The following is a 130,327-nucleotide window of genomic DNA, read 5'->3' as shown; positions in this document are numbered from 1 at the left end:
GGGGGGGCTCTGTGCCGGCGGGCAGCCTGCTTAACTTCTCTGAGGCTGTCTCTACTGTGGATGGGAATCAACCCTCAGAGGCTCTGCGTGCGACTGAGCGAGGGAGGGCAGTTCACACACCGCCTGGGACAGAGGCACTAATTAAATGCCGGCCCCTGGCAGCACAGGACAGCCCGCCATAGGTCAACAAGGAAGAGCCAAAGGTGGAACCCCACGAGGCATGGGGCTCATTGCCAGGTCCCGGCACCGGCAGCTCACTGGCTCTGTCCTCTCTGGTCCCACATGCAGCCTGGCGCCACCTGGCGGCAGGTGTCCCCTTGGGCTTAAGTACCCGCTGGGCTGAGCCTGATGGTGGGATTAACTCGGGCAGGAAAACTCTGAGAAATGTGTGGGGACGTGGACCAGCGTGTCCTGCCACTTCCTGGGTGAGACTGCCCACGCTCCCAGGCACCCGCCCCGACCTCCCTCTGCCCACAGTGTGACGTACAGAGGAGCAGACAGCGGGCACAGCCCTCTGGCCATGCAGGGGAGGAGAATGGGGCCTGACCTTCTGACTTCACCAGGACTTCCAATCTGGCTGCCACGTGACATGACGTCCTACTGGGCAGCTGACCCCTGCACCACACGGGTTTGCACTGCACAGGTCCACGCGTGTGTGGACCTTTTCAATAAACGTGCACAGCACTGTAAATGCATTTACATATATTTTATTTTCTTCCTTATGATTTTTTAAGATATGTTTATTGATTTCAGGGAGGAAGGAAGCGGGAAAGATAGAAACACCAGTGATGAGAGAGAATCATGGATCCGCTGCCTCCTGCACACCCCCACTGGGGATCAAGCCTGCAACCCGGCATCTGCCCTGACCGGGAATCTAACTGTGACCTCCTGGTTCATGGGTCGATGCTCAACCACTGAGCCACACTGGCCAGGCATCTTCCTGACGACTGTAATGTTTCTCTTCTCTAGCCTACGTTACTGTGAGAACGCAGCATACGACACCTACCTACGTGTCTACCCACTGCTTATGTTGCCGATGAGGCTTTTTTTAGTCAACTTCCGTTTTCAGGGGGTTTGACTGCATGGGGTTGGCACCCCTAACCCCTGCGTTCTTCAAGGGTCAAGTGTAGTTACAAAATTTCTAAGTGATAAAGGAGTAACAGAAACTACAACAACAGAAAGACCACAGGGGGAAAAATCTGTCAAAATCAAATGAAAGGCAAACAACAGACTAGAAAAACATCTGCAGGAAACCTGACAAAGGATTAAGAAATCTTTAACATAGAGACACATAATAAGGGAACACTAAGATGCCAATAGGTAAAAAGTAAAGTGGACCATTTTCCCAAAAGAAAAATGCGATCATGGAAAATATTTCGCCTCAGATGACAGACAGAATGTGGACATGGTGCAGCGCATGGAGGGTGGACGGGAAACCAGGCACCCTCCTCTGTGCAAAGCAACCCAGTCCCCCCGAGACCTTCTAACCCAGCGCACCCACACCTGGGCATGCGCCTGAGGCCTCATCTTACACACAGGAAGTTTTAGTGAAGGTCAAAGGTCGGTTTAGACCACGTTCACAGAGCAGGGCGCATGCCCCGCTGAAGAAATAACCCTATTGGTAAAGGTGACCTTGGGGAGTCCCTGTGGTGGTTCTGAGGATGTTTATGTCATAATGTTTAATTTTAAAAGCACAGGAACAGGTTTACTTCTAACGGTGATGGCTGAAAGAGGCAGGTTTAGCGCCACGCCTGAAGACAGAGACACGCATCACAGTGTCAACAGGGAGCAGGGCTGGGCAACAATCTCCCATTTTAACGAATATGTATGACTGCCGGCGTTTAAAGAGTGAAGATCCGGGCCAAGGGCGCGGAGATGCAGTGTCCGTGACCCTGTGTTTAGATTCGGGGCGATGGCTCCGGGACGGGACTCACATCAGAGCTCAGTCCCAAATGCTGGGCTCCCGGGGAAGGAACCCTGGAAACAGGCACCTCGCATCTACCCCCAAAGGCAAGCGAGACAGCAAAAACCTGCAGCTGCTGCTGCCAGAGACTGTGGAGAGCTGGGGCTCGGGGCGCTGTGCTAGAAGCTTCTGCATATTAAACACCCTGCAGTCAGCGCCTCTCAGGGCTCAGCGTCTGGAGCGTGTTCTCTGTCTGCATCTCCCCTCGCGCCGGGCGTCCGGCTCGGGAAAGGCTGCGCAGACGCCGGCACAAACGTACCCGGATGCGTTTCAGGGTCCCAACTGACGGGCCCTTTCTCTGCTACACACCAAGCGGAACCGCGTATGACCGGGCGGCGGGTCCCATCCTGTATCAGCGACCACGGTGCCCACAAAGGAATCCCAGGTGAAACCTCCCCCAAGAGACCGCGGGCGCCTGACCCCACCCTCGGGTCACTGCCGGGCAGCGTTCGGGAAGCATGCCAGGGCCCCGCAGCCCTCACCCGCAGTAGAAGACGGCCTTCTGCCAGGAGCGCAGCTGGTCCACCTTCGCCGCCACCGTGTTGGCGAACTCGATGAACGGGCAGCAGAAGGGCGCCTCGCAGAGCAGCAGGACGAAGGCATTCGTGCTGGAGGCAGGGCGGGAGCGTGGGCTGACCGCTGGACCCCAACAACGTCTCACCACTCCCCATCCGTGCCCCTAACTGAACTGAATGCCCGAGGCGAGAATCGGGGTCTTCCCTTGATCCAGGCCGGGGACAGCTCAGCCATAGCGCAGCCCGTGTCCAGCTGGGGACAGCTCAGCCATAGCGCAGCCCGTGTCCAGGCTGGGACAGCTCAGCCATAGCGCAGCCCGTGTCCAGCTGGGGACAGCTCGGCCATAGCGCAGCCCGTGTCCAGCTGGGGACAGCCAGGCCTTAGCGCAGCCCATGTCCAGGCTGGGACAGCTCAGCCATAGCGCAGCCCGTGTCCAGGCTGGGACAGCTCAGCCATAGCGCAGCCCGTGTCCAGCTGGGACAGCTCGGCCTTAGCGCAGCCCGTGTCCAGCTGGGACAGCTCAGCCATAGCGCAGCCTGTGTCCAGCTGGGGACAGCTCAGCCATAGCGCAGCCCGTGTCCAGACTGGGGACAGCCAGGCCTTAGCGCAGCCCGTGTCCAGCCGGGGACAGCTCAGCCATAGCGCAGCCCGTGTCCAGCTGGGGACAGCCAGGCCTTAGCGCAGCCCGTGTCCAGCTGGGGACAGCCAGGCCTTAGCGCAGCCTGTGTCCAGGCTGGGACAGCTCGGCCATGGGGGCTGAGGGTGCACGCTCAGTCTACGTGTTCTCTGTGGCTGGGTCAGACACAGACCCTGGACCCTTCCATTCACCTCCAGGCCTGAGGAAAGTCCCTGGGTCCCCTCATTTGGCAGAAACACAGGCTCAGGGCACCCCAAAGCCCCCCACCCTCCCAGAGCAGGAACTCTGCACAGCTCACACTGCTCTCACCCCCAACCTCCCACATGGCCAGGCCTCCCGGCGTGGCCCTCCACAGCGCTCGGCCAACTCTTCTCTTCCAAGGGTCCAGGGCCTCTCCCCTGTCGGGCCCGTCCCCCTGCCTCGGCCAGCACAGCTCCAGGCTCCAGCATCACAACCCAGGCCTCACCACTGCCCGAGCCCCTGAGGGCGGGACATCTGCCCTCTATGCTCCCCCGCCCACCACCCCATGTGGGCAGGGGCCCCCCTGGGTGCTCAGCCACTTCTCATTGCCTAGGGGTGTCAGATGCAGCCAGAGTGGCTCTGCCCAGTTCTCACCCGTCCCTTCCCTTCCCACGGGCAGCTACCCTGGCAGGAGGTGGGCAAGGACTCATCAGGCGTTCTAATGCCTGACCCTCGCCCACTCTGATGTGCTCCATCTGCAGCCAGCACTGCCTGCCCACCTCGGAGCTGGACCACCTGATCCCAGCACCTGACTGAGACCCGAGAGAAACCTTCCTTCCCGCGTCATCGTTGTGGGCTGGCCGGGATGGCCTGGGGGCTCCCAGGGCGAGGCCCACGGCCGTGGACTTGGTGCCCGCGGAGTCTGACGTTGTATGTAGACACTACACCCAACAAAGGCCGGGGGGGGGGGGGGGCGCGTTCCAGGCCCGGCCCTGACAGGGCTCAGGAAAACCGAGCCCGGGGCACGGAGGAGGAGGAGATGCGCACGGTGGCCCGAGCCCCGCAGGAAGGCGCGCTACTCACATCATCCACACGCCCGCCGCGATGTTCAGAGGGTGGATGGTGATGCAGCTGAACAGGCCCGAGATGGCGCACGCTTGAAAGCAAGAGACACGGCAGGATTAGAAGCAGGGGAGGGCCGGGTCCTCCGCGAAGGCCACCGGGGAGACGGTGTGTGACATCAGAATCCCTTCCGACCCCCCATTCCCAGGGGGCCCACGAGAAGTCCTCTGACTCAGGCAATGGCCTGGGTTTGGGCTGTGACAGGGCTGCCTCTGAGAACAGCCAGGACAGGCAGGCCTGGGTCCCAGGCTCTGACCTACACACCAGCCAGGGCTGTGGTTGGGTGTGTTCTCCTCACCTCGCAGGCCTGTTTTCTCTCCTGCACACAGGCCAGTCCCGTGTCCGGCCTGCCCACCCGGGCACAGCAAGGGGGTGCATCCTCGTCTACCCTTGAAAGGGGCTTCTCGGGTGCCCCAAATGTGGAGCGTTGCCCACCCCTCCCCTCTGCATCCTGCGGGGCAGGGTCTGCCACACTCGCCCTCCTCCTCTCTCCACAGCCCGCAGGCCCAGCTTCACCAAGAATGCCGGCAGCCTGCCAGGCAGGTCCAGGGACCCAGCCGGCGCCATAGCTGGTGAGGGCCCGCTGAGCGGCCAGCAGCACCAGGTCATTAAAGTTGCATCGCGCCTGTGCACCTGAGCCCGGTGCGGCTGGAATTCCAGTTTTCCCGTGTAACCCTATGCAGGCAGCAGGCGGGGGAGGAGGACCAGGCAAAGTGAGCCCAGCTGCAATGGGGCTGCCCTCGTGTGCCCCCAAGACCGCCTAAATAACAGACATAATTCCTGCCCGCCAAAAGCATGCCCCGTGCACACTCAGGCCAGGTGCCCGGGGCCATGACGCCGAGCGCCCACAAGACAACACTGCTCTGTGCTCGTCAGCTATGCACCCCGACCCCCTACCCGCCGCCCCCTCCTCCCACCCCCATCTCACCTGCTGCAGTGGATGCTTCACCTTCAGCACCGACTCCACCCACACTGTGCCAGCAACAGCCAGCCTTGGGGAGGACCAGGTTTCAGCCCAGCCAGGAGGGACAGCACCCCCCTCATCTGCCAGGGAAACAGCTCACCCAACTTGAGGGGATGGAACCTAAGGCCTGACCTCAAGCCCACCAGTCCCTTCTACAGAGTCACAAACACGCTGGGCAGCAGGACAGGGACCCTGGGACGCCTGTGACTTGGGGGAGGGCCGGGGCAGCGCAGTCCTAACCCTGCACCCGACTCCCCACCCCACCAGCTGGGAGGACCGCGGGACTGGAAGGGGGCGCTGGGAGTGTCCTTCTGGGAGCTCTGACCAGGGCCTGCCCTGCCCGGACCCCAGCCTCTGTGCCAGGCTTCCAGCTCCTTCCTAAGACCTCCGCTGTGCCCTCCCCCACCCCCGCCTCCAGGGCTGAGGGAGCAGGAAGAAGAGCAGGCCATTCAAACAGGCGTGTATCTGCCTTTGGAAGACCTGCCAGCTGGTCTTTATTTTACTTCTGGAGCTGACCGCCTTCCTGTGGATGCTCTCTTGGGGGCTTGTGCTAAACCCGCCGGACTGTACCGGACACCCGAGGTCAGGGGGGTGCCCCGAGGTCAGGGGGGTGTGCCCCGAGATCACCCCGAGGTCAGGGGGGTGTGCCCCGAGGTCAGGGGGTGCCCTGAGATCACCCCGAGGTCAGGGGGGTGTGCCCCGAGGTCAGGGGGGTGTGCCCCGAGGTCAGGGGGGTGTGCCCTGAGGTCGGGGCGTGTGCCGGCCGGGGCTGGGGGGCAGGTGGGGAGAGGAAGGAGGGCCGGGCAGAACTGCCCGGAGAGGGGTCGCACTGGCCGCCTCCCTCAGCTCACTACCCGCCTGTCCTCTCCACCGCTGGCCTCAGGAAGCACCGCCCCGCTCGCAACCTTCGCCCAAAGGGGAAGACGGCTGCGCCCCCACCCTCACCCAAGTCAACAGGTGGGGCCGCCGCGGGCCAGGCCAGCGGCGCTTCACAAGCAGCCTCAGGGCGGACTCGGAGACCGGGGCGCTGTCCCCACGTGCCGGGGCCGCGTCCAGCCCCGCGCTCCCGCCGAGCTCAGGTTCCCTCCTGGAAGGTCCCCAGAGCCGCCAGCCCAGCCGGAAACGCAGCAGCCCAGGCCGCGGCCGGTAACCATGGCAACCGCCCGGGCGCCGCTCCGCCACGCCCCCGCCCCGCGCAGGCCGCGCGAACCCCGCAGACCCCCGCCCCAAGGCCCCGGGCCCGGAGGCGCGCATGCGCAGTGGGCGGCGGGGCCGCCCCTCGCCCAGACCTGTACTCACAGATGGCCCCCAGCACCCCCGACAGGCGACACAGCCAGCGGTACCACCACGTCATGCCCTCCTCCTGCGCAGGCGGCGCGGAGTTGACGGACGTCGCTGAGGCCCCGTCAGAGCCACTCATGGTGCCGCTATCCGGCGCAGCCCACCGCCCTCACAAAGGGCTCCAGAGCCGGCCGCGTTGGCCAGCGCGCTGCCTTGTGGGAAGGCGGCCTTATTAGCATAGGGGGTGGGGCTTGCAGGTCCGAGGCGAGTAGCGCCCGACGCGCTGGTGCTTATTTGCATAGGGGGCGGAGTTCCGGGGCGAGGCAGAGGTTGGCCCGTCGGGACTCCCAGGTGGACAAACCCGCCCAATGGGCTAGCCGAGGGGCGGGGCTTGGCGGAAAACGAACAGGTGAGCGCCCAGTGGTGACCGCGCGCCCTGCAGCACCGTCAGGAGTGGCGAGAGGTTCGACCAGGTCAGGGACGGGTCTGGAACTCGACCGCGGCCGGGGACCCGCCTGCTGTGCGGCGGGCTTGCCAGCAGATCTGGACAGGTGTTGGGAAGAAAACGCCAGTCAGACCGCACGTCCTTTTTATTGGTGCCTGAACGGCTGGGGCTGCCATTCCAGAGTGTGTCCCCTTCTGCCTAACGTTGTGCTCGTTGGAGAAGGCGCTAACGGCGACACTGAAGATGGGAGGGTGTTCAGCTCGGGAAGCACTCCGGGGCCGGCCAGGCAGCCAGCAGCTCATACAGGTCAGCTCCCCTCCTCGCCCCCCAGAACTGGAGGGAGCACCCCTCACTGGACCCGTCGTGCTGGGAGAGGCAGATAGGGCGGGGCAGTGCGGGGCGCGGGAGCTCTGGACTGCAGTGTCCAGTACTGGCCCCGCAGGCGGGCATGTGTGTCCAGGAAGCCCTGGCTAAACTCCACTTCCGCCTGGCTGCCCTCTGACTCCCAGTAGAGCGCTTGCTGCCCGCGGAATGTGGTCGTTTTCAGACTGTGGACGTCCCGGATCTGGGAGGAGAGGGGCAGCCCCGAAGGGCAGGTCACAAATGAAAACCAGCTGGCACTCGTGGAGCCCTAGCTGCACCAGGATCTGCGCTCAGGGTCACATTCAGTCCTCACCCCACAGCCCTCTGAGGAAGGCACTGTTAGCCCACCCGGAAGCAGGCTCAGAGCGCCCATGCCCCTCCCCTGGGGCTCGCAGCCAGGGCGCCCGAGCTGGGACCTGGCCCAGGTCTGCTCTGTTCCACGTCAGGCGGCCTCATCCAGAGGAGCTGACGCCGGGCAGAGGACAATTCTCCCAACACACACGCCCCATGGGGGAGGGGTGCCCCTCTCCTGGCAGAGCTGCCTCTGGCTCTAACATTGTGCTTCAGGCCCAGGTTAACGGGCTGCCACATGGGACCAGGTCTCTTCTGTTCTCTCTTGTGGAGGCACAATCAGCATTTGCTGGCGAGTACGTGGAGGAGGTGCTTTTCCCCATTCCTGCACTAATTTTGAAGGTTTTGGTCTGAAGTAGACTCGGGGGGTCCTCTACCCCAGCACCCCGGTCCTCGTCCCCAGGGACAGCTGTCCAGACCACAGCAAGAGTCAGCCATTCCTGTCGCCCTCATGGTGGCCTCACCGAGATGTAGCTGGCATCAGCTCCCTCGGTGCCCATGTCAGTGGCCAGGGCGTGGATGGCGATACGGGCCCACGGAGCCACGTCGATGAAGATGCGGCAGCCCCCCGCGGTCCTCCCATCGGAACTCACCAGTGGGCTGGCAATCTCACCCCGGGGGCCGAAGAGCTGCGTGTCACATTCTGCAGGGGGAGGGGGGTGGCGGGGTGTGGCCCAGGATGCAGGAGCCCCCGAAAGACCCTACTGCCAGGGGCCAGGGGCCAGGGGCCAGGGGCCGAGCCGCTCGCAGCTGGCGAGCAGCAAGGGGGACAGTGTGGCGCTGGGGCCAAGGCCAGGGCCCAGGCAGGAGCCCCCACTGAACCCCACCTCCTCCACCTCCACCTCCTCCACCTCCCGGTGTGATCCCAGGCCAAGGCCTTACACGCTTGAGCTTCAGCCCCCCCCTTAAAGTGGGGGGATGAGAGCAAACACTGGGCCGAGTGGTTTTAGGGCTCAGCAAAGCCACAGGTGCCGACGTGCTGAACACCGGGCCTGGCACAAGGACGGACGCCACCTGCAGTGCCCCCTGGGCCTCCCCTGGGCGGGCCCCTGCATGTGGGAGGCTTGGAGCGGGGAGAGGGAAGGGAGACCGTCGCCTGTGGGCCACTGAGCATGGAGGGGCAGGGGAGGCCTCCGATCTCCAGGAAGGAGGAAGCCTCTAGCGTCCCTCTTCTCACCTGAGGCGGGGGGGGGGGGGGGCAGAAGCCTCTGGGACTGGCGGGGGAAGTGCCTTCGGCCAGTGTGGGCTGTTGGGAGAGGGCAAGCCCTGACCCGACGGGAGACACCGCCCCGCGGATGCGGAGGCCTGTGCACAGGACCTGGCTGGGTCAGAGGGTCCCAAAGGGCCTGAGGCCAGGGCCGGGACGCTGGGGCTGTGTGGCCTGAGGGACGGGGTGAGGATGTGGCCGGAGCCCCACTGCCCGTCTCGCTGTAGGGTCACATGCTGAGACTCAAGCTGACCCCTCGCGCAGACTGGCCCCGGCCACCGCAGGTGGGGAGAGGGGGGTGTCCAGGGGGGTGTCCTTGCCCACCGCCCCGCTGGCAGCAGCACAGCCCAGCAGCCCCGGGCGGGGGAGGCTCTGGCGCCTGCCCACCTCTGTGGAAGGCCCCCGGGGCGGGCCGGCTGGAGAACCGCAGCACCACTCCGCCTCCGCCTCCCGGCCGCACTCGGCGCTGCGTCACCACCAGGGTGTTGGCCTTGGAGCGGAAGGTCAGGCCGGACAGCTTCCTGCACACCTTCCTCCACGTGAGCCTGCCCCAGAGCAGCAGCAGCTCCCCTGCGGGCGGCGGGCAGTGAGGCCGGCTCCCCGTCCAGGCTGGCAGCAGAGTCCCGGGGCGCACGGCCGAGTTCGGTCCTGACCCTCCCACTTCCCGGCAGCAGCTCTGGTGCCTGGACCTACCGGCGCTGCAGTTGAGGGAGCTCTCCAGCACCTGGAGGGTCAGCACCTCACCCAGGGGCCGCCCGATGGCCACGGCGCAGTCCGCCTGCCCGGCGCCTCGCAAGTCGATGGCTCCTGTTGGCTCGAGGTGCTGCCGGCCACAGGGACCTGGACAGGGAGCAGGAGACAGCTTCCGGGTGGGGCACCCCCAGGGGCAGGGCTGGCGTTTTCCCTGCTGGGAAGGAGGCTGGAGTGTGTGTGGAGGAAGGGGGGATGCCCTCCTAGGCCTCACGGGAAGCCCTCTCAGGTGAGGGGTGGGGGCTGCAGGGGTCGGATGTCAGGGCCCGGGCGCAGAGCATTCCTGGATGCTCTGAGGAGCGGGCGTGTGGAAAGCGGTCCTGGCTTCACACCCTCTGCCCCCCTCCTGCAGCCAGCCGCCCAGACAGCGAGGAGGAAGGGACATACCGGTCCCCCCAGGGCTCTCCTGGGAGAGGAGGCGGGCCCAGGGCTGGGGCCACCCCGGGGAAGCGGCGGCAGGGCCAACCGTGGTCTGTCCTGGAGCTGCAGCTTCCTCGGGGGGCGCCAGGCTGGGGGTCCCCGGCCCCGCGCAGGGCCCGGCCCAGCAGCCCCGCACCGTGGCGGGCTTGGGCAGGTGCTGGCAGAAGTTGGCTGGCACGGGCCCCTGGGCCTGCGGTCCCAGGCAGGTGTCGCGCCGGAGCTGGACGCCATCCCCGCAGGAGACGGAGCACTGCAGGGAAGGGGGAAGGAGGGGCTGACCCTTCCGAGGGTGACGAGGACAGGGGACACGGGCCGGGCATGACCGCCAGTCTCCGCACAGCACTGGAGGCGCGTCCCTGTCTCCGTTCCACTGCGAGCCCCCCGAGGCTGAGGCTGCGGTGTATGGGTCACAGGGAGGAGGGGCAGGGATTCAAGCTCACGTCCCTACCTGTCACCCTCGAGGCCTCTTTGCGTCTCCAGACCCTGGAACAGGGATCAGGAGGCATGGCTGTCCCCCCCCACCCCCCGTCTGTCCCTGCAGCCGTCCGCCCTGTCCTCCTGCCGGCACTGCCCTCCTGAGCCCTCATCTCCCGGCCGATGCCCCTGGCCCCTCTGACCGACGGGAGGCAGCTCTGCTCTGCCTCTTCTCTACACCTCGAGCGAGCCTGGAGGCCCAGCCCTACCTCCCGCTGTCTCCCGGTGCCTGGGGAGGTGCTGGGCCGGGGTGGCACCTGCTTGTCCAGGGGGAATCGGGTTGTCTGCCCTCACCTTCCTGTATCTGCGACCTCGGCCCTCCGAGGGCCCGCTGCCCTCCCCGCCTCCAGGCCTGCTGTCTTCCTCTCTAGGTGCCCGCCCCGCCCCCCATGCCTGCTCTCCATCTCCTTCCGGGCGTCACAGTGACGAGGCTCCCAGGGTCCCCCGTGTGAGGTCTCATCGGACGCTCTCCCCGCCCCAGCCGCGGCCTCACCTGCGTCCAGGTGCTGAGGTGCCACTGGTAAGTGCAGTCGGCGATGATGCAGGGGATGCTGGCCCGCGGCCGCGCCAGAGCCGCACAGGCCGCCCCGTCCACCTCCGTGTCCTGGCCTCGGTCCAGCCGCACGCAGGCTATGGAGCGGGTGGCGGTGCCGAGGCCACAGCTGGCTGAGCAGGGGCCATGCGACGTGACTTTCCACCTGCAGGAAAAGAGGACCCAGGATGGCATGGCCGCTGGGCTCCCCGGATGGTCAGCCAGGACAAGCCCAAGCCCCAATCAGGGGCGTGCAGGAGGCAGCTGACGGGTGTTCCTCTCTCTATCCCTCTCCCTCTCCAATCAATAAAAACTTATCTTAAAAAAGAACAATGACGCAAAGCTGAGCATCGTGGGTGGGTGCGTGTGCCATTCTGCACCAGTGCTCAGGGAGGGCCCCCACCTCCTGTTGGTTGACTCGGGCCCGAGTGAGGGGATAGCCCTGAGTCAGGCATCCCTGGAATGTTCTAGAATATCAAGGAGGCCAGAGTGGCCATAGCGACTTGCAAGGGGAGCCAGACCTCAGTGTGTGAAATTCCCATAAATCCCAGCTCACCTGCACCTCTAAATGTGCCGTGGGAAATAGTGGGGTACAAGGACGGCGACATTAGCACAAGCAGTGACCTCAACAGACACTTTGGTAGGAATGGCAAATGGGTCACAAAGCTGGCCGTTTAAGACAACTTGATATGGGGTGGGGATGGGGGAGGAGGAGCCAGCGGGCGTGGCAGACGCCTCCCGTGGATCCAACAGACGCAGGGCTCGCGGATGGGATGGACGTGGTGAGGGCCGCCGGGAGGAACTCGGGCACCGCTGGTTAGCAAACGGGAAAAACAGAGCTTGCTCCCGACTTCCCAACTTACCCCAAATAAACCACAGGTGAGCTCAAGGCCTTACATGTAAGAGTCTCACCCGTAAGGGGTGTTTCTTTAAAAACGAGAGGCGGGAGGAGCACGTGGCACTATGAGGACGTCACTGACCCTGTCACCTTTCTGTGCGATGCGGGAAAGCATGACATCGTTAAAGCGCACAGGTAGCCCGGCCGGCGGGGCTCGGGCTGAGCCTCGGCCTATCGACCAGGAGGTCACGGTTCGATGCCCGTCAGGGCACAGGCCCGGGTTGCGGGCTCATCCCCAGTGCGGGGCGTGCAGGAGGCAGCCGGTCCATGACTCTCTCATCACTGATGTCTCTCTCTCTCTCCCCCTTCCTCTCTGCAATTGATATAAGTCTATTTAAAATCAAATAAAATGCACATGTATGATGAGGAAGCCATGGGGCCTGTGGACGAGGCGAGAGCATATGCCCTTCCCGTGGCCCCAGCCTGGTCTTGGAGCCCCATCCCCACTCCCCTACCCCCCCAGCCCCCACCCCCGCCCCCACCGGCCTGAGCACCCTTCTGCCTGTGTGCCTGGTGCTTGGCTCCCCACTGGGACCACCTCAGGCCCCACCCCATCTGCCTCCTCCACCCAATGAAGCGTCTGCCCAGCGCTACCCACACCCACACCCCGTGAGAACCCACAGTGCGGCCGGTGCGCTGGCCGCCATCTCTGGCACTTGGCACAGCCTGCCAGCTGGTCCCGTTTTCTGAGGAATGTGTCCTGAGCCACTGAGCCAGCCCTTAGTCCCCATGGCCCTGGCCTGGCGCCTGCACCCTGGGGCTCAGGCCACCTGCTGGACACCCCGGGGCTGCTGACCTGGGCGGGCAGGGCTCCGGGCTGCAGGCCTCCTGCGGCTCTGGCCGAGGCAGCCCCTGGCACTGGGTATCCGGCAGGATCTCCTCGTCCTCGTCCTGCCCGTGGGCCCGGGCACAATACAGGATCCTCCGCGCCACCCCACCCCCACAGCTCACGCTGCAGGCTGCCAGCTTGTACCGCCACCTGCGGCAAAGCAGAGTCAGGGGAGGACCCCGAGCAGCCAGGGGTCCCCTCCTTTCCCCACCAGGAGGGGCCCGCAGAGGCGCTCTCTCTGGGGGGTCACCCTACGTCTCCACAAGGGGCTGGCACAGCGGATGAGAACATCAGAAGAACCCATTTTACAGAAGGGGAAGAGGGGGACAGGTGTCCAAAGGCAGTGGGAGGGGGCAGGGCACCCCGGTCCTGCTAAGATGTCTGTGTCCAAAGGGATCCCAGCCTTCACCCCGGGACCCGCCTCCCACTGCCTTGGCCACGTGCACGATCACACCCGTCACTAGCCGTCTCCTGTCTGTCCGACTCATCGCCCGTTGCCCGTCCCCAGCATCTGCTTCGGGAAGGCAGAGGTGCTGTCAGTTCAGTGCTGTGACCCCTCGTGCCACAGCAGTGCCTGGCACAGTGGGTGCTCAGTAAGGAGCAGGCGATGACAAAACGAGCCATCCACCACGTGTGCCCACAGCACCCGGACCCGGGCCATGCGCTTTACCCATAGCCCCATGAAGCCCCTCGGACCACCTGCCTCCTGGGGGAGGGGCCCACCTGGCGGGGCAGGGCTCCGGGCTGCACTCCTCGAGGCGGCTGGGCCGGGGCGCCGGCCAGCACTTGGAGTGAGGCAGGGGGACGGAGCGTCCACGGTCCTGCCTCACACAGCGCACAGCCAGCGGCAGCTGCCCACCGCCACAGGTCACCGGGCACGGCCCCAAGGCGCGGGTCTCCCACCCGCAGGAGGCCACAGCCCAGGGCAAGAGGGGGACCCGGCTGCTGCCCCGCGCACAGTCTCCTTCCCCGCTCACCAGGCCGGGCACGGGGCAGCCTGGCAGACCTCCCGCCGGCTCCCCGGCTTGCTCGCCAGGTCACACAGCTCTTCCTGGACAGCTGTCCCCCGGGTGGAGTCCGTGCACACGAAACGCAGCTCCGTCTGGCCTGCAGGGAGGAAGCAGGGACCCGGGCCCAGGAGGAGGGCTCAGCCAGGACCACGGTGCCGGCTCTGCCACTGACCAGCCGTGTGACCTTGGACAGTGACCTGACCTCTCTGAGCCTCAGGGTCTTCATATGCTGACGGCTCAGTCGCAGGGATGTGTACAGGGACTTTCGAGGGGGAGTTACGAAGTGCCTGGCACAGAGTAGGTTTCCTGAGGGGCAGTATGGGAACTGCTCTAAACACCCCTTATTGTGTTTGCCATCAATTCATCGGGAACTTCCTCAAAAGAAACCTCTGCCTCCGTTCTGAACGAGCCGAGGCTGTCCTGAGCGGGGGGAGTTGCAGGCTGCTATATCTCTCACGTGTCTCTCTGGTTTGGCACCAGGAGCGCAGAGCTAAATGTGGGCCCGTCTCTCCCAGCTTCTCTGGGCCTCAGGACACAGGCTCTCGGTGCCAACATGTCCTACGATCTTTTCTGTCTCGGATGATCACTGAACTGGTGCAGGGCTGTCTGCACTCCGCCCCAATCTCCTCATACACTGGCACTTCCTCGCGCAGCCGGAATTTTCTAGAAGCCACCCAACTGCTTTTTAGAATTAAGCCAGATGCAGGCAGGCAAGAGCTAGCTAATGAGCTTGGGTGTTCAGGGGTCTCACCTCTGCCACAGGAGACGGAGCAGGGCCCCGCCAGGGGCGTCCACACGTGGGCAGCGCGAGCCCCCAGCCTGGGGCCGCCCGGTGCGGGTGCAGCCTCCTCCCCCAGAGGCTGGGGGTCCGGCTGCAGGGGGCAAGCACCAAGCTGATGGGTCCGGGCACCCACCTCTGACCTCCACGCCCACCGTCCCGATCCCTCAGGAGAAAGAAGTGGTCACCAGCACCCCGGGGGCCGTCCTCCCCCCGCCCCTGCTGATCCTCCCCAGGGAGGCTCGCTTCCAGGCCCCCGGCGATGCTGCGGCCTCACCACACCCCCTTGGCCTCTGCATCAGCGTGAGGCCACTGTGGGCGGGGCTGAGGAGTGGATTTGCCGCCCCTGGCCTGCGGTCCCCAACCCCCAGCGGACAGGGTTGGCCAGCACCTTGTGTGGAAGCAGCAGCACCAGCCTTGAGCCCCAGACGCCAGGGGGAGCCTGGCAGCTTTCCTCCGTGCAGCTCCCTACAGGGCCTGGCCCCCTCAGCCCGGCTTGCCCGGGAAGGGGCTGCCCGGGGCCCGGGGCGGTTCCTACGCGTATCTCGGGCCGGGCTCTGGCAGAGGCAGTGCTGCAGGACAGTCCTCGCACTCTGGCCGGGAGGCCAACGGTAACCAGCGCTCCCCATTCTCCCAGCCCGACAAGCACCCAAGAGCCCAGCCACCCCCAAGCCCAGGACACTCACAAGGCCCCAGCCCGGAGGACATGCCACCTCCACGCAGGGCTCGAGGGCAGCTGGCGTCTGGTCCGCGGAGCAGGGCCCAGCGGTCGCTGGCGCCTCCAGGCCGTCCGCCCCCTGCGCGCACGTGACATTCTGTGCGGCCAGGTCCGCTCCACAGGCCAACGGGCACGCGTCCGACACCTCCCACCTGACAGCCCAGGACAGCCATCAGGCCCTGCCCCTGCCATCGGCGCAGCCTGGCCACCGGGGCAGGGAGAACCTGCTCCCCAATATCCAAGAACCCAAAGAGGGGCCCCACAAAGAAGCAAGCCCGGGCCTCTCCCTGAAGGGCCGGCCGCCGGCTGCGGACACTGCGCTGGACACCAGGGGCAGTGACACAGGCCCCACCGCCTGTTCCCAGAGGCAAAGGGGGGCCTCTGCCAGGTAACTAGGTGCTCCCGCTGCCCAGCCGGTGTCAGCTGCAACCGGGTCACCAGGTCAGGGACAGGGAATCGCTTCAGGAGGGTGCCAGCCCGAGGGGCAGCGGCTGCCTGGGTGTGTGCTGGGGAGGACTTGGGGGCAGGATCAGCCCTCGGTGGGAAGAGTGGTGGTCGCTGTGTCTGCTGTGGACGCGAGAGGGGAAAGGAGCCTGGCCACGTGTGGGCCACCAGGACCCAAGGGACGGGTAATGAAACGGGGGCCCTGGGCACCCAGCCGGTGGGCAGCAAATCAGAGTGATAGGTCGCTGCCAGCAGGACACGGCAGCGACCACAGTGACGAGAAGTGGCATTTATTGCTTTCCTTTCGTGGCCTCGCTTGGGCCTCACAGCCCCTCCCTGAGCAGGGCCCCGGAGGTTCAGAGAGAAGTGGGTGCAGGTCTCCAGGGCAGGGAATCTGGAGCTGGAACTCCTAGGCCTGGGCCGGCCCTGCCCATCACCGGGATGGCAACGCCTGGCTAGAGGCCTGGGGAACGGGGCATTGGGGGGGCCGGGCGCAGCGCAGGGACAAGCCCTGGCGGGGAGAACCTGCCCCACCCCGCGCTCACCTGGGGGGGCAGGGCTGGGAGCTGCAGGTTTCCACCATCACGGGCTTCTGGGCCAGCGCTGCGCACCGGGCAGGGGGCAGCGTCCTCAGGCGGGGGCCCAGGGCCTGCACGCAGCGCACCGCCCGCTCCCGCAGGCCTGTCCCGCAGGAGGTGCTGCAGGGGCCGAAGTCTCCAGCTGCCCAGCTGAGGAGAGAGTGGCAGAGTAGAGCCCTGCCAGGTGCTGGGTTGGCTGGGGGGGTGGGGGGGGGCGGGGAGCAGGCAGATCTGTCCAGCTGACTCGCTGCCCTGGGCTGGGCTGGGCATGTGTCCCTTCAGGTACGCAGACACGGTATGGGCCGGCCAGCCCGCCCCAGCTCTCCAGGTCCCCACCGTCACCTGAGGCTGAGGACACCTGCAGACGGGCGGCTGCCCAGCCCTGCACCCAGGAGGGACCGCCTTGCCTCTAACGCGGCGGTTCTCAGCCTGTGGGTTGCGACCTTTGGCGGTCGAACGACCCCTTCACAGGGGTCACCTAAGACCATCCTGCATATCAGATATTTACATGACGATTCATAACAGTAGCAACATGACAGTTAGGAAGTAGCAACGAAAATAATTGTATGGTTGGGTCACAACATGAGGAACTGTATTTAAAGGGCCAGAAGGTTGAGAACCACTGCTCTAACGTTATGCTCCCACCAACCACACCTGCCTGGGCTCGCGATGGCGATGGCCAGGTACTTTCCGTCAGCTGCTCTCCGTGTCTGCCTCTGAGTTGCCCACAGCCCACCCAGCTAGGTGATCACCCCCACGTACATGACCACCTGCGCTCAGGGCGCGCGTTCCGCCCGCAGACAGGTGCACCAGGTGGGTCACCGACGCCTTGTCTGCCTGCGGCTCAGTGTCCTCTCCTGCAGCGCAGGACGCTGCCTCACAGGGAGCCTCCAGGGCTATGCGAGAGCACACACAGAGGCGCCCTGCCCCGCCCAGGCGGCGTGGGCCCCAGGACCCAGGGGAGAGCCCCACAGACGGCACTCACTATGGGGGGCAGGCCCCGGGGGTGCAGGGCTCTGGCCAGGCCGCCGGCTGCGGGCTCCCTGCGCACCAGGCAGCCTCCACCCACTGGTTCCTGGCCTGGTCCAGGCAGCTGTAGCTCACCCATCGCAGCCCTGGGAAGAAAGAGGGAAGCGAGGCCACCTCCATGCAGGGGGCAAGCCAGGCTGGGGCCCGCCCTGCCCCGGGCCTCACCTGCCCCACAGCTCACCGAGCAGGCCCCCCGCGTGGCAGCCCACACCCAGGCCTGCAGCTTAGGCTGGAAGTAGGTGAAGGTGACGTGCGGGCGGGTGGCGTTGCCATACTCCTCGCCATAGCGCCTGTACACCTGCAGGAGACGGGCGCACGGGGCCTCACCCAGGGGCTCCCTGGGGGTCGCTGCCACCACCACCTCCTGGAGGACATCCATTCTTCCACTCAGCAAGCAACCATGGAGGTGGCCGCACCCAGGTTCTGGGCACAGCACGGCGAACGGGACCCTGTCGCAGCCTCCAGGAGCTCGAGGTGGGGTGGGGTGGGGTGGTGACAGATAACCCTACAGGGCCTGGTGGGGGCAGGACAGCAGCCTGAAAGGTGTCGCAGGCTCCAGGTGGAGCAGGGGTGGGGCATGGAGCAGAGGCGGGAGATAGGGCCTCAGACAGCGGGGAGCCCAGCACAGGCCTGGGTGAGATCAGAAGAGATGAGACCTGGGGGTGGGGTGGGGGGGTGGCCGGAAGGGGTGGTCACTCCTTAAGCATGCTGCGACCCCAGGAGGCAGGACTGCGACCCCATTCCACAGGGGAGGAGACTGAGGCCTCTGACCTCAGCATTGGCCGGACCGGCCTTCCTGTCTCACTCCTCTACCCCCCTGGGCCAGGCCTGACCCAGGCCCCTCCCAACTCCAACTGCAGGGCCCCTCAGCCCCTGGACACCCAGGAGGAAGCCCAGACTCCGCCCATGGCCAGGAAGCCCCTCGAGGTCTGCCCCGCCCTCTAGCCTTCTTGCCTGGGGTCCCCTTCCTTCAGCCCCCTAAGCACCCCTCCTGTGCTCGCAGGTTCCCTGGAGACACTGCCCGCTGGCTGGCCTGGGCACCAGCTCCTCCAGGCCCAGCCCCGCCGCCCTCCGGGGGCAGCCCCTGGGCCTGCCGGGCTCTCCGGCCACCCACTCAGCACCAGGGGCCGTGCGAGCAAGCGACTGAGCGGCTGGTCACCTGGATCTCCATGTCTTCCTGGGTGGGGCCCGGGATGGAGATCTCCTCCAGGCGGGGCAGCCGGTCCTCGGTGAGGGCCACTCTGTACTCGATGCGGCTGTCCTCCAGGAGGGAGGGGTGGCTGGTGCTGGGGGAGATGCTGAAATTCCCAGCCACCACGTAGCGCCCGCGGATCCTCACCGCTGGGGGGAGCGAGGCCTGTCAGCACATCAGAGCCCCCCCCCACCTAGGAGGGGGCACCACCCTTTCACAGAGGCGGCCCTGGTTTAAGGAATCGACCAACAGGTTGTCGTCTCCGTGGCCACACCTGCGACCGTCCTCCTCCGGGTCCCCAGCCCCAGGAGTGGGTCCCCGCGTCTCTGCAGGCACCCCTCCAGGTGCACACAGGGGCTGCCCTAGGCTTCCTCACAGAGGCAACTCCACACTTTCTCCAGAACCCGGGGAGCACTGGGGCCTGCTCCCCACCACGCACACCCATGCGAGGTTCAGGAGCTCAGGGACCCTGGTAGGCCCCCACTCTGGGTTCAAAGGTCAGGTGTGGGCCACCCTGGACACACAGCCCCAGGGAGACTGGGGAGTAAAGAAGTTGGCCTTGCCCAACAACAGGGAGGGGGCCTAGTCAGCTGGGGGGAGTCTTTAAGGAGGGGCCTGGCCAACCGAAGACCAAACACATGGTTCTGGGGCCTTGGGTCACAGGGCATGAGTCAGCCTGGAGACTGAAACCATTTATGTGAGCGCTCAATCGATCCATCAGTCAATAACCGATCAGGCCTACATAACGAGCCCCAGTAGAAATGGGCAGGGAGCCTGGGTGGGCAATACTCCATGCCCATCAGCTGGACGCTGGCCCAGAGCCCCGACTCTGCCCTGGCGTCTCCTCCTGGCTGGTTTACTCTGTCCTTCCCCGTTTCCACCGTGACCCTAACAGCTGAGTCTGGGGGTCCCAGTGAGCTGTCCAATCTGGCGGTCGTTTGGGGAACCCCGACCTCAACGTTGGCGTCAGCAGTGCGGGCATCTTGGGGACCGTGCCCTCCACCTTCGAGGTTTGGCGAACTCTGGCGAGCCCTCCGCCAACTCACCCAGGTGTGTGAAGAGAGGCCTGTGGTTGGCGATGTGCACCCTGGTCAGGTTGGGAGTCAGTGTCAGGAACGTGACGTACTCTAGGAGGGAGCAGAGGGCTGAGACCCCGCCCCACCGCAGGCCAGGGGCGGTTTCGGCACCAAGAACAGGCCCCACAGCGCCAGCCCCACTGCGGGCGCCCCAGGCAGCCGCGCACCTTGGCGGGCAATCAGGCGGGTGGAGGGCCACCTGTGGGGGAGCCACCCAGGCGGGGGGAGGGGTGGGACCTGCCGGAGGGAAGTGGGATCAAGTCCTCCATTGACCCTCTAGCCCAGTGGTTCTCAACCTTCTGGCCCTTTAAATACAGTTCCTCATGTTGTGACCCAACCATAAAAGTATTTTCGTTGCTACTTCCTAACTGTCATGTTGCTACTGTGATGAATCGTCATGTAAATATCTGATCTGCAGGATGGTCTGAGGCGACCCCTGTGAAAGGGTCGTTCGACCGCCAAAGGGCTCGCGACCCACAGGTTGAGAACCGCTGCTCTAAGCAATGGCTTTGCAAACCACAGCAGAGTCCCAACGTCTGGCAGAGCGGCGGTGGAGGCTCCAGGACGGAGCCAACGTGCGGGTCCCCACCCTGCCTGCCCCCACCTGGGGTGCCGGGCCTTCTCGGGGGCGGGGGGCCGGCCCCTACCTCGGGCTCTTCCGCCCATGAAAGAGCCGCTCTGCGGGCTGCACGTGCTGTTGTCCCCTCCACACACCTGGCACTCGTCCGGCACCTGCCGGGAGTCCATCCTGCCGTCACAGCCGAACGTCTGTGCAAAGGGGGTGGCAGGGCGCCCGGGCTGCGTGTCACTGGAGGGGCAGCCCCGCTGGCTCTCAGAGTCACATGACGAACGGGGTGGCGTACAGAGCATCTGAGACCCGACCCGGAGACGAGCTTAAATGGCTGCCCCAGATCGCAGTGCAGCTCTCAACCCGGCTGACCCAAGGTCGGCCTGAGTCCCTTCCTCATCCCGCGAGGCGGCTGCTGCTTCAGGGACCCCCCCCCCCCCACTGGCCTCGCCCGGGAGGCCGTGTTCGGCTTTGCTGGGACGGGCCTGGGGGCCACAGGGGACGGAGAGGCGCCCGCCGCCTGCACACGCCTACCCTGCAGCTGCCCGACACGCACAGGCTGAGGGTCCCGTCCTCCCGCGGGCCGCTTGGCACACACCGGGTGCCGTCCCGGAAGCTGTCCCCACGCCGCATGATGAAGCTCTCCCCGACGGCCCGGCACATGTGTCTGCACAGAGCGTCCCCTGGGGAGGCAGAGGGACAGGAACGCTGACGCGGGGCGGGGTGGGGGCAGGGAGGGCGGTGACCCGGGAAGCAGGCTCCAGGCGCCCTCACCCTGCCAGCCCCGCCGCTTCGCCCGCTGCTCGTGGGCCAGGGTCTATGTTCCTCCCGAGGCGGCCTCGCAACCAGGAGGCAACACGTGCAGCTGAGCCAGGAGCCAGGGGCACACCCGGCGCCCCCCCTCACCTCACTGTGCCCCCAGCAGCCGAGCTGGGAGCCAGGACTCGCAGGAGACCCCTCCCAGGGCCAAGCCAGGACGCTCCCTGCGCCTGCGCCTGCTGTCCACCGCGGGGAGCCATGGTGGCCTCGGTTCTCCCGCCCACACCACTCCCTGGGCAGCCCCGGGCCCCACCTTGACTGTGAGGCACAGCTGGGCCCCAGCGGTAGGAGGAGGCATTGCCTGGGGAAAGGCCCAGCGGCCGCCCCTCGGTCTCCGCACACTGCTCAGCCATGAACGCCAGCTGGGTGGTCTCGCAGGCCTGCCAGACAGGGCAAGGGACAGGCATGGAGGCTGGGGTGGGGGCTAGGGCAGGGGGCCCAGGGCAGGGGGTCCCGGGCTTGGGGCCTAGGGCAGGGGGCCCAGGGCTGGGGGCCCTTGCACCTGGGGACAGGGAGGCACCCTGAGTGTGAGGCCATGAGGAGGGTTTGAGCCTGGCTCCTGGCTGCACCTGTTCCCCGCTCTGTAAAGTGGGGGTGACAGGAGCCTTTTCTGCCGATGGGGAACTCCAGGAGCATTTGTGAGGACACGGGGCAGAGGGAGCGGGCAAAGAACACCGCTCAGGCCCAGGGCCCGAACCGCAGAGGTCAGGGTCTGGGCCATTCACAGAGGCCGCGTCAGAAAAGGCCAGGGAAGGCTTCACCAAGAGCCTCGACGGGAGGCGGCGGAGAGAAAAGGCTCAGAGCGGACCGGCCGGCGGAGTGGACGGGCTGAGCGGGACACGGCCCTCAGCTGCCCACACACCCCCTCCCCCACCTCGGGCCCAGGCGAGGGCTCCCTGCAGGTCTGGCCCCCAGTGGCCGCCAGGAGAAGGTGGGAGGGCAGCTCTCAGACCTTAACGTCAAAGAGATCAGTCCCCGCTTCACACCCGCTGTGATGGCCGTGACCCAAACCTGGACAGCCGGCCCTGACCGGTGGCTCAGTTGGTTGGAGCCCCATTCCACACCCCGGAAGGTGGTGCATGTGATGCCCCATCAGGGCACATGCCCAGGTGTCAGGTTCAACCCCCAAGTCGGGGCGTGTATGGGAGACAACTGATCAGTGTTTCTCTCACATCGATGTTTCTCTTCTCTCTTCCTTCCTCGCTCTAAAATCAATAAAAACATATCCTCCGGCGAGGATTAAAAAATAAAACCAAGCCTGGACAGGAAGTGCCGAGAGCGCATGGAGGAGCTGGAGCCCCCACACCTGCCGTGGGCACCAGCGGGGCCGGCTGCTGGGGGCGCAGTTTGAAGCCTCCTCAGAGATCACATAGGATTTCTGCTGTGAGCCACACACCCCAGCCGCCCTGGCCCCCTGGGGCCCTGGCCCTGCCCGGGAAGCCGGCCTACCTGGGTGTTGCACATCTCGGCCTGAAGGTCAGCACCTGTGCAAGCACGCCCCCCAAAGGCAGGTCTGAAAACGCCGGGAGACAGTGGTGAGAGGTGACCCACAGACCCCCAACCAGGGCAAGTGCAGCTCCCCCCACTGCCCTCCCCTTCCATCCCGCACCTGGGGTTGTTGCACTGCCGCCTCCTGGTGACCACGCCTCCTCCGCAGGAGCGGGAGCAAGGACTGGGGGGACCCCAAGCTGACCAGTGCCCGTGCACCGCCTCCATGGGGGTCAGCTCCGCCAGGGAGCGGCAGCGGCCCTTGGAGCACCACTGCAAAGAACGACAGCCAATCTGCCGCCCCACGGGCACCACACCCACACCCACAGGCACCAAGCACAGCTCCAGGGCCCTCGCCCTGGCGCCCTGTCTCTTGCCCCAGGAATAAGGGCTGCCAGGCTGCAGGTGGCCTGTGCAAGCATGTGTGAGCACATTCACACTCACACACGCATGCACACACTCATGCTCATGCACGCACACTCACACACTCATGCTCATGCACGCACACTCACACACTCATGCTCATGCACACACGCTCGCACGCACTCATGCTCATGCACACACTCATGCTCATGCACGCACACGCTCACACACTCATGCTCATGCACGCACACACACTCATGCTCATGCACACACGCTCACACACTCATGCTCATGCACACACGTTCACACTCGCTCTCCCGCCTCCCTCGCTCCTGCTGACCTTCTGGGGGCCGCACTCGGTCCCGTCCAGGAGCGGGAAGAGGAGGCGGCTGCAGCTGCTGAGGTCCAGGGGGTCTGTGTGGCAGGAGAGCGCCTGGCACGCGTCCTGAGGAGACACAGGTGGCGCCACAGGCCACGGGGCCCGTCAGGTCCGTGCCAGCCTCACTGTCCTCTCGGCAGCGGGGCAGGGACAGCCACACGCCCTGTGGCCCTGGCGGCGGGAGGAGGGAGAGTGGCCGCGGTCCTGAGTGGCCATGAAAATGTTTTCCTTTCTTTTAAAATCAGAAGGAAAAAATAAGCTCTCAGATCAGAGATGAGGTTCAGTCTGTCACATCGTCTGTCTGCGTTCACACCAGCACACAGGGCGCACGCGCTTGGACACGGAGATCACCCTCAGTGTTTTCTAAGGAGGAAGGGCCACGAGGCGAAAGCGCCTGGGCCACAGCGTCCGGTCAGCCCCGGGGGGAAGTCTGTCTGGGGAGCTGCCCTCACCCTGCCTCCTGCACCGCGCTCCCACTGTGGGGTTCGGCGGGACCCCCTCCTCTGGCAGGCCCTCCAGTCCCACTGGGCTGGCAGCCCTTGGTACCTGCCTACTTAGGATCCAAGTCCATGGGCTCAGGCCCTTACAGGCCGGCTCTGAGATGGTGGGGCCCCCTCACAACGAAAATGTGGCGTCCTTGCCCCAAAATTAGGACAGTCTGGCGCAGGGCACCCACTGTGCATGCTGGGGCCTGAGCTGGGCGGAGGGAGCTGCTGGGGTGGGCGGAGGAGCCCCTGGGAGGCGGGGGGGGGGGGGGGGGAGCCCCGGGAGGGGGAGGGGCCTCTGGGAGGGGGGGAGAGCCCTGGGAGGGGGGGAGAGCCCTGGGAGAGGGAGGGGCCTCTGGGAGGGGGGGAAAGCCCTGGGAGAGGGGAGGGCCCCGGGAGGGGGGGGAGCCCCCGGGAGGGGGGGAGAGCCCTGGGAGAGGGGAGGAGCCCCGGGAGGGGGAGGCTGCCAGACTCACCAGGCTCTCCGGGGTGAAGGTGCAGGCCACGGCGGAAGGCCCGAAGGCCACGCGGCACTGCTCGTCCGCGCCGTAGTAGAGACCTGGGTGGGCCTGGGGAGGGCGCCCCGCAGGCCCGGACTGCGGACCCGGCGGGTCCCACACGCAGCGCACCCGTCCTGCGCTGTGACAAGACCCCTGGCTCAGGCCCCGGGTGGGGTGGGACAGAGGGGGGGCTCAGGTCGGGGGACAGTTCTCAGCCCCTGCTCCCCACCATGAGCGGAGGCGGGGCTGGGACAAGGCTCAGCTCTAAGCAGTAGAGGCCGTGAGAGCAGAGAGGGGGCTGCGGAGGGATCATGGAGGGGGAGCAGGCGGGGATCAGAGCAGGGGAGGCAGGTGCAGGTTGGGCTCAGGGAGGGGAGGGGACCGAGAGGCCGGTGCGCGCAGGGATGGGGCGATGGGGAGAACTGCAGGGTCGCGCAGGAATGGGGTGGCGGAGGATGGAGGGGTGCGCTACCTGAGCAGGTGCAGCAGCTGCCGGCGGCTGCAGGGGGACCACGCGAGGCCCCCTGGGGTGGGCGCGGCGCCGTCGGTCCCCATCACGTGGCCGTGGGGCCCGCACCCGCTGCCGCTGCCGGGCGCGCCGTCGTGCTCCAGGCCGAAGCTGCGAGGAGGCGGAGGCGGCGCTGAGAGCGGCCTGGCCGGTGGGCAGGGTCCCGTCCTGCCCAGTAGGGCCCCCTGGCCCTGCCCCCAGCTAACTCCGCAGGGAAGCGAGTCACGTGGCCGCCCTGCCTCCGTTTCCCGCCAAGCCTGCCCTTGCTGGTTGATCAATATCAGGAGGCGGGAGAGAACCAAGCCGGGTGTTAGAAGCCTGGGGAGGACGGGGACCCAGGGCCCTGGGCGCCCCCCGCCATCACGTTCTTGACCAGGGGGCTGGCTGTCACATGCAGGCTGTGCAGTGAGAGTCACTAGAACGTCCCAGAGGGTGTGCGGACCTCTGACCAGCCAGCCTTCCTCTCCCAGCGGGAGGCAGCGTTCCACACCCCTTCCCCCCAAACAAGGGGGGGGGCTGATGGGGAAGGAGGTGACGATGCAGGGAGGACACGGAGCTGTTGTGTGTGGGGGGGAGGTGTGGGGGACCAGCTCCAGCCTCTGGGGACCTGGGCCGCCCACAGCGATGGGGGTGGGGGGGTCCCGCAGAAGCCCTCAGAGGGGCTGAAGGGGGGCAGGCGAGCAAGGAAGATAGAGAATAGACTCATCTTTTACCGGAGGAGTCTCAGCACTACTTCCTTTCATTTTAAAGGACTGAAAGTCCGCCCTAACCGGTTTGGCTCAGTGGATAGAGCGACGGCCTGCGGACTCAGGAGTCCCAGGTTCGATTCCGGTCAAGGGCATGTACCTTGGTTGCGGGCACATCCCCAGTGGGGGGTGTGCAGGAGGCAGCTGATCGATGTTTCTCTCTCATCGATGTTTCTAACTCTCTATCCCTCTCCCTTCCTCTCTGTAAAAATTCAATAAAATATATTTTAAAAAAATAAAAATCATCATTCTCCCCTTAAAAAAAAAAAGGACTGAAAGTCAGCAAGGAAAGACCCCCCACCCCACCCAGGTCGGTGATGGCGGGAGGAGCAGAGATTGGCCCACAAGACGGGTCATGTTCACAAGCGGGTAAACCTGGAAACAACCTGAATATCCAAACGGGACCAATTACCTAAGTGATGGCGCACAAGACATTTTAAAAGACCTGGGAGGCATGTCGGGAGAAGTACACTGTTGCATGAAAAAGCAGGTAACAGCTGCGTGCGGTGGCTCCCTGGTTGGAGCGTGTCCCGCACACCAAGAGGTTTTGGGTTCGATTCCCGGTCAGGGCACATACTTAGGTTGCAGGGTGTACAGGAGGCAACCGATCGATGTTTCTCTCTCACATCAATGTTTCTCTCTCCTCCTCTCTCTCTCTCTCTCCCTTCCTCTCTAAAAATCAATAAAAACATACCTTCAGGTGAAGATTAAAAATGAGAAGCAGGTACCAAGCCAATATACAGTATAATCCTAATTTTGCAAATAAAAAACTGTGTAAATTAAAGACTGAAGTTAAATATTAACTACGAACAAATGCTATCTCTAGGTGGCGGGGTTGGGGTAATTTTTACAGCCTAGTTTTTCTTTACCTGAATTTCCAAAAAACCTCCGTTTCTAATTGCTAGGTCTATTTTGCTTGTGTGTTTTTTTAATCTCCTTTAGTTACTCAGTAATCATGAAGTATCCAGTTTCCCAGCCCCTGCCCGCCCCCTCCCTGGTTCACAGGGGTCAAGGGCACAGGCTCCTTCCCCGTCCAGGCCCCCTGCCAGCCTCCACCTCCCCTCCTGGGGGCCCGGGTCAGCTCCTTGGCCTGAGCATGGGGGCCGCTGTGGGGCCACATACCTGTGCCCGACCTCGTGGGCAATGGTGACCCCCAGGTCGAAGCCAGTATCTTCAGTGATGAGGCAGCTCCACGAGGAGGAGCAGGCGCCCCCCAGCTGGGTGACCCCCCGAACCTGCCGGTTGCCATCAGGCAGCTCCAGGTCAAACCTTGGGAACAGAATAGACACACGTGGGGCCCAGCGTCTCTGCAAACCCGCTGAGATGCCCGCCCGCCCCGGGCCCTGTGCGGGAGCAGCGCCCAGAGGCGGGCCTGCACGGGAGCTGGGCTACCTGGTGACATAGAGAACCAGGTCGGCGTGCGCGGGGTCCGCGTCATCCGGGGGGTTGACTGTCCTGCTCCACTCGCAGACGCTCAGCAGTGACGCGGTGATGTTGGCTGTCAGCTGTGGGGCGTCCTGGGCAGCAGTGGGGGAGCCCGCAGTTACTGGACCCACCCACAGGCATCTCGGCCTGCATGACCTGTCACAGGTGCGGGCGCGCTGGGGCCTGGGCGGGTGGCCTGGAAGCCCCGCCGGCACCCAGGCGCTGGGCAGCAGGGAGGGGCGGAGAGGACAGGAGGGTCTCAGAGGCGCTGGGCAGCAGGAAGGGGCGGAGAGGACAGGACGGGTCTCAGAGGCGCTGGGCAGCAGGGAGGGGCGGAGAGGACAGGAGGGTCTCAGAGGCGCTGGGCAGCAGGGAGGGGTGGAGAGGACAGGACGGGTCTCAGAGGTGCTGGGCAGCAGGGAGGGGTGGAGAGGACAGGACGGGTCTCAGAGGCGCTGGGCAGCAGGGAGGGGCGGAGAGGACAGGAGGGTCTCAGAGGTGCTGGGCAGCAGGGAGGGGTGGAGAGGACAGGAGGGTCTCAGAGGCGCTGGGCCCAGCACCCACCTGGGGCCGCGTCAGGATGACCATCCGCACCAGGTGCACTCGGAACTGGGCGCCCAGGGACGGGTCCCTCAGCAGTTCCGACGCCTGTGGGTGGGCAGACGGAGAGACACGTGGGTGGGGGAGCCGCCCCCAGGGACGGGCCTGGAGAGGGTGCTCCTCAGCGTGGTGGGTGGGGGCACCCCGAGCGCTGGGCCTTGGGCTGGGAGGCAGCAGGGAGGTGGGAGCACTCACCATGTTGAGGTTGGTCAGCACGTAGCGCTCCGTGTCCTCCTGGTGAGCCTGGTGCACGTCGGGGCCGACGGCCACCAGCAGCTCCAGGTGCAGGACTCCCCCCGCGGCAGCGTGTCTCCGGAGACGAGAGGAAGGACGGCCTGGCAGGGAGGGGCAGGCAGGGCTGAGATGGAAGGTTCTAGAAAGCAGGTGGCGCCTCCCCGTCACCCTGTGCTCCTGTGCTTGGAGACACGCAGAGTCCTGTCTGTCACCTACGCTTAGGGAGTGGGCGGGCCCGGCCCTGTGCCGCCAGCTCAGCCAGGATCGGTGAGCCTGAGGGGGGTGAAGCATTGAGAACAGACAGAGAGAGGGGAAAGCTGGGTGTGGGTAGGACGCTCTCCTCTCTGACGGAGAGCTAGCTACGCGCCACAGACTACCAGCCAGAGTGCACGAGGCAAAGTGAGGACGTGGTCAGGATGTTTACAGCGTTCTCGCGGGTTTCGAATCCACTCAATTGCATGCACCTGAATGCTCTCAAGCTTTGTTCTGGCAGCACTTGCTGCACCTCCCGCAGCCCACATCACTCAGCCACCTGGGCCCACAGGTTCGGACCATAAGGTCAAGCTCACAGCCACAGCTTTGGCCATCATTGTGCTGGGAGGGCTCTGCCCTCCACGCTGGGACTTGCACGTGGCTTTGCCACGAGAGGACCTGCCCTCTCATTAGTCCAAGGCTTGACTCTGTCCAGACGCGGTGGCCGCCCTCCACACGGCCCCAGCTTCCCCATGGGGAGGGGGGGGCAGGAGAGCGCCTGCCTGCTGGGCACGGTGACAGCTGGGTGAGTGGCCTGCCCTGTGCCCTCCCCTCACCGCCCTGCCCGGCCTCCTGGAGCCGCCCTGGCCTCAGACACCCACGGACAGTTGAGGACATCGTGTCCTCTGACCCCTCAGGGACGGAGAGGTCCCAGGCTCTCGGTCACGGATGCTGTGACTGTCAGAGCCGCGGCGCCAGCGGCAGAGGAGCTGCTGGGTCTCAGGACAGACGGGGCGGGTGGAGCCGAAGGGCTGAGATCCCACAGTGACCGCGGGTTTCGGGGCCTCGGGAGCAGCAAGGGGCCCGGGCAGGAGCCAGTGATGGCGTTTATGTCCTTTTGGTCCCCCCCAAACCCCACACTGGACACACAGTGGAGAACAGAGTCACCAAGCAAAGCCCAGGACAGCACAGCCCCGCGGTCCTACAGAAACAGAGGTCTCCCCGACGCCCCTCCCACCCCACCCCCAGCGCAGCACAGGCCTCGGTCAGTGTGTCTCTGACCACAGGGAAGTCGCTACAAGGGGACCCCCCTAATTCTCTCACTAGCCCCCCGCCTCTGGTCCCCACCAGACTTTGGATCAAAGTCACCAGGGGCCCTACTCAGACAGGAGCGGGTCCCGGAGGATCCAGGCCGGCCCTCGAGGCTGGGGGGGCGGGGGGGGGGGGAAGGCTGTGGCTGGGATGGGGCCAGCGCCTACCCTGCTTCTCACAGAAGCATAAATATTTACATCCACGAACAGAAGCCACGAGGGTTCCTGGAAATCGGTCAGCTCTTGGGAGGCCCAGGAGCGGAAGGGACCAGCCAACGAGTGGCTGTACCCTGAGACACTGAGCAGAGCCCCGAGGTCAGAGCCCCGATCCGTCCAGAACACCCAGACCAGCTTCTAGGGGCTTCACAGGAAGTAACGGAGTTCATGAACAGAAGCCATGCTGCGGCTATGCCTCCCTCAGCAGGGCCCCCAAATCCCAGCCCCCAACTCAGTGGAGATCCCAAAATCCCAGCCCCCAACTCAATGGAGATCCCAAAATCCTAGCCCCCCAACTCAATGGAGACACCAACATCCCAGCCCCCAACTCAATGGAGATACCAACATCCCAGCACCCAACTCAATGGAGACAGCAACATCCCAGCCCCCAACTCAATGGAGATCCCAAAATCCTAGCCCCCCAACTCAATGGAGACACCAACATCCCAGCCCCCAACTCAATGGAGATACCAACATCCCAGCACCCAACTCAATGGAGACACCAACATCTTATCCCCCCAATAGTGAGACACCCCGCGGGCTCTGGGAAGCTCCCCTCACCGGGGCAGCGCGAGGACAAGTACCTCTGAAGGTAGCATCAGGGCCCCAGTGGGAAGTCACCTCCTGGGTCTCCGAAGCCTGAAGCAGTCCCTGCGGGAGAGAAAGGACGGTGAGGGGAGGGAGACCCCAGGGAGTGGGCGGGGCCAGAGCAAGACCGAGAGAGGGGACTTGGGCACGCGGGGGGGGGCGGGGGGGGGGACGGGAGACACCTTCTCCAAGGAGCACCCGCCGTCCTCGGAAACCCAGGCGCAGATCCGCCCTGAGAGCCCAGAAGCTGAAAGAATCCCCCGCTCTGCCAAGGCAGCCACGTCGGCGCCTGGCAGCCCCTTCCCGGGCTCCTGCCCACTCACCCACCTGCACGCCCGGGAGGCCCCAGCAGCCCAGGAGGAGGCAGGCAGAGGTGAGGACTCCCCACGCGCACGTCCCTGGGGGGCGAAGCTCCCGCATCCTCAGCGAAGCCAGCTGGTGGGGAGATGCCGGGAAGCTGGTCTGGTCGGTGAGGGATGTGACAGGCCCGCGGGGCGGGACCATCAGGCTGTTTACTCTTGGGCGCTTCCTCCCAGGGCAGCCTCAGGGCGCCTCCTGCTGCAACCTGGGCCTGGGTCAGAGCCCCCACCCGGCCTTGTACCCTGAGATGGCGCAGGACCCAGGTGCCCAGACCGGAGGAGGGAGCTCCGGCCCCGGTGTCTGCGCTGTGGTCATGGGCAGCCTGGGGGGACCGCGGGCAGCCTGGGGGACCGAGGGCAGGCTGGGGGACCGCGGGCAGCCTGGGGGGACCGCGGGCAGGCTCTCACCAGCGCTCAGGCTCACACAAGCCGCTCTCCTCTGCTCACACCCTCCTCTCCGTGACCTGACCGCTGTCCTCTCCTCTCCCACTCCCTTCCTCACCCACTGGGCCTGCTCCTCGCCAACACCCCTCCCTCTGCCTCCTTCCCAGCTGGCACCTGTGGGCCTGCACAGATGGGCAGTCCCAGAGCCAGGCTGGGTGGCATCACCCACGCAGCCTCACCGGCCCCGGCCGTCCACGCCCCTGCCGGGCAGGCTCTCGTCCTCTCCGGAGCGCTGTTTCACGCCCTCACACCTCCTCCGACCCAGCGGCTGGCGACCAGGGGCCTCCGTGAGTTTCCGCCTGCGCAGCCCCCTCTCCTCGGCCTCGGCCTCAGGTGCCAGGGAGGAGTCCCCCTCATCCACTGTGGCCAAACCTCTCTCCTTGCTCAGGGGTCAGAGCTGCATGGCAGCCCGAGGCTCCCCGCTCCCCCGCAGCTGCTTCCCCCTTTGTCTTTCACAGGCATCCCACCCCCATTAATGTGTGCACCCCAACTCTCTGTGACCGCTTCCCGGAGACACAGACGGACACAGGGCCCTAAGCCAGCCTCCTCCTGGGCCTGGTCTCTGCTGTCTCTCTCCCTCGCTCCCACCCCACTTCCCGCACAGAGCGGCAGTGACTTCCAACGACACAAGTCAGATTGCGTCACTCCCCGGCTTTAAAACAGCCGACCTTTGCCCTTGGGATACAGGGTCCAGACTCCTTCCTGCGGCCTCTGAGGCTCTACCGTCCCCCTGCTCCCAACCCTCCCCCTGCTCACCGCGCTCCAGCCGCACCGGCCTTCCCTCCCTCCCTCCGCACATCCAGTGCTTGGCTGGTCTCTGACCCCTGGCCTCACACCCACGTTTCAGCTCCCCGTCACCTCACCAAAAAGGCCTGCCCGCAGGACCCATCCCAGGGACCAGTTAGATCTGAGCTTCAGGTAGCTGTTAGATGCATGTTATTTTACACGTGTTTACATGTTACAGGCATATGTTGTTTTAGTATAAGCGCGCCCCAATATTGCAGCCACTGCAGGGCGTCCTGCATTTTGTTGGGTAACCTGCCCCCTCCCGCCCCCGCCTCTACGTCAAACCTCATTTTATCATCTTCGCTGTAGCTGCCAGCGAGCCCAATCGTCTTGTTGATCTAGTGTCTGTATTTCCGATACGGGGACCCCGCTGGACACTTTAGGGAAGTGGAGGCTGATCTGTGCTGTCAGGACCCTGTCAGGGCCGGGCAGGGGTGCTAGCCATGGCTTATGGTCGTTAGGAAGTGATGGCCCAGGCCCGGGCGGCCCGCTCTCTCTGGTTTGTGCCTTTGCTGCTGTTGTTAATCCTCACCCAGGACGCTTTCCCATTTATTTTCAGGGAGAGTGGGCGGGGGAGAGACAGAGAGAAACTTTGATGGGAGCGAGACACATCCATTGGTTGTCTCCCACTCGTGCCCGCCGGGCTGGGGTTGGAGCCAGCAACAGGGAGAATCGAACCCGGGACCTTCAGTCCACGGCCCAGGTTCTACCCGCGGAGTCAAACCGCCCAGGGCCCTGCCAGCTCTCTAACCACCGGGAAAATGCCCTCGGGAGGGGGCTAACAGTGACAACGAGAAATGTTTTTAATTTTAAAAACAAAGTGATAAATCCACAACAACCCTTACGCCGCTGCATGTCATTGGCGGGTGGGGCCGCAGCGCCTTTGCAGCCAGGGTCCCGGGAAGCCAGGCTCTGGGACCCCGGGTGCCCCTGCCGCTCCCGCCCGGCCGCCCAGCGCCCCCTGGCGGCCGCCGGCCCCGCGCTCCGCCAGCCCCGCCGCGCGCCACATCGACAGCGGCCCCCGGGTCCCTTCCGGCGCCGCGTGTCTCCTCCCCGTCCCGGGGCTCGTGAGACCCGGGCTTACCCCGCTCCAACCCCACGTCGCGGGACCGAGCGACCCCGTGCCCGCGCGGGAAGGAACCCGCCGGCTCCCGGCCGCGCGGAACCCGAGGCGAGGGCGCGGCTTCCCGCCGGCCGCGAGAGAGCGGGACTTCCGGGGGTGGGGACGCACGTGTCGCGAGAACGCGGGCGCTTCCGGGTTCGCTCGCCGGTGCGCGAGGCCGGCATCCCCCGGCTGTCGCGGCCCTGCGCGTGGCGGGCGCATCGCGGGGCGGCCGCGCGGGGAGGGCGGGGATGGTGAAGGCCCAGGGGCTGGCGCCCGCGCGCGCCCCGCACCACCCCGTGGCCGAGCCAGCGCTGGCCAAGCAGCTCCCACGGAAGAAGAAAAAGAAGAAAAGATTCTGGAAAAGCAAAGCGCGAGAAGCAGGCGGGAGACCGGGAGGCGACCCCTCGGCCGCGCTGCGACCCCCGAGAGCCCCGGAGGCCTTTTCCCAGAACTGGAAGGCGCTGCAGGAGGTGAGGGCGGGCCTGTGCCCGACCCGCAGGAGGGAGACGGGGGGCGCCTTGGAGGCAGATTAAAGCTCGGTGAGCAGCTTCATTCGCAGGAAACGCGGCTGCTGGGGGGCTGCGAGCTCACAGGCGGGCGAGCAGCAGGACCTGGCGCCGAGGGCCCCCGCGCGCGGGGCTGTGACAGCGATGACAGCCGCCCCGGGCCGAGCTCTCAAGTGCGCACGCGCGGGCCTGGGACCCAGCGTGTCCCTAAGTCCCGCCAACACTGAGGGAGACCCCCGTGATCAGCTCCATTTACAGACGAGGAAATGGGCCCGGTTACCTTCCCCAGGGTCCCAGCCGAGTGGGCAGGACCGGGAGTTGGGCTGCACCCGCGCCTCTTGGGCATCAGTGGGCAGGCTTAGCAGGTGCTGGCCCAGGCGGCCACTCATACACTCTCCCCTCCCCTCTGCTGTCTTCTACGTGTACGTACACACACGTGTTCTTTCAGCCTCTTGTGCGTGATGTCCGCATTAGAATTGTGTCTTTATTGTAGGTGTTGAAACAGAAGTCACCGGCCCCAGAAAAGCCTCTTGTTCTCTCTCAGCGGGATTCCAAAAAGCAGCCCCAAATGACCCGACAGGACAGAAAGGCCGAGAGAGAGGAGGCGGGGACGGAAAAGGCAGGCGGAGAGGCGGCCGGGCGCTCCCCTCCTCCAGCATCGCTGCCCAGCAAGGCCCGCGGAGCAGAGCACAGGGAGAGAGCAGCCAAGAGAAGGACAAATGGTGACGTTTCTCCAAAACGAGGGGGTCTCACACATCAGAAGCGGAAAGCCAGAGAGGCGCCGGCAGCCTTGGCCCCAGCCCCGCCCACCGAGTAAGTACTGGCGGCCTCTCCCACGGTGACGGGCACCGCCTCCTCTGCCGCCCAGCCTGTCGTGGGCATCGCCAAGGACAAAGTCCTAGCCACTGAGCCTGTCTGCTTGAGGAGGCGGGGCTGGGGCCCACCCAGAATGAGGGCCGGGCCTGCTCATGGCTGCTGTGCCCCAGGACCCAGGGCGGAGCTGGGCACTTGGTGGCTCCGGGGAAGACCCGTGGAATGGATGAGAGTCGAAGCCGGGAAGACCCGAGTTTGAAGCTGGTTCCTGCATCTTGCTAGTTGGGTGGTTTGGGGCAAGGTTTGCTGTCCCCTGGGCCTCCCGGCGGCCATCAGTGTTGTCTGGGCGGGAGGGGGTCTGTGAGACGGGAAGTGCTGGCTGAGCGCCCCATGGTGACCCAACAGACCCTGTGATGGTCACCCACCTGGGGAGGACGAGGGGTCAGTGGCCAGCTGGAGGGGCGTGTTTGTGAGCTGGGCTGTCCGTGTGTCGCTGGGACAGTTGCTGAGGGGTGTGGGGAAGCAGTCTGAGGGCCGGCCTGTGTCACTGTGCGTCGGGCACGCTGCCTGGAAATGGAGTGGCCGCCGTGGGCCCTCCCTGCTGAGGCTGAGGCCAAGTGGGGGAGACACGGTAAACTGAAATGATTTCAGTGATTCTGTCAGTTGCTCCGGGAGGAGCGGGTCCACCAGTGGGTCAGCAAGAGGTCCCTGGGGAAGTGACCTTTAAACGGCCTGAGACGTCCCACCAGGCGGACCCTCACACCCTGCACCGCGGGCTGCGGGCCGTCGCTCGTGGGGTCTGGAGGGTTGACGTTTCTGTTTTCTACTCTATGTTTACTTGGGGTTCCTAAATTTCGGGTAATGAGCGTATTTCCTAATTAAACAGAAAAGTGACGAAAGTGTCCTGTGATCGGAATAGCAGCAGCAGCTGGGCACTCGGGCCAGCGCGGTGAGGGTGTCTCCGCGACACACGTCAGCCTGCCCCTCTGCCTTTTAGACGAGACATCTGGTTCGATGATGTTGACCCGGCGGATATCGAAGCGGCCATGGGCCCAGAGGCAGCCCAGATAGCGAGGAAGCAGCGGGGCGAGAGGGAGAGCGGCGCGGCGCTGGTGAAGGAGCAGGCCTTCAGCGGGTACGTGGCTGCGCCTCAGGGCGGGGGGGGGGGTGGCCCTTCAGGGGGGGCGCCCCCCTGGCCCAGGGTCAGAGCCGGTCATTGGTGGTGCCGATCCCGGGGTCCTGCCGTGTGAGTTAAACTGGAGCCTCTGGTCCCTTCAGCCTGACGAAAGCCTTAGCCATGGACTGCGAGATGGTGGGCGTGGGCCCCACGGGGGAGGAGAGCCTCGCCGCCCGAGTGTCCATTGTGAACCAGTACGGGAAGTGTGTCTACGACAAGTACATCAAGCCGACCCAGCCGGTGACGGACTACAGGACGGCGGTCAGCGGGGTCCGGCCGGAGCACCTCCAGCGGGGTGGGTCACTCCCAGCCGGGAGCTGAGAGAGGACAGGCGGGGCGGGCGCACACTCCTCTCGGTCCCTCTTCTGGAGCCTTCCGTAGCCAGGGTCCTGAGTCCTCCCTCCCCGGGGTTGGTGGCCTTCAGATGGCTCCCCCTGTCCTTGGGCCGGCTCTGAACCCAGCCTGTCGGCCCTGAGGTCTGGCCAGACAACGGCCGGGCTTTATGTCGCGTCTGGTTCGGTTTCAGGAGAAGCGTTTGCAGTCGTTCAGAAGGAAGTGGCCGAGATGCTTCGGGGCCGGATCCTCGTGGGACACTCGCTGCACAACGACTTAAAGGTGCGCTGCCCGCACCCTGCCTGCGGGGGGGGTGGGGGGGGCGGGGGCAGGGGCGGGGGCAGGGGCGGCGCTCTGGGTCGGTGCCTGTGTTGGGAGCACTCAGGAGCAGCATCAGACACACTGAGTGCTCCCTGTGTCCCCGGAGCCTCTCGGGCATTTCCATCGTGGAGCTCTCGCTCTGTAGTGAACCCGGACCTAATGCCAGGCCCTGCCCCTGCTCTAGCACCTTCCACGTGGACACAGCCAGGCCGCCGCCTCTGCAGCCTTCACCCGTCGCGGTGAACAGGGCTCCTGCGAGGTTGGGGCCCTTCTGTTGGGAAGCAGTCCGGGTGGCCGTTGCCTCCACCTCGGCCACTGGGGCCCCTCTCACCTCCTCAGCTGCTGTGGTGGACATAGCAGGCGGCAGGCAAGCTGGGAGGGTCCACTCCTGGTGCCCCAGAGGGTGTGGCCTCAGGCCTCTGCTTCTGGAGGGTCTGTCCCGGTGAGAGCTGTGGGGCGGGCGGAACAGGAGGCAGCCCTGCCTGGCTGGGCTGTTCAAACTGTGGTCCAGGGAACCCTGGAGTCCTCGGATGTTCAGGGACTGCTCTGTGATGGCCGAAGGCCTCCACTGCCTTTCAGAGTAAACCTTGAGCCACCGGAAACTAGCCGGTCCTCTGCCCACGGTCGCAGCGTTCCCCCCCAGAGGCCGGCTGCGGCCTGTCCCCGGCCCGCCACGCTGTCCCTGGTCCTGCCCCCGCAGCGCCGGCGCAGATGCAGGAGCGGACGGGCTGCTGGCTGGCGCGGCGGCGCCTCCCTGCCCGTTTCAGTGTCTCTGTTACTGTGCTGACCGTCGGGCATCTTCAGTCGGCGGCAGGATTTTCTTCGTTCACATTCCCTTCAGTCCGTTTCTACTCGTGTGTTTTCTGTTGGGATTCCTTGCAAAAAGCCACTTGAGAGAAGGAGTGACAGCTGCAAGCTGAACCTGCCCGCCCCTCTTTCCTGCCAGGTGCTCCTTCTTGATCATCCGAGGAAGAAGGTTCGGGACACACAGAAATACAAGCCTTTCAAGCGTCAGGTGCAGGTACGGCAGCCCCTGCGTGGCGGTTCTGTTCTGCTGGGTCACACAGCTGTTGCTTCTGGTCCCTGGCGGCTGATGACGGGTTAGAGGTTTTTGTTTTCCCTTTGGCGGAGGGCCGGTTCTGTCCACCTCCCATCTCTGAGGAGCCCAGCAGAGGGCGCCCCTGGGAGGCGCGGGGAGCCCGGGCTGGAGGGCGGAGCTGCAGGTCACCCCCCACCCCACCCTCCCCCCGGGCAGCGGGCCTCTGTGGCCTGTGGCCTGTGGCCTGTGGCTGGGGGTGGCGGTGCCTGCAGGGCCTCTGCCCAGCGCACTGTGCCGTCCCCCCAGAGTGGAAGGCCGTCTCTGAAGCTGCTGGCGGAGAGGATCCTGGGCGTGCGGGTGCAGCAGGCGGAGCACTGCTCGGTGAGTGGCCGGGCGGACCATGGGCCTGGCAGCTTAGGAGGCTGTTGCTCCCTAAGGAATGACCTGGCACAGTGGGCCCACCAGGGGGAGGTTCTGGACGTTCATATTAACAGAGCACAACCCTAAAAACTATTGTAGTTGGAGAAAATGACCCTCGTTAGGGCTGTGGCCAGGCCAGCCGCCCCCTCAGCCCTCTGACAGGCCCTGGGGGCCAGCGGAGGAGTGTGGGCGCTGGAACCCGCCGGCCACCGCGCTGTATCGTCAGCCCTGGGCCCTTTCTGCCGGCATCTTGTGCCCGGCACCGAGCTCAGCGCACACCAGCCTCCGCAGGCATCCCTAGTCCTGCTGTGGTCCGAGGCTCCTCCCAGGAGCACGGGGGCCCTGAATGCCTCAGCGTCCTCCTGGGACGGGGGCACCAAGTCCCAGGACGCTCCATGCTGGCCTCCACTCACCCGGGGTCTGGCTCAGCTCGGGAATCGGGGTTGGCTGTCATGGGACCATGCGTGTCGCCTGCTGGGACAGTCATGGGTGTCCATGTCACCTAGATTCAGGATGCCCAGGCAGCAATGAGACTCTACATCACGGTGAAGAAGGAGTGGGAACGCGCAGTCCAGGACAGGCGCCCCCCGCGGCCACTCCAGACCACGGCAGGCTGACGCGTAGTGGAGCCCACCCCCCATGGCAGCGCTTGCGTCCACAGGCACTGTGACCAAGTCACAGGACAGCAGGGTCTCCCCAGAGTGGCACCAGATCGTGGCAGCGGGATGGGGCGCTCATGCTGCCGAGGGCCACCTCTGTCCTCCGATGGGAAAAGCGTTTGTCCTGGGCACAGCCAGCAGGCGGCCAAGCCCTAGCACCATGTCCCCACCCCCATGGCAGCCGCTCCGCTGCGTTCACCGGGTCCCTGGGCGGGAAGCAGCCAGGTGTTCACGCCTTCCTCCAAGGAGGCCCTTCCCTCCGCCGCAGCGATGGGGAGTCTGCAGCCTCGAGGAGCCCAGACCACGGTCCGCAGCCAGCTCGGCCACGGCCTCGCCGAGGCGTTTCCTGTGGCCGCCCCGGGACTGGAGCTGGTGGTGCTCCTCCCTCCCCACCCACTGCCCGCCGAGCTTAGCCCCAGGGTCAGGCGCGCTGTGGCCAGGTCGGCCCAGGCTGCCCCGCGTGGTGGGCTGTTAGCACTGAGGTGCCTCCCGGGCCGGAGCCGACGTGCCCATCTCGGGCGATCTGACCAGGGTCTCAGAACGCGGGGAGCACCGGTGCCTGCAGCCCAAGGCTTCCCTGCGCCGACAGGTACAAAAAAGACCCAGCCCACTGAGGACGTGATTGGACGGGAGCGAGGCTTTACTCGAGGTGGAGCTGCGGGGGCCTGCGTCCTCGCTCACAGCCGTCTGGAAGGGTTGTGGCATCCGGCTGAGGCCCGTACAGAGACGCGTCCAGCAGCTGCCCCTTCCCTCCCCCCTAAGGAAAGGCCGGTTCAGCAGGCAGCTCCACGCGGCAGGACACAAGGCACCGGGCAGGAGGCGGGGACCGAGAGGTGTGGGCCCCCGGGGGCCGCAGCAGACGGTTCCTGGGCAGAGCAGGGCAGCCTGGCCGCCTCCAGCCTCTGCAGCACCTTCTCTGCGTAAGAGACCAGCTCCTGGGAGAGGAGACAGTGGCCGTCTCAGCTCCACAAGCGGGTGTCTGTGACTTCACTGGCCTTGAAGAGCTGATGGCTGCCCTCTTAAGTTCCGACACGGACCCACAGGCAGCAGGAGGCGCCGAAACGGCACACAGCGCCAGGCCAGCCCTGCAGGAGCCTCGGTCGGGCTCCTGGACTCAGCCACCTGGGGGGAGGCGGTGAGGCCCGGTTCTCGGGGCCCTGCCCCCACTCACCAGGCTGGAGGTGAAGCGCTCCTTGATCTCCCGGACCAGGGGCTGGATGCCACTGGACACCAGCTCGCTCAGGGTGTCCTCTGTGGGCAGGGAGGGTCCTGAGGCCAGGCCTTCTCCCTCCAGAGCCCCACCCAGCCGAGCCAGCCCACAGCGCCCAGCTCAGGCACTTCCGAGGCGGCCAGCAGGACCTGGCTGGGCCCCAGCCTACTGAGGCTTGGCATGAACACCCCGCCTGGGGCTCAGGAGCCAGCACCAGCCAGCCTGGCACATGGTGGGCACTTGGGTCACGTGAATGGGGCATGTCAGAGGGGTCCCTCCCTTCGGGGAGAGCTGGGAGCAGCGTGTCCCTGCCCGCCGGCGTCCGGAGGGGTGGCGGGGGTTCTCACGGTAGGAAGCCAGGTGGACCAGCAGCAAGCACACATTCTCCGCCACCTCCGGGTGGTCCTTGTGCAGCTCGTACGTGTCCCTGATGAGGCTGAGGCCGCTGCCCTTCTCGTCGGCCACCACCACCCGCAGCGCCGCCAGCTCTGTGGGGCGAGGGGAGGCAGGATGGGTTCATCCCCTGCAGCCCCCTTGTCCTCTGGGAAACGGGGTGAGCACGGGGCCAGGTTGGAACAGTGGCCTCAGCCGTGGGAGGGGTTAGGTCACCGTTTCCCCACTGCAGGTGCAAAGCTTGTAAGACGTGCCCAGCTGTTTCCTAGTGGGGAGGGCATGGGGTGCTCCACAGCGCCCCGTGTTAGGGGTCAGCCTGTGTGAGCAGTGACCTGGGGTGCCATGTACACGACTCCTCAGGTCCGGGAACCTGGCAGACAGCCAGAGGGGCCCAGACACGTCTCACCCAACTCGCTCTGGGTCCTGACAGCCCTGCTTGTGAGCGGAGCTAAGTCCCTTCCGGCCTCAGCACCTCAGCCGCCCCTCCTGCCCCAAGGACCAGCTAGCCTCCCACACGGGCTGCAGGCGGGACCGGGCAGGGGCAGGCCCAGGCCCGTGCCTACGTCGAAGGGAAGATCCTGCCACCCCCTTCAGAGCCCCCGTCCCCCCCGTGAAGGCCCCGCGCCTTCAGGCCCAGGCCGGCCCGGCTCACCCGACACCTTGGCGAGGCTGGCCAGCCCCCGGCAGGCGTTGTTCACCAGCAGGACGCGGTCCTGGCACAGCCGGAGGCTTTGCAGGAACAGCACGACCATCTCCTCCAGCAGGTGCTCTGGGATGCAGCCTGCGGGGGGGCAGGGGCCTCATCACCTCCTGGGCGCAGGCCACCCCCAGCCCCAGGGGTCCGGGACCTCACCCAGCAAGGACAGCAGCCAGAGGACGGCACAGCCGGCCTCCGCCATCTCCGTGTCCACTGGGTAGGCAGCCAGCAGCTCCACAATGAGGCCCGGGGCCTTCTCCAGGGGGGCCTTGTCCATGATGTCAGCTGAACAGGACAGAGGATGATGCCAGGGCCTTGGGCACATGCGGCTCCCCAACGCCACCCCCACCAAGAGAAGCTGGAGGGGGCCAGGTACCCTCGGATGGGGAGGTGGCTGGGGTGGGGGTGGGGACTTCCACACGGGGTGTGAGCAGGGCAGAACTACTGCCCAGGTGCTGCTGGGCAAGACGGGGCCCGGATTCCTTTCCTGGATTAAAAATGGGGCGTGGCTCAGTGGCTGAGCATCGACCTATGAACTAGGTCACAGTTGGATTCCTGGTCAGGGCACGTGCCCGGGTTGCGGGCTCCATCCCCAGTAGGGGGCGTGCAGGAGGCAGCCGATCGCCGATCCCCTCATCATGGATGTTCCTCTCCCTCTCCCTCTGAAATCAATAAAGATAATTTGAAAAAATAAAAAAGTGAGGCCAGAGCCCAGGTAACTTCTGAGACCAGGGAAGTCAGGACGTGGGTCCGCCCCCTTCTCCTTCCCTCTGCTCCTGGCTCAGAGGAGACCATGGGCCAGCTTGCCCGGAAGCGCGAGGACCCTCACCATCCACCAGCAGCACCCAGAGCAGGCTCAGGCCGGCCATGCAGACCTCCCTGTTCCCGGAGCAGGTGTGCAGGTGCTCCAGGATGTGCGTGAACAGCCCCGCCTTCTGCAGCTCCTCCGAGTCACACCCTGTGGGGCCAGGAATCGAGGACATGGAGCCCCTCCTCCAGGAAGCCCTCCCTGAGCTCCACCTCCACCCCTGCTGTCCTCAGGCACCAGGGTCCCCTGTGCCCCACGCTGCTGGCCCCCCGCCGGGCCAATGCATGCCCAGCACAGGACCCAGGAACAAGGACATGGTCCATCCCTCGGGCCACACGTCCCAGCGTCTCCCACCCACTCCTGGGCCGGCCGGCCGGTGGAGCTTCCCTTCCCTTTGGGGACCTAGCCCAGCCCCAGGGCCGCAGAGCAGGCTGGCCCTCAGATGGCGCTCTTTCCCCGCGGGGTGACCTGGCACTCCACCCGGTTCTGATGGGCGCCCGTGTGGGCGCGCACAGCACCCTGGTCCCTCCAGCGGGTTATCCAGGCGGTCCCTCAGCCCTGCCTCCTGCTGAGTGTCTGGGCACCCTCAGAACCCAGCGCCTGGAGGAGACACGGCCTGGCCCCGGGGAGGGGGTGAGGAGTGTGAAGTGTGCGAGGCCCTGGGGGCTGCCCTCCCTGCCTGGCCGGCGGCCTCAGGAGCCCAGGGGCCTGTGACATGGGGGTGAGCAAGGCAGAGGGGCAACGAGGCTTGATGTGAAACGGACTTGGGCGTGAAGCCCTGGCCAGTGCCCAGCACATTGGAGGGAACGAGAGAAAGCAAGGGCGAGCGAGGGAAACAGACTGAAAGCCGAGCCACGAGCCGGGAGCGGCCGGCACTGCCAGCCCAGCACCTGCTCGGCGGGCAGACCCACCCTGGCTGCAGACGATGGTGAGGAGGCTGTAGACCATGACCAGGAGCTGCTGGGCCTCGGGGTGGCTCCGCAGGACGCTCAGCAGGACCGAGGTGATGGAGCTGCCCTTTGGCACCGTGGTGGCCGGGTCCTGCGCCAGCGCTGCGGGCGACGAGAGGAGCCTGGGTCAGCCCCAGAGCTGGGGCGGAGGGGCAGCGGCAGGCAGGCGTGACCCCCCCACTGTGGGTGAAGGCATCGGGGGCCGGCCTTGTTCTCACGCAGAGCGGGTCCCCATGAGTGCTAGTGGCGTCAGGGTGAAGGCCGAGAGGGGGCCTGCACAGCCGGAGAGGGGCCCATCCCCCACCCACCCCCACCCCGCACCCGGAGGAACCGTCCCCACGCGCGAGCCCCACCTTGGCCCAGGGTGCGCAGCAGCAGGGCGCAGGCGCACAGCTGGACGTCCAGGAGCCTCTCATGGTTCTTCATGATGGTGACCAGCACGGCCACCACCCCCATCGACCACGGCAGACCTGGCAGGGCGGGGGCAAGGTGACGCAGGGCGAGGGGGTACGGACAGGACAGCGGCACCAGGCCGTGCTGGCCTCTGCTGCATCACGGGTGGGCCCATTGCGTCTCCTCGCTGCCACAGCTCTGAGAGCTCTGTGACCACCCTCACGCCCCAGGGAGGCGCTGGGCAGAGCGCTGCTGTGACCAGCCTGGCCGGCTCCAGCCCTGGCGGGCCCTGCCCTGAGAGTGGGCACCGGTGGAACCCTGGCTTTCCTGTGGCCCGTGCTGCGCACATGCGCGGGGAGGGAAGAGAAGCAGTGGCCGGTGGAGAGGCCGGCCCAGCCAGGCGCCCCCCCCCCCCCCCGCCCCGCTCCTCGCCCAGCCTTTCCTCATCGGAAGAGGGTGGTAGCAGCCCCTCCAGCTCAGGCCGTGGGAGAAGAAAAGGACTAAATGCCGGCGCCCGTGGACGAGCAGGGAAACACCAAAGGCAGTGCCACGAGCCAGGAGCAGGCCCAGCGCTGCCAGCCTGGCCCCGCCCGGCCATCCCCACACTTGGCCGGGGCAGGACAGGCCTGTGGGAGGGGGCCTGGCAGCCTCCTCCGTTTGTCTGGGAAGGCAAATTCCCTTCCCACGGACTCTGACTGTCCTGCCACAGCCTGGCTCGAGGGGGTCATGGGAGGGAGGGAGGGAGGGAGGGAGGGAGGGAAAGGTAAATGGCCAAGGTGGGGTGTCTGCTGCCTCATTACCGGCAGGACGGGGCCTCTGTCATCGCCGACGCCCCAGCCATGGGACAGGCCTCTGTGGAGGGAGGGATGGGGGGCAGACGAGCGATGGACGGTGGGTGGATGAATGGACAGATGGATGAACAGATGAATAGATAGGTGGGTGGGTGGATGGATGGACAGATGGACAGATAGTTGATGGATGGGTGGACATAAATGAATAGGTGATGGATAGGTAGATGGAGGATGATGGACAGATGGTTGATGGATAGATTGTTGGGTGGGTGGGTGGGTGGATGGATAAGTAAGTGAATAATTTTCAAACTGGTGTGTTGAGTGGACAGACTTTATGAAACCATGTTTGGGCAAAATTTTTAAACTTAATGCTAACGGATGGAGAGTGCTGGGGCGAGGGGCTGCCATGCACTCTGGGCAGGCGGGTGCGTCTATGAAACACAGTCTTCACGCCCCGGGCACCCAGGAAGCTATCCCCTGCGGTGCCCGGTGCAGGGCTGGCTAACCCTGCACAGCAGCCACGCCGCCCACACAGACGGCGGGTGACGCGGGCTTCTGCAGCACCGTCGCCGCTGGTAACGCTCTGGAGCCCAGCCCCCCCCCCGCCCCCCGCCCCCTCGGTAAAAGTGGCCGCACAAAGGGATGGAAGCCTGCCTGCCCCCGCAGGTCAGAGAGCCGTGGGCCCGCCCTGCCATGTGGCTGGTGGTTGCAGCATCATCCCATAACCAAGGTTATGGGTTCGATCCCTTGTTGGAGCGCATGTAGGAAGCAACCGATGATGTTTCTCTCCCTCTCTCTCTCGCTCTCAAATCAATAACAAAGCCTGGCTGGTGTGGCCAGTGGTTGGGCATTGACCTATGAACCAGGAGGTCACAGTTCGATTCCTGGTCAAGGCACCTGCCCGGGTTGCGGGCTTGACCCCCAGCAGGGGGCGTGCAGGAGGCAGCCGATGGATGATTCCTTCATCTCTTCCTCTCTGAAATCAATAAAAATACATATATTTTTAAAAGTTTAATTAAAATGAAACTGGTATGTTGAGTGGATAGACCCTTATGGGAATAGAGCCCAGCCTCAGGTGGAAGGGACCTTGCTGGAGAGCTTAGGGGAGGGGCCAGCCCCCCCCCCGCCCCCCCCGCCCAGGAGCTGGGGAGGGGAGCAGAGGGGGCTCTACCTAGCTGGTCGTCAGACATTCTCAGCAGCCTGTCCATGACCTTGAGCTGGACCTCCGACCGGCGGGGGAAGTTCTGCATAACCTCTGCAGGACAGGAGCGCGTGAGGTGGCTGCCTGCGCACCCGCCCACCGGCCAGCTCAGGGCCAGCTGCGGCCACCACCTCGCAGGTGCCCTCATCCCCAGCACGCTCTCTGCTCTTTCTGCTGCTCCTGGGCGAGGGCCGCGCCGCCGTCCTCTCTGCCTTGGATTCATAACCAGCAGCCCCGCCCCAGAAGCGCTGCAGGCTCCAGCAGGCCTGTCCTACAGGTGACTGCGCCCGTCCACCCGCCTGCTGGGCACCGCGGGGGCACCTCACAGCGGCCGGCTTCACGGAGGGGACGGCGGCTCCAGGCCACTCGGCTGGTGGGCAATGGGCTTCACCGGGCTGTTCTTGAGCCCGGGACCATGAGACATGGGGACACTGCAGAGTGCCTCAGGCGCCTTCCACCTCCCACCCTCCCGCGCCGTCCCCAGAAATGGGGCAGACCTGGCGGGTCCCTCGTCACAGGCAGAGCCACGCAGAGGACCGAGGGCTGGAGGGGGCTACCCTGGAATGTGAGTGACCTCCAGACCTCGGGCGGAGCTCTCAGGGCCAGTCACCGTGCTGGGAACCCCGGGGCTCCCCAGCCCGGCTCGGGCACCGGTGGAGAGCAGCACAGGCTGCGTCCTGAAGGGTCAAGTCGCAGATGGAGCCCGCGCTTTGTCCCTGCAGGGACGCGCCTGCGGGCCAGGGTCCTGGGCACACAGCACCACGCAGGACACTGAGTTGGGGGGACGCGGGGTGGGGGCGGGGAGGCGAGCGCTCTGTGGGCCATGGCAGCTGGGAGGGTCTGTGCGCCGGCAGGACCCCAGCAAAGCACGCCCGCCGTGGTGGAGGGCTGCCCGGAGGCCTTCCCCCCGCTGGCCACGCCGGGGGAGCAGTCCGGGGGCTGGGTTGTGGGGCTGAGACACAGGGTCCCCTGGTGCCCGCCCCGCCTGGGTCCCCCTCGTCACCTAGAAGGCGGGCCACGTGGCCTTCCGAGATGATGGTGGTGATGAACTTGGGCACGTCCCGCTGGTGCAGCAGCAGGGAGACACAGGTCGGCCTGAAATCGCTGCTCATCAGCGTGAGCTGGATCACCTCCCTGGAGAGGGACAGCGCGAACTCACCGCGCGGCTCTCCCTGCGACGGACGGATGGACAGACGGACGGACGGACGGACGGGCTCCATGCGGCCAGGCGGCGGACCCTGGCCCACCTCCCTGTTCGCACTCGGTGTGGCAGCACCTCTCCCCGTGTCACAGGGGGTCCAGCTCGCACCCAGCAGCCCCGCCTCCAGGAGGGACACGGGCTCCCGCAGGCAGAGGAGGAGGCTGAGCCCTGGCCCTTCGCCTGCGTGGGCCCCTCCTCCACAGAAACAGACCAGAACATCAGGTCTTGCTCCTGTGGCGGCAAAAAGGCGGACAGACCCAGGCTGGGCCCATCGCTACAGGTTCGCCTTTTCCTTCTGGTTTTAAAATAAACTGGAGTCGGCACCGTTCCCGGTCCTGGGGCCGTGCGCCCGCAGTGATGGCGAAGCCGGCATCGTCTCCCCTCAAGCACCAGCGTGAAGACCGCTGTTAGGGGACCAAGGTCGCAGGGGAGGCAGGGCGTGGCCTTCAGACCCGTGACGCGCAGATAACAGATGGGACGTGGAGAGGGAAGCGGACGCCTCAGTGCCGCCCCCACCCGCTCACCGGACTGTTATTCGCTTCGAGGGGTCGATCTGCAGCATCTGGGGCAGAAGGGAGCTGCAGGTCTTGGCCTGGGGGGCCCGCCTCTCCTCCAGGGTCCGCAGGACGCTGCCCAGCTTGTTGGGGAGGCTCCGGATGGACTTGCGCAGCAGCATGGCCTCTGTGGCCTAGGAGACGGGACACCGCGTCTCGCGTTTCAGAACCAAATGAAAGTGGCCGGGACCAGGGGGAGCGCGAGGGAAGCGGGGAAGCCGCGGCCGCCACCTCCAGGACCACGCGGAGACCACCTGAGCCCGAGACCTTCTAGAAGGTGCGGAGGTTCAGAGCAGCCAGCAGCCTCTCACTGGGCAGAGGGAGTGGGGGACCCTCCTTCCCGCCCACAGGCCGTGTCCCGGGCGGGGCCTCCAGCTGCGCTGCCCCCTGGGGTGCGCCTGTGGGTGACAAGCAGCCCGTGCTCAGGCCCCCGAGCTCCAGGCCACCGCCTGCAGCTCCCGGCACCCTTACCTGGAACAGGGCCAGAGCGCAGCCCACAGCCCGCGCGGCCGCTCCATGCCCCTGGGCCCCTGAAGCCGGTTTTCGCACCGGAAAGGACGGACAGTGAGAACACCTGGGGGCCGCGGCGAGGCGCAGACTCGCGTGGATTTGAACATTACCATCCCGGTCAGTGCTGCCGTGGGGCGTGGGGGTGTGGTGGCCGGGAGGGCGCTGGAGGCGGCTCACCTCCATGAAGGAGCAGCTGACCATGTCGAGAATGATACAGCCCAAGGACCAGATGTCGGCTTTTGGGCTGAAGGAGAAGCCGAGGGCCTCGGGGGCCATCCAGGACTTCTGAAAGGGGTCTGCGGGCCAGAGGGTGCGTGAGCCTGTGCACGCTGGGGAAGCAACACCCTGACGCACGAGCCCGTCAGGTCAGCCCCCCCGCCCCCCCCCCCTCTGAGGAAGGGACGGCAATCTGTCAGGGCCTGCCCTCCAGGCGAGTGCCCTCCAGGCGGGTGCCCACAGGCTGGCCCGCGGTGGCTGCAGTGGTCCGGAGAAGGTGGAAATCTGCACCCTCTTTAAACATCTTGTCCCTTTAAACATCAGGACCTGGAGGCACAGTTCCAGTTGTCCCCCTTGTTTCTACATCTGAACCCCCGACAAGGAGCCAACTGAGCCGGGCCCTCGGGCAGCTGTCAGGTCCTGGGAGGCCTCAGCCAGCCTCTCCCTCTCTGGACCTCCATCCCCAGCCAAACAGCAGAGGGTGGACTCCAAGGACCCTGCCGTCTACCTCCAGGAGATCCACCCACCCACCCATCCATTCATCCATCCACCATCCATTCACCCACCCACACACCCATCCATTCATCCATCCACCATCCATTCACCCACCCACCCATCCATTCATCCATCCACCATCCATTCACCCACCCACCCACCCATCCATTCATCCATCCACCATCCATTCACCCACCCACCCACCCACCCACCCATCCATTCATCCATCCACCATCCATTCACCTGTCCATTCTACCCACCCACCCACCCACCCACCCATCCATTCACCTGTCCATCCTACCCACCCACCCATCCATTCACCTGTCCATTCTACCCACCCACCCATCCATTCATCCATCCACCATCCATTCACCTGTCTATTCTATCCACCCACCCATCCATTCATCCACCTACCATCCATTCACCTGTCCATTCTACCCACCCACCCATCCATTCATCCATCCACCATCCATTCACCTGTCCATCCTACCCACCCACCCATCCATTCATCCATCTACCCATCCATTCACCTGTCCATTCTAACCACCCACCCATCCATTCATCCATCCACCATCCATTCACCTGTCCATTCCACCCACCCACCCATCCATTCACCTGTCCATCCTACCCACCCACCCATCCATTCACCTGTCCATCCTACCCACCCACCCATCCATTCACCTGTCCATCCTACCCACCCACCCATCCATTCACCTGTCCATCCTACCCACCCACCCATCCATTCACCTGTCCATCCTACCCACCCACCCATCCATTCACCTGTCCATTCCACCCACCCACCCATCCATTCACCTGTCCATCCTACCCACCCACCCACCCATTCACCTGTCCATTCCACCCACCCACCCATCCATTCACCTGTCCATTCCACCCACCCACCCATCCATTCACCTGTCCATTCTACCCACCCACCCATCCATTCATCCATCCATCCATTCACCTGTCCATTCTACCCACTCACCCATCCATCCATCCACCCACCCATCCATTCACCTGTCCATCTACCCACCCACCCATCCATCCATCCAGTCATCTATTCACCTGTCCGTCTACCCACCCACCCATTCATTCATCCATCTACCCATCTATTCACCTGTCCATCTACCCATCCATCCATCCACCCATCTATTCATCTGTTCACCTGTCCATCCATCTATCTACCCATCCATTCATCTGTTCACCTGTCCATCTACCTACCTGTCTATCTATCACCTATCCATTCTTCTATCCATCTATCCACCTGTTTTTTTCATCCATCCACCAACCCGTCCATTCACCCACCTGTCCACTACCCACCTATCTAGCCATCCATCAATTCACCTGTCCATCCATCCATCCATCCATCCATCCCCTGTGCACTCAGGACAGGAGGCCAGTGCAGCACTACCGGACACCCCAGAACTCTGGAGTTCTCCCCTGTGGTGTTCCCTCCGGCCCTGACAGCTGTTAGAGGCTAGAAGCCCGGCCCCTTGCCCCGCTGACTTCTCAAAGGAGAGCTCATGTCGCCCACTCCCCACCTCCCCCACCTCCTGGGTTCTACCAGGACTTAGTCAAGTGACCCATCACTGGCCAGTGCCTGGCCCGCACCAGGCTTCCACCTCTACCTGACAGTTTCCTTTCGTCTCCCTCCATGAAGGTTAACATGAAGGTTAACATTTTCTGGGTGTCTCTGGGGCCCTGCATGCCTCCCCCCTGGAGGAACGCCTGTCAGTTACAACCCAGGCAGGGCTGTTTAGTCTCCTTAGCCTAGGAGGGGTCTGTGGGGACCTCCGGAGCAAGGACAGGTTTGATGTTGCCTTGTTCCAGCACCCAGAGTGGCCACCGCCCTCTGGACTCTGGGAGCGACGAGCTTCCCGTGAATGGCCCCTCCCCCGCGGCTCCCCGCCACCTCGGTCCCTGCTGGTGACCCCGGCCACCTTCCTCTGCCCGGATGTTCCACTTGGCTTTGTGGGTCATCAGTGCGTTGCAGCTCAGGTCCTGCAGTTTGCAGTGGTTGGTGCCCACCAGGGCGATGTTGGAGGGCTTGAGGTTCCTGAAACCAAGGGGCACATCTTTGCACCTGCCCGCGGGGCCAGCGTGCACCCTGAACCTTACTTCCTGCCCCACCCAGGTCTGCAGAGCAGCCCACGCCCCTCTCTTCAATAAATGCCCCCCTGGCAGCCCACTCCTTAAATACTGTCTTCTGTAAACAGAAAATACAACCGGTTGTTTTAAATTGGAAAAAACAAAAACACACAAAAAACAAGCCAACCGCAGGCGGAAACCACCCGATCCTGCGGCTCCGTCCACATCTGAGCGATGCCTCTGCTTGGGGGAGTCTCCCACACTGAGCCGTGGGCACGCCCTTCGCACACGCAGCCCCCGTGCCCCGCTCCTCCCTGACATAAGATCGGCCTGGAGCCACTCCCGGCCCCTCCGCCCGAGGATTCCGGAGCCTGGACCGTGGATTGGGAGCCCGAGCGCCTGGCCGGAGGCCACGGCAGGTTAATCTCCGTCCTGGGCGTGCCGTTATCTGCTTGCTTTCCTTGTACTTTAGAACCGACCCGCCAAGTCAGCCGCACGGCGCGAAGCTGCGTGGCGAGGGTGAATCAGCGGGGTGTGGGGGCGCGCTCCCTCCTGGGAGGCAGAGCCGTGGCCGCGGCCGCACCCCTCGCCCTGGATTCCTAGGGGCGCGGGCCCTGTCCCTGAGCCACCGGCCCGGTCACCTGTGGATGATGTCCCGCTGGTGCAGGTATTCCAGGGCGTGCAGCACCTGGCCCAGCATGTTCTGCAGCCACTGGGGAGAGAGCGAGAGAGGCGGGATGGGGGGGACCAGCTCCCCCGTGGGGCCCCGGCAGCTGTTGGGGGGTCGGTGACGGCTCAGAGTGGCCTGCTGGACCGCGGCACCCTGTCTCTCGTGTCCTGAGACAGGGCTGGAGCTGGCCAAGCCCAGAGCCCGTGCAGAAGGCTCCGCCTCAGGCTCCCGAGACCATAAAACCACTCGAGCCAGGGCGACGCCCTAGTGCCCACGGTCTCCACGGAGACCCTGCGCCCGGGCTCCGGCCCCACACCCACCCCTGTGGGCGACAGAGAGGGCGAAGTCTTCAGTGCCTGTGAATGAAAAGAGCCCTGACAGAGAATGTTCTGGAAGCATTTTGTGTCAGAAACAAGACCCAGCTAGTTGCCAGGGCAGTGGCTTTCAAACCGTGTTCCTAGGAAGCAGGGGTCCCCGTCCCCCCGGGTGTCAGAGAGGCTGAGCGGGACGGGCTTCCTCTCGCGCCCCCTCCCCCCTCCCGCCTTGCGCCCCAGTTAGAGTGGAGCGCTTTCCTTGCTGGGTTTCTGAGGATGTTGTGCTTCGCAGGGTCCCGCCTCTCAGAAAGCCTGAGACCCTCCGAGCCGCCTCTGAGGCCGTGGGGGGACGAGGAGGGGCCACACACACCCCCCCCCAGCACTCAGCAAGGAGACGCTGGGGAGGCCCACCGAACAGAGGGGTGCTCAGAGCCAAAGGAGGCACGGCCACCCGGGGGGCCAGCCCAGGGGACAGCACGCAGGCCCTGGTGCGGAAGAGGCAGGAGGGGCGGCCCTGGGGGACGGCACCGAGGCGAGCGGTGGCGAGCCTGCCAGTCAGGGCCGCTGTTCATCGCTGTCGGTGACAGAGCCGGCGAGGCGAGTCAGGCGGGAGGAGCCGGGGAGCCTGGAAGGCGCCCAGCACAAGCAAAGACCGACGACTCAGGGTCTAGCCGCGCCCACACCTGCACGGACACAGCGGGTTCCCGTGGCCCGAAAGCTCACCGTGGGTACCCGTCACCACGGAACGCAAGTGCGCTTTCCGCGGCCAGCTCAGGCGCCGAGCGCCGACCTACGAACCAGGAGGTCACGGTTTGAGTCCCGGTCGGGGCACGTGCCAGGGTGCGGGCTGGACCCCCAGTGGGGGGCGTGCAGGAGGCAGCCGACCCATGATTCTCTCTCATCACTGATGTTTCCCCCTCTCTCCCCCTCCCCCTTCCTCTCTGAAATCAATAACATTATATTTAAAATAATAATAATAAATAAAAAATTTTTAAGAAATAAAGAAAGAAGGGCTGGCACACTGCAGCCTGGCCAGGCAGTGGAGCCCCTGCTTGCGGTGACGGGATGAGAGCTGAGGCTGCGCACACCTGCTCCCACCCCCACGACTCCACGCCCGAGGCTCAGCCAGGAAGCACGAACGTTAAGGTCCCCGAAAAAGCACCCCGCCACGTCCACGGCTACTGTCACCAGAGTCCTGAGCTTGAAACAGCCCAACCGCTCCCCGCGCTGGGCCAGCCACGGGCTCGGGGGGCCACCCCACGCAGCGGCGCCGCCACGGGGAGGGAGGGTTCCGGACGCGCGCGCAGCGTGGCTGCGGCTCAGATGCCCCGGGATGAGCGTGAGAAACCAGACACCGAGGAGGACACGCCGCCTGCGCCCACGTGCAGGGACCGCCGGGCCGGGCACAAGGTGGGCCTCGGCTCCTGACCGGCCGGGACCTTCTGCAGTTCCCGGCGTGGCCTGCGCCTGAGCTGGGCGGCCGTGTGCACCTTGTGAACACACCCAGCTGAGCGCTGACCTGTGCACCCGGCAGCGGGCACCCACCTCCACGCGTGAACGTAAGAACCAGGATGGCCAACACAAAACGTGAAATAAAAGGGACGGCCCGGCCCCAGTGGCCCTGCCTCCCCTGTGCCCGCAACCGTGGGGCTGCCACGTCACGGGGGCCGGCGGGCCCCAGGCCGGCGTCCCAGTCTGTCCTACCTCCGAGTCAATGGCGGCCCTTTTCTCCCTCGCCTTCTCAATGACCTTCTGGAAGCTTCCCTTGCTGTAGTCCATCACCAGGCAGAGGAACAAAGAGGAGGTCTGCGGGGACACGAGGGCCCTCAGGCAGGTGCCGCAGCTCTGACTCAGAAGCCCAGGCAAGCCGGGCGCCCTGTACGGGGCGCCATCGCGGGGACGGTGAGGGTACCCCCTCCTGGGGGCAGGGAGGCGGCCCCATGAGCAGCTCCGGCTGCACCTCCAGCCCCTCCCCCACCTCGGCTCCCTCTACGCTTGCACTTCTCCGAAGGCCGCCCGGCCTCCTGCCACCGCACACGCAGACGCTGGGCCGGGGACGTCGCCCCGTCACGGGCTCGGCTCACACCCACCTCCTCCTCCACGGAGCCTGCCCCTGAGGGGCCTCAGCGTCGGGCTTTAGGGGGACCCTGCTTTCCCTCCCACAGTGAACGGTCCTCTGGCTTTTCCGTGTCTCCTTAAGTGCATTAGGGGTGCTCAGAAAATATTTTGGGGTGATGACCTCTCCCCAGGTTTTCCTCGGGGCCCTCCACTCCTGCCCAAACCCTTGGCTGGCAGCCCCAGATGGGGACCCTCAGTGGAGAGGTGACTGGGGTGACTCAGCGAGGGGCCTGGCAGCCGGTCACACAGCCCACAGGGTGAGGCGCAGGCTCGGGGCTGCCAGACCGCCTGGCGCCCACTCAGCCGCTGTCAGCCTCTGAGCCTGGGAAGCGCGCACAGCACCGCCCTGCAGGCCTCCTCGGGCCGAGGTCACTGTGGGGCCTGGCGCCGCGCGAGGGGGAGCAGGGACTGGCCCCTGGCACCTACTGCTCCTCCGTGACAGCTAGGACTGCCCCTCGGGGCGCAGGCTCCAGCCTGGGGCCGCAGGACGAGCTCAGCACCGGCCTCACCGCCCCGCGGGGCGACAGCCTAGGCAGGACACTGGGAGGCACCTGCTTCAGCCTCTGCTTCTTCTGTGAGCGGGGCTGACCCCTCCCCGCGGAGGCTGTGGGCTCCCCTGAGACGATGCCAGCGAGCCCCAGGGTGGCCCCATACGTGCTGAGTCGGGGTGGCCACGTGTAGAGTCGCGGCCAGCGACACGCCGGGGTTCGCCGGTCCTGCCGCCGCGGACCCACCTGGCCGTTCCAGATGATGAACAGCTCGTGGTAGACGGAGATGTGGGCGTGCCGGAGCTTGAGCAGCGGCATCAGCTGCGGCAGAGAGCAGAGCGGGAGACGGTCAGGAGCCCTGGTTCTCGGTCAGTGCTCCCCAGTCCCATTCCCAGCAAACACGCAAGCTCCCAGCTCCGAGCAGGGCGGGGCACCAGGAGAGCGTGCGGCTGGTTGGTGGCGGGAGCCACACGGTCCGGTGGCTGTGCTGTGTGACGGAGGTGCCGTGCCTCAACCTCTCTGAGCCGCCTAGCCTCGCCTGAAAATGGCGGTAACAGTGGCATCTGCCTCCCGGGGTAACATGAAGGCCGAGTGACCCGGTGCAGGCACAGTGCCTGGCGTGGAAGACAGAGCACAGGCAGGGGTGGCTGGAGAAGGTAGTGAGGCCCGGGGAGGGGTCACGGATGCGCTCACACCACCTCGCCTCCTGGTCCCATGCCCCCGTCCCCAGCTGGCAGTGCTCTGAGAAGGAAGACAACCAGGCGGCAGACGTGGCTACCTTAGCGACTGAGCACCAGGAGGGCACGGCTGGCATGGAAGGTTGGGTGTGAAAGCAGGTCGCCCAGGGGGGCGCGGAAGGGGAGGGAACGTGAAAAGCTGTGAGGGTGTGGGGGCTTCTGGCGGCTTTCTTTGCCTGTCAGAATGCCTGGACCCGTCCCTGCCCATCTTGTCTGCACCTGGATTTAAAAACGAGTGTTTGGCGACAGACTCCCGCCATGGGGGGCGGGGGAGCCTCTGGCTTCACAGCACGAGGCAAAAACTGGACTGAGCCTCCCGCCCCACCCAGGGCCGCACAGGAGGCACAGAACAGGGTGGTTGCACCACGTCCTCCAGGGGGCGCCACCCAGAGAGTTACCTCATCCAGGGCCTCATTGGCATGATGATCATCAATGCATTCCACCTGCAGAGGCATAGAGGACTAGCTCAGTAGATGTGTGGTAAGCCATCACCATCATCACCACCACCATCACCACCATGAACACCGCCATCATCACCATCAACACCATCATCACCACCACCACCATTACCATCAACACCATCACCATCATCACCACCACCATCACCACCACCACCACCACCGCTGCCACCGCCACCACCACCACCATCATCATCACCATCACCACCATCACGATGAACACCGCCACCATTACCATCACCACCATCATCATTATCAGCATTTTCATCATAATCACCACCACCACCACCACCACCACCACCACCACCACCATGACCACCACCACCACCACCACCACCACCATCACCACCACCACCACCACCCCACCACCACCACCACCACCATCACCACCACCACCACCACCACCACCATCACCACCACCACCACCACCACCACCACCATCACCACCACCACCACCACCACCACCACCACCACCATCACCACCACCACCACCATCACCATCACCACCACCACCGCTGCCACCGCCACCACCACCGCTGCCACCGCCACCACCACCACCATCATCATCACCATCACCACCATCACGATGAACACCGCCACCATTACCATCACCACCATCATCATTATCAGCATTTTCATCATAATCACCACCACCACCACCACCACCACCACCACCACCATGACCACCACCACCACCACCACCACCACCACCACCACCACCATCACCACCACCACCACCACCCCACCACCACCACCACCACCATCACCACCACCACCACCACCACCACCACCACCATCACCACCATCACCACCACCACCACCACCCCATCACCACCATCACCACCACCACCACCACCCCACCACCACCACCACCACCATCACCACCACCACCACCACCACCACCACCACCACCACCATCACCACCACCACCACCATCACCACCACCACCACCATCACCATCACCACCACCACCATCACCACCACCACCACCACCGCTGCCACCGCCACCACCACCACCATCATCATCACCATCACCACCATCACGATGAACACCGCCACCATTACCATCACCACCATCATCATTATCAGCATTTTCATCATAATCACCACCACCACCACCACCACCACCACCACCACCATGACCACCACCATCACCACCATCACCACCACCACCACCACCCCACCACCACCACCACCACCATCACCACCACCACCACCACCACCACCACCACCATCACCACCATCACCACCACCACCACCACCACCACCACCACCATCACCACCACCACCATCACCACCACCACCACCATCACCACCACCACCACCACCATCACCACCACCACCACCATCACCACCATCACCACCACCACCACCACCATCACCACCACCACCACCATCACCACCATCACCACCACCACCACCACCACCACCACCACCATCACCACCACCACCACCACCACCACCACCATCACCACCACCACTACCACCACCACCACCACCACCACCACCAATTGACCAGGTGTGCTAGGTGCCTGCGATTCAGGTCCCACCACATGGCACCATATGGCGCCTGGAGATGCTCCTAAGGCAGGGATCCAAAAATGCTTGAAGCAAAGGAAAGCTACTGGCTCCTGCTGCAGGGCGAGTGCAGGCAGCACCCCCCCTGAGCTGTCATTAGAAGGTCCCCGTCAAACCATCTTGACAATAGAAAAGAAAATAAAGCGTTGGCCCGAGCCACACAGCTCTGCTCCGCTGGCAGAGTCTCAGCCTACTAGGTCATTCCTCATCCAAACTGGGGAGACTGTCCTCATCACTGCACGCGGGGCGGGTGAACACACGGCGGGAGGGGGGGGGCCCGGGAGAGGGGGAAGGGAGCAGCTTCGAGTCGCAACGTGCTTGGTGGCAAAGGCGGCAGGCAGGTGCGACCATCCCGTCTGCCACCAGATCCTCGCCCAGCGGGTGTGTGTCCGCTCACAAGACATACAAAGGAAGATCTCTGTAGGGGGCCCTACGTAATACTGTCAGCAAGAAAGATTAAAACAAATAATAAGTTCATAAATGTAAAACCAACCGATAAGGCACTAAGAACAAACAAACAAACAAAAAGATGAAGATCTCTGTGACCGGTGATCGTAGACGAAGATGCAGTTAGAGGGTTACTCCCAGCGCCGGTGCAGACCCGGCTGCCCGGCCCAGCGGGCCTGCCTGTCCCCCTCCTGTTCCAGGGCTGTGCATGGTCAGTTCGGCCACCAGGCTGAAAGCCTTAAAAGTGTCAATCTTTTGTCCTAGAAATCCCACCCCTAGGCATTTATCCCAAGGGAACCACGGACCCTCCAAAAACGGAACCAGAAGGTTGTTTCTCAGAGTATATTAAACGGAGTGCGCAGCTCAGTGCTTGTGGCCCACGAGGGGCGCGGAGGTCAGTCACAGCGCAGCTCCGGGGGCGGGGGCGGGCGGTCCGGGCAGGGGGCGGGCTGAGAGCAGGAGGCTGTGCCGGGCAGGAATGCCAACACCGCCTTGTGCAGAGGGTGCTGCTGCTCAGGAAGAGGCCGGCCGCTCACAGCCCTCCCGGCAACCCAGCCCTCTGTTGTGGTGGAGGATCCTCGCCCGCCTGCCCAAGGAGAGATTTTTCCATTGAGTTTTAGAAAGAGTGGGAGGGAGGGGCAGAGAGAGAGAGAGAGACATTGATTGGTTGCCTCCCGCACGTGCTCCACCTGCCGGGACTGAGCCTGCAATTGAGGTACATGCCCTTGACCAGAACTGAACCCAGCACCTTTCAGTCCATGGTCCAACATTCTAACCACTGAGCAAAATGGGCTAGGGACTTTTTTTTTTTTTTTGAAAGACCGATTTTTTTTAAAAAGCTCCTTGATTGCCCAGAAGGCAGGTCGTCCTGGGTAGTGGCGGCCGCTGTGCTGCCCACAGGCGGGAGGCCTGGCAGAGCAGAGGGCTCTCCACCCGCAGGGACAGCCCTGATCCCAGGGTATCCCGGCCGGCCGTCACCCAGGACCACCAGGGGGTGCCAGCTCTCTCCCCTGGACCCTGGTTCATTTGGACGATGCGGCTTGGACACCCACAGGGCTGCCCCCTCGGGTCTGCATCCGCCCTGCCATGCCAGCCTGGGGAACAGGAGGAGGAAGGGCCTGGTGCCCTGCCCTCAGCCCTGTGTGAGCCTGGGCAAGTCCCTGCCCCCCACCTGGCTCCCTGTTGGTGAAACTGGTGGCCCCCAGTGAGTGCGCCTGCCCTGGGCCCGCCTTGGCGCTGCTGGGCGCTATGTGAGCAGGCTAGCCTACAGTCTCCCGGAGCCCCCTCCTGGGCTGTGCAGGGCAGTCCTGGCTCCTGCTTTGCTGAGTCGGCGGGAGATTAAATGAGATGATGCCTCACTGAGTAAGTGGTAGGTAAGGTTGTGGTTGTTGTCGGAGTAAAAATGACATTTCTTCTCCATCAAGGTGAGAGTCACAGGTGTGGGGAAGCTCGAGGCGCCTGGGCCACCCCACATCCGTCTACCCCTGACCGGATCTGCCCCGCCTGCGGGCAGAGAGGAGCCCAGCTGTGGCATCAGGAAGCTTTCTCTAACATGGGGATGATGAGCGGATGTTTACCGCCCCCCCCCGCTCCCCCCCCACCCCCCCCCCCCCGTGCCAGGGGCGTGGCCTCTTACCTGCTTTATCACGAACTTGACTTTGGTTTCTTTCTCCCTCACCACCAGGTTCACCCCCAAGGCCCCAGGATTCAGCTCATCCAAAATCTACCAGCGAAAAGGAGAGGCGCTTTCAGGAAACGCACACAGCTTTCCACTTCCCACAGTGCGCCCAGCCCCCGAGCAGCCTCCGCCTCCGCCTCCCAGCCGCCCTCCAGGCACAGCAAGCAGCTCCGCCCGCCCGCCCGCCTGCTCTGCAGATACAGGAACCCAAGCCCATCTCCCCATCTCTTTGGGGCTGATTCTGGAGCTCGTTCCACCACCCCGTGCCTCTTCTCCAACTTGCAGCGAGGATCAGCGGGCACCCAGGAGCCAGCCCGGGGACTGCTCCCTCTCTCTAGGCCCCTGTGACCCCCACTCCCAGCACCCGCCTCCAAACTGGGCATCCAAACAATAAAGCAACTGGTGCCGTCGTGGTCACAGCCGTGCCTGCGCCTGGCACTGTGCTGAGTACTTTACCTGTGGCCACCACTATTCCCATCTCCACGTTCACACGGGAGGAAACTGAGGCCACAGCACTAACAGCGGGGGTGGCCTGGGTTAGACTGGAACTCCAGGGTCTGACCCCGGAGCCGGTGCATTGAGCCCGACCTGCAGAGAGATGGCCGCCGTGCCACGCTTGGGGGTTACGGGGTGAGGCTGGCTGAGGGAATCACATCTGTCCGAGGATGGAGGAAGCGGCGCAGGATGCAGAGGAGAGATGTGGGGGGTGGAACCCTGGGTCCAGGGACTTTCCGGGTCCGGAAAAGTTGTGGGATTCTGTGACGCAGCCCTGCGCGTGGTCTGAGTGCCGCGCGGGGCACAACAGGGACAGTGTCCTGAGCAGTTCGTGCTGCTGCAGGGACGCACGTGCCGAGGTCCTCTTAGGCGGCAAATTAAGTGGTAAGACGCACCTGTGTCTCAGATCAAGGCGGTATTTTAATTTCCGCCTGAAAAACTTTGCTTTTTAAAGTCTCCGGTCCCAGAAACCCCTCTGCTTCACCACTGGCTGACTCCCCCCCAGTGAGAGAAATCTAACTTACAAATTATTGTCAGGTTAATGACATTTTCGCCAAGACCAGACCTGACGTTTCGTAAAGTTGACATGCCATGCGGAGCATTTAAACCAGTGGTTCTCAACCTTGGCTGCACGTTAGAATCACCTGGGAATCTTTTTAAAATCCTGATTTCTGGGCCTCATCCTCCGGAAATTCTGTTTCCTTGTTAGGGGGTGGGGCCACAACATTAGTAACAAACAGAATTTCCGGAGGATGAGGCCCAGAAATCAGGATTTTAAAAAGATGCCCAGGTGATTCTAATGTGCAGCCAAGGTTGAGAACCACCGGTTTAAACACTCATTGGCCTGCATCCCGCAGCTCCCCCTTTGTGAGTTTTCCAGGTGCTACACATTTGCTCCGGCCCTGGAGAAGGCCCCAGTCCCCCACTGGGCCTGCTGACGGGGTTTTAGGGGCTTGGGGGCTCCTGATCACGAACTCTGGTTGGAGGGAGTCCTGTCTCCATGGGCCTGAGCGTGGACCCCGGCAGGGGTGAGAAGGCCTGCATTTCTTCCACTCGGAACATGCAGACAGACACGGCTGCAGTCCTTAGTTCCAGCCTTGAGACGGCGGTAAACTGAGGCCCAGAGGCAAAGGGCACGCTCCCGGAGGCCCCCTATGACAGCGTTTCTCAACCTGTGGGTCGCGACCCCTTTGGGGGTCGAACGACCCTTTCACAGGGGTCGCCTAAAACCATCGGAAAACACATATATAATTACATATTGTTTTTGTGACTCATCACTATGCTTTAATTATGTTCAATTTGTAACAATGAAAATACATCCTGCATATCAGATATTTACATGACGATTCATAACAGTAACAAAATCACAGTGATGAAGTAGCCACGAAAATAATGTTATGGTTGGGGTCACCACAACATGAGGAACTGCATTAAGGGGTCGCGGCATGAGGAAGGTTGAGAACCACTGGCCTATGAGCTAGAGGCAGACACTGCCTCCGGGGTGGGACCTCGCTTGCAGCCTCCACCGGGGTGTGACCGTTACACCAGTAGGGGTCGGGGGTGGTGGTCCAGGTCCAGGGCTTGTCCCACACCGTGGGCCCCTCGTCGCCCCAGCCTCCCCGCCAGGGGACAACTCGGCACCTTGTAATTTTCCATAACGACTCCTGTGCGCCTCCTCCCTCCCTTGGGCGCTGGAGGTGCACCCCTGGCCGGCGCCGGAGGGCAGACCCTCGACTGAGCATGCTCAGTCCGGACCGCGTCTTGGCGCGCACCCCAGCCCCCACCCTGGGAACGACCCTCAGCTCCGGGTGTGTCTGCTTGACCACGTGACCCTCCGAGCCCTAACGGTACCCGTAGCGTCCCTCTGGCGAGCAGGCCACCAGGGCCTGGCCGCTTTAAATCTTGTGGTGGGTGGAGCCTTGAGCGCGGTGGGCGGGGCCTGGAGGGGCCGCCCGGTTGGATGCGTGGTGGGCGGGACCGAGCGCTGCGTGGGCGGTGCAACTGCGGGCGGTGCGAGGCCCCTTTAAGGCGCGGCCGGGGCGGGCCCCGCGGCGCGGCCCCTTTAAGGCTTGGCCTACGTGGCAGCCGCTGGAGCCGCCGAGAGCAGCGAGGCCGGCCGCCGGGCACTTCCTGTGGAGGCCGCAACGGGCGCGGGCGCCGACGGGCCGAACGCCGAGCGAGCGAGCGAGCGAGCGAGCGAGTGAGCCGAGCCTCCCGCCGCCGCCATGGGCCAGAACGACCTGATGGGCACGGCCGAGGACTTCGCCGACCAGGTGCGGCCTGCGGCCCGGCGGCCTCCCCTCCCGGGCCCCGCGCCCCCCAGCCTCCGCCCGGGCCCCGAGCCCCACGGGGCCCCCCCGAGCCGCTCCCGCAGCCCTCCCGGCCCCACGCCGGTCGCGCCCCCTCCCCCACCGCGGCCTCCCCCCGGGCGCGTTGCCCGTCCGGCCCGCGACCCCCACGCCCGGCCTCCGAGCCCGCCTGCCCCCCGCCGCCGCCCCGCCACGGCCGGTATGATCTCGGTCCCCGCGTCGCACCCAGCTCGGCGACCGTCCCCGCAGCCGGCCCGGGCCTTCCTGGAAGGAGGGGTGTGAGGCCGCCTCCGCGCCCCCCAGAAGCGGCCGGAGCGCCGGGGGCCCGGGGAGCGTCCTCCACCCCGGCGGGCGGGGGGCTCCGCGCGCCTTTCCCTTCCCGGGGCGCCCGTAGGGGGCGGGGTGGCAGCTGGGATCGTGGACGGGGGCTGGTCAGCCTGGAGGTGTGGGGTCCTCCCGGAGGAAAGGGGGCGCCCTGGTGTGCACCCCAACCCCAGAAAGCGCAGCCCTTTCCCTTTATCTCCCGGACGTGTGGCCGCCCTGGGGTCCCTTTGACCCTGGTCTCCCTCCCTGGACTCTGCCCCGCCGGGTGGAATGGGCGTCTCTGAGCGCACACCTGGGAGGAGGGCACCGCCAGGGCTGCCCCGCGGCGCACAGCCGGGCGATCTGCCTGGCAGAAAGCGGAGGGACGGCGCGCGGTGGGCCGTGTGCCCGTCACTGGGACTGGCAGCCTCTCCCGCGGGCGGATCGGGGCCGCTGCCCGTGCGGGGTGCGCGGGGCGGGGTTCAGTATCGAGGCTGAGGCTTCACCTGCCGTGGTGCTGGGGGGTGGGGGGTCCTGGGAGGCTCGAGCTGGGATTTCAGAACAAAACAAACGAGCGAGTGTTTTGTGATCCGCGGAGGGCTTCTCGTTGGGGGGGGGGGGGTGACACCCTCTAGTGTGGCCTCGGAATTGGGTCACCCCTGTTCCTGTGACCCGAGCATTTAAGACCAATGGGGGGGGGGTGTCTGTCAACCCGGAGGAGGAGTTTTTCCCCGGGTGGTGGTTTGTGCGCTGACACAACTTAAACACGGCCCCTCGCGGGAAGGGGGCGGGTGAACGCCATTGGGAACGGGACCCGTTTCACTCTCGAGGGGACGGGAGCACGCACACGGGCTCTTCAGCCAGGAGGCCCTGGTTTTGCAAGTGAGTTTCACCATCCAGTCGAGATAAAACGTCTCGGTGGCGCCGCTGCCAACGCTGCCAACCCAAAGGGTCAGCTCTCCCGCTGAGGAAAGCCAGTCCCCTCCACCCCCTCCTTCCCCGCAGGTCGTTAAGCGGGACCTGGGACCCAGGAAGGCCCGGAGGGGGTCGGGTCGGGTCGGGTCGGGTCGGGCCGCTCGAGTTCCTGTGGGAAGGAAGGCGAGGCCTGGCACAGCGCAGGGATGAGGCCGGCTGCCCAAACCCAAGTGGGCCAGGGCGCAGGGCCGCAGTGGCGATGGCACGGGTGCCGATGGCAGGGGGCAGAGGGCCTGTGTTCTTCAAAACCAAAGTCAGCCTCTCTGCCACGGGCAGGCGGGGCGCAGGCGGACGTGGGCGGGAGCAGGGTGCAGAGCAAAGTCACGGCTTCCGATGCAGATCTGGCCGAGCTGGGGGTTAACATTCATCCACGCAGTAAAGTAGCGCTGCCAACGGCGCGGAATCAGGCCTTAAAAATGAAAGCGGCCGAGTCTGCAGGGAACAGGGAGATCACGCAGCCACTGAGCAGATAGTGGGACACACCTGTTTCCCTCCAGCCTTGTCCTCAGAAAGCAGACCAAGCAGGAGGTGACAGGATGTGACCGGAAGGCAGGGCTGCCGAGCGTGGGACCCCAGAGGCCAGCGCAGGCCAGGTCCTCCATGCACGTCGCCCGGTCACCTTCCGGACCGGGTGAGGCTGTCCGTGGTGCCTCCACTTCCACGTGGAGACGGCGTGCTGTGGTCTCGCACGGCACACGTGGCTGAAGGTCGACCTGTGTCTCGCTCCCCAGGTCTGGGCTCCTTGCCGCTCGGCAGTGCGGTGATCTCCCCTCCAGGTCTGCAGAGGTGGGCACGGTGCGCCGGCTGGTGGTTCCACCGGCAGGCTCCTCCCGAGCTGCCCCTCTGGCATCGGGCTCCTGGCCCTGGGCAGCAGGGACAGTGTCCTCCTGCTCCCGGGGCCAGGCCTGGGGCAGTGCTGAGCGAGCTCTGCGCTGGGGCTGGGCACTGGGAGCCTGGTGAGCTCAGCATCCAGATGACGTCCTGCTCCCCGTCCTCGCTGCCAGCGCAGAGCGCCACGCGCGCGCACGGACCGTAGCGGAGCGGCACTCGGTGAGCCTGCTGCTGGCTCGTCCCCGGGCCTGTGCTCCAGTGTGGCCTGGCCTTCTTACCTGTTCTCCGGCGTGACAGCCATTCTGGAAGCTTGGCCTCTGGTCAGGCGTTGGGTAGCGAGCGTGGTCTTTAGGACACTGATCCGGCAGAGCCGGTGTCAGGCTCTGGATGAACCGCTCGGGGCGCATGGCTGTGGGTTGTGAGCATTCTCCTCCTGCCCGGGCTCTGTGCCCTGGGCCCCAGGAGTGGGGGCAGGGGGGACAGAGGGAGCACTCTGCCCCACTCACCTGTCTTCAGAGGCTAAGGGAGCCACCGCGCCTCTTAGGGAGCGAGGGGGGACATGGGGAGACTGGTTAGGGAGGCTTCCCTGTGGCTGCTCTTCTAGGGTCAGGCAGGCTTTGTCACACCTGGATGCTGAGTAGAGAAAGCCAGCCCGTCTCCAGCTGAGGGCCAGTGACAGCTTCCTGCCCCTCAGGTGTAGCATGCAGCCTGGAAGCAGCACTCGGGAGACTAGGCTGGCTGGGAGTTGGGGGTCACGGTGGGCAGGCACGTGGGAGTCCCTGAACTCCCGCACCGCCTGGCTCAGCGGAGGAAGTCTCCGCCACTGGCTCATTTTCAGGGACGTGTAGGTGAGAGCTGGTAAGGCGGGCGGTTGTGAGGGTCTGGGATCCTGTAATTGACTGTCCCTCCTGCAGGCTCTCCCCGCCGTCTGCCTCCAGCAGCGTCCCAACTCCCTCCCGAGAGCAGCCCCTGGCCCTCAGGCCTGACAGCGATGTATGGAGCACGGGCAGGTGACAGCCCGGCCTCGGTGCTGCCCGATGCTTGGTGCCCGCTCTGCTCTGCTCTCCCGGGGACACTGACGTGGGACTGTCCAGGCCGCATGGTGTGGGATCCGTGGCCAAGTCTGAACCCTAGTGACCAAATCACATGTAGGAAATAAGATGAAAATGGGTCTGGTCTCTGTTATGAAAAGGTTTTTCCTTCGTGCCCAGTCCAAGCAGGTGTCATTAGAGGCTCTGAGTCAGCCAGGCCTGTAACACGGGGGTCGCCTTCACCCAGGCCCGCTTCACTTGGGAAGTCAGGTAGCAGCCTCGCTCCACGCGCGAATACCTGGGGGGCTGCGCCTGCCCAGCGCAAGGAGACGGCCGTCTCAGCGGTGTCTGCGCGGGGGGAGGAATGATTACCTGTCTGGAGGGAAGGTTCTCTCTGCTCTTTAATCCTCTTGACCCAGACACTCAAATTAAGAGTGCAGACTCACCACGGAGGCTGAGCCCGCCTCCGTCCGCCTCGTGGGCTGCAGTGCCCGCCCGTGTGGGACGGGGCTCAGACCACAGCCCAATTGGGAGGCGAGTCAGCACCGCCGATGTTGGTCCCTGTGCTGCCTTTCGGGGTCACTTCCCAGCCTGGGGGTCCCACCAGGCTCCAGTCCCTGAGTCCGCCCCGCCTCGCTGGGCTTCTCCCAGGCTGAGCATCAGGTGAGGCCGTGCCGTTGCCAGGGTTCCCCTCAGCCCAGGAGGTCTGTCTCCTCGGGGCTGGGGGTGACTGCACTGTTGCTGGGCATTTCAAGAGCATGTGGGCCGTGAGGCAGAAATGGGAGGGCGCATGGCGTCAGCGGTCCCCGAACCCCCTGATCTGATGCGGTGTGTGTGTTTACACCAAGTGTACCCGCACCCTGTGTTTGTTCTCTGCACGCACCTCAGAATTTACGTAGGAGCACTTGGGACCTGTTCTTTAGCAGGCTCTTCCCCTCTCCTGCTTATTAAAGCCCGAGCGGGCCTTAGCGCCTTCAGTCCAGTGCCCTCGCTCTGTAGAAGGGTAGCACAGACACCGCCCCCCAAAGTCACTCGGCTTGTCCCTGGTCACACAGTGCACCAGCTGGTGGGTAGTGGAGCCAGGAGGAGGCCCGGGCCTCGGCCTCAGCCCGCGGTCATGTCCCACGCCTGCTAGGCTGTCTGTCCATCCCTGTGACCTCTGCCACCACTTCAGTGGGGTGAAAGGCTGAGCAAACGTGTGCGGAATTGACCGCTTGGGGCTCAAGCTCAGTCGGTGGGAAGAGAAGGGACACGAGCCTCCCTCCCGCCCCCTCCAGGGGAGCAGGCTTTTCTGTGCTCATGAGCCGAAGCTGATGAACGAGACTAAACATCCAGAGGCCGTTAACTGCGATGGAAGCTTGAGCACTTCCTAGCACTGTGAAGCAACTTTCCAAAATGCCAAAATTAAGACATGCTCACGGATGCACCTTCGTTTAGTCCCACAATAGGTTTAATCCGCCCTCAGAGGGGCTGTGGCATTAATCTGATGGACCGTGAGGCAGGCTCAGGGATGCCCTTTAGACTCTCGCTTGCTGACACATCACTGCTGTGGGTGGGCCCCGGTCTCCCCGGGTTCCTGCTGTGTTATCGGCGCCCTGGCAGTTCCGTCCCTTCCTATCTCAGCCTCTCGCGTCGGTAAGAGAATGTGCACTGGAACACCTGGTGACGTTTGTACCTCAGTTTCCACGCGTGCCGGTCTCCCAATCAGCCATCATAAATGGCATGGCGCCCTGGCCGGTGTGGCTGTGGACAGAGCATCGGCCTGTGGACTGAAGGGTCCCGGGTTTGGTCAAGGGCACATGCCCGCTGTTGTGGGCTCCATCCTCAGTTGGGGGCGTGCAGGAGGCAGCCGATCGGTGATTCTGTTTCATCACTGATGTTTCTATCTCTTCCTCTCCCTTCCTCTCTGATTTCAATTTAGAAAAAAAAAATATATATATATATATTAAAAGTTTTATGCCGAAACCGGTTTGGCTCAGTGGCTAGAGCGCGTCGGCCTGCGGACTGAAGGGTCCCAGGTTCGATTCCGGTCAAGGGCATGTACCTGGGTTGCGGGCACATCCCCCATGGGGGGTGTGCAGGAGGCAGCTGATCGATGTTTCTCTCTCATCGATGTTTCTAACTCTCTATCTCTCTCCCTTCCTCTCTGTAAAAAATCAATAAAATATATTTTTAAAAAAAGTTTTAAAAAGATAAAAAATAAATGGCATGGCTAGCATGGAGCAGGGGAAGTTATAAATGGGTCTCTCTGCATGGGCCAGTGATCTGACACACTTGAGTCTCCTTGCTGTTGGACCAGCGGGCCATCCCATTTGTTAGCGTGTTTGTAATGTGCTTTGGCCTAACGACCCACAGGTTCCGGGTTTATTCACAATTGTGCGCACACGCGTGCCTAGGCCCGACCTTGAGCTCTCGGGAGGGTCAGGCTGGGAGGTGCACTGTGGTCCTGACTGCACACCGTGGGCCAGAGCTGGGCCTTCCCTCCCACTGCTGCAGAGAGGCTGGGTGGGTGTGCATGCTCGAGCTTCCTGCTGGCCCACAGCGAGGCCCTCCAGGCCGGGACCCTGGCCAGAACCTATGCGGACTCTCGTCTCAAGAGCACGCTCAGCTCTCTTCTGGCTGGGGGGGCTCTGAGCACCGCCAGGGTGGCTGGGTGGCGTCGGCACCGACCTGGGCGAGCCCCTCTCCCCGCGGGACCCTAGCTGGCTGATGCCCTTGCCTGAGATTAGAGGCCGTGTCTTGGGGCAGTTCTTGTGGGACAGCGTAGGTGCCACTGCACGTGTCTGCTGAGACGATAGAGGTCATAGCAGAGTGTCACACTGTCACCTGGCGGGGTCTAGGCTGCCGGGAACTTGTGCAGGTTCTCGTGCGCCCACACCACATGCTGGGAGCAGGTGCTGAGAGCCCCACGCACGGCGCCCAAGAAGCGTCTGGCTGGGGCCAAGGGCCCTGCCGCAGCCCCTCACCGGGATGTCTGTGGCCCGACAGTTCCTCCGAGTCACGAAGCAGTACCTCCCACACGTGGCGCGCCTCTGCCTGATCAGCACCTTCCTGGAGGACGGCGTGCGCATGTGGTTCCAGTGGGGCGAGCAGCGGGACTACATCGACAGCACCTGGGGCTGTGGCTACCTGGTGGCCTCCACCTTCGTGCTCCTCAACCTGCTCGGACAGCTGAGTAAGTGGCTCCCTCGCTGACAGCAGGGGCAGCCCCGCGTCTGCATTCCCAGAGCAGATGCAGGTGAGCCGGGGCAGCGAGGAGCCGGCAGTGAGCATCCCTGGTGTCTGGACGGGTAAATCAGGGAAGGAGACGGGAGAGATGAGGCCTCGGCAGCTCACGTGGGCCTCGGGCCTCGGGCCTCGCTTCGGCTCCTGGTGGCAGCCTCAGCCCTGTACATGCAGGGCCGGATCTTGCACTTCCCGCCTGTCCTGCAGGTGCTGCCAGGCCTGTGATGGCGGTCCCGCTGACTGCGTGGGGGTGCCTGCCTGCCCTTTCCCCTCCCACGCCTGGCTTTTTGCCTGTGGCAGGTAGTGGGGCTGCTGCTGCACCTGAGGCCAGGTGAGGCAGCCAGCCCCTGACCCGCGCCTTCTCCTTCCAGCGGGCTGCATCCTGGTGCTGAGCAGGAACTTCGTGCAGCACGCCTGCTTCGGGCTCTTCGGCATCATCGCGCTGCAGGTAAACGGGGCGGAAGGGCGGGGCCTCGCCCAAGAACCATGGCTGCCGGTAACCGGGTGGGGCCTTGCCTTCTTGCTCGGGTTGGAGCAGAGCCTCTCGAAAGGCCTTTCGAGGAGTCGCCCTGGAACTCCTTCCCGAGAAGGGGCTCGGTTTTCCTCAAGGCAAACGCAGGAGAAGCAGACGGCCATCCGGGCTGGACCTTGCCTGGGTTTGCCTTGACCAGGGTGGAAGCTACCAGGCTGGCTGCCGCCAGGACCCCATTCTTCTCATTTCCTTCATTAAGGCTGCCGAGCTACTCGGGTGGGGTCCTCAACACCCACCTGTGGTCTGGGTCCGTGGTCTCAGGTCTGCCCTGCTCTCCGGGGCACTGAGCCGGGCTTGGCCTCGGAGCTGTCCTGGAGTCCTGCAGCGGTTTTTTGTATCTTAGGTTTAAAAACTGGCCTCATGCTCCCCATTTGGTAGAAAAGCAGGTGCTTGGAAATGCTGACACTCACCTTTTCTCTGCCCTCTGTCCCCTCAGACGATCGCCTACAGCATTTTATGGGACTTGAAGTTTTTGATGAGGTACGTGTGTCTGGTTGGAGGGTCACCCTACCTCCTCCCGTCTAACCTCGGTGCTGTAACGATCCACTGAGTCAACCTCTGGGGCCAAGACTGTGCCCCTTAGACCCTGTGGTGGATGTTGGCAGAGCCTTCACCCCCACCCAGGCCCTCCGGACACTGAGCACAGGTGCCTCTCCTGACCCGGCTTTCACGGGGGAGAGGAGGGTCCCAGTGGAACCGCTGCCCACAGGAGCCAGCTGCTCGGCAGCGAAGGTTCCAGGCGTGCTCCGGCGACGGCCGCTGGCTCGTGCACAGACACGGACGTGTCTTCAGGCCGAGTCCCGCTTGGTCTGCAGAGAGGGGGCAGGGCTGAGGTGTCCCGGCGGGTCTGGCGGCCCTCGGCCTGGGCCTGAGCGCTGCCTGGCGTCTCCCTCAGGAACCTGGCCCTGGGCGGGGGCTTGCTGCTGCTCCTGGCGGAGTCCCGCTCGGAGGGGAAGAGCATGTTCGCGGGCGTCCCCACCATGCGCGAGAGCTCCCCCAAGCAGTACATGCAGCTGGGAGGCCGGGTCCTGCTGGTGCTGATGTTCATGACCCTCCTTCACTTCGACGCCAGCTTCTTCTCCGTGAGTCCTGCTCGCCTCGCCCCTGCCCCTGCCCTGCCCCTGCCCTGGTGTGGACGAAGCAGAGCCCAAGGCCACGCAGGCCAAGGCTTTTGATCCTATTAAAGAACAAACTGTCAGGTTGTGTGCCCAGAACCTGCCTCTGAACAGATGAAGTCCAGGCTCGTGGACCTCGCTGGAGGGTCCTGGTGCCAGTCCTCCCAGACTCGCCCCCTCCTCACCTTTCTCTCATGGCCTTTGTGAGCCGGGGTTGGGCGTGCAGAGTTGAAGAAGGTTCTGGCTTTGTCCCCCTGGAGTTTACAGAGCAGGTCTTTGTTACCGAGTGTGCGCCCTGCCTGGCGAGGTTCCCAGGAATGCCCGGCCGTCCCGGCGTGGAGGCCCCTGGGCTCCAGCTTGAGCGGCTTGGGAGACCTCGGCCTGCGCTGAGCGCTGCCTCATCTGCCCCAGCCCCCTTCTCATCCCACCGTCACAGCCCCACCTGTCACCATCCCACCGTCACAGCCCCACCTGTCACCATCCCATCGTCACAGCCCCACCTGTCACCATCCCACCGTCACAGCCCCGACCTGTCACCATCCACCGTCACAGCCCCACCTGTCACCATCCCACCGTCACAGCCCCGACCTGTCACCATCCCACTGTCACAGCCCCACCTGTCACCATCCCATCGTCACAGCCCCACCTGTCACCATCCCACCGTCACAGTCACCGTCACAGCCCCACCTGTCACCATCCCACCGTCACCATCCACCATCACAGCCTCACCTGTCACCATCCACCGTCACAGCCCCACCTGTCACCATCCCACCGTCACAGCCCCACCTGTCACCATCCACCGTCACAGCCCCACCTGTCACCATCCCACCGTCACAGCCCCACCTGTCACCATCCCACCGTCACAGCCCCACCTGTCACCATCCCCCGTCACAGCCCCACCTGTCACCATCCACCGTCACAGCCCCACCTGTCTCCATCCCCCGTCACAGCCCCACCTGTCACCATCCCCGTCACAGCCCCATCTGTCACCATCCCACCATCACAGCCCCACCTGTCACCATCCACCGTCACAGCCCCACCTGTCACCATCCCACCGTCACAGCCCCACCTGTCACCATCCACCGTCACAGCCCCACCTGTCACCATCCCACCGTCACAGCCCCACCTGTCACCATCCCACCGTCACAGCCCCACCTGTCACCATCCCCGTCACAGCCCCACCTGTCACCATCCCATCGTCACAGCCCCACCTGTCACCATCCCCCGTCACAGCCCCACCTGTCACCATCCCACCGTCACAGCCCGACCATTAGCAGCCTCCGCACACCCCAGTCCCTTCGCCCTGGCACCTGACCATCCCTTCTTCCTCCCATTTGAGTCTCTTACTGTCCCCTCTGCAGATCCTCCAGAACATCGTGGGCACAGCGCTGATGATTCTAGTGGCCATTGGCTTTAAGACCAAGCTGGCCGCCTTGACTCTTGTGGTCTGGCTGTTCGCCATCAACGTGTATTTCAACGCCTTCTGGACCATCCCCGTCTACAAGCCCATGCACGACTTCCTCAAGTACGACTTCTTCCAGACCATGTCGGTGATCGGAGGCTTGCTGCTGGTGGTGGCTCTGGGCCCCGGGGGCGTCTCCATGGACGAGAAGAAGAAAGAGTGGTAACACCTTCCCTGCCTGCCTAAGCCGTGGCCGGCGAGGACTGGTTCGGGGTCGATCGACAAACTGCCGCATTCTCGTCCCCTCCCCTCTGCCTGGGTGAGCCACAGATGTGAGACCTCTGCAGCCCTGAGAGCGACGGCTGACTCTGCTCTGCACCCACCTGCTGTCTGACCAGCCAGCGGCCGCCTGGCTCCTCCCTCCCCACGGCCAGGCCTTGGCCGCGCGGCGAGAGCAGCCGGGGGGGTTGCGGCCTCTGTCCTGGCTTTGTTCTTTTGTGGGTGGTGGGGGCCTTCAAGCTGTACTCTGAGCAGATACATCTGTGTATCATCCAAAGCAGTCTCCCTCTTATTTTTTTTAAAAGTTTACGTTTTTAGCTAAAACTAAGTGATTGTGGGTGGCCTGCACATCAGAGCACTGGCCGCTCCCGTGGCACCAGGGCACTGCCTTGCAGTGTCACACTTGCAGGGACAGTGAGATGTTAGAGGAGCAACCCCCAGAGAGCGAGGCAGCATTAGAGGGGCCCTGTTCACGGTGAGTCACTGCTGAGTCAGGACACCAGCCCACCCTGTGCAGTTTATATGGGGTCATCCCCCGGGAGCTTCCGTGGCTCAGTGGGGATGGATATCAGAAGCCCTCGCACCCACCCACCCCCGCCCACCCGCACATCTGCAGGTTGGCCGGCCGCCCCGTGGCCCGGGGAGGAGCAGACACGCCAGCTCGCAGACCAGTTACCTCACACTCAACCTTCCGCAGCCTCGCTGAACTGGGCTGCGCCCTGGACGCTGCCTGGGTCTTCCCTGGCTGAGGGATGACCCCAGGCTGCACGGCCACGGCTTCCGTCTCCCGCGGCTGCCGCTTGCTCAGACGTCTGTTTGCTATGCTGCACACGGCCCAGATTACTTTTTACTGATTTGTGATGCCTTACCGATTGGATCTGACTCCTGTATTTAAAGTTTTCTAACATTGCCTTACACTGTGTTTCTCTTCTTGGGGGTGTGAGCGCTTCCTGCTGTCCTCCGCCAGGCCCCATCCCAGCGAAGGCACCAGGGGGGTTGGGACACGTGTCTCTGTGCCTCCCGCTGTCCTCCCCCCAGGTCCTTCGGGGACAGACCGACTTGGCCCGGCCCCCTGAGGGCCAGCCCTGAGCCAGGTGAGGGGAGCCCCGTGTCCGCAGGCTTTGTGGGGAGGAGGCTGCCTCTTGCCCCTCGGGCTCTGCAGCCTGGACCCACCTGACCAAGGGGGTGATGGCCAACCATCTCACCGCCCCAGGGCTCAGCCAGAGCGGAGGCTCGCCCTGGTGTTAGACAAAGCCAGGCCAAAGGGCGTGTCTATTCCCGTCACTCGGATGCTCACTACATGGAGGTGTTTCTTCACTTTCTGATTCAGCCTGGGCCACGTGGTCTCTTGGTCCACATTCCCTCCCCCTTAACACATCCTGACAGCCCCCTTGAGTGACAGCCCCATCGAGTGGCACCCTCAGCCAAGCTGCGGCTAGTAGGGCACCTCCCTGACTGCTGAGACCTTTGCTGTGTCGGCCGCCTGTGATGCGGTGGTCACTCCCGTCCCCGCCTCCCCGCCCAGAGCAGGCTAGCGCCTGGGCCCTGTAGACCCATGCCTTTGCGGGAGGAGCGAAAAATAATCTACCAATTGGTTTTGGCAAAACGATTTCTGACAATTTTTTGCGTTATGTGGGAAATAGGTATCGATCTCACTTTATGCTGTATTTTATATCTTAGTTGTGTTTGGAAACGTTTTGATTTTGGAAACATCAAAATAAATGATGGCATTTGTTGTACAGTGTGACCCTCGGTGCCGTCCAGGTGGGGGGGGCCGAGCCAGGCTCTCAGGTGCCACATGAGGGCCACTCAGCCATGTCCACACAGGGCTCTCCCCCAGGGCCCCGGGGGACGGACCCAACCCTGCTCCTGGGGCAGCCAGAGGAGTGGATGGAGAAACCCCAGGACGCCCCACCGGCTGGGAGGACACGGGGCAGCTGGGGGGGACGCGGGGTGCAAACCCCAAGGACTCAGGCTGCGTGGTCTCCAGCAAACGTTTATTAACCCGCCTGCTGGGAAGAGCTGATGCGCTTCTGCTTGCGGTGACGGCTTTTGAACTTCTTGGATGAGCCCGACTGCTTCTGTGGCGGGGACAGAGTTCCAGTGAGGGCCCAGGTGAGCGGGTGTCAGTCAGCCTGCCCCGCCCACAGGCGAGGTTTCAGCTGGAAACCCCTAGGTCCACTCTGCCCAGTTTCCCTCACAGCTGCCGGCTCATCCAAGGCAGTGCTGCGAACCCCCAAACGCACAGACCTTGACCTCCTCTAGCCCCGCCCCTTCCGCACAGGCTCAGGGTGGTGTCTATCGGGCCCTCTCTGGGCTCCTGTGCTGCACTCAGGCACCTGTCCAGGCAGCTGGGCTCCCGCAGGTGCAGACTTAAAGCTCCCTGCCCCGTCAGAGCAGCCCTGGCTCCTCGCTTGCATGTGCCATGAGCTTGGGGTGTTGCCTGCAGAGAGTGGTCTTATTTTTCTAGGGAAATGGAAACCTCGCTAAGGACACTGCTGCCCTGTTAGCAGCCTGGAGGCACCGCTTACCTTCCTGCGCTTGAGGGCCGGCTCCTGGGCCCCTCCCCTCCCCTCTCCGTCCCCAGCGCCCTCTGCTCTCGGGTGCCTTGGCCTCTCGTCTTCATCGGTCAGAAAGTCATCAGCGCTGTCCCTGTGCTCGGCTCCTGCCAGGTCCTTTTTAGTGAACAGCTCGGCTGGAAGGAAGAGGGATCTACGTTTAGGTCACCACCTGCATAGGGCTAAGGGGCACGTGGAGAAGGGAGCGGGCCAGAGCCACCTGCTGCTGGAAATGGACAGGACAGCCAGGGGGAGTACGAGGGGGAGGGGGGAGGGGGAGGGACGGGGGGCAGGGAGCATGGTCCTGCTTACGCGGATACAGGTCTGCCATACTGTCGTCACTGTCACTCGGGGCCGTGCCGTCACCATCGCTGGACTCGGGCTCCCAGAAGGCTGGTCTCCGGCGGGGTGGCCTGTCACTGTCCATCTGGTCTTCCCTCCTCCTCCTCTTGTGCAAGAGGCAGGCGGGCACATACTCCACGCCCTGCTTCTGACACTCTGCATCTGCAGACAGGCCAGCACAGAGCATGGCTCTCTCCTCGCCTCACATCCTCTGAGCCCTGTGCCTCACCCACTAGGCACATCAGCGGTGGCAGAGAAAGGCCACCAGCTCAGTTCCTACCAGGACAGGAAAGGCCAGCAGGGGTGTGCCCAACAGACAAGATGGCACCGATCTGCTGGTCGTGAGCACCCGCCTCTGGCCGGGCCCGCCAGGTTGCAGGAGCTCCAGGGCACCTGACCTGGAAACCATGCCAGCCTGTCACCAGGAGGCAAGCCCTCTGCAGGCATGGTGGCTCAGTGGAATCGGCGCCCCCTGTTGACCTTTGGCCAGAGCAAGGGGCAGGAACGAGGCTGGAGTCACTGTCCTCCTGCACTGAGGACTCACAGGCCCTCCATCAGCCCAGGCCTCCCCAGCGCAGTGCAGCCCCCCAGGGGGCAGGTGGTGACAGGAGCTCGGCCCTCCTTCCCCCGCCTTCGGCTGCGGCCCCCGCCCCGCTCCAGCCTGGCTGTCCCCGCCTCGCCACCCAGCTGCCTGGTCTCACCTTTCTCTCATCTCCCCTTGGCTGACATCTAATTAGAGTCCACCCGTTCCTCTCTGCCCAGACACCTGGTTCCTCCTCACCTTCCCAGGGCTCCTTGGTACCCAGGCCCCACCCTGTCCCTTCTCAACGGGCTCCGTGGATGCAAATGCCATGTCTGTGTCAGTGATGTGCATCTCCTGAGTGCTGGTCCCCGCCACACCTCCCACTTAAAGTGCTCGTTTCACTTTCAATTTCTCCCAAAGCCTATTCAGACCCCACTCCCCAAACTTCACCTACCGGTTCAGTTCTCAAGTCGGGACGTGGGAGCTTGGGAATCAGTTTATTCCTGCCCCTCACTCCTCATCTAGCAACCCACCCCCAAGTTAAAACCCGTCCACGGCGTCCCATCCTCCCTGACCACACCTGGTGACCCAAGGGGAACCCCGCCACCTCTCCATTCACCTGGATGACTGCAGGGGTCACGCCAGTCCCTGCTTTAACCCTTTCAGTGCATCCGGCTGCCCGTGCTCCTCCACGGCCTCCAAGACCCTCTGCTCTCGCCCCTACCCCCCCCGCCCCCCACCCTACAGTGCGTGATGGCACCATGAAGGCAGGTCCTCAGGGCCTCCCACGCCAGCCTTGGACCTGGCCCAGATCCTGTCCTCTTCCCGCTCCGCATGCCCCTCAGTCTCGGCCTCCTGAGTCAGGCTGGCCCTCCCGGCTGCCAGCACCCTCCCTCCCTCAGCACTCAGCACCGCCTGCCGTCACTGCGGCAGGTCCGCCAACGTCGCTTCACGGTAACATGGATGAGATGCCGCAGGACGATGAGTGAGGACGCACTGTTCTGGGAGGCGGCTTCCAGCTTTGCACCCCTCTGCAGGCACGGGCACTGCCACCCAATGGCCCAGACCTGTGGTCGGCAAACTGCGGCTCTCGAGCCACACGCGGCTCTTTGGCCCCTTGAGTGTGGCTCTTCCTAAGCCTTAGGAGGACCCTAGTTAAGTTCATAACAATGTACCTACCTATATAGGTTAAGTTTAAGAAGTCTGGCTCTCAAAAGAAATTCCAATCGTTGTACTGTGGATATTTGGCCCTGCTGACGAATGAGTTTGCCGACCACTGGCACAAACCACTTCTGCCCTCGAGGGGTGCTCATCCCGGGGAGGGCAGGCATGCCCCGAGGCCGTGACCCGGGCAGCTGTGTCTCACACACACACACACTTACATTTACACAGAGCTCTCTGGTAGCGCCGGCCCAGCGTGTGCCGCAGCACGTGCTCCGGGGCCTTGTTGATGTGCCGCAGGGTGAGCTTGCAGAACAGCTGGTGCCTACGGGGCAGAGGGAGCTGTTTGCAGGAACAGTTCACCAGCAAGGAGTCAGACCTGCTCTCCAGCCTCAGTCACCCAGAGGCTGCCTGGGGAGGGGGCGTCCAGGGTGTGGTCTGGGTATCCCGGGTCTTACAAGCTCCTGAGAGGTCCACCCCGCCGGGCGGAGAGCCGCGGTCCACACGGACCTTGGCCTCGCCGTTTGCTTGGCGTGTGGCCTGGCCAGCCCCCCGATTGCTCTGCTGTGAGAATGCACGCTGGGGACTCAGCGTTCAAGTTCATGAACGAGTGCCCACCAGGCCATCGCCGCTTCCTCCTCACTATTTGTCAACCACGCGCCCTCGGCTAAATCAAAAGTTCTCCTTTAAAGCACAAATGTGAGCCTGGCCTCCGCCAGAACCTCAGGGACCAAGCCCCAGCGCTCGCCGTCTCCTAGGAAGCAGACAGGCCCGGGTTTACACAAAAGCAAGCGAGCTCAGCAGGGGCGGGCCTCGCCTGGACTCGCAGGTGACTCCCAGCTCCCGGCTCCCGGGCAGCCCGGGCCCCCAGCTCCCAGGCAGGCGGAGACTCCCGCCCAGCAGCGGCCGGTGACCGGCCGGAACGGTCCCACCCGGTCCCGGCGGTGCCAGGCCGCCCCCCCCCCCCCCCGCCTCGGCCACGCACGGGTTCTTGGTGCTGGGCACGATGTGCGGCTCCAACTCCGCGTAGTCGAAGGCAGGGGAGGCGCGGGCCAGGCGCCGGTACTTCCTGCCGCGGGTGTAGACCTGGAGCTCGGGCAGGCGGCAGGGCAGCTCGTGGCCCGTCAGAGCGCACTTCACCTGCGGCGGAGGCGGGCGGTGAGGGGGTCCCTGAGCAGTCGGGGGGCGGAGCATTGAGGGGGTCCCTGGGCAGTCGGGGGGCGGGCGGTGAAGGGGTCCCGGGGGCAGGCAGGGAGGCGGGGTAGTCAGGGGGTCCCGGGACAGCCGGGGGGCGGGCGGTGAAGGGGTCCCGGGGGCAAGCAGGGAGGCGGGGGAGTCAGGGGGTCCCGGGGCAGTCGGCTCGGCCGCGCACCTTGCGGGCGCCGGGCTGCAGCCGCAGGCTGGGGTGGTCGCGCAGGAAGGCGCGCACCTCGGGCGGCGGCTCGCTCATGGCTGAGCAGCCGAGGGACCTGGAAGCCCGGCGTCGCTCAGACCACGTGGGCCGGGGGCGGGGCTTGGCGGTGACCCGGAAGCAAACGCGGTCCGACCCCGGAAGGGCCCGCGGGGGGCGATGGCGGCGGCGCGGTTGCTGGGGCAGGTGCTGCGCGCAGCGGGCGCGGGGCCGGTGAGCGGGCGGAGAGGCGGCGGCAAGCGGCCGGGGAGGCGGGGGGGGGGCGCCCCGGGCCGGTGGGCTCAGCCAGCCCCTCGCGTCTCCGCAGGCCCGGGCCCTCGCCGTCTGGAGGAGCGTCCTCGCGGTCTCCTCGCGCGCAGGTGAGGACTCGCCCCGGTGCGCCCTGGGAAGCGCCCCCCGCGCTGCTCGGGGCGGGGCTCTGGGGGCGCGGGGACGAGCTCCGATCGCCTGGGTCAGACTCCGTGCCTCCTGCCGGGGCCTGGCCGCGTGCGGGGCGGCCTCAGGAGGGAGGGCCAACCCGAGTTTGCAACCAGGTGCCTGGGACCCTGAAGGGAAGCTCGTCTGCTCAGCAGTCTGCGTGCTGCCCCTGGGCGGCCGGCGGGGTGACCGCGCGCGCAGGGCTGTGCGCCCAGGAGGGTGCTGCCCACGCTCCCGCCAGGCCCGCCTTTCTACCGCCCAGGGGCCCCTCCGCGAGCTTAAATGCACCTTCTGTGTATATTGTTCCGTCTCTGCATTTTTGAGCAATGAGAACGCAGAGCTGGCCCTGCGCGCAGCTCGGGCGGTTAGGGCATCCTCTGGATACGCCAAGACTGAGGGTTCGATCCCTGGTCGGTACATACAAAAGTCAGCCAGCGAATGCGTGCACAAGTGAAACAGCGGATTGATGGTTCTCCCTCTTCCTCCCTTAAATCAGCAAGTAATTTTTTCTTTTAATCTCTCCCTCCGGGAAGCACGCCTGAGCCTAGGCAACCCAGCTGGCTCACTTCTACCTCTGTAACCTTGTAAATAAATTTTGTCTTTTAACTGCTTTATTAAAAATAAAGGCAAAGCAGTTAGGAGAGCTCTGTGAAGCACTGTCCCGAGCCTATCACATTTCGTCTCTTCAGACCACAGTAGCCTGTGCCGGTGCATGTCAGCGCAGTGGCATAAACTCACAGCATCCTCCCGCGGGAGAGGCGTGAGGTGGTGCCACGAATTACCCGGGTCATGGTTGGTGGCAGAGCCACGACTGAGCCCTGGGTCTCGTTCAGTCAGTAAACATCCACTGAGTGCCACGTGCCGGGCACTGGGCTGGGAGCTGGCTCCTGGCTGCAGGTTGTGGGCCCGCCCCTCCTGTACCCCGTGCTCCCCCGGGGCTTGCGACCCCAGGCCAGTGTGACACTCCCCAGGTCTGGCCTGGAGGCCCAGCAGGCGCCGCAGCTCCGCAGCAGAAGCGCCTGCCACAAAAGCCGAGGACGACTCCTTTCTCCAGTGGTTCCTGCTTCTCATTCCGGTGACGGCCTTTGGCCTGGGGACATGGCAGGTAGGACTGGCCTCCAGCTCTTGTGGCTCCGAGCCCTTGGCCCGCTACCGTCTGCTTGGGCTAACGCTGTTTCCGTAGGTCCAGCGTCGCAAGTGGAAGCTGAAGCTGATCTCGGAGCTGGAGTCTAGAATTATGGCGGAGCCTGTCCCTCTGCCCGCAGAGTGAGTGCGGGGCTGCGGCCTGGGGCTCCTCGCACTGCTCAGCAGTGGAGCTGCTTGGGGTCCTGGCCCTCAGATGGGCGCCCTCGGGATGGGTGGTCCTGCTGGGCTTCTTGCTGACATGGTCGCCCTTGGGAAGCTGCCTGAATTATAGAAAAACCTGTGCTGATGGCCCCCTAAAGCAGTAACGCTTAGCTGGCGGGCGAGAGCAGGCATTGCCACGTCTTCCTGGTATTTTGAAAGTGCCCCAATGATGCGACTGCCCTAGAGGAACGGCTGTATTCAACAAAGCCTCCATTTCGGGGCGCAAACCGGTGCTCGAAGGGGGTTTCAGCCACACTGATCAAGTCCATGCAGGAGTCCCCCTCTGGCTTCTCATGGAAACGTGGACTGTGGGGGCAGCAGAGCCGTTCCCACGCGACACCGAGGGGTCAGCTTCCCTGTAGCGGGCACTCCCATCGCCCCGTCACCTCGGGCTGCGGTGGGCTTGGTCGTTTGCAGCCCTGAGGGTTTCTCTTCCTCCCAAACTGGCTTCAGCTGCACTTGTCCCCTCCCGTGCAGCCCCGTGGAGCTGAGAAACCTGGAGTACAGGCCGGTGAAGGTCAGGGGGTACTTTGACCACTCCAAGGAGCTGTACATGATGCCCCGGACCATGGTGGACCCGGAGCGGGAGGCCCGGGAGGCAGGCCGGCTCTCCTCCTCGGCCCAGAGCGGTGCCCATGTCATCACCCCTTTCCACTGCACGGACCTGGGGTGAGTGACACGCAGGGAGCCTGGCAGATGTCTGTGGTCAGGGCAGCTCATCTTCCCTTCCCAACCCCCAACCCTGGGGAACTAGAAGGTTTGATTCCATCAAGAGTTTGAATCTGTAGCCCGGACATGAAGCTGATTCCTTTAGCTTATCACTGCACAAGTCCTGTCCGCTCTGAAAGGGAAGCGAGAACTGTCTGTCCAGTGGCCACCTCGTTAAATGATGGCGCAGCATGAAGGGATAGTGACAGGAACTCTGGAGGGAGCCAGCTCAGGGAGTGTCCCAAGGTACAATTTGGGCCGAAGGGGCGGTGCAATAGAGCAGCCTCCCCATTGTCAACGGACACATGAAACCCTGGGGGCCCTGTCACCACAGCCTCCTGGTGAGGTCAGGGATGGGCCCATTGGCCTGTAGCAGCTGTCCCTCTAGTCCCCCCTGGTTAGAGATTGGAGGCTGGCACAGGCTGCTGTGCCGTCCTTCCGAGGGGAGGGAGCCTGAACCCAGGCCCTGGTGGGCATCACTGGCTGCATGTTGCAGGAGTGGCACAAGGAAGATGGGGGGAGGCGAGGGACAACCTTGGCTTCCCTCCCAGGGGTTGGTGGCTCTTACCAGTCAGGACACAGGCACAGGAGGACCTGCCCAGGGGCACACAGCCTGTCTCCACTGTCCTGCTTTAGACCTGCCCTGGCAGCGCCAGGTCCTGAACGCGCAGGAGCCAAGAGCCAACAGTGATCATCTCTCCAAACCCTTTCCCGCCTGAAACCGAGCGCTTTCCCCGTCTAGGATGAGCATCCTGGTGAACAGAGGGTTTGTCCCCAGGAAGAAACTGAATCCGGACACTCGGAAGAGAGGCCAGGTAAGGGGCAAAGGGCGGGGGGTGGGAGGACACCTGTTCCCCCAGGTGAGCAGGGAGCCCCCCTTCTCTGCTGTGTCCTTAGGGACACCCTCTTTTTTAGGTTGAGGGAGAAGTGGACCTGGTTGGGATGGTAAGGCTGACAGAGACCAGGAAGCCTTTTGTCCCGGAGAACAACCCAGAAAGGAACCACTGGTACTACCGGGACCTGGAGGCCATGGCCACGCTCACAGGCACAGAGCCCATCTTCATCGATGCGGACTTCAGTACGTGGTGACCGGCCAGGCCAAGAAGCGGGAGTGGGTTCCTGCTGTTTGCACTCTATGTGCTGGGGGGGGCGGGGTAGCAGGCGGGCGGCTGTACACCAGGTACAGGCGGAACGTCCTGTTGAGGTGACGTGACATTGGCCAAGGTCAAGGCTCTGGGGGGTGGTTAGCAAGGCCCCAAGGAAGCAGCTGGCCAAGCGGCGGGAGGGAGACCGGTGCCAACACTCGGTGTCTACAGAGAGCACAGTCCCTGGAGGACCTATTGGCGGGCAGACCAGAGTGACCCTGAGGAACGAGCACATGCAGTACATCATCACCTGGTGAGTCCCCCTCTGTGCGCGCGGGCCCCTCCCCTTCACAACTGCTCACTGACACTCTCTTACCCCCAGGTACGGACTCTGCGCGGCCACGTCGTACCTGTGGGTTAAGAAGTTCCTGCGTCGGGCTCCTGGCACGTGACGCGATGACTGATGTGGCCTGTCCTGGGAGCCACTGAATAAATACTTCACCAGATTGGGTTTAACTGGGCCACGTGCTATTGGTATAAACAAACCGCCGCTACCTGAGTGATCGGTTACCGGGTCCATCAGAAAACCCAGGCTTGGCTCAGTGTTCAAGTGCACAACGGCCGAGCAGCAGGTTCACAGTTTCTGAATGGACCCACACACGAAGCAACATGCACAGTAGTTAGCTCAGGCCCCTGGTTTGAAAATGGACTTGCTACCACCCGACTTCTTGCCGGCAATAAATCACCTCCAACCCCAAGTGACCAAGACGCTGGCTGAGGAGAATTTTTATTCCTTTTATGTACAGAAAACAACGGTGCATGCTTAGCCCAGCTTAGTTGCCAGCTCCTTCGCCTTGGCCTTCTCCAGCTTGGCAATGCGAGCCACCGACTTCGGACCCAGGACGTTGCCTCCCCAGTGGCGGCGGATCTGCAAGGACAAGAGCCGCAGTCAGTCTGGCCCAGCGGGTCGTGGTCTGCACGGCTCACGAAGAGCCAGGCAGGCCTCTGGCTGAGGCCTGACTCACCCAGACAGCGCTTACCTCGTCGTATCTGTCGTTGTAGTTGGTCCGGATGGCCTCCACCAGCTTAGCCAGAGCTCCCTTGTCTTCCCTAAGGAGACGGGACGTGGGTCAGACTGCGGCCCTTCCAGAGCGGAAATGGGGCCTTGGCTCCAAACACAACAAGCCTTTTGCCTCAGACACAACATGACCACATGGTTTATTCAGGTGAAGAAATTCGTAACCATCATCGGCAAAGGTTCAGATAAATGTATTTATTCCTTTAAAGCTAGAACATTTGCTCTTTTAAGATAAAATCCAAAGAGATGAAGTGAACTGGGGGGTTGGGGGGGGGCAGAGTGGAGGGTGGGAGCAGGCTGTCCCCTACACACACCTGGGGTTCGGGACCAAGCTGCATACTTACGAGTTAACCTGTGTGAAGGCGACGGTGGTGCAGGTCTTCCTGTGGACGAGGCGCCCCAGCCTGGCCTTCCCCTTGATGATGCAGTAGGGGACCCCCATCTTCCGGCACAGGGCGGGCAGGAAGACCACCAGCTGGAAGATAGCGTTAGCTCAGAGTGTAGTCTGACCGGAAGCGATGATTTAAAAGTTAGCTGGGCAGCAATTGCTCAGGGTTAAAAAGCTCATGTATTTGCACTTCAAGGATTAATTCAGTGAGAAATTCACATCATTGCAAGAGCCACAAGATAAGCTGGATCCCTCGTCAGTACTGTCCTCAAATGAAAAGCTGTCAGCCCACTTAATGTGGCAGACTCAGAATTAAGCTTTATCTGTAGGTACCGACATTAAAAGACCCAGTCTCAGTTCAGCAGCCAGCGCTCACACGAGGCCCACGTACCTCGATGGGGTCCACGTCGTGCGCTATCACCACCAGCTGGGCCTTCTTGTTCTCCACCAGGGTGGTGATCGTGTTCACCCCTAGAACACAGCCAGTCTGCATGAGTGGGGTGCATGGCTGCTGTTCACAAAAGCAGCTCTACGTCAGGGCCCAGCTATGCCTCGGGGTTAACGTACTCTTCAGGGATTGCAGGTGAAGAAGCCCGCACCTAACTACTGACAGCCCCCACCCCGTCCCCCCTTTAAAGAGAACCCCACTCACCTGCTCGGAGGACAGGAGGCCTCTTGGTGGGAACATCCCCTTTGCCGGCAGCTTTTTTCTCAGCCCGGGCCAGCAGCCTCTGCTTCTTCTCTTGCTTGGTCTCGGGCCTGTACTTGTGGGCCAGCTTCAGCAGCTGAGTGGCTGGGGAGAAACCACCAGCTTAGGCTCTAGGCCAGCGGTTCTCAGCCTTCCTCATGCTGCGACCCATTCATAGAGTTCCTCATGTGGTGGTAACCCCCAACCATAACGTTATTTTCGTGGCTACTTCATAACTAATTTTGCTACTGCTATGAATCGTCATGTAAATATCCGATATGCAGGATGTATTTTCATTGTTACAAATTGAACATAATGAAAGCACAGTGATTAATCACAAAAACAATATGTAATTATATATGTGTTTTCCGATGGTCTTAGGCGACCCCTGTGAAAGGGTCGTTCGACCCCCAAAGGGGTCGCGACCCACAGGTTGAGAACCGCTGCCCTAGGCTCAGTGCTAACCTTCCCCACTTGAGTCAGAAGCGTTAGGTGTGAGTTGCACTTCAAGAAGCCTCAGTTATGCCACCTTCAGGGTCTGGAAACTAAACAGGGAGCCCCGAATCCCTCCCGGCGCTGGCTTCCAGCCACACCACCTACCGGTCTGGCGGTCCAGGGCCTGGGTGAACTGGTTGATGGCAGGCGGCACTTTGAGCCGCTTGTAGAGAATAGCCCTTTGCCGCTGCAGCCGGATGTAGCGGGGCCACTTGACAAAGCGGGTGAGGTCCCTTTTGGGCTGGATGTCCTGTCCTGCGAGGGAAAGGCCGCCCTGAGCGAGGCTCTCACCTGCTTCCCGCCTGGGGCCGCGAGGGCGGGTCCATCAGCGATCTCGGTGGTTCGGCGTCATCACATCTCGCAGAGCAAACGTCCTCACATCATCTGCACGCGGCCGTCCCCGCCCCCCCAAGGGGACAGCTTAGGACCGGGGCCCACAAAGCGGAAAACGGGGCGTCCCCACCCCAGTGGTAGGACCTGACCCGTCCACCAACGCCGCCCTCCGCTGCAGCCTGCCGTCTCGCCCCTCCAGTCTCGCCCCTCCACTCACCGATGCCGAAGTTCTTGGGCCGCTTCTCGAACAGGGGGTTGACCACCTTCTTGGCCTCCTGCTTCTTCACGACGGCAGGGGCCGGCGCCACCTTCTTCCCCTTGGCCTTCTTCCCCTTCGGCTGCGCAGAGGAAACCCCGTCAGCCTCTGCCCCCCAGCTCCCCCGGACCCCCCGGGCAGGGCAGGGCCCAGGCTCAGGCCCACGCGGCGCGGCAGCGAGCCCGGCTCGTGCATCAGCGATCTTGGTGGTTCGGGCGTCCTCACCATTGCTCAGATAGCAAATATTCCTTCACATCATCTGCACGAGCCGGGCGGCCACGCTGCTGCTCGGCGCTGCCCAAGGGCTGAGGGCGGAGCTTTAGGACACGGACCGCCGGGACGGCCCCGTCCACAGCGCTGCACCCCCAACCGGGGACAGGGGTCCCCTTAGGAGTCCGACCCCAGAAACAGCAAGGGCGGACTCAGAAGCCCTCGCTGAAGGCCCCGCTCCGGGGCGGGCTGCGGGCCGCAGCAGCTCCCAGCCCCGCATTGCGGCGCGGCGCTTGCCGGGTCCTCCTCCTCCGGCCCGGACGCCGGGGAGTCTATCCCGGCCCAGTGCCCTCTGTGCCAGGCCTCGCGGGGCTCTCCTCGCTCCGGGCGGTGGACGGACCCCCGCGCGGCCGAATCCCGAGGAGGATGGCAGCGGATAGAGCCCAGGCCCGGCGCCAACATAACGTATCATGGAAACACTCACCATCTTGGGCGACTGGAGGAGAGAGAAAGGAAAGGGAATTGTGGGAAATATGTATGCGACCTCAAAGATCGCGAGAACTGGAGCCTGCGCGGGATTTCGAATTTAAAGCGACAGCACTCCTTTCGCGGGCCCTTCGGTCGGGGGCGGTGCCTAGAGCAGGGGGTGGGTCTGTGCGAGCGGAAGGGGCGTGGAGATGGCGGCGGGACGCTCCGGGTGCTGAGCGGCGCCCGGGAGTCTGCACTTCCCGGGGGTGCTTGCTGGTCCCCAGGCCCATCCTGGCCAGGTGCCCGCCGGGCCCAAGGTGTGCGGACAGGGTGCGGGCATCGGTGTGGCGCGGCGGGGTCGCCGTGTGCCGTGCCCCAGAATGGCGCAGAGACCGCGAGTTGGGTCCTTTGGCCGTGCGCCAGGCCCCGGGCCGAGCGCTGGGGCGCAGGGAGGGAGGGTGGTCCCGACGAGACCCCGGAGCCGGGAGGCTGTCGGCGCTGCGGGGGCCCGGCCTGGAACTGGGTGGCGGGATAGAGTCGCTAGATCCGCTGGGAAAGAGGCGGGGCAGCGATCGGGCGGGGAGCGGCGTGAGACCCGCAGTGCACGGTGTGCGAGTGGTGCACGGGTTGGTTTGGCAGGAAGGGGGTCCCCGAGAGCTGCACGTTCCCTGGGCCGTGGAGGTGGGCGGCTGGGGATGGCTCTGCCTACATCAGACTCCGGCCCCAGGTGCTGCCTCGTGGCCCGCGGCCTCTGCTGCCCGCACGGAGGGAGGCCCCGCCATGGCCCAGCAGAGAGCCCTGCCGCAGAGCAAGGAGACGCTGCTGCAGTCCTACAACAAGCGGCTCAAGGACGACATCAAGTCCATGATGGACAACTTCATCGAGATCATCAAGACCGCCAAGGTGGGGGGGGGGACAGGGGCCCAGGACTGCCCTGCTCCGGCCCCGCGTGTCCCGGAGCACCCTGGCCGGGGGGAGGGGGGGCGGGGTACAGCTGCAGGGGCCCTTGCCCCCATGCCGAGAACACTTGGGGGGCACCAGGGGGTGGGCGATGACAGACAGGTCAGCAGACAAACCAGCTAATTACCGGTCCCGGTGAGGCAGCTGTAGGGACTATTCAGGTGCCAGCTCAGCGCCAGCGGCATGCCTAGCGGAGGCTTGGACAGGGACTTGGCGTCTCAGTGCTTTGGCGTCCCAGTCATAGGGCCCTGGGTGAGTGGATCGGTGTAAAGTGGTTGCCTCAGGGCCTGGCAGCGACCCCAACATGGTAGCGGTTTCGAGTGAGTGGCCTCAGGAAGAGGAGCTGGGGAAGCCGTCAGCGTTGGCTCAGTCGGCTCGATCGGCTGGATCACTTGCCCAAGACCCTTCTGCTAGTAACCGGCAGAGCCAGGGTTGGAGCCCAGGAGGCCTGGCTCCCACCCCTGACGCCAGCCCGTACCCTGGCAACGCCCCTGGGAAGCCCTGTCCGGGCGGATGGATGGGGCAGCTAATGCCCTGGACTGGCAACAAGGCAGGCCGAGCGGGCAGGCTCCTGATTTTCCGTCCGAGACACTGAGCAGGCTCCCTGCCCTGTCCGGCCTCAGGCTTGCCCACCTGCAATCTAGGGAAGGCTGTCCAGGCTTCTGTGAGGAATTTTTTTAATTTACATTATTTTACTTTACTTATTTTATTTCACCTGAGGGTATTTTCCCATTGGTTTTTAGAGAGAGTGGAAGGGGGGGGAGAGAGAAACATCAGTGTGAGAGAGACACGTTGATTGGTTGCCTCCGGATTGAGCCTGCAGTCGAGGTACGTGCCCTTGACTGGAATGGAACCCAGGACTCTTTGGTCGGAGGGCCGATGCTCTACCCACTGAACCAGACCAGCCAGGGCTGAGACTTTTGTAAGATGATGATGGTCAAGGGCTTACCACGGTGCCTGGCACCCAGAAAGTGGTCAGTAAGTGGTCACTTTAAAAAGGTCCTTGCCAAAACCGGTTTGGCTCAGTGGATAGAGCGTCGGCCTGCGGACTGAAAGGTCCCAGGTTCGATTCCGGTCAAGGGCATGTACCTTGGTTACGGGCACATCCCCAGCAGGAGGTGTGCAGGAGGCAGCTGATCGATGTTTCTCTCTCATCGATGTTTCTAACCTTCTCCCTTCCTCTCTGTAAAAAATCAATTATATATATATATATTTTTTTATTTTATTTTATTTTTTTTAAAGAGGTCCTTGTTGCCCTGGCCAGGGTGCCTCCGTGGGAGCAGCGTCCTGGTGGTCAGGGCACATGCCCGGGTGGTGGGGTTTGGTCCCCCGTCAGGGTGTGTGTGAGGGGCCACTGATGGATGTTTCTCTCTCTCCCTCTCCCTTCCTCTCTCTCTGAAATCAATAAAAAGGTATTTTTAAAAAATCACTCCCTTGACTGACCTGTTCGGTTGACTGAGCGCCGGAGCTGGCGACACTGTCCGCGCCGAGCGGGCTGCAGGCCCCAGACCCACGAGTCCCGGCCAGCCCTCCCGCACCTGGCGCGGCAGGCAGCGCGTTTGCCCGCCTGTCCAGACGCAGGTGCCCGCCCTCCTTGGAACAAGAGGGAAGCCGACCTCTTGTCGCGGGGTCTGGGTGGAAAGAGGCGGGCAGGATGCGGAGTGTGGGCCGCGGGCGCCGGCTAACTGGGTCCCTCTCTGTCCCAGATTGAGGATGAGACCCAGGTGTCCAGAGCCACCCAAGGCGAGCAGGACAATTACGAGATGCACGTGCGAGCCTCCAACATCGTAAGTCACCGCTGCAAGGCCCCGTCCGGGCTCCGACCCTCGGGGTCCCAGTGCGGAGCCCTCGGGGTCCCAGTGGGGTCTCCTGGGAGGAGGGCTGTCCGTGGCGGCGTGGGAGGGGCGGGCAGGGACCCGGCCTCGCTGGTCCCAGCTGCTGTGCGGCGCTCGGAAAGGGGCCGCTCTTCCCTGTTGACAGAAAGCTCCCTGAGATTCGTCAGGAGAGCAGAGGCGAGTCTCTTAGTGTAACGGGACCTGCGTTTGGTCCCTTCCGACGCCACAGAACAAGCACGTCCGTCATTTCCCTGGGTGTGTGCCCGCAGGTGGAAACAGGACAAGTTCCCACAGGGATCGCCCAGCTGGCAGGGGAGCTGCCCGGAGGAGGGGCAGGGCAGGCGGCTAAGGGGTAGCACTTCCACCTGTGGCCTGGGGTTTTGAGAGGCAGAATGTGCTTGCACAACCTGTGTGACTGGCGATCACACCACCAGCTCAGAGCCAGTCACACAGGTTGGGCCACGCGGGGTCGGGGCTGGGAGCTGAGGGCCCCTGCTGTCTCCCCTGGGCTGCAGTCGGGGGTGGGGGGCGCTGGGGACCCCGTCCTCCCGTAGCTTACCTCCCGGTTCTCTCGCTTCTCACAGCGACCCTGTGAAGGTCACTGCCGTAGCCCCACTTTGCAGATGAGGAAACTGAGGCCATGGCTTGCCGGCATCCAGCCCAGGGAGACGGCGCTGTCCCGCCCTCACCTGCCTGCTCTGGCTGTCACCACAGGTCCGAGCCGGTGAGTCCCTGATGAAGCTGGTGTCCGACCTCAAGCAGTTCCTGATCCTGAACGACTTCCCGTCGGTGAACGAGGCCATCGACCAGCGCAACCAGCAGCTCCGGGCGCTGCAGGAGGAGTGCGACCGCAAGCTCACCGCCCTGCGGGACGAGGTCTCCATCGACCTCTACGAGCTGGAGGAGGAGTACTACTCGTCCAGGTACCAATAGGGCTGGACCCGGACCCGGACCGCAGCCCCGGCAGCCCCCAAGGTCCTGCTTTTCCAAACCCTGCTGGTCCCGCAGCAGAGCCCGGGCCGGTTTCAGAGCGCACCTCCCGGTCAGAGCGTTCGACCACAGACACTTCCCACCGCCCCCCGGGCCCTGGGGTGAAACGCACAGAACTTCCAGGCTTGGGAGGCCAGAGCCAGCGGTCCTGCCCGGGTGCTGCTGCCTCTCTTTGGACCTGTCTGCTCCCTTTAGACCTTCCTGTCCGAGGCTGGGCTCGTTCCTCAGGCCGCCCAGGCTATGCCCAGGTGCCACTGCTTGCCCACGGAGGCGATTCCGTGTGGGCATCGCCAGGCGCCCACGGAGGTGCGGGTGCCAGGGTCCCGGGAAGGAGGAGGGGACCAAGTAGAGGGGGGCTCAGCCTTGTCCACAGAGCCCCCTCCATGCCAGGCCCAGGCTGTGCGCAGGGATACAGCGGTGGGCGCGACCCATCACCCAGCCTCGTGGGCCCACTGAGAATCCTGAAACCTGAGGCCTTTGAGAAATCCTAGTCCAAGTGCAACTTATGCGGGGAAACCGAGGCTGGGCGGGCCTTAGTCCTCCGTTCCCGTTAGCTGGTCCCGCAGACAGGGAGTCCGGGCCCTGGTGCTCTCGCAGACAGCTGTCCCTCCAGGGGCAGGTTCTATACGCCCCTTGCTGCCCCGTGGGAGCCAAGCAGGGGCCACGGATGCCCAGAGCCAGCGTGCTCTGTGGTCTGGGGCGTGGTTCCCTGCCTGGGGTTCAGTGTCACTCGCATGGTCCTGCCCAGCGTGGCCTCTGTGGGAAGGGACGTTATGTCACTGCCCAGCTGGAGTGGTTCTAGACTTTTCCAGAGTGTCTGGGGCCGCCCCTGGGCCCTGAGACCCATCGGCTCAGCAGACTTGTGGCAGTTGCCTCCTAACACACCGGCCTTCAGAGAAAAGTCCTGAGTGGGTCCCCGTGGGGGAGCTCAGACCCCGCTGGGACATGGCCCACAGCCACACTGGTTTTGCAGAGTCCCTTCACGGACCCAGCATCCCTAAGGGCCAGGCCTCTGGCCAGAGCAGCTCCAGGGCAGCGATTCAGCCCTGCCCCTTAGGGTGAGGGCCCAGAGGAGCGGACCTGCCCCAGGTCACTGGGCGGGGCCTGAGCGCCAGGCTTCCCACACCTGCCCGTCAGCCTGGGGTTCACCCCAGGGGTTCCAGGCCTGCCTGCTGGTCCCGCCAGCATCCCAGGGGCCTCGGGAGGCTGAGTTCCTCCCTCGTCTGTGATGCCCGGGGCGGGCTGGTACCCTCCCTGCTTATCCCTGGCATGCGCAGCCCCCTCCACCCTCCGCAGCCCCGCTCGCCCACCTCCACGCTTGCTCGGCCGCTTTCCACTCATGATTTGCTGTCTGTCTACCTCTCCCTCTGCTGTCCTTGGACCCTCCTCTGTGACCAGGATGGTTTCTGAGACTGAGCGCTGAGGGTGGGAGCGAGGGAGCAGCCACAGGAAGGGCAGGACGGTGAGGCGAAGGGGCCGTCAGCCTCCATACCCGTGAGCCATGCTCTTCCCCTGCACCCCACTCGGTCCTCCACAGCGTGTTGGAGAGGTGGGGTACAGGACGAACACCAGGGCCTCTTCCTGTCACCCGTCCAGGCTCTGTCCCAGCCAGGGGCAGACCCGGAAGTAAGACGGGGTCTCTGCCTCAGGATTCTGGCCAAGTGCAGGAGCCGTGGGCTCTGGATGCTGGCTGCCACTACCGGTGAGGCTGCCGCGCCCCCGCAGGATGGGGTGGCAGCAGGGGCAGGACAGCCAGGTGACCCTCAGACGGGGCAGACCCCTGCTCGATCAGCGGAGGGACCTGCCTGGCCGGTCCTGGACAGCCCTCCCTTTCCCTTTGGGATGCGAAGGACCCTGACGCTGGGGGTCCCCGTGGGCCTCCCACCCAGCCAGGCCTGCTTGAAGGAGCGCCTGCCAGAGGGGAGAGGCAGGTGTGGGTCCGGTCTGTTTTCTTAACTCTGCTCCTGTGTCGCTCTCCCTCCCTGCCCTCTGCCTGCTCCTGTCTCCCTGGGCTTCTGGTGGTGGAAAAGCTCCAGTCTCCGCGAAGCTAACGATCTGCCTCTGTGCGAAGCGTACTGGAGGCTGGACCTCGACACAGACGCTGCCGATGGCCTCGCGGCCCCCCTGCGGGCCTCCCCAGAGCCCAGCGCTGGCCCCCTGCAGCCCGCCGCCCCTGCCCACTCCCACGCTAGCGGGCCTGGCCCCACAGAGCATGCCTGAGCCCCTCCGCTCTCTCCACCATCCCCGGGATAGCAACAAAATCTGGCGCCCCGCTCGGCCTTGGCTGCTGCTGGGGAGCGGCTGTGGCCTCCTTGGGAACCCCAAAGGGACAGCCCCCCCAGGAGTGTGGAGGGAGAGTAGATCCCCCCATTTCCAGAGTGGCCCACTCTTCCTCCAGGCACCTCTGTTCACTACCTCCCGGGCTGCTGCTGGGACCTGAGCCTGCTGTTTAATGTGGGGAGGGGCGCTGGGTGGACAGTCCTGGTCCACACCGGGCCCCTGTGCAGCCACCGTGCTGCCTCGCCCGGGGCCCCTGCAGAGCTGGGGCTGGGGGGGGTTCACACAGGAGCCGGCGCGGGCTCCTTCCTGGCTCTGCGATACACATCCTGGTTCATTGTGTGCGAGACGGTTGAATAAAGACAACACTGCTCTTCGGCTTTGGTCAGTTCTTCCTTGCTCACACCTGACCGCCCGGATCCCCTCCATCTCCCAGTGGCCCTGGGTCCTGGCTGCATACCCCGCCCAGCACTGCCTGGGCCCCGGATCCTTGATGTGAATGAATGAATGAAACACTGGTCCCTTCTAGTCCTCACTGCACCCAAGTCTGTGGTGACCGGCACTTCAGGGAGGAGTGGCCATGGGCTTTGGAAGGGGGTGATGGGGCCACGGAGCCAGGAGGCAAAGGGCAGCAATCAGTACTCAACCCACAGAACCAGAGGCCCAGTGCCACTGCCAGGTCACCTGAGAAAGTGGGGGCGGGGGGGGGCACAGCTGACCCATCGCAGGTCCCAGAGACCCCCACGGCCAAGCAGAGGCAGCAGCCCGTCGGGTGGCCCCTGCTGGGGGGAGGGCATCAGCTTGCGTGACCCCCATTGGCAGGATGGGTGGCGACCTCTTCCCGCAGCATTTTAGTTGCGGAATAACGTGCTGAACCCCGAGGGGAGAACAAGATTTCAACCAAGAGGAGTGCGTGTGGGGGACGGGGGGAGGAGCGGCCGTCCAGCCCTTGCCCCGAGCACCGCCCGCGCCGCCCTCACTCTTCAGCTCATCGCCGGCCGCCCCCGGAGCGCGAGGCGATGCCAGCCTGTTGCTGCCGCCCGGCCCGGGGAGCGCCTGCGGGGCGCGGGGCTGCGAGGCCGGGCCTGGGGGTGACCCACGCCCGCCCGCCCCCTAGTGCCGCGGAGGCCACGCCCACGGGCCCCGCTCCGCCCACGGCCCACAATGCCCTGCGGGCCGCTTCCGGTGGAGCCAGGCGTGGCGAATCGAGCACCGCGCGGGGGCGGCTCGGCGCTCGACTGGCAGCGCCTGCGCACGTGGTGTCCCCGGCGAGCGGCGCGGCGGCCGCGACCTGGGTTGCTTAGCGTCGCGCGGGCGGGGGACCGGCACTGACGTAGGGCGCTGCGCCCCCGTGCCCCGGAGCAGCACCCCGAGGGAGCCCCCCCGAGCCTCCGGCCATGGCTTCCCTGCTCGCCAAGGACGCTTATCTGCAGAGCCTGGCCAGCAAGATCTGCGCCCGGCCCAGCCCCGAGCCGCACCAGCGCAAGTCGAGTAAGCGCAGCTCGCCCGGGACCGGGAGGGCTTCGGAAGGGGTGCCCCCGCCCCGCGCCCTGCCGCGGCCTGCACCGCCCCGCACCCCGAGGAGCCGTGGGGTGAACTAGACACGTGTGTGCGTGACACGAGCGGGTAACATACTAACAGGAAGTACAAGTGGTGTTTAAAGTCCCCGGTGTTCCCTGGTCGTCGGGCGCCGCAGCCCGGGGCCCGAGGGTTTCAGCGCCATCTGCCCACCTGGTGCGTCACTTGAATAACGTTGTGATGAATGTCCTCGAGGCGAAATCTTGGTGTGAACCCAGCATGAATCTCACTGCCGGGCCCAGTGTGGGCAAGTGGGTCAGGGTTCTGATACGCGCGGCCAGTCTAGGAAGTTTGTGGTTCTGAGCTCCACGGGTAAGGATCACGGGATCCTTCATCCTGGTCCGCCGTGGGCATCCTCCTGGGATCAGAGCCTCCTGCCTATTGAATGGGCCACAGACTGGGGCCGCATCACTGCCTCCTTTTGTATTCCAGGGGGCAAAGCTCAAGGCTCAGAAGCTGCTGGCCCCCCCAAAAAGAAGAGGAAGAGGGCACAGAAGAAACCCCGGGAGCAGAGGGAGAAGGCCGTGGAGTCCAAGGCCCAGGCCCTGGGGGAGAAGCCTCGGGCAGCTTCCCAGGCCAGGAAGCCCTTGGCAGCCAAGCAGGAGAGGGCCTCTGACTCCTCCGGGGTCCCTGCAGGTGAGGAGCTGCAGGACGCTGGGCAGGGCCAGCTGGGATCCATGCAGACACGCTCCCCTCTAGTAAGAAAAGGTGGTGTCAGGCACCCTGGGGTGACTAACGGAGGGGGGGCTCCCCTTTCCAAAGAGCGGGCTTTCAGAGGCCCTGTGGGCAGAGGGCATCCCAGGGAGTGCACGGTGGTTCCAGACTTGGTGCAGGGCAAGGCTGTGAGGACCTAGAACAGCGTGGCTTTGATCGTATCGCTGCCCTCAAGTATCTGCAGGGGCGTCCTGAATGCTGACAGGGGAAGCACAGGCTGCAGGAGTTGGCGGGATGGAAGGTGGGTTTGGCTTGACCCGCAGGGAGGTTTTGTCATCACACACAAGCATGTCCTGACCCTGAGGATCTGGGGGCCCATCCAGGCTGAAGAGGTGGTGCAATGTATTGGAACTGCCCTGCAGATCCGTCACCGGCCACAGGGGAGGCAGTGCGTGGAGACGGGGCTTTGAAGCTGGGCCCTGGGGAGGGGAGCCTCTTTCAGTCCTGATTCCTTCCTTGCAGATGGCCCGGCCACGGAGTCCGACTCCCTCTTTGCCCTGGATGTTCTGCGGCAACGGCTGCATGAGAAGATCCAGGAGGCCCGGGGCCAGGTAGGTGGGGCAGCGCTCGGGGGCCAGGAGCAGCGTGTTTGCTGCCGTGGTTTCCCCCTCTGCCTGGAGAGGAGGTGTGCTCTGCGGGGTCGGCCCCCAGCTCTGCCGGCCACTGTGGGCCTGAGCCGCATTTCAGGGACATGCGGGGCTGACAGGAGGGGCGCAGCGGCTCCGTTCTGCAAGAGGCCGGTGTTCTTGTCTCGGGGAGCCTCAGTCCCCAGGGACACCTGCCTTTTGCTGGCCTAGGAGAAGCTCGGCCCCTTCCCCCCGGGACGCCGCCTGTGCTGGACACTTCCATCCGTCGGAATGTCCCGGCAGCGTGAGGTAGGCGGGGCCTGGGATGAGGTGACCTGCCCAGTGACGCCACAGCAGAGGCGGAGACCGAACCAGCCTCAGCCTCTCTGAATGGCATCCTTCGCCCTCTGGCTCGGCCACCACTGCCCTGGTGCTGGGGACCTCCCCCGGGCCTCTTGCTGTGTGGGGACAGCCCCCCCTTCTTTCCCCACTGCCCTGGGCAAGCCCAGGGCCCGTTCCTAGAGGCGATTCAGCTCCAGGCCCTGCCTTCCTGCCGTGGGGCCTGGGTAGTCGGTCTGGGCCCTCGTGTTGGCCGGGGGTAGGGGGGTGAAGGCTGTTGGTGACGGGGTGTGTGTGTGGAGGGGGGTAGGAGGGTGACGCAGAGCTTGGGCCTGTCCCACAGAGCAGTGCCGTAGTCGGCACAGGCGCCGATCCAAGCAACACCGGGGGCTGTGTGGCCTTGGCCCAGCCACCTGCCCCACGTGTCTGTACAGAGGTGGACGGCATCTGCCGAGCCGGGTCTCGGGACGATTTGGTGAAACTGAGTCTGTAAAGCACCCCGGTAATTGCCTGGGACCTGGAAGCTGTGGTTCTTACTTGGGGGTCCCCTGGTCCCTCTGGGGTCAGTCACATTTTGGGTGACAGGTCATCTCAGAGTCGGACAGGCAGTGGGCCCTTGTCTGCACACGGGTTTCCTCCCGAGCCCCCGCCCTGATCCCACGCGCGGGGCTGGGGCCGGAAGTTGGGAGAACCGCGAACAGGCTTTCCCTCTCCAGGGCGCCACCAAGGAGCTGTCCCCCGCCGCTTTGGAGAAAAGACGGCGGCGGAAGCAGGAGCGGGACCGGAAGAAGAGGAAGCGGAGGGAGCTGAGGGCGAAGGAGAAGGCGGCAAAGGCCGCGGGGCCCGTGGAGGCTGCGGACCCGGCCCCCGAGGCGCCCGGCCAGGAGGCGCAGGGCCAGGCAGGGCTGCTGTTCAACAAGGTGAGGGCCGGTGCGGGAGGCACGGGCGCGCTGGCCCTGGCGGTGCGCGTCCCCGGGGCTGCGGCTGCGGCTGCGGCTGCGGGTACGGGTCCCCGGGGCTGCGGGTGGGGAGCCGGCGGTGACGCGCCCTGGTCCCCCTGCTCCCCGAGGTGGAGGTGGGCGGCGAGGAGCCGGCCAGCAAGGCCCAGCGCCGGAAGGAGAAGCGGCAGAAGCTGAAGGGGAACCTGCCGCCGCTGACGGGCAAGAACTACCGGCAGCTGCTGGAGCGGCTGCAGGCGCGGCAGGAGCGGCTGGAGGAGCTGCGGGAGCAGGACGCGGGGAAGGCGCGGGCGCTGGAGAGCAAGATGCAGTGGACGGCGGCGCTGTACCGGGCCGAGGGCGTGCGGGTCCGCGACGACGAGCGCCTGCTGCAGGCGGCGCTGAAGCGCAAGGAGAAGCGGCGGGCGCAGCGGCAGCGCCGGTGGGAGAAGCGCACGGCCCACGTGGTGGAGAAGATGCAGCGGCGGCAGGAGCACCGCCGCCAGAACCTGCGCCGGAAGAAGGCGGCCAAGGCCGAGCGGCGCCTGGAGAAGGCCCGCAAGAAGGGCCGGGTCCTGCCGCAGGACCTGGAGCGGGCCGGCCTGGCCTGAGGGCGCCTGGCGGCCCCGCCCTGGCCCCCGGCCCCCCTGCGGCTGCAGCAGCGCTGGGCCGGCCCCAGCCCATGCGCACTCACACTCACTCACAGGCTGGGTCACGTGGGCGAGGGAGGACGTTATTGAGAACAGGAGCCCAGGCCCCAGGGGAGGGGACCAGGTGGGCTCCCGCCTTCTCTTGTGACTCCGGGAACCACCACCCCTCCCCCCCAAGTGTGCAGGCTGAGGGGCGAGGGAGCAGTGTGGAGGCCCTGGGACTTGGGGCGCTCGCTGCTCCTCCCCTGCCGTGTTCACAGGAGCAGGAAGGAAAGGCCTTGGTGGCTGCCGGCGTCACTTGGAAGCGACAAAAACCAGCGCCCGCAGCCCGAGCCCAGGATGGAGCTGACGGCTGGTCACTGGGGGAAGGGAAGGCGGTGACCTCGGGTGGGACTGGAATGGCATTGTTCTATTTGTAAGAAGGGTGAGAATTAGAGTTCAAGGTAAACATGCACATTAAGAATCCTAACAGCCCAGCCTGCGCGGCTCAGTGGTTGCGCATCAACCTATGAACCGGGAGGTCATGGTTCAGTTCCCGGTCAGGGCTCGTGCCCAGGTTGCAGGAGGCAGCCTATCAATGATTCTTATCATTGATCTTTCTATCTCCCTCTCTCTGAAATCAACAAAAACATTTAAATATATATATATATATATTCATTTCAGAGAGAGAGAGAAACATCAGTGATGAGAGAATCATTGATGGGCTGCCTCCTGCATGCCCCCCACTGGGGATCGCGCCTGCAATCGGGGTATGTGCCCTTGATCTGAATTGAACCTGGGACCCTTCAGTCCGCAGGCCGACTCTATCCACTGAGCCAAACCAGCCAGGGCAATAAAAATGTATTTTCAAATAGAAAAGGGTGTTTCTTCATCTTTATGTAAATAAATGATACCATTTGGACGTGAAAATTCAAGTATTGAAGGTTAAGTTTATTCAGTATATAAACACAAAGTTTATCCTATTGGGTGGGGAGGGAAAATACGGGTAAGTACACAGAGAATGAGTCAGTGTCATAACTCATGAAAGGGCATTAATATCACATTGTTTAAGCAAATAGAGGATGAAAGGTTTATGAAATTATGACTAACAATTTCCCACTGGATTAAAGTTCAAATGTTTTTTGTTTTTTTAAAATTGATCCTTAGAGGGGAAGGGAGAGCGAGAGAGAGACATCAGTGAGAAAGAAACATCAATTGGCTGCCTCCTGCATGGCCTCCACCAGGGATGGAAGCTGAAACCTGGGCATGTGTCCTGACGGGGAGTCAAACCAGTGACCTTTGGTGCATGGGTTGATACTCAACAACTGAATCTTAACACCTGCCAGGCTAAACTCCACATCTTTCAAATTACTGGGGGAAAAAAAAACATAAAGGAAACAAACCACACAGGGTAAGGTCCTCCGCTATTAAAAACAAGAAATAAAAATACCTTCATTGAGCTCAGAGTAACAATCGGGGCTGTAACTGAAAAGGTCTTCAATGTACTTATGAAGGCACCCAGGCTGGAGACGGTTGGGGAGTGGGGTGAGGCGAGCAGGGCAAAACCCTGGGCTTGGTTCTGAGAGCAGGGCAGCCACCGATGGGGCCGCTGTGTCCCTCGGTTGTCCGTAAAATATCGCCAGCACCAGCGGTGGTGCACCTAGCGGAAGGTCTGGGACTGAGCTGCCTGGCTGCCAGATCCGGACACACTGCAAAGCTGCCTGGCTCCTCCCACCAGGAGGGAAGGTGGGGCTGTGCCAGGCAGGGACTGGGCATGGTTCTCAGATTCCTGTGACAGCCCCAGGTCAAAACAGCTGCCAGGCTTACCTGCACCTCCCATTCCTGGCCTCGGCCTCCAGGCAACTGGCCTGGCCTGCGTCCTCAGAGGAGCCATGGAGCCCACAGGTGAGCAGGGAGGGGCAAGGGCCCTGGGTGACCACGGGCTTCACGGCGGGGGCTGCCAGCGGCGCTGAGCAGTGGACAGAGAGGGTCTGGGGAGCTGCCCGAGTGTGATGATGGTGCCCAGGGAGGTAAGAGAATGTGGCCAGGGTGGTGGTGGCCGGGGCGGAAGGCAGACCCTCGGGGCGATGTCCTGGTGCCTGACCTGCGAAGCTGCCACCGGCCAGCCCTCCTGCAGGTGGAGCCCCTTCCCCTGCCCTCCGCTTCGGGCCCCAGAGGGCAGAGCAGGGCAGCAAGGGGCCTTCCTTCTGTGTGAGGTCCGCCGTGACAGAGCAGGCCCCCGTCCTCCGAGGAGCTGGTGGGGGACCCAGGGTACCTGCTGTGTGTGTGGGGGGGAGGGCAGAGGGTGAGGGAGGAGAAGGGGAAGGGGCAGAGCACTAGGCTCCTTCCTGCCGGACCCCCACCTGGTCAGGACGGTGGACTCTGCTACACATTCCTGGGGGGAGGGGTGGCCCTCCCCCAGCAGTGGTCTCTGCCTCTGCGGCTGCCTGGGGACAACTCCAGGTTCTACCTGCTAGAGTCAGTGGCTGCAGGTTGTGGGGGGGGGGGGGGGACTGGACTCTGGGATGCTCAGGACCCCCCTTCAGAGGAGACCCAGTGCACCAGCAGCAGGCCCAGGGGCTGCCCTGCGCCCACCCTCTGACCCTGTCCCATGTGCCCTAACCTGCCCTGTGGGCAGGCCCACTTTCTCACCTGGGGCCCTTCGCTGGGCTTGCAGTGTGGCCTCAGTGAACCTTCAGAGCAGCACTCCTAAGCACGGGCCCAGCTGAGTGGATGTGAAGACGAGCCTGTGGGCCTGGACCTCCCAGGACCACCCACAGGGGGGTCACACCCAGCCCCTGGAGTCACCCCTTCCTGGGAGAAGCTGGGAGGGCCCGGGAGGAGGACCCCATTCCCCTCTGTTCCCTGGGCCCCAGGGACAGGGCGGGACGACTGTGGGGCCCTGCCGGAGCCTGCGAGAAGGGGCCTGGGGTCCTTCAGGGAGACAGGTCAGTCTGCTAACCGGACCGGGCAGCTGTGCCCGAGGAAAGCACGTCTCGCTGGACGCTCCTCTCTATGGAGTTTGGTCATTGAGTCCTTGGGACTGGGCCTGAGGCAGGGGCCCGACTGAACCAAATCCTGTCTGCAGGCCGAGGGGGCGGGGGAGGGGCTGCTCTGTCTCTTTTATTTTAATAATTCTTTATTGTTGAAAGTACTACATATGTCCCCCTTTTCCCTCCAGCGGCCCCCGTGTTGCTCTGTCTCTTGTTTCCTGAGTCTGCCCTCCCAAAGCAGAGAGGCCCAGGTGGGCACAGGTGCTGGGGGGTGGGAAGGGTTACCAGCGACAACCCGGATCTGAAGGTCAGCGACCTGGCAAAGTGGCAGATTCCTCCCCAGGTGGCTTAGGTCTGTCCTGATTTTAGCACTTTAATCCTGCGTCCTGGGGACCCAGCTGGTCCCACGCACACCGGGCAGGGTGTCACCCTGGACCTGGGTTTGGGCTCTAGCTTTGCATGAATTCTACATGACTTTGGGCAAAACTGTTCTTCTGTGGAAAACCACTCCCTGGCCTGATGCTTGGCGCTGCGGCCTGAGCTCTCCTGGCAGCGCCCTCTGTCCCCTCCCTCTTCCCAGCACTAAGCAGATGCTTCCCTGGCTGCACGGGAAACGCCCTAAGCCCTTTGGATCTTAATACGAAAAAGAAAGAAAGAGCTGTTTTAAATTACTTCCTTGATTAGTGGCAACTAACGTGTTCTCTGTTTTTTTAACTTAGTCGGCCAACGGCAGTCTAGAGACACGTTTGGCTGTTTTTTTCCCTGTGCCTTTGCGAGCCTGGAAGATTGTCCAGCCTTACAGATCCCCTACCAGCCCCCAGGACCTCTCCCTCCCTGTGCTCACATCTCATCATCAGGCACCACACCACCATTTTGCCCATCCTACCCAGACCACCCCGGGGCCTAGTGTTCCCGCTTCCGGTCTCTCTGGGGGTGGCCTCTGCCTCACCTGTGGCCCTGGATCCTCCACATCGGGTGGTTTCCTGCTGCTGGCACTCCCCACAGTCCCTGCCCACCTGCCATGCCCCTCCCGCCTCTCTCTTCCCTATGTCGGGCCTGCGGCCCAATGGCCTGCCCTCAGCTGGGGGGGTGTTATACCAGCACCAGCCTCATAAATCTTGTGTTTCCTGCGCCTCTGATTTGCATCATTTTCTCTTGTGTGTGAGTTAACCTCGTGTTGTTCTGTGTAGGAACATGCCGCACCGGCTTATAGCCCAGGAGCAGCAGGGTCCATCACACAGCCTGGGTGTGGTGTGGGCTGTGCCATCTAGGTTTCTGCATCCAAGTTCGTACAACGAGATTGCCTAAGGACGCATTTCTTTTTTTTTCTTTCTTTTTTTTTTATTGCTTAAAGTATTACAAAGGGTATTACACATGTGTCCTTCCCCCCCCCCCCCCCGCCCTTGACAATCCCCTGGCCTCCCCTACCCCCCAGTGTCTTATGTCCATTGGTTATGCTTATATGCATGCATACAAGTCCTTCGGTTGATCTCTTACCCCCCTCCCTCCTGCCCCCCAACCCTCCCCGGCCTTCCTGCTGTAGTTTGACAGTCTGTTCGAGGCTGCTCTGCCTCTATCTATTATTGTTCAAAAGTTTATAATGGTCTCTATTATCCATGAATGAGTGAGATCATGTGGTATTTTTCCTTCATTGACTGGCTTATTTCACTTAGCATAATGCTCTCCAGTTCCATCCATGCCGTTGCAAATGGTAAGAGTTCCTTCCTTTTTAGAGCAGCATAGTATTCCATTGTGTAGATGTACCACAGGTTTCTAATCCATTCGTCTACTGATGGGCACTTAGGCTGTTTCCAGATCTTAGCTATGATGAATTGTGCTGCTATGAAGATATGGGTGCATATATCCTTTCTGATTGGTGTTTCTGGTTTCTTGGGATATATTCCTAGAAGTGGGATCACAGGGTCAAATGGGAGTTCCATTTTCAGTTTTTTGAGGAAACTCCATACTGTCTTCCATAGTGGCTGCACCAGTCTGCATTCCCACCAGCAGTGCACAAGTGTTCCTTTTTCTCCACATCCTCTCCAGCACTTGTCGTTTGTTGATTTGTTGATGATAGCCAGTCTGACAGGTGTGAGATGGTACCTCATTGTTATTTTGATTTGCATCTCTCGGATGATTAGTGACTTTGAGCATGTTTTCATATGTCTCTTGGCTTTCTGAATGTCCTCTTTTGAAAGGTGTCTATTTAGGTCCTTTGCCCATTTTTTGATTGGATTGTTTATCTTCCTTTTGTTAAGTTGTATGAGTTTCCAATAAATTTTGGATATTAGGCCCTTATCAGATATGACATTGGCAAATATGTTCTTCCATGCAGTGGGTTTTCTCGTTGTTTTGTTGATGGTTTCTTTTGCTGTGCAGAAGCTTTTTATTTTGATGTAGTCCCATTTGTTCATTTTCTCTTTAGTTTCAAGTGCCCTAGGAGCTGTATCAGTGAAGAAATTGCTTCGGCATATGTCTGAGATTTTGTTGCCTTTGGATTCTTCTAGAATTTTTATGGTTTCCTGTTGTACATTTAAGTCCTTTATCCATTTTGAGTTTATTTTTGTGTATGGTGTAAGTTGGTGGTCTAGTTTCATTTTCTTGCATATGTCTGTTCAATTTTCCCAACACCATTTATTGAAGAGACTATCTTGGCTCCATTGTATGTTCTTGCCTCCTTTGTCAAATATTAATTGAGCATATTGGTTCGGGCCGATTTCTGGGCTCTCTATTCTATTCCATTGATCTGTATGCCTGTTCTTGTGCCAGTACCAGGCAGTTTTGAGAACAGTGGCTTTGTAATACATCTTGTTATCTGGTATTGAGATCCCACCTACTTTGTTCTTTCTCAGGATTGCTGCAGCTATTCGGGGTCTTTTTTTATTCCAGATGAATTTTTGGAGAGTTCGTTCTAGATCTGTGAAGTATGCCGTTGGTATTTTAATGGGAAGTGCGTTGAATTTATAGATTGCTTTGGGTAGTACGGACATTCTAATGATGTTGATTCTACCAATCCATGAACACGGTATGTTCTTCCATCTGTTTATGTCTTCCTCTATCTCTTTTTTCAATGTACTGTAGTTTTCTGAGTAGAGGTCTTTTACCTCTTTAGTTTATTCCTAGGTAGCTTAATTTTTTTGGTGCGATGGTAAATGGTGCCGGGAGCCAGTCCATCCTTGCTGTTTCAAGGGACCTGGCATATATGGCATACTGTTCTTAATATGTTTGCTCACCTTCTTGGCACTATGTGTTTTAACCAAGGTCACCTCTCTGAGAAAGGTTGTTTCCCCAGGTAGGGATTTTCCTCTGAAGTTAGGGAGGGAATAAAACCCCTTAACTAAGTGCCAGGCGGGTAATTAATCACTTTAACTACAAACAATCATGCTTAAGCTACATAATCTTTACTCCCTGGAATGGAGATAAGAAACACCCTAACCTTTGGAATAGAGATTGATAGGATTGGAATCAACTGGTATAAATACAGATGTAACAAGACAACAGGACACAGAAACTACACAGAACCTAGAGACAAAAGAACTTCACTGGAGAGAACATGGCAAAAGATCCTGGACAGAAACTGGCCACAGAACCTAGAGACAGAACCTAGCAAGAGAACCTGGCTGAAGAACCTAGAGACAGAATCTGGCTACAGAAACTGGATAGAACATGGCAAGAGAACCTGACTAGAACCTGGTTACTGAACCTGGCTGGAGAACCTAGCAAGGGAACATGGCTACAGAACCTGGCTGGAGAACCTAGCAAGAGAACATGGACACAGAACCTGGCTGGAGATCCTAACCAGAACTTCGCTGAAGATCCAGACCAGAACTTGGCTGGAGATCCTGGCTAGAGATCCTGGCTAGGCTGCTGATCAACTGAACACCATCTCCATGTCATTCCTTCTTCGCCGACTCCGTCCACACCTTTGGGGACCCCTGGACCTGCTGGGGTTGGACCCCAGCAAAATGGGATTGTTTTTATAATCTCTCTTTCTGAAAGTTCACTATTGGTGTATAGAAATGCCTCAGATTTCTTGGGGTTAATTTTGTATCCTGCTACATTGCCAAATTCATGTATTAAGTCTAGTAGCTTTTTGATGGAGTCTCTAGGGTTTTGTATGTATAATATCATGTGTCTGCAAATAAGGACAGTTTTACTTCCTCTTTTCCAATTTGGATGCCTTTTATTTTTTCTTCTTCTTCCTAATTGCAATGGCTAATAGTTCCAATGTACTATGTTGAACAGGAGTGGTGAGAGGGGGCATCCCTGTCTTGTTCCTGTTCTTAGGGGAAATGGTGTTAGTTTTTGTCCATTGAGTATGATGTTGGCTGTGGGCCTGTCATATATGGCTTTTATTATGTTAAGGTATGATCCTTCTACTCCCTCCTTGCTGAGAGTTTTTATCAAAAATGGGTGTTGGATTTTGTCAAATGCTTTTTCTGCATCAATTGATATGACCATGTGGTTTTTGTCTTTCAATTTGTTTATGTGATGTATCACGTTTATTGATTTGCGGATATTGTACCATCCTTGCATCCCTGGGATAAATCCTACTTGGTCATGGTGTATGATCTTTCTGATGTACTGCTGGATCCGATTTGCTAAGATTTTGTTGAGGATTTTGGCATCTATGTTCATGAGGGATATTGGCCTGTAATTCTCTTTCATTGTGTTGTCTTTACTTGGTTTTGGTATTAGGGTGATGCTGGCTTCATAGAATGAGCTTGGAAGTGTTCCTTCCTCTTGAATTTTTTGTAGTAGTCTGAGGAGGATAGGTTTTAGTTCTTCCTTGAATGTTTGGTAAAACTCCCCTGTGAAGCCGTCTGGTCCGGGGCTTTTGTTTGATGGAAGCTTTTTGATGACTGCTTCAATTTCTTCCATAGTTATTGGCCTGTTGAGAGTTTTAGATTCTTCCTGATTGAGTTTTGGAATGTTGTATTTTTCTAGGATTTGTCCATTTCCTCCAGGTTGTCTAGTTTGTTGGAGTAGAGCTGTCCATAGTATTTTTTAACAATCATTTGTATTTCTGTGGGGCCTGTTGTTATTTCGCCTCTATCGTTTCTGATTTTGTTTATTTGGGTCCTCTCTCTTTGCTTCTTGGTGAGTCTGGCAAGAGGTTTGTCAATCTTGTTTATCTTTTCAAAGAACCAGCTCTTGGTTTCATTGAGGACGCATTTCTTAGCAGGATTCCCATCTTTAAACGGCGAGAGGCTATACTTTCCACCTAGATGAATTTGGTTTCTCCAGGCCTATGGTTATTTGCTGGGTATACCTTCTACTCTACTTGCACACCAGACCTATGTGTGTCTTCATTTCTAAGGTATGTCTCCTGAAGACAGCTTAGAGTTGAAGCTCTTCTTTAAATCCAGTCTGACAATGTCTGCCTTCCGATAGCATTCAATGCCATTTGATGTTGTTATTGCTGTGATTGGATTTCCAGCCACCATTTAGCTATTGGTTTTCTCTATGTTTTGTGAGTTTTTGCTCTTTTGTTTCTCCTTACAATATTCTTTTACGTTAAATAGATATTTCCCACTGCACTGTTTTAATTCCCTTGCTGTTTTTAAGGATATGTTTGTAAGTTATTTCTTTTAGTGGTTGCTCTGGAGATTATGCATTCCAATTTACATAATTTACTTCAGTCTATACCAACTTAATTCCAGCAGAATACAGAAACTTTTCTCCATTTAGCTCCATTTCTTCCCTCCTCTCTTGTCATATATGTTCATTCATGTATTTTATGAACTCAGAAATACTGTCTTGTAAGTACTACTTTAAACAATCTTCTTTCTTTTACATTAGGGCAAAGAAGGAGAAAAGTGTTTTTCAAGAATTTTATTTTAAACTTCATATTAGCCATTTGCTTTACTCTCTGTTTCTTTAGTTTGTTTGTTTGGTTGGTTAATCCTCACCCGAGGATATTTTTCCACTGATTTTTTTAAAGAGAGTGGAAAGGAGAGGAGAGAGACTGAGAGAGAAAAGCATCAATGTGAGGGGGGCCAGGGATCAAGCCTGCAACCGAGGTACCTGCCCTTGATTGGAATTGAACCCAGGACCTTTCAGTCGAGGTCCGATGCTCTATCCATTGAGCAAACCGGCTAGGGCTACTCTTAAACTCTTTCTGTGTATTTGAGTTGTTGTCTGGTGACATTTCTTTGCTCAATAGTTCTTCATTTCATGCTCTTCACTTGGCGCTATTATTGTCATGTACATTGCATCCTGTTATAAGCCCGGCAAGGTTACAGAATACAAACTCACTATACAAACCAATCATATTTCTATATACTTGCTACAGCCAATCAGACAATGACAATTTAAAAATACTATTTACAACAGTATCAGAAAGCATGAAACACTTAGGGATGAGTTTATCGAATTAAGAGCAATGTCTATACAATTAAAACCACCAAGCATTGCCAGAGAAATGTAAGAAGATATAATGAGTGGAGAGAAAGACTATGTTCATGGGTTGGAAGATTTAGGGTTGTTAAACTCTCCCTTCTCCTCAAATTGATCTATGGAATTACAGAATCCCAACCAAAACTCCAGAAGACCTTTTTATAAAATTTGACAAGCTGATTCTATAATTTATATGGAAATGCAAAGGTCCCAGAATAGCCAAAACAAATTTGAAAGTGGAAAAAGAACTTTAAGGGCTTATACGTCCTTATTTCAAGATGTATTACAGAGCTACAGTGATCCGTACAGGTTGGTATTGGAATAGACCTGCAGATCAATGGGACAGAACCCAGGCTCCAGATATATAGATTGCCCCCCAAAAATGTATGCACACACTTGGAATAATTATAAAGGCAGTGTTTATTATAATCATTTCATTTTCAAAATTGAGCTCTCAGCTGTTAAAGTGTATATACATTTTGGGGGACACACACGGATTTTCAATAGAGGGCTAAAAGAATAAAATGGGGAAAGGAAAACATTTTCAATTCAAATAGCTGAAATTACTAGATATCTGTATAGAACAAGAAAAACAGAAAAGAACCTCAATCCTTCACACCATAGACAAAAATTACAAAATTTCTGCCTGGCCAGCATGCTCCTCAGTGTTTGAACATCAGCTTATGAACCAGGAGGTCATGGTTCAATTCCCGGTCAGGGCACATGCCGGGGTTGAGGGCTCAATCATCCCCAGTGTGGGCGTGCAGGAGGCAGCCGATCAATGATTCTCTCTCATCATTGATGTTTCTATCTCTCTCTCCCTCTCCCTTCCTCTCTGAAATCAATAAAAAATATTTAAAAAGATGCCGAAACCGGTTTGGCTCAGTGGATAGAGCGTCGGCCTGCGGACTGAAAGGTCCCAGGTTTGATTCCGGTCAAGGGCATGTACCTTGGTTGCGGGCACATCCCCAGTGGGAGATGTGCAGGAGGCAGTTGGTCGATGTTTCTCTCTCATCGATGTTTCTATCTCTCTTCCTTCCTCTCTGTAAAAAAAATCGATAAAATATATTAAAAAAAGAAAAGTTACAAAATTTCTTGCCCTAGCTGGTTTGGCTCAGTGGATAGAGCGTCAGCCTGGGGACTGAAGGGTCCCGGGTTTGATTCTGATCAGGGACATTCCTGGGTTGCAGGCTCGATCCCCAGTGGGGAGTGTGCAGGAAGCAGCCGATCAATGATTCTCTCTCATCATTGATGTTTCTATCTCTCTCTCCCTCTCCCTTCCTCTCTGAAATCAGTAAAAATATATATATATATTTTTTTTTTATTTTTTTTTTAATTACAAAAGGAAATTTATTTCAAAAGCATAAGGAAACACTTACTTTTGAACAATGTGATAAACAGATGTCTTGCAAAAGAAAAACAATCATGACATGAAGTTATTCATTCAAATTTTTGAAGCAAAAGTAACCTAAGTTGTGCATTATTGCCTTAGGAAAGGGAAGGGGAACAATGAGGTGGCAAAGGAAGAAACACAGTCAACTCAATATCAAACTTAAAGTAGAGACAATTCTGCTCAGCTTTGAGTTTACAATACTCTTTAAAAAAGAGAGGAAAAGTTACCCCTAAAGTTCAAATTTATATAATTGTAGTCCTAATACAGTTCCTATACTTGAAATGGCTTTCGGCCACCTGGTCACAGTTTTCAAATAGCAATTCCGTATTCCTATGTCTGTTCAGATTCCAAGGGAGCTTAGGTTCAGCTCATTGTCTTTTGGAATGTTTAGATTATTGCCACCACTCCATAATCAAGCTGACCAATTTCTTATGCTCACTTGTATAATTCTAGTCTTCAAAAAATATTTATCCCATAAACATGTGCAGTATTTCTAACAAAGGGGTTTTGTTTTTTCCCCAATGTAAGGGTTAACAGTATTGAAGACACTGCCATTGGAATTACTAACTATTCCTCAAAAAATATGCCAAACTACTAGAAAATGTTACTCAGACACTGGATTTGAGTAGCAAACTTGGGGAGGAAATATTAACTGTGAAACAAAAAATATATGAAACATTCAAATGCAGAGCTAAGGACCTATGCTACTAAAAATGCCCATGACATTAAACACTCCACAAAGCCCCCATTTGTTTTTTAACCTAAACATTCTATTGGCTAACTTATACAATGATTTTGATTAATAACCTGAGAAGTTAAATCTTCAAAGTGGCAAAAGCAAACAGAGAGAATCCCTTATTACTGGTAGAACATGTTATCAAGTCACTTTTCCTGGATTGCCCTGGTTATTCAATTCCCAAATTCTAAATTATTCTGTGTCATCCTGTAGAAACCTATATGTACATCAGATTCAGTATTTTGGCTGTATTTCTCCAAAAGGGATCGCCAAACTCATCTTTGAAAATGCAGCCTTTGTTTATTTTCAGTTTTAAATAACAATAATCATGTAAGTGCAACGGACTCAAAATCCCTCACTACTGGGAAGAAAACCTAGATAACAAGTTAATAATGGATTCAGCCTCAAAAGGGTAATCACCATGTCAAAGATTACCTGTTCCTGGAATTTTAAGAAATGATTTATGTTGTGTCGTCAGCATGCATATATATATGTATATATATACACACACATATATATCTTATGTATGTATGTATATTATACATACACATTTCTATTCAAATAGTAAGATCCCATATTCAAAAGCTTATCACAACATATGGAGAAGAGTTAAGTAAGCAGTGCAAAGCAGCTTACATTCTCCTAAAAATGTAATATTTCTACATTTAAGTATTTTGCTCTTAGTACACTAGGTAGGAATGCTGAACCATTGCCTAGCAGCTTTATTAAAAAAACCCAATGAAAACCAAATGTTAAAATTGACCATTACTCTTCTCTATATATTGGGGGGAAAGGACAGAGGGGAGAAGAAAATCAGTAAGCTTTCAAAACTGATCATCTTTACCAGTTATCAGAAATAGAATTTCATTATATTTTAGATTTGAATAGCTCTCAACAAATTATTAAGATGTTTAAAAGATTCACAATATGAAGTCTGAATAATGATGATATTGCAAAAACAAGATTGCGCACAAAGCATCCAAAAATATTGCTGTGGTTTTACCTTGGACACAACCATGGTCTGTTACAAAAGTAGATCATACATACAAAGGTATAAAGAACAATAAGTTTTTAGCTGAAGGCAGCAGTCCTTTTCAGGGACATCCCCGGCAATCCAATGAGTAGTAGAATTTAAGTATGTTAAGCTCATGACGATGCTGAAGAATGAGATGTCTTATTCAGTAGAGTCTTCCCCGACTACGATTTCCTCGTGCTCCCCAACCTCCGCCACCTCTACTTCCCCTGAAGGCTCCTCTTATAATTAAAGTTGCCCAAATTGCCGCTATATTTCCCACTAGGAGGATTATAAATCTGCCTTGCATCTCTTTTTGGTCCTGCTGGAGATTTCTTGTGTGGTGAACCAGAAGTTGTATCTTCAGTGGCCCTCTTTTGCCCAATTTCAACCTTCTGTACAGGTTTCCAGGATAATGTTAACTGTGCTCTTATAAGAGGGAGGAATGTGGAAGAGATCCTTGATTAAAACATTGATGTTATTTGTTATTTTCAATGCAACAACTTTAATCTTGTTCTCGTCTGTTTTTAAGGCTTCGCCTGTTTTACCCTGGAGAGCCAAGCGAAGTTGTCTGATATAAACCTGCAGGCCCCGTGCAAAGTACTGCAGCCTAATTTTAAAATCTTTGAGCTTTTCTGCATTCAGTTTGGCTGTTAAGAAATCTGGAAGTTTTCGACCCAACTGGTGGAAGCTGTACAACAAACATTCCACATAACTGAATTGCAGCTTGGGTTCTTCATTACCAGCATTCTCCCCATTTTCTGCTTCTTCTGGAGGGAGAGGCATGTACTCCAATAGCTTATCAAACAATTTTCTTAAATTTGTTTCTAGCTTTTCCATGTCACCACAAAATGAACTCATTTCTGCCAACAGTTTCAATACCTCCAACTGTATATCAAGACCCTCCACTGGAGTAGTTAAGGAGCTGAGGTTAGGTAGAACCTGCTCACAGAAGTAAGTCACAAACCTTGTGGAATGCACATTTTTCGAGAAGAGGGGTACCGCCTGCCGAGTGCACTGTAAGAGCCTGTCCACACAGTCGGGATCTGACGGGTTGAAGGTTTGTTCTAGGTCAGCCTGTTCAGCCACCAACTCTACCAGTTGCTGTCTTCCACTCACTGTCTGTAAGCTCTTTAAGCCAGACAGTATCTTCATGAACAGGACAAATTCTTCACCAGTCACATCTTCTAGGACTTTTTTGGATTCAGTTAGTATAAGTTCCTCTACTTCCTTTGTTAAGACCTCATCTGGTAAAGTCTTAAGTTCTGTAGAAAGGAATTTGATTGCTTGTTCTCTAACAATGTCTTCTCCTTGAAGGATCTGGCTGAATAAGCCACCTAAAGTCCCTTTTGCATCCATCTTAAATATACTTAATAGGGCATTGTTCACTAAGTTAAATTCTGCAGAGTCATCTGTTTGCAAAAGTTGGGTTAGAATATCTGCCACTCGGGGAAGATTTTCTCCAGTGGCAAATTGAGGAAGCTCTTTAATTGCTTGCCGTCGAATTGATACATCTTCATCCTCACAGAGGTCTAACTGTGCATTGATAGCAGAATCAGCCAATTCTGGAAAATGCTTAAAGAATTTTGGAATAAACTGAGCTGCTAATCTTTTTTCCTTGGTACCACCTTTCACACCATCCAATATCACTTGATAGGCATCTTTATGCTGGCCCACTTGCTCCGTGGCATTGGCCAGGATGCCATAGTTGCGGTAGAGCTCCTCCACGGTCGGCATGGCGAGCGACAAGCCGAGGGTTCGCTCCTGCGGTCGTCGTTGTCCGCGCCGGCTCCACCGCCGCCCCCGAAGTTCCTGCCCCCAGCTCGCGAGCCGCACTGTCAGTAAAAATATATATATTTTTAAAAGTTACAAAATTTCAGGAGAAAATATTCACGACATTGGAGTATGCAAAAACTCACTAGATGAGACAGGAAAAAAAGCTCAAACCATAAGAAAAAAGTAAATTAGACTTTGTCAAGATGCAAACCTTCACTTCAAAACACAAAATTAAGAAGGTGATCAGATAAGCCACAAACTGAGAGAAATCTCTGCAATATGCATATCATCAATTGCATATCGTCACGGAACTCGGGTCCACATTATGTAAATAACTTCAGCTTCTCAGTAATAAACCCGGAAACAACCCAACTTCAAATAGGGAAAGATTCCAAAACACATGATGAGGAACAGGGTTTTGTTTTGTTTTTTAAAATATTTTATTGATTTTTTACAGAGAGGAAGGGAGAGGGATAGAGAGTTAGAAACATTGATGAGAGAGAAACATCGATCAGCTGCCTCCTGCACACTCCCCACTGGGGATGTGCCCGCACAACCAAGGTACATGCCCGTGACCGGAATCGAACCTGGGACCCTTCAGTCCGCAGGCCGACGCTCTGTCCACTGAGCCAAACCGGTCAGGGCTAGGAACAGGGTTTTTATAATTAGTCTTGGCCGCAATGAGATACCACTACGTGTCCCCTGGGTCTGGGATGGGGGTGGGGGTGATCGGGTGGGAGGGAGACAGGGGGGATGTGGAAGTGTCACACGTCGGCAAGCACGGGAGCACCTGGAATTCTGCGCTGCTGGCGGGAGCGGAAGCCCTACAGCCGCTTCGGAAAACAATCAGCGGCTTCTGACCACGTTATACCTACCACCTGCGTGGATTTAGTCGGTGCTTAGTCACTCAAGACAGTCGAAAACTTGTGTCCACGAATACACCCGTACCTAAATGTCTATAGAAACTGGCAGGTCCAGCCCTAACCGGTTTGGCTCAGTGGATAGAGCGTTGGCCTGCAGACTGAAAGGTCCCAGGTTCGATTCCGGTCAAAGGCATGTACCTGGGTTGCGGGCACATCCCCAGTGGAGATGTGCAGGAGGCAGCTGATCGATGTTTCTCTCTCATCGATGTTTCTGACTCTCTATCTCTCTCCCTTTCTCTCTGTAAAAAATCAATAAAATATATTTAAAAAAAAAAAAAAAGAAATTGGCAGGCCCAAATGGGGCGGGGCGGGGCGGGGCGGGGTGGGGGGGGCCTCAAAATACCAACAGGTGAAGCACGAACAAATTGTCACCTGCACAGAGGCTGCTCAACAATAAAAAAGGAACGGCCTTGGTGCGGGTGACATGGAGAACCTTCAAGACACGCTGTGTGACGAACGGCGGCAAAGGCTGTGTTCCCTCCCGTCTGTTTTCCAGGAAAATCTAAGTGCTGCTCCCTTCGACCTCTGACCTTTTTTCTGATCACCGTCCTCCTGGTCTTCTTTGGGTAAGAAGCGTGAGAGACCCTCTGGGTCTGCCGGGCTTGCAGGAAGCAGCAGCAGGAGCCAGTCGGATCCCAGTGGGGCGCCCTGAGCTGTTCCCCCCAATCCTGCCACCCCGGGATCACAGCTGTAGTGACGGGACTGGTGACAGCCGCCTCGCGACCCACCGCCCGGCTTCACACTCCCTCCTACTGAGGCCCCACCTTGTGGGTGAGCTGTGCTCCCCCCACGTCACTAGTGGGGAGTTGGCGAGGCCAGGACCCCTCCGCTGCGTGGCTGCGAGTGCGGAAGCCGCGCTGTCAGCCGCTCCCAGATGGAGAAGGTCCTGGAACGGGAAGTGAGGTCACAGCCGCTCTCCTGGGGCAGAGCCCTGCCAGGAACCCGTCCGGGGGCAGCCTGGGACCAGCCGGCCATGCACGGGACCCGCTCCAGCCGCGCAGGGGCTCGCATGGGGGCACCAGTGACTGCCCCTCCTTGGGACCAGTCACCTGAGCTTTGGGGAGACTGGCCCCGCCCTGCCCAAGGGCAGCTGCTCTGGGGAGCTCGGGGTCATGACCTGGCTCATCTGCTTTGTGTGGGGAGGTGGACAGGCCGTCCCAGACCAGCTCCTCAACAAGGGCCTTTGGGGGGCTCTTCCACAGCATGGGGGTCCTGAGCCCAAGAATCCCGATGCTGGAGACCAGACCAGAAGGTGAAGGGTGAGTGAGTGTGGGCGGGTCACGTGCCCTGACAGCCTGGGCACTGCTCCATGCTCTGAGGACCCAGCAACCCATCGGTGGGTCAGGGCCTCCTGCTTGTCTCGTCCCTCTCCCCACACTCAGAGCAGCTCGGCCAAGTCCCTGACCTTGAAGGGTCACCTGGGCAGGACTGACTCCACACGTCTGGCTTTAGCTCTGACCTCCCTCTGACCTCCTGCCTCCGGTAGGGGAGATGGGCGGGGGGCTCTGTGTGCCTCATGAATGACCTCCTGCTTGCCTGCCGCCTCTGCCCCAGGGCCTCTTGTCCTCCTGACAAGCCTGCGGTCAGACCCTGGGCCTTTGCACCTGCTGCGCCTCCTGCCAGGACCTATTTATTCTCTCCCCGCCCTTGGCCTCGGGCCAGCTCCTCCGTACCAGCCAGGGTGGGGGCTGCAAGATCAGTGTCCCCAAGAGAGAGGAGCCTGGGCTCATGCCCTTGGTGACCTGGCTTCGGAAGGCCCACGGCATCAGCTGGTATGCATCTGATCTGTGAGAAACGGGCCGAGGCCGGCGGTGTGCAGGGCGGGGATTGGGCCCCGCACGCTGGGAGTGCAGCCAGTACCTGCTCAGCCTCAGTCAGAGCGTCTGCTGAACGTGGGCCCAGCGGCTCCGGCTGCGCCGAGGTCCCCACATCTGAGACGTGCAGGGACCCAGGCAGCGCCGGGCCCACTGCGCACAGTGAGGGCTTGTTTAAGGTGAAGCCCATGACCACACACCAGGCCGCCCTGTCCCCCTCCACCGGGACCCCAGCTCTGATCCCTGCACTTGAGCCGAGTTCTCCCGGTAAAACCCTCTGTTCTCGTTCGGCAGCGAGGCCGCTAGAAAACCGACGGAGATGCAAGTTGTGAAATTACCGAGGTACAGTGTCTTCCATGGCCCACCCAGCGATACCTGCCCTCCAGTCCCAGTGTGTGTGTGTGTGTGCAGGGGGGGCGGTTGGCGGAGGACAGAGGTGGGCGCTGGGGACAGATGGAGATGGCTGCTTCCTTCCCAGGACCCGGTCAGACTACCCCCCCCCCCCCCCCCGCTACCCCGGGGAGACCCACATGGGGCTGCTGCCTGCCTTGACCAGTTGATGGCGTTTGCTTTGAAGGGGTGACCAACAGGCTGGCTGTCCTGGGCTGTGGGCTTTTGTTGGTGCTGAAAGGGACCACCTCGGGTGATCTGAGACAGGGCAGCCACCCTACCTTTTTGTTTTAAAATGTTCACTGTAGTAACTTACACACGGCCGAAACCCTTACATCTGAGCCATTTTAGGAGTAGAGCTCAGTGGCATTGGGGACAATCGCTGTTGGCAGCCGCCACCACCACCATCGCCAGGACCTTCCATCTTCCAAACTGACACTCTGTCCCCATGGGACCCCCCCCCACCTTCCAGGAGCTGGTGTGGGGACCTCATGTCACAGGGTTTGTCCTTTTGTGGCCTGCTCATTCTTTATTTTCTTTATTTATATTTTTAAATAAAATATATTTTTTATTGATTTCAGAGAAGAAGGGAGAGAGAGAGAGAAACATCAACGATGAGAGAGAATCATTGATCGGTTGCCTCCTGCATGCCCCCTCCTGGAGAACGAACCCGCAACCTGACCAGGAATCGAACCATTGACCCCCTGGTTCATGGGTCAATGCTCAACTCCTGAGCCAGGCCAGCTGGGCAAGACTGGATGGCTTCACCGGCACAGTGGCCACAGGGTCATCATGTATGGCGTCTGTTAGAATTTCCTTCCTTGTCAAGGCTGACGCCCTACTTTTAAATGCTCACTTGAGGATTTAAAAAAACTGATTATAGAGAAAGAGAAAGGGAGGGGAATAGAGAGAGAAACATCGACATGACAGAAAAACATCACTCGGTTGCCTCTCATTTGTGCCCCAACCCAGAATCGAACCCACCACCTTCGGTGCCTGGGACGATGCTCCAACCGAGCCACAGCAGCCAGGCACACACCCTACTTTAACTGCATCCCGGAGCGCACATGGCGGTCATTTTACAATGACCCACGGCCCGCTGGCCCACATTCGGGCCTCCACAGGATTCGGTTGCGACTGGCCGCTGTGCACACACGGCCCAGGCTGTGGCCCCTGACGGAGCCGCAGCTGCTGTTGGAGCTGCTCCCGTGACGGCCACGTCAGGGTGTTCCTGTCGCCCAGCAGAGCCCCTTGCTGTCTGACGGCCGTTCCTCTGGGCCAGCTCCCCCCTGGGGCACCCACCCTCCCAGAGGGCACTTCCCGGCCCTCCCGCCCACAGTGAACCGAGGCGGGACCCTGGGATCCCGCCACTTCGGGTCAGAGGGAGGCAAAGGCCGAGGCCTTTAGATCCAGGGCCCAGTGCACACGCGGGGAAGCGACACGCAGAGGCCCAGCCTCCCCGAGGTGCCTGCGGAGGAGCCTGGGCTCCGGGTCCGGGGAGAGGGCACAGCCTGGCACTCTCAGCAGCCACCCTGCCCTGCCGGCGACTTCCATGGGTCTCCCCGACACTCAGGCCGCGCTGTGCTGTTTTTCAGGATGGTTTATCCGCAGCCCGTGGTGCTGACGCCCTCGTGAGTACATTTATTGAAGCTCACTGTCACTCTCCCGGTGTCCTAAAGGGCAGGCCACTGACTTGGCTCCCGGGCCTGGCTCCGCCCACTCCGTGCTCTGGCTGGCCTGGGCTCTGAGCCTGGAGCCCACAGAGTCTCTGTGCTTCCCCCTGCGCTTCCCCTGTTCTCTGCCTCTGTTCACCAAGACAGTTGGAGGGTGGGCCTTCCTGCAGGGGGTCCCCTTGGCCGGCAGGTCCCGCTGCCCCGGGTCCTCAGGGTGCAGAGCTGGTAAGGGGGCATCTCCCACGTTTGCATCTGGACTGGCAGCAGGCGGGCTGCTTGCCGATGCCACGTCCTCTGGAAGGATGGTCCGCCTGGGCGCCGAGGGCGTGGGGCCGAGTGGGGCGCCCGGGGCGGCAGGGAGCATGGGCGGAGTGTGTCCCCCTCCCGCCCGCTCACCGTGGCTGTGGGCTGTCGGCGCAGGAGGAAAGACGTCCTGGTCCTGACCCCGTGGCTGGCGCCCATCGTCTGGGAGGGGACCTTCAACATTGACATCCTGAACGAGCAGTTCCGGCTCCAGAACGTCACGGTCGGGCTCACCGTGTTTGCCATCAAGAAGTGAGTGGGTGGCAGGATGGAGGGCAGAGAGCGGAGGTGGGAGTGGCAGGTCAGGGAGGGTCTGTCCTGTGTCCAGGCATAATGGGATGGGGTCAGCCAGGAGATGGGGACCTGGGGGGATGAGGGGAGCACAGCTCAGGTGAGACCCAGGTCCAGCTCTACTCACTGAGGGGCTGCCCCTGCTCCGCCCCCGGAGCCTCAGCCCTCCTCCATATGTTGGGGTGCTGCCGGCCCCTCATCTCCGGGAGCAGAGGATTAGGGAGGCCAAGGCTTCCCACTCAGGCGCGGCCAGGGGAGTGGGTCCCTGGAAGAAGGTGCACGCTCTGCGTGGCCCAGGTGGGGCCTGGCCTGGCTCCCGTGACCTCCCGCCTCCCTGCCTCCCCTGTCCCCGCAGGTACGTGGTCTTCCTGCAGCTCTTCCTGGAGACAGCGGAGCAGCACTTCATGGTGGGGCACAGAGTCCACTACTACGTCTTCACTGACCGGCCGGCCGACGTGCCCAGCGTGGCGCTGGGGGAGGGCCGCCGCCTGGTGGTGCTCGAGGTCCAGGGCGCCGCGCGCTGGCAGGACATTTCCATGAGCCGCATGCAGATGATCAGCGACTTCTGTGAGCGGCGCTTCCGGTGGGAGGTGGACTTTCTGATGTGCGTGGACGTGGACATGCGCTTCAGCGACCACGTGGGCGTGGAGATCCTGTCCCCGCTTTTCGGCACCCTGCACCCCGGCTTCTACAGGGCGGCCCGCCAGGCCTTCAGCTATGAGCGCCGGCCGCAGTCCCAGGCCTACATCCCCCCGGACCAGGGCGACTTCTACTACATGGGGGCGCTCTTCGGGGGGTCGGTGGCCGAGGTTCAGCGGCTCACCAAGGCCTGTCACCAGGCCATGATGGCCGACCGCGCCAATGGCATCGAGGCCGTTTGGCACGACGAGAGCCACCTGAACCGGTACCTGCTGGACCACAAGCCCACCAAGGTGCTGTCCCCGGAGTACCTGTGGGACGAGCAGCTGCTGGGCCGGCCGGCCGTCATGAGGAAGCTGAGGTTCATGGCGGTGCCCAAGAACCATCAGCAAATCCGCAACTGAGGGGCAAGCCTGGGGCGCGAGGAGGGCTGGGGGCCGACTGCGCTTCCCTTTTCTGTCCTGTGGAGGGAAACTGGGAGCCTGGCACTGCCCCAACCCCCAAACACAGGCCTTGGGGCACCTCTGCCCTGTGCACAGGCAGCAGGAGACCGGACCCACTCCCGGGCACGGGGCCTGGAGCGGCCTGGCCATCGCTCCCCCTGGGTGCCCCTTGGGCCCTTCCGCTCAGGTGAGGCAGGTGGTCCCGGCCCCTCCTGACAAACGGGGTCCCAGACGAAGTCCCTCCCAAGGAGGGCAGGGGTCCTACCACTGACCCAGGGGCCCTGGCTCCTGCTTGAGGCCAGTCCTTTCTCTTCCTTTCCCTTCCTGAGTCCTGCTCAGAGCTGAATGGCGCCTTCAGCGCACAGGCCCAGGTGCAGGTGAGGCCCAGGTGCAGGTGAGTCCCAGGTGCAGGTGCAGGTGAGGCCCATGCAGAGGAGGAGGTGAGGCCCAGGTGCAGGTGACGCCCAGATGCAGGTGCAGGTGAGGCCCAGGTGCAGGTGAGGCCCAGATGCAGGTGAGGCCCAGGTGCAGGTGAGGCCCAGATGCAGGTGAGGCCCAGGTGCAGGTGAGGCCCAGATGCAGGTGAGGGCCAGGTGCAGGTGAGGCCCAGATGCAGGTGAGGGCCAGGTGCAGGTGAGTCCCAGATGCAGGTGAGGCCCAGGCAGAGGTGGAGGTGAGACCCAAGTGCCAGTGAGGCCTGATTCCGACCCTCTTGGCAGCTGCCTGGCTGCCCATCCAGCCCAAGGTCCTGCCACTGCCCACTGGGAGCAGGGCAGCCCCTCCCCGTCGCCTCAGGCCACCCTGAGTTCCCTGGGGGTTGCAGGTTCCCTGGGACTGAAGCAAGTATTTCTGCCTAAGAACAGGACGTTGCTAATGGTCAAGAAAACGTGTGTCTTTTGCTCCAAAGGACTTCTGTGCCCCTCAGGAAGGCCCCTCCCCCCCGGGTGTGAAATGCTGGGGCTCCTGGCCCCGCTGGTCCCTCTCCCGGGCAGGGACAGGGCAGTCACCCATTAGCAGAGGTATTTGTCCTCTGAGGTCTGTGTCCTATGGGAATGCCAGGGTGCTTTGCAGTGGCAAAGGCTCTGATTTCAGGCAGCTATCACCCCCTCCATCTCCGGGGTGTCTCACTTAACCTGGATACCCCACCCACTACCATGAAGCCCCAGCCCCTCCCTGAGCCTGGGCACCCACCCTGTCCTTCCTCCTGTGTGAGCCGGGCACCTCTCGGTCACTCTGTGAGAGGAGTCTCCCGTGACTATCAGCCACGGACTGGCTTATAGCTGGACCCTCATCACCTCCACTCCAGGCCCTGCTCCTCCTCCCTGCCGCCCTGAGGGGTCAGCCCCAGGTTTCCATGCCCCTGCTTTCCCCAAATAAGGCTCAGTGTGACCCCGATGTAGGAAACTGCCCGACGCCTTACAATCATGTGACGTTAGACCGAGAACCTCCACTGCTAGACCCCGTCCTAAATAAACAAGGGAAGGTGTATGGACGCAGCGGTTCCCTTCAGCACGACGGGGGAGGGAAAATCGGAAATGGCCCATGTTCCGCTGCGGGGGCACAGACAATGCCTACGAACAAGAGGGAGGCTGGCAGTGCCCACCTCCGGGAAATGAGCTTCCGGAAGAGCACAAGCCCCAGAATCCTCCCCGCCTGACACCCACAAGTGCACACGCACACGCATGAACACGCACAGGCACACACATGCACCATGAGCGTGGAACACAGCTACACATGTGCACACACAGGGAAAGGACTGGAACAGTGAGCATCCCGGTCGAGGCCCTTCTCCCCAGAAGGATCTTGTTTTTACTTGATTCGGAATTCATTTAGAACCCATCATTGCTCTATAGCAAATGCTTATTGACCTTTTACAAGTAAAAGCTAGCCCAGCCCGGCCGGCGGGGCTCAGTGCTTGAGCATCGATCAATGAACCAGGAGGTCACGGTTCTATTCCTGGTTGGGGCACAGGCCCGGATTGCGGGCTCGATCCCCAGTGTGGGGTGTGTAGGAGGCAGCTGACCAATGATTCTCTCTCATCATTGATCTTTCTCTCTCTCTCTCTCTCTCTCTCTCTCTCTCTCTCCCTTCCTCTCTGAAATCAATAAAAATACATTTTTAAAAAAACCTAGCTCAGCTTGGTGTGGCTCAGTAATTGAGTGTGGACCCATGAATCAGGTCACGGTGTGATTCCTGGTCGGGCCACATGCCCGCGTGTGGGATGTGATCCCAAGTAGGGGGCATGCAGGAGACAACTGTTTCTCATTGATGTTTCTATCTTTCCCTCTCCTTCCCTCTCTCTGAAATCAATAAAAAATATATTTAACTGCTCGCCGAGGCCCTCACCCGCCCGCCATGGCCCTCACCTGCCCGCCGAGGCCCTCACCAGCTCACCGAGGCCCTCACCAGCTCACCGAGGCCCTCACCCGCCCGCCAAGGCCCACCAGCAGAGTATACTTAAGTACTCGCAGGGTTGGATTATGTAATTACACTGAGGAGGCTCTGAGGGCCGCCAGGTGCCCGCCCTCGGGGTGTTCGCAGAACCAGCTGGGCCAGAGCTCCGCTCCTGCCCAGGGATGAAGCTGGCAGCCTGGGCTCCTCGCAGGCCCCTCATGGCCAGGCCCCCATGCACCCCTCCCTCCACCGCCAGGCTGCTTTGGCTGCCAATACACGGGCACAGCGCCCGCCCTGCCTCACCTGAGCTCAATCCCTGATGGGGTGACGCCGTTGCCCCATTTTGCTTCCATTAAAAATGTCTGTGTATTTCCAACCCTCAGCCACCGGCTTCCGCCAGCGGAGGCAGCCTCTGCCCTGGGCGAGGTCACCCCTGAGGAGCCCAGGGGCCTGTGGCTGCCACAAAGGTGGTGGTGAGCATAGGGGCTGAGGTTGGGGCCACACGAAGGCTCCAGGGTCTTCTTGGCCTGGCAGGCCGCCCACGGGACCCGCTCAGAGGGGAGGGACTCCGGCCTGGGCGGGGAGGGGCCCGGGTGCTGAGATGGTGCTGCTAGGATCGTCCTGGCCAAGGCCCCTGGGCCACGGCATCAGCCACCAAACAGGAGCAGGAAGCCGGCCTCAGCGGGTCTCCAGGTGCTGTGTGCCTCCTCCTCCTATAGAGGCAGCCACCGAGGTGGAGGGGAGGGGAGGGCGGAGGGCGGTGCGGTCTCACCAGGCGCCTCCCAAAGCCGGTGCTGGGTGTTCGGGTGGATGTTGGACGAGAGGTCTGGATCGTTCTTCCAAGAACACACAGTCCAGTGGCTCTTCGTCATTCCCAACAACAGGAAGGCAACTGAAACGAACACTCCATTTCTCCCCCCGCAGATGGGCACACCGTCCGCAGGCTGGAGGCACTGGGCTGGGCTGGGAGCAGGGGCTGCACCCCGAGGTGGATGTGGAAGTGGCAGCATCGGGAGGGATCTGTCTTGTCCCCACAGGTCGGGAGACACGGGGACCTGGCCCGCAGCCCCAGCTCCATAACTCGGTCACACTGGCCACCTGCACAGTGACCTACATATACCATGGCGCCCCGGGCAGAACCCACAGGGCAGAGGGTGGGAGGGCCTGGGTTACTGCGTCCGGGCTGCTGGGACACCAGGCAGCTCTGGCAAGAGCGAGGGCGAGGGCGAGCTGCGTGCTGCTGTCAAGGTCTTTAGAGCATGAGGCCAAGTGAGAAGCAAAATACAGACCTGCAGGGGTGGGGGGAGGCATGTGTGAGCATGTGCTTTTATTTACATAAAGAAACAAAAAATGATGCAGCTGATGAGGGAACTGGGTGTGGCAGACATCTTTAAGATCATGCTGAGCTTTGAACTTCAAGCTATCACCTGGCCGGCTGGTGTGGCTCAGTGGATTGAGCATCGATCTGTGAACCAAGAGGTCCCGGGTTTGATTCCCAGTCAGAGCACATGCCTGGGTTGTGGGCTCGATCCCCAGTAGGGGGCGTGCAGGAGGCAGCCAATCAATGAGTCTCTCTCATCATTGCTGTTTCTCTCTCCCCCCTCTCCCTTCCTCTCTGAAATCAATAAAATATATATCTATAAAAAGCTAAAAAATATAGGATAAGTATGGGGGGAGTAGGAAAAAAATATATAGGATAAGTAGAAAAAGAGATGTGACTAAGACTTTTTACCTTGTAATGGTTTATCTTTTTAACACATTAGTGACATATTACCTATTCAGAGGTAAAATTCGAAATTATCCAGTTTAAATTTGTTAGCGCTATTATTTTATTGCTCAGAGGGCAGTGGAATAAGCATCCTAAAGATCCTCTGTCCTCTGCCTGCTTGTTCATTCATTTGTGTGGAGGAACTGGGGTATATTGTAAGCAAATGCAACAACGGATCTCACTGAAGGCTTCACCGACGCCAGGTGTCTGGATGCAAAGGAGACGGAGTGATTCATAGGTCTTCACTCTAACACAGTGCCTAGGTTTTCAGGTGGCCATGTTTCCAAATGTACGTTCTTTCCTCGTGAGCAGATAGAAAAGAGCACTAGTTACATGCACTTAAATACACATGAAGACGTGCTGAGTTATCCACACTCACAGCGAGATCAGCGTCACTCTCCTCTGTGCGCCTGCTTCTTGGGAGAAAATGGGACTTTCTGGAAAGAGTGTCAGGCAAGTCTTATCTCAAATCCAGGCTTTCCCACTTACTATCTACGTTATTCTTTTAAGCCTCAATTTTCTTAAAATAAAAATAATGAGGTAGAAGAGGGTAGAGGGGGGCCAAATGGTGAAGGAAGGAGACTTGACTTTGGGTGGTGGACACACAATCCTATCTAATAAAAGAGAAACATGGTAATTGGCGTACGACCGATACCCTTTTCATTGGCTAATCAGCGAGATATGCAAATTAACTGTCAGCCAAGATGGCGGCCGGCAGCCAGGCAGCTTGAAACTAACACGAGGCTTGGTTGCCTCAGTGACGGAGGAAACCAACGTTCCCTGCCTGCGGCTGCCTCTGAGCCTGCAGTTTAAGAAACATTGTAACAAATACACCCAACTTCAGCCAGCAGATTGGCAACATTGTAAGCAAAGGCCAGAAACCTACTTTCAGCCTAGGCCTAAGAGCTGGAGGCAAGCCTCAAGCTAAAGCTGGCCCAGAATAAAAAAAAAAAAAGGAAAAAAGGAGCGGTTGGGAGCTTCAGTCACTCCCAGCCTGAAAACAGCCCTCAGCCCCTCACCCAGACTGGCCAGGCACCCCAGTGGGGACCCCCACCCTGATCCAGGATACCCTTCAGGGCAAACCAGCCGGCCCCCACCCATGCACCAGGCCTCTATTCTATATAGTAAAAGGGTAATATGCCTCCCATCACCGGGATCAGCGGAGCCGTGAGGCCTCCCGGCACCGGGATCAGCGTGACAGGGGGCAGCACCCAAACCCCCTGATCGCCCTGCGGCTCTGTGTGTGACATGGGGCGGGGCCACAACCTCCCTATCCGCCCTGCTCTGTGCCTGATAGGGGGGAGCTCCCCCCCCCCCACGGGCCCTGCTCTGTGTGTGATGGGGTAGAGCCATAACCTCCCCCTCGGCCCTGCCCTGAGTGTGAGAGTGGCGGCGCCCCAACCCCCTGATCTGCCCTGCTCTGTGGGTGATAGAGGGCAGCACCCCAACCCCCTGATGGGCCCTGCTCTGTGCGTGACAGGGTACAGAGCCCCAACCCCCCTGATGGGCCCTGCTCTGTGTGTGACAGGGGGTTGCTCCACAACCTCCCCATTGACCCTGCCTTAAGTGTGACAGGGGGCGGCGCCCCAACCCCCCAATCAGCCCTGCTCTGAGCCCGACCAGGGGCTGCACCTAGGGATTGGGCCTGCCCTCTGCCACCCGGGAGCAGGCCTAAGCCAGCAGGTCGTTATCTCCCGAGGGGTCCCAGACTGCGAGAGGGCACAGGCCAGGCTGAGGGACCCCCCCTCCCCCCCCGAGTGCACAAATTTTTGTGCACCGGGCCTCTAGTATAATATACAGATGATGTGTTATGGAATTGTGCGCCTGAGATCTATTTAATGTTATTCACCAATGCCACCAAAAAAATTCAATAAAAATTAAAATTAAAAAAATATATATCTTTTAAAAAGTAAAAGCTACATAATGCACTTTCTCCCTAGATGAGTAGTACACGAACACTGAACACATGCCTTTAATATTTCAGAACTATAAGGTCACATGCATTGCAGAAACTTAGACAAGGAGACGATAAGAGATTCGCAAGTCCCGCCCCAGAGGTGACCAGCATGAGTGGTTTGTGGGCATCTCAGGCTCTGCCTCTCTTTCTGTCTGTCTGTCCATCTCTGTTACACGCAGACTCCTTTACACATGTGTCTGCCCATTGCAATCACACGTGCATGGGCTAATGGGTGGGGTCCTGGATGCAGCAGGTTCCACGTGTCTCACCTAAGAGGACCCTGAGGTCTGTCTGTGGGCACGTGGAGACCTGCACCCACGGCAGCGGCCGCTCGGCTTGCCGCGTCCGTGTGGACCAGGATCGATGGGTCCAACGCTCTCCATGGACGTGGTTTCCAGTTTCTGGCAATTTCACCAGCGTTCTGATGGGTAGTCTCGAAAACACATCTTTTTTGAAAAAATATATTTTTATTGATTTCAGAGAGAAAGGGAGAGGGAGAGAGAGAAACATCAATGATGAGAGAGAATCATTGATTGGTTGCCTCCTGCACTCCCCACACTGGGGATCGAGCCCACAACCTGGGCATATGCCTTGACCAGGAATCGAACCGTGACCTCCTGGTTCATAGGTCGACGCTCAAAAATACATCTTTGAAAAATTGTGCAAGAACGCTGTGGGGTGGCCTCCTCGGACGGGCTGCGGGAGGTGCCGCCCATGGGGCCTGCGGGCCTGCACTGTCCTCCAGAGGGCCCCGCCCACCTCCCTCCGCACCTGCTGGGGCCTCGGCTTCCTTTCGTAGGAAGTGCCCATTTGCCCCTCGACCCTTTTGAAAACACTGGCTTTCCCAAGTTTTCTGTTCACGGGAGGCGCGGGGAGGGGGGCGGGAAAGGGGAGGTGCACATCTTTCCATGGAGGGACTTCGTCTGGGACCCCGTTTGTCAGGAGGGGCCGGGACCACCTGCCTCACCTGAGCGGAAGGGCCCAAGGGGCACCCAGGGGGAGCGATGGCCAGGCCGCTCCAGGCCCCGTGCCCGGGAGTGGGTCCGGTCTCCTGCTGCCTGTGCACAGGGCAGAGGTGCCCCAAGGCCTGTGTTTGGGGGTTGGGGCAGTGCCAGGCTCCCAGTTTCCCTCCACAGGACAGAAAAGGGAAGCGCAGTCGGCCCCCAGCCCTCCTCGCGCCCCAGGCTTGCCCCTCAGTTGCGGATTTGCTGATGGTTCTTGGGCACCGCCATGAACCTCAGCTTCCTCATGACGGCCGGCCGGCCCAGCAGCTGCTCGTCCCACAGGTACTCCGGGGACAGCACCTTGGTGGGCTTGTGGTCCAGCAGGTACCGGTTCAGGTGGCTCTCGTCGTGCCAAACGGCCTCGATGCCATTGGCGCGGTCGGCCATCATGGCCTGGTGACAGGCCTTGGTGAGCCGCTGAACCTCGGCCACCGACCCCCCGAAGAGCGCCCCCATGTAGTAGAAGTCGCCCTGGTCCGGGGGGATGTAGGCCTGGGACTGCGGCCGGCGCTCATAGCTGAAGGCCTGGCGGGCCGCCCTGTAGAAGCCGGGGTGCAGGGTGCCGAAAAGCGGGGACAGGATCTCCACGCCCACGTGGTCGCTGAAGCGCATGTCCACGTCCACGCACATCAGAAAGTCCACCTCCCACCGGAAGCGCCGCTCACAGAAGTCGCTGATCATCTGCATGCGGCTCATGGAAATGTCCTGCCAGCGCGCGGCGCCCTGGACCTCGAGCACCACCAGGCGGCGGCCCTCCCCCAGCGCCACGCTGGGCACGTCGGCCGGCCGGTCAGTGAAGACGTAGTAGTGGACTCTGTGCCCCACCATGAAGTGCTGCTCCGCTGTCTCCAGGAAGAGCTGCAGGAAGACCACGTACCTGCGGGGACAGGGGAGGCAGGGAGGCGGGAGGTCACGGGAGCCAGGCCAGGCCCCACCTGGGCCACGCAGAGCGTGCACCTTCTTCCAGGGACCCACTCCCCTGGCCGCGCCTGAGTGGGAAGCCTTGGCCTCCCTAATCCTCTGCTCCCGGAGATGAGGGGCCGGCAGCACCCCAACATATGGAGGAGGGCTGAGGCTCCGGGGGCGGAGCAGGGGCAGCCCCTCAGTGAGTAGAGCTGGACCTGGGTCTCACCTGAGCTGTGCTCCCCTCACCCCCCCAGGTCCCCATCTCCTGGCTGACCCCATCCCATTATGCCTGGACACAGGACAGACCCTCCCTGACCTGCCGCTCCCACCTCCGCTCTCTGCCCTCCATCCTGCCACCCACTCACTTCTTGATGGCAAACACGGTGAGCCCGACCGTGACGTTCTGGAGCCGGAACTGCTCGTTCAGGATGTCAATGTTGAAGGTCCCCTCCCAGACGATGGGCGCCAGCCACGGGGTCAGGACCAGGACGTCTTTCCTCCTGCGCCGACAGCCCACAGCCACGGTGAGCGGGCGGGAGGGGGACACACTCCGCCCATGCTCCCTGCCGCCCCGGGCGCCCCACTCGGCCCCACGCCCTCGGCGCCCAGGCGGACCATCCTTCCAGAGGACGTGGCATCGGCAAGCAGCCCGCCTGCTGCCAGTCCAGATGCAAACGTGGGAGATGCCCCCTTACCAGCTCTGCACCCTGAGGACCCGGGGCAGCGGGACCTGCCGGCCAAGGGGACCCCCTGCAGGAAGGCCCACCCTCCAACTGTCTTGGTGAACAGAGGCAGAGAACAGGGGAAGCGCAGGGGGAAGCACAGAGACTCTGTGGGCTCCAGGCTCAGAGCCCAGGCCAGCCAGAGCACGGAGTGGGCGGAGCCAGGCCCGGGAGCCAAGTCAGTGGCCTGCCCTTTAGGACACCGGGAGAGTGACAGTGAGCTTCAATAAATGTACTCACGAGGGCGTCAGCACCACGGGCTGCGGATAAACCATCCTGAAAAACAGCACAGCGCGGCCTGAGTGTCGGGGAGACCCATGGAAGTCGCCGGCAGGGCAGGGTGGCTGCTGAGAGTGCCAGGCTGTGCCCTCTCCCCGGACCCGGAGCCCAGGCTCCTCCGCAGGCACCTCGGGGAGGCTGGGCCTCTGCGTGTCGCTTCCCCGCGTGTGCACTGGGCCCTGGATCTAAAGGCCTCGGCCTTTGCCTCCCTCTGACCCGAAGTGGCGGGATCCCAGGGTCCCGCCTCGGTTCACTGTGGGCGGGAGGGCCGGGAAGTGCCCTCTGGGAGGGTGGGTGCCCCAGGGGGGAGCTGGCCCAGAGGAACGGCCGTCAGACAGCAAGGGGCTCTGCTGGGCGACAGGAACACCCTGACGTGGCCGTCACGGGAGCAGCTCCAACAGCAGCTGCGGCTCCGTCAGGGGCCACAGCCTGGGCCGTGTGTGTGCAGCAGCCAGTCGCAACCGAATCCTGTGGAGGCCCGAATGTGGGCCAGCGGGATGCAGTTAAAGTAGGGTGTGTGCCTGGCTGCTGTGGCTCGGTTGGAGCATCGTCCCAGGCACCGAAGGTGGTGGGTTCGATTCCTGGTCAGGGCACCCAGAAGCGGGAGGTCAATACTGAAGACAGACGTGTGGAGTCAGTCCTGCCCAGGTGACCCTTCAAGGTCAGGGACTTGGCCGAGCTGCTCTGAGTGTGGGGAGAGGGACGAGACAAGCAGGAGGCCCTGACCCACCGATGGGTTGCTGGGTCCTCAGAGCATGGAGCAGTGCCCAGGCTGTCAGGGCACGTGACCCGCCCACACTCACTCACCCTTCACCTTCTGGTCTGGTCTCCAGCATCGGGATTCTTGGGCTCAGGACCCCCATGCTGTGGAAGAGCCCCCCAAAGGCCCTTGTTGAGGAGCTGGTCTGGGACGGCCTGTCCACCTCCCCACACAAAGCAGATGAGCCAGGTCATGACCCCGAGCTCCCCAGAGCAGCTGCCCTTGGGCAGGGCGGGGCCAGTCTCCCCAAAGCTCAGGTGACTGGTCCCAAGGAGGGGCAGTCACTGGTGCCCCCATGCGAGCCCCTGCGCGGCTGGAGCGGGTCCCGTGCATGGCCGGCTGGTCCCAGGCTGCCCCCGGACGGGTTCCTGGCAGGGCCCTGCCCCAGGAGAGCGGCCGTGACCTCACTCCCCGTTCCAGGACCTTCTCCATCTGGGAGCGGCTGACAGCGCGGCTTCCGCACTCGCAGCCACGCAGCGGAGGGGTCCTGGCCTCGCCGACTCCCCACTAGTGACGTGGGGGGAGCACAGCTCACCCACAAGGTGGGGCCTCAGTAGGAGGGAGTGTGAAGCCGGGCGGTGGGTCGCGAGGCGGCTGTCACCAGTCTCGTCACTACAGTTGTGATCCCGGGGTGGCAGGATTGGGGGGAACAGCTCAGGGCGCCCCACTGGGATCCGACTGGCTCCTGCTGCTGCTTCCTGCAAGCCGGGCAGACCCAGAGGGTCTCGCACGCTTCTTACCCAAAGAGGACGAGGACGAGCGTGACCAGGGGAAAGGCCAGAGGTTGAAGTGAGCGGCACGTAGGTTTTCCTGGAAAACAGTGTCACTCTAGCCAGTGGTTCTCAACCTTCCTAACGCCGCGGCCCTTTAATACAGCTCCTCATGTTGTGCCCCAACCGTAAAATTATTTTCGTTGCTACTTCATCACTGCCATGTTGCTACTGTGATGAATCGTCATGTAAATATCTGATATGCAGGATGGTCTGAGGCCACCCCTGTGAAAGGGTCGTTCGACCGCCAAAGGGGTCGCGACCCACAGGTTGAGAACCGCTGCTAGCTGCTCCTGCCTCCGAGCCCTCTGTCTGGCTGTGCTGGGGACACTGGCCCTCACAGGGCGAGTTTGGAGCAAAACTGGAGCCCCTTTAAGACCCAGTCCAATCCCGACGTTTGTCCGTCTCCTTCAGAGGGGCCCACAGTTCTTCCTCCCAGCACCCCCCAAGGGACCCCCAATTCCCAGATGCCAGGCCTCTTTCCACTGAGGGGGGGTGGGGGCTGGAAAGAATTTCCTTTCAGTTTTGAAAATACTATTCCATGTTTCCTTTTAAAAGCCTTCAACATACACACTTATCTGAGGTATCATTTATAGCCGATAAAACGTATGCATTTTAAGTACGGAGGTTGATGAGTATTTAACAATGTGTACACATGTGTAACCACTGCCCCAGCCAAGCCAGATGCACAAGTTCCCTCCTGTCCCTGCGCAACAACTACCCCCCCACTCCCCCCCACTCCCCGCCCCGCCCCAGGCAACCGCTAACCTAACCGGCTTCCCTCACAGGTTCCCCTGCAGCGCAGTGTCTGAACGCGATCAAATAAACACGCTCCTGCCTGGCGTTATTCACACACCATCTTTAAGATTCTTCCTGCTGTCGCCTGCACCAAGAGTTGGCCCTGGGCCTCTGGGAGCAGGCCAGGGTCAGCCGCTGCCTGTGCCCGCCCGGGGCCACTTGGTAGGAGCTGCAGAGTGCTCTGTGGCGCAGCTGCCTGAGCTGGGAGAGGCATGCTGTGACTAGTGCTGGGCGTGGGGTTGCTTAGCAGGAGGAACAGGCAGGCTGAGGCCAGACGCTGCTGGTTTGGGGTTTTTTGAACCTTTGAGAGACTTTTAGAAAAGTCCACAGGGCCGGCCCAGGCCTGTCTGCCCACCATTTAGACAACCTAGAGGAAATGCACGCATGGTTGGAAGACTCACACGAGAAGGGAACAGGACTACATGGTTGTGACACGGGTTTAAGCAAAGAATTCTTACAGATGACACCGAGAGCAAAAACAATAAGAGAAGAAAAAAGTTAAAGAGGAGTTAATCAAAATGAAAGCTTTTGGACGGGGGGTACTGGATGACAGGTGAAGAGAGCAGCTGAAGGACATATATGTGCAAACAATGGACACAGACAACAGTGGGGTGATGGCCAGGGGCGGGGGTGGGGGCTGAGTGGAGGTAGGGAAAGGGGGAGGAATGGTGGGCATCTGTAATAGTGTCAACAATAAAAGCTTTTTAAAAACTTTTGCACTTCAAATACACCATTAAGAACGTGAGCCCGGCTGGCGTGGCTCAGTGGTTGAGCGTCCACCTATGAATCAGGAGGTTGGGGTTTCCGTTCCCAGTCAGGGCACATGCCCGGGCTGCAGGCTTAATCCCCAGTAGGGGGCATGCAGGAGGCAGCCGATCAATGATTCTCGCTCATCATTGATGTTTCTCTCTCTCTATCCCTCTCCCTTCCTCTCCAAAATAAAAAAATAAACCCTAAAGCGTAGAAACAACCAAAATGCCCATCAATGGGTGATAAACAGACAATGGTACCCATACAATGAGATTATTCAGCAATAAACATGAACGAAATGCTGATACACGCTACGACCTTGCAAACGTGCGTCTAAGAGAAGGAAGTCAGAAGCAAAAGACCACATATGCCTTGAGATGAACATATGATGCATGTGCGAGTCCAGAAAAGGTAAAGCTGTAGAGAAAGTGGCTGAAAACGGGCACTAGAGAATTAGGGCACTGAAGGGGAAATTCTAAAATGTATTACACATATCTGTAAATTGACTAAGCATAATTTAATATTACACATAAAACAGGCAAATGTTATGGTATATAAATGTTTTCAATAAAGTTATTTTTTAAAAGTGCCACCAGAACCTAGCCGGTTTGGCTCAGTGGATAGAGCGTTGGCCTGCAGACTGAAGGGTCCCGGGTTCGATTCCGGTCAAGCGCACATGCCTGGGTTGCAGGCTCCCAGCCCGCATTGGGGGCACGCGGGAGACAACCTGATGGGGAGCATAAGACATTTTGGGGGCTAGCAATCTGAATTTGTCCCGGTAAGCTGCTTTCTACTGCACTCTCTTGCTAGCCGAAAATTAACTCCATTTGTGAAAGAATGTAGGAGACCCTGTACCTAAGTTAATCAATGCCCCTAATGCACATTCCTGAAGTCACTGGCCCTTCCTTAATTTATCTGGTCCTGCAAGAGCTGTTTACCTAAATCCTCTAATTTACAAGGACCACAAACCAAGGATGTAACAGCTTGGCTAGAGGGAGGTCTCTGGCGCCATCGCCATTGAGGATGGACATTGGCTACAATCTAAGTTACCCATCCAGCTGGCTCTTGGGGGCGGCGGCGGGGGGTGGGGGGGCATGAGAGTCCACTGCAGAAGAAACAAAGGAACTCAGGGATATATAAAGAGAAAATCTCATTGTCCACGTGGTGCAGGATCTGTCCCCTGAACCAGCAGCGCTGCTTTGAATAGAGGCTTTTCCTGAACCTCAGAGTGTCCAACAGTCAATTCCATAAATTCCATATTCCATAACAACCAAACGATGTGTCTCTCTCACATCGGTGTTTCTCTCTCTTTCTCTCCCTCTCCCTTCCACTCTCTCTAAAAATCAATGGGGAAAATATCCTCGGGTGAAGATTAAAAAAAAAAAAAAGTGCCACCAGTAGGAGCTCATTGGCCCTAAGCTAACAACGGAAGAGAGAAGCAGGTGTGTTCGGTGTAGGGCTCGGTAAAGACGGGCTTGAAGTTCTGCTTGTGATTCCGCGTGAGACTCTGCCCCACTCGTTCCCCCCCAGACCTGCCACAGCCAGAGAGCTCCCCCTCTTCCTCCATAGCCTCCAGGGCAGCCAGCCCCCCAAAAGGGGAGGTGAGGCCTCCGCTCTATTTTACGCCCTCCTGAACCCAACCCCAAAGTTCTGTCCTCAAATGTGAACACAGGAACTGAGCTGAATGAATGGGCCATTTGTCCCCTGTGGCCTCCTGGGTCCCGGTTCTCTGGCCCATTCCCAGCCTGGCAGTGGCACCCTGTGCCCACGTGAGTGTCTGCTCTCCGGGCACAGCTCCCACTGCGCACTAAGCATGCCAACTCTGCCAGGCGACAGCAGGTGTGCAGGTGACTGGTGACTAAGGCAAAGGGGCAGGACTGGGGGGCGGGGGGGGGGGCAAGAGCGACCCCAGGGCCTTCTGGAGGGGAAGGGAGCGCCCACCAGGGGTCAGCCTCCGGAATCCCAGTTCAGGGAGAGAAAGGCCAGTGTGTGTCCGGGAGGGGTGGGAGCCCAGGAGGCGTGGCTCAGTGGTTGAGCAACGACCTCTATAAGCCAGGAGGTCCTGGTTTGATTCCCGGTCAGGGCACATGCCGGGGTTGCTGGCTCGACCCCAGTATGGGGCGTGCAGGAGGCAGCCATCAATGATTCTCTCTCATCATTGATGTTTCTATTTCTCTCGCCCTCTCCCTTCCTCTACGAAATCAATTATATATATTTTAAAGAGAGAGGGTGTGGGAGATTCTTGGAGACGGATGTGCTGACCGCAGGGCCACCGGACCTAGCCAGGACCAGAGGACCAGGACCCCGAGGCCAGCCGGCCGCCGCCCCCAGGCAGTGCGACCCCGCCCACTCTGCTTGCTGGGTCCCGAGCACCCGGGCTCCCAACGGGGCTCAGCGATCGGGGTGCCCGGTTCCCCCGTCAGGACTCTTCCCGCCCAGGCATCGCGGGGCGCTGGGGCCGCCACTCACCCGCCTGCGCCCGCAGCAGCTCAGCCATCCCGGAGCTCCAGGGCGGCGCCTCGGTCCCTCCGCGCTGCCTGGGCGCCCGCCCACCGAGGCCTGTGAGAACGATGCCGCGGGCCCGCTCCCCTCGAGGCTGGGACTCTCGGGCGCCCCACCCCGCAAAGTGACAGCGGGGACTGGGGGGGATGAGGAGGGTCCCGAGAGGAAAACCTGGGTCCGCAGGGCCCCCGGCCAGGTGGAGGGGCGGGGCCTCCTCAATCGGCACCAATGAGGCCGCGCGCCCCTCCCAGCCCCGCCCCCTCCCGCCCCGCCCCGCGCCCCGGCTGGGAGCAGCCACCTGTCCCCGCCCCCGACGCTCCGCCCCGCGGCGCCCCAGCGCACTGTTCTCGGGTTCCACCTGCAGAGCCGCGCCCCGCCCTGGCTCCCGGGGCTCGCACCGGTCCGAGCCTCCACAATCCGCCTCCCCAGTCTCGCCCCGAGGAGGAG

General features: G+C 61.4%; 13 protein-coding genes and 3 non-coding genes across 25 annotated transcripts in view; 6 read left to right on the top strand and 10 right to left on the bottom strand.

Moving 5' to 3' along the window:
- Positions 1-6,669, bottom strand: part of CACFD1 (calcium channel flower domain containing 1) — a 10,266-nt gene extending 3,597 nt beyond the window's left edge. Inside the window, exons 1-3 of one of the 2 annotated variants that reach the window (XM_059658467.1) lie at positions 6,463-6,669; positions 4,161-4,233; positions 2,446-2,571 (exon numbers count right to left, since the gene is read on the bottom strand). In XM_059658467.1, the coding sequence (XP_059514450.1) occupies positions 2,446-2,571; positions 4,161-4,233; positions 6,463-6,583 (320 nt within the window). In that variant the 5' untranslated portion in view covers positions 6,584-6,669. The remainder of the gene's footprint in view (positions 1-2,445; positions 2,572-4,160; positions 4,234-6,462) is intronic. The other variant, XM_059658469.1, reaches the window with a different exon arrangement.
- A 344-nt stretch (positions 6,670-7,013) lies between these two features.
- On the bottom strand, positions 7,014-30,209 carry ADAMTS13 (ADAM metallopeptidase with thrombospondin type 1 motif 13). 2 transcript variants are annotated; one of them, XM_059658432.1, is made up of 29 exons: positions 30,068-30,209; positions 29,737-29,803; positions 27,615-27,754; positions 27,384-27,467; positions 26,787-26,911; positions 26,517-26,663; positions 24,613-24,759; positions 24,117-24,279; positions 23,117-23,221; positions 22,535-22,686; positions 22,375-22,438; positions 21,179-21,305; positions 20,641-20,789; positions 20,186-20,306; positions 19,509-19,589; positions 18,430-18,611; positions 17,436-17,568; positions 17,227-17,356; positions 16,209-16,391; positions 15,188-15,371; positions 14,475-14,595; positions 13,691-13,820; positions 12,681-12,863; positions 10,948-11,152; positions 9,948-10,230; positions 9,504-9,650; positions 9,198-9,380; positions 8,068-8,246; positions 7,014-7,454 (listed from the first exon to the last, which is right to left on the bottom strand). In XM_059658432.1, exons 1-29 carry the CDS (start codon positions 30,158-30,160, stop codon positions 7,239-7,241), a joined length of 4,224 nt encoding a protein of 1,407 aa, XP_059514415.1. In that variant the 5' UTR covers positions 30,161-30,209; the 3' UTR covers positions 7,014-7,238. The 2 variants fall into 2 exon arrangements, with proteins under 2 accessions (XP_059514415.1, XP_059514416.1); XM_059658433.1 differs by lacking the exon at positions 9,198-9,380.
- A 2,347-nt stretch (positions 30,210-32,556) lies between these two features.
- On the top strand, positions 32,557-40,700 carry REXO4 (REX4 homolog, 3'-5' exonuclease). 2 transcript variants are annotated; one of them, XM_059658448.1, is made up of 8 exons: positions 32,569-32,904; positions 33,434-33,753; positions 34,751-34,888; positions 35,032-35,225; positions 35,457-35,545; positions 36,531-36,605; positions 36,930-37,004; positions 37,550-40,700. In XM_059658448.1, exons 1-8 carry the CDS (start codon positions 32,683-32,685, stop codon positions 37,658-37,660), a joined length of 1,224 nt encoding a protein of 407 aa, XP_059514431.1. In that variant the 5' UTR covers positions 32,569-32,682; the 3' UTR covers positions 37,661-40,700. The 2 variants fall into 2 exon arrangements, with proteins under 2 accessions (XP_059514432.1, XP_059514431.1); XM_059658449.1 differs by lacking the exons at positions 34,751-34,888; positions 35,032-35,225 and having other exon boundaries at positions 32,557-32,904; positions 33,564-33,753.
- On the bottom strand, positions 38,476-60,416 carry STKLD1 (serine/threonine kinase like domain containing 1). The gene is made up of 20 exons (XM_059656242.1): positions 60,268-60,416; positions 59,165-59,285; positions 57,653-57,739; positions 53,932-53,976; positions 53,043-53,117; positions 51,895-51,996; positions 49,848-49,918; positions 49,059-49,174; positions 46,588-46,706; positions 45,871-46,034; positions 45,149-45,279; positions 44,116-44,199; positions 42,114-42,230; positions 41,722-41,862; positions 40,832-40,960; positions 40,159-40,287; positions 39,958-40,086; positions 39,260-39,400; positions 38,874-38,953; positions 38,476-38,637 (listed from the first exon to the last, which is right to left on the bottom strand). Exons 1-20 carry the CDS (start codon positions 60,414-60,416, stop codon positions 38,476-38,478), a joined length of 2,292 nt encoding a protein of 763 aa, XP_059512225.1.
- SURF4 (surfeit 4) lies at positions 60,254-71,930 on the top strand. The gene is made up of 6 exons (XM_059658457.1): positions 60,254-60,462; positions 66,627-66,813; positions 67,235-67,311; positions 67,832-67,875; positions 68,291-68,477; positions 69,872-71,930. The coding sequence occupies exons 1-6, from the start codon at positions 60,415-60,417 to the stop codon at positions 70,136-70,138; spliced, it is 810 nt and encodes a 269-aa protein (XP_059514440.1). The 5' UTR covers positions 60,254-60,414; the 3' UTR covers positions 70,139-71,930.
- A 243-nt stretch (positions 71,931-72,173) lies between these two features.
- SURF2 (surfeit 2) lies at positions 72,174-76,302 on the bottom strand. Of its 2 annotated transcripts, none has more exons than XM_059658462.1 (6): positions 76,148-76,302; positions 75,761-75,915; positions 74,997-75,100; positions 73,062-73,253; positions 72,723-72,886; positions 72,174-72,326 (listed from the first exon to the last, which is right to left on the bottom strand). In XM_059658462.1, exons 1-6 carry the CDS (start codon positions 76,223-76,225, stop codon positions 72,318-72,320), a joined length of 702 nt encoding a protein of 233 aa, XP_059514445.1. In that variant the 5' UTR covers positions 76,226-76,302; the 3' UTR covers positions 72,174-72,317. The 2 variants fall into 2 exon arrangements, with proteins under 2 accessions (XP_059514445.1, XP_059514444.1); XM_059658461.1 differs by having other exon boundaries at positions 72,174-72,272.
- LOC132212539 (surfeit locus protein 1) lies at positions 76,296-80,302 on the top strand. 2 transcript variants are annotated; one of them, XM_059658456.1, is made up of 9 exons: positions 76,296-76,372; positions 76,494-76,545; positions 77,575-77,708; positions 77,787-77,869; positions 78,428-78,619; positions 79,401-79,473; positions 79,574-79,736; positions 79,975-80,056; positions 80,126-80,302. In XM_059658456.1, the coding sequence occupies exons 1-9, from the start codon at positions 76,346-76,348 to the stop codon at positions 80,193-80,195; spliced, it is 876 nt and encodes a 291-aa protein (XP_059514439.1). In that variant the 5' UTR covers positions 76,296-76,345; the 3' UTR covers positions 80,196-80,302. The 2 variants fall into 2 exon arrangements, with proteins under 2 accessions (XP_059514439.1, XP_059514438.1); XM_059658455.1 differs by having other exon boundaries at positions 76,307-76,399.
- Positions 80,303-80,518: 216 nt separating this feature from the next.
- RPL7A (ribosomal protein L7a) lies at positions 80,519-83,700 on the bottom strand. Of its 2 annotated transcripts, none has more exons than XM_059658458.1 (8): positions 83,676-83,700; positions 82,943-83,063; positions 82,498-82,647; positions 81,862-82,002; positions 81,601-81,680; positions 81,166-81,296; positions 80,784-80,853; positions 80,519-80,671 (listed from the first exon to the last, which is right to left on the bottom strand). In XM_059658458.1, exons 1-8 carry the CDS (start codon positions 83,676-83,678, stop codon positions 80,567-80,569), a joined length of 801 nt encoding a protein of 266 aa, XP_059514441.1. In that variant the 5' UTR covers positions 83,679-83,700; the 3' UTR covers positions 80,519-80,566. The 2 variants fall into 2 exon arrangements, with proteins under 2 accessions (XP_059514441.1, XP_059514443.1); XM_059658460.1 differs by lacking the exon at positions 83,676-83,700 and adding an exon at positions 83,207-83,235.
- On the bottom strand, positions 80,932-80,998 carry LOC132212877 (small nucleolar RNA SNORD36). The gene has a single exon (XR_009447818.1). It is a non-coding gene; the product is annotated as a small nucleolar RNA SNORD36 (small nucleolar RNA).
- On the bottom strand, positions 81,366-81,438 carry LOC132212876 (small nucleolar RNA SNORD36). The gene has a single exon (XR_009447817.1). It is a non-coding gene; the product is annotated as a small nucleolar RNA SNORD36 (small nucleolar RNA).
- Positions 83,172-83,245, bottom strand: LOC132212884 (small nucleolar RNA SNORD24). Its single transcript, XR_009447823.1, has one exon. It is a non-coding gene; the product is annotated as a small nucleolar RNA SNORD24 (small nucleolar RNA).
- A 129-nt stretch (positions 83,701-83,829) lies between the features above and the next one.
- Positions 83,830-90,100, top strand: MED22 (mediator complex subunit 22). 3 transcript variants are annotated; one of them, XM_059658465.1, is made up of 5 exons: positions 83,830-83,976; positions 84,387-84,562; positions 86,326-86,406; positions 87,169-87,377; positions 89,475-90,100. In XM_059658465.1, exons 2-5 carry the CDS (start codon positions 84,440-84,442, stop codon positions 89,662-89,664), a joined length of 603 nt encoding a protein of 200 aa, XP_059514448.1. In that variant the 5' UTR covers positions 83,830-83,976; positions 84,387-84,439; the 3' UTR covers positions 89,665-90,100. The 3 variants fall into 3 exon arrangements, with proteins under 3 accessions (XP_059514448.1, XP_059514447.1, XP_059514449.1); XM_059658464.1 differs by having other exon boundaries at positions 83,844-83,989; XM_059658466.1 differs by having other exon boundaries at positions 83,844-83,989; positions 87,169-89,618.
- A 912-nt stretch (positions 90,101-91,012) lies between these two features.
- Positions 91,013-95,944, top strand: SURF6 (surfeit 6). The gene is made up of 5 exons (XM_059658450.1): positions 91,013-91,212; positions 91,732-91,935; positions 92,476-92,564; positions 93,635-93,838; positions 93,988-95,944. Exons 1-5 carry the CDS (start codon positions 91,119-91,121, stop codon positions 94,465-94,467), a joined length of 1,071 nt encoding a protein of 356 aa, XP_059514433.1. The 5' UTR covers positions 91,013-91,118; the 3' UTR covers positions 94,468-95,944.
- A 320-nt stretch (positions 95,945-96,264) lies between these two features.
- LOC132212536 (histo-blood group ABO system transferase-like) lies at positions 96,265-115,364 on the top strand. 2 transcript variants are annotated; one of them, XM_059658451.1, is made up of 7 exons: positions 96,265-96,390; positions 110,214-110,283; positions 110,920-110,976; positions 111,826-111,873; positions 113,517-113,552; positions 114,015-114,149; positions 114,544-115,364. In XM_059658451.1, exons 1-7 carry the CDS (start codon positions 96,378-96,380, stop codon positions 115,229-115,231), a joined length of 1,047 nt encoding a protein of 348 aa, XP_059514434.1. In that variant the 5' UTR covers positions 96,265-96,377; the 3' UTR covers positions 115,232-115,364. The 2 variants fall into 2 exon arrangements, with proteins under 2 accessions (XP_059514434.1, XP_059514435.1); XM_059658452.1 differs by lacking the exon at positions 111,826-111,873.
- LOC132212525 (apoptosis inhibitor 5-like) lies at positions 105,191-108,851 on the bottom strand. The gene is given in 2 exon segments (XM_059658431.1): positions 105,191-107,437; positions 107,439-108,851. Coding segments are annotated over 2 exon segments (1,515 nt in total). The 5' UTR covers positions 108,756-108,851; the 3' UTR covers positions 105,191-107,239.
- Positions 115,365-122,450: 7,086 nt separating the features above from the next.
- On the bottom strand, positions 122,451-130,121 carry ABO (ABO, alpha 1-3-N-acetylgalactosaminyltransferase and alpha 1-3-galactosyltransferase). The gene is made up of 6 exons (XM_059658430.1): positions 129,848-130,121; positions 125,801-125,870; positions 125,108-125,164; positions 124,262-124,297; positions 123,665-123,799; positions 122,451-123,270 (listed from the first exon to the last, which is right to left on the bottom strand). Exons 1-6 carry the CDS (start codon positions 129,873-129,875, stop codon positions 122,583-122,585), a joined length of 1,014 nt encoding a protein of 337 aa, XP_059514413.1. The 5' UTR covers positions 129,876-130,121; the 3' UTR covers positions 122,451-122,582.
- Between the last annotated feature and the right edge of the window lie 206 nt (positions 130,122-130,327).

The sequence above is a fragment of the Myotis daubentonii genome, chromosome 11 (genome assembly GCF_963259705.1).
Source record: "Myotis daubentonii chromosome 11, mMyoDau2.1, whole genome shotgun sequence".
Taxonomy (NCBI): Eukaryota; Metazoa; Chordata; class Mammalia; order Chiroptera; family Vespertilionidae; genus Myotis; species Myotis daubentonii.
This window is presented reverse-complemented; position numbering and strand designations above follow the sequence as displayed.

Bases quoted from the DNA above. Each gene is read 5' to 3' on its own strand.
- SURF6 (XM_059658450.1), top strand. From the start codon at position 91,119: ATGGCTTCCCTGCTCGCCAAGGACGCTTATCTGCAGAGCCTGGCCAGC. The intron at 91,213-91,731 runs GTAAGCGCAGCT...TTTGTATTCCAG, and splicing joins GCCGCACCAGCGCAAGTCGA to GGGGCAAAGCTCAAGGCTCA. The intron at 93,839-93,987 runs GTGAGGGCCGGT...CTGCTCCCCGAG, and splicing joins CAGGGCTGCTGTTCAACAAG to GTGGAGGTGGGCGGCGAGGA.
- MED22 (XM_059658465.1), top strand. From the start codon at position 84,440: ATGGCCCAGCAGAGAGCCCTGCCGCAGAGCAAGGAGACGCTGCTGCAG. The intron at 84,563-86,325 runs GTGGGGGGGGGG...TCTCTGTCCCAG, and splicing joins AGATCATCAAGACCGCCAAG to ATTGAGGATGAGACCCAGGT. The intron at 86,407-87,168 runs GTAAGTCACCGC...CTGTCACCACAG, and splicing joins ACGTGCGAGCCTCCAACATC to GTCCGAGCCGGTGAGTCCCT.
- STKLD1 (XM_059656242.1), bottom strand. From the start codon at position 60,416: ATGGCGGCGGCGGGAGGCTCGGCTCACTCGCTCGCTCGCTCGCTCGCT. The intron at 49,175-49,847 runs GTGACCGGGCCG...CCTTGGTTTCAG, and splicing joins CAGCGGGACATCATCCACAG to GAACCTCAAGCCCTCCAACA. The intron at 46,707-49,058 runs GTGGCCGGGGTC...TCTGGCCCGCAG, and splicing joins GAACATCCGGGCAGAGGAAG to ACCCCTTTCAGAAGTCCTGG.
- RPL7A (XM_059658458.1), bottom strand. The intron at 80,854-81,165 runs GTAAGTATGCAG...CCGTCTCCTTAG, and splicing joins GCCTTCACACAGGTTAACTC to GGAAGACAAGGGAGCTCTGG. The intron at 80,672-80,783 runs GTAAGCGCTGTC...TTGTCCTTGCAG, and splicing joins ACAACGACAGATACGACGAG to ATCCGCCGCCACTGGGGAGG.
- SURF4 (XM_059658457.1), top strand. From the start codon at position 60,415: ATGGGCCAGAACGACCTGATGGGCACGGCCGAGGACTTCGCCGACCAG. The intron at 60,463-66,626 runs GTGCGGCCTGCG...GTGGCCCGACAG, and splicing joins CCGAGGACTTCGCCGACCAG to TTCCTCCGAGTCACGAAGCA. The intron at 67,876-68,290 runs GTACGTGTGTCT...CGTCTCCCTCAG, and splicing joins GACTTGAAGTTTTTGATGAG to GAACCTGGCCCTGGGCGGGG.
- LOC132212539 (XM_059658455.1), top strand. From the start codon at position 76,346: ATGGCGGCGGCGCGGTTGCTGGGGCAGGTGCTGCGCGCAGCGGGCGCG. The intron at 78,620-79,400 runs GTGAGTGACACG...TTCCCCGTCTAG, and splicing joins TTCCACTGCACGGACCTGGG to GATGAGCATCCTGGTGAACA. The intron at 80,057-80,125 runs GTGAGTCCCCCT...TCTTACCCCCAG, and splicing joins ATGCAGTACATCATCACCTG to GTACGGACTCTGCGCGGCCA.
- ADAMTS13 (XM_059658432.1), bottom strand. From the start codon at position 30,160: ATGCGGGAGCTTCGCCCCCCAGGGACGTGCGCGTGGGGAGTCCTCACC. The intron at 22,439-22,534 runs GTGCGGGATGGA...CGGCGTTTTCAG, and splicing joins CGGCAGTGCAACAACCCCAG to ACCTGCCTTTGGGGGGCGTG. The intron at 17,569-18,429 runs GTGACCAGCCGC...CGTCTCCTGCAG, and splicing joins AGGAAGACATGGAGATCCAG to GTGTACAGGCGCTATGGCGA.
- SURF2 (XM_059658461.1), bottom strand. From the start codon at position 76,225: ATGAGCGAGCCGCCGCCCGAGGTGCGCGCCTTCCTGCGCGACCACCCC. The intron at 75,101-75,760 runs GTGCGTGGCCGA...TCTGCCCCGTAG, and splicing joins GTGCCCAGCACCAAGAACCC to GCACCAGCTGTTCTGCAAGC. The intron at 72,887-73,061 runs GTAAGCAGGACC...TCTTCCTTCCAG, and splicing joins TATGGCAGACCTGTATCCGC to CCGAGCTGTTCACTAAAAAG.
- REXO4 (XM_059658448.1), top strand. From the start codon at position 32,683: ATGGTGAAGGCCCAGGGGCTGGCGCCCGCGCGCGCCCCGCACCACCCC. The intron at 33,754-34,750 runs GTAAGTACTGGC...TCTGCCTTTTAG, and splicing joins GCCCCAGCCCCGCCCACCGA to ACGAGACATCTGGTTCGATG. The intron at 35,546-36,530 runs GTGCGCTGCCCG...CTTTCCTGCCAG, and splicing joins CGCTGCACAACGACTTAAAG to GTGCTCCTTCTTGATCATCC.
- LOC132212536 (XM_059658451.1), top strand. The intron at 110,284-110,919 runs GTAAGAAGCGTG...GCTCTTCCACAG, and splicing joins GTCCTCCTGGTCTTCTTTGG to CATGGGGGTCCTGAGCCCAA. The intron at 110,977-111,825 runs GTGAGTGAGTGT...CTCGTTCGGCAG, and splicing joins ACCAGACCAGAAGGTGAAGG to CGAGGCCGCTAGAAAACCGA.
- ABO (XM_059658430.1), bottom strand. From the start codon at position 129,875: ATGGCTGAGCTGCTGCGGGCGCAGGCGG. The intron at 125,165-125,800 runs GTAAGAAGCGTG...GCTCTTCCACAG, and splicing joins CTCGTCCTCGTCCTCTTTGG to CATGGGGGTCCTGAGCCCAA. The intron at 123,800-124,261 runs GTGAGTACATTT...CTGTCGGCGCAG, and splicing joins CCCGTGGTGCTGACGCCCTC to GAGGAAAGACGTCCTGGTCC.